Genomic DNA, 103,812 nt, shown 5'->3' with positions numbered 1-103,812 from the left:
GCACTGCTGCAAGAGTGGGGCTTGCAAGGGCTTGTCCTTCGGGAAGCCAACGCTAGATGTCACGCGGAGGAGGGTTATTGCATGTGGTGCTCCGCTCCTGCTTTGAACGGGCTTTCCTTGCCAGATGTGGCGAGGCTGTGGGAACAGCCTGTGAGGGAGCAGTATTTTCTGTTCTATTTTATTTTAATGTCTGTCAGCTGCAGCTACGGGTTAACTCGTGCTAGACCAACAGCTATAAAAACTGCCACTACAGCAAATAAAACCATCGCATTCTTACATGTTCCAAAGGAGAATATAATCTACTTCTGTCACAGGTCTGAGCTGAGATCTGAGTTCCCCATTTCCAGATTTCATCTTAGATTCAGCGTGCCTCTGCTTTAAGTAAGGCATGCTTAGGATCATTTCAGTTAGGTAAGCTGCCATTTGCAGGTGAAGATTACTTAAAATTGTGGTTTCAGACATTTGGGATTGTTGGTCGGAGTTGCTATAGAAATGCAAATTCTTGCTGCAATTGCGGACAATGGGGAAAATTCAAATGAACCCAAAGCTCTGAAGAGGTGCCTCAGATAAATCTCAGACATTTCCCGTACACAGAGAGCCGTCTGACTCAATTTTAACTGTTCATCTTCCGTTTTCATCAATATCCTCAATTCTCAGGCCACATTAGATACTGAACAGAACAGTGCCAGGTTTGGATCTGTACAGCACTCCTGTTAACTTTTTTTTTTCTGGCTGCGAAGTTCACAGCTGTATTAGTTAATGTATGAGCCTTAAATTTTCCCCAAATTGTACAGGATTCTACAAATCATATTTGCAACCCTTTTATTACTTAATCTTTGTGGGCTCTTTGGGGCAGGAGGGAATCTGTGTGTCTCTTATTTCTGTTAAAATGACTACAGTTCCCCAGTAGTGTTATGTGAGTTTCCTGAAGTTTGGCTGCTTTTACTGCTGGCAATCATTTGAAGTGTTTAATTGATGCCTGAAACTCAGACTCCAAAATATTCCAGTCGTACACTTTCTTGTTCAAATCATCAGCAGAGAGAAGTAGATACCATTTCGATTGTCTGTTTAATTTTTTGTGAAAGGGATTTATCTGTGATATGGAAGAATTTAGTCCAAGCAACATAGATTTGCTGGTAAAAGTGTGCTAACTTGAAAGTGTAAGGAAAAATACCCTGTTGTGTAGGCTCAGCAAGTCCACTCCATTTGCAGGCTTCTAAAATCTTTATGGTCTCCTCCAGCAAGATATGCATCCTCATCTACTTTTTTTTCAAGCCCCTGCAGCGCCCATGTACATCTTTCCTTGCCACCCTCCATATCCTAGGTCTGTGAATCAGCACATGAAAAATAACAAGTGTAAAGTATTTGTAGAAACAGTGGAGTCACTCCAGCAAGGGGGAAAAACCCCAACAAACAGGTATTCTAGATTGGACTTTGTTAGGGGTCTGCGCCAATATTATATGCTAGCACATGTACACCATCTGAGATGCAGTGGTACAGGCATGCTTATTGTGAATATAATGCTGTGAATTTCAGGGGAGGTGCACAAGCAGACTGTGATTTTCCTACACAGATTTGCAAATGAAGCTGCACAGGGTAGAAGTAGGAAAGTGAATACTTGCTCCTGCGCCTGCTGCTGCACACAGGTCTAGTGTTAACTCAATGTTTTAGCAAAAAAGTATGTACACAAACATAGTGACAATTGCTCAAGGCTGTGAAAATGGCCACAGGGGGACATTGACAAGCTCTGTATCACTGTGTGATAGGAGTGGCCAACAACCAATACTGGAGAAAGATGAATAAAGCAAACACATTTTTCATCATCTGTACAATTACCACTGAAGAGAATGGATTTTCTTTCCTTGCTACTATAATGAAAAAGCTGCAAGTTTTTTTGGGAATGAAGTATTGAGGAGGAGTACATTGTACCTAGTGGAGCTAGGCAGCAGAAAGTCAGTTCCCACCAGAGCTGGCTTCACACTCATCTCTCAAACCTCACTGTGGCACATGGCAATCAGCTTGCACGATGTCAGGTTTTTTTTTCTCAGTTTTGGTCTTGGAAGACTTTGGTGATACACTTGTGTGTATATCATTAAACGAAAATGTTATTACAAGACATATCCTACAGCTGGTATCCTCCAGAGACTTGCTGAGATAATCAGTTTCTTTTCTGACTTCACCGGGCATGTATTCTTAACAAAGACATCAGAGAGTCAATGTTGTACATACGATACATACCTAACATAAAATTAGACACTGCATGGTGTGAAATAAAGCTGTCTGCATGAAAGGGCAGTTAGAGTCCAGGATGGATCGATGGAAGCAGAAACACATTCCCATTTGATTTATAACTAAGTACCTATTTTGAAACCTGTAACAGTTTAAAGCTATACTTCAGTGACTGCCTTCTTCCATGATCAGTCAATATTTGGGGTGCTTTGAGTAACATGCAAATTATCTTACTTTTAGTTAATCTGCTGACATATTTAATGTCATAAAGCAATGAATCAAACTGTATGCAACCAATGTTCAAAGGTTGTTTTAATCTGAGTGAACTTGGAGTTAACTGTCTACATTGCTGCTAATGACTCTGCAGGATTTAGCATTTATCCCTTACCTAGATACCGGTTTTAGTCCTCAGTCAAGAAGAGATGGTGCCCAGGAGCAGTTCTGAGTATTAGCAGTGGTCATCCTGGGGATGCAGGGGTGAGCATCTTCATTCGTTGCATGAGACTTTCCACAAAGCCATTGGCAATGAAACCATGATGCAGTGGCCCTGGGCTGGTGTACAGAAGGCAAATTCCAACCAGATGGGGGTTATTTTCTCTTGTGTTCACATCAAGAACCAAGCCTCAAAACAAGTACAGTCATGGTCAAGACAGACCATTGCTGAGTTAAGAAAGAAACAGTCTTTCATAAATTGTTGACAGTTGGCCAGTACTCTGACTTGTTTTGCATGTTTTATGTTTGTGCCCAGTTGGCTGCATTCATATGGGATCTCTTGAGGATCAGGTTGTAACTCTATCATGCAAATATAACCATCAGTGTGAATAATGGCTTGGTTGTGCTTTATTTTTTCCATCTTACACTGAAATAAAAGGCATCTGGTCTGTTTTTTATTATTATTTATTTTAGTTTATTTTTTCCTTTTTTTTTTCTTCTTTAGGTCCAGAGTTTAAGAAAAATCCTAAAAGTTCTTGTTGGTTTGGTTGAATGTGTGGTCACATGATTAAAACCCCACTTGAGCTCAGATGTAACCCACTATTGACTGGTAATAAAAAATTGCCCAATACTAGAAACAAAACAGTTATTTTCTCTTCCCTCTTCCAGAGTTATGCTTCAAGTTTTTCCTGACTTTTGATTACTTATAATTTTTCTGAGACATTTTGTTATTTGGAAGGCACATTTTATGTGTAGGGTTTTGTTTTTTTTTTTATGTGAACATTTCTTTATGTCTTCTTTTTGGCTTTGCCCCAGACTTTTTTTAAAACCTTGGTAGTGATATTTTTGTTAGTATAGCAGTAAACTGGCCAAGTTGGAAACAAACCCTAATTTTGGAAATAGTGCTGTATTTTACCCAAATAAAGTGGCATGCAGCCATCATAGAGCAAAAGTTATCCCCAGTGGTATCTGCATAGTTTCTTGTGTCAGAGATATGGACCTCTGCAACTTTTGTATGGGTTCTTATTTCTTCTTAAATTGTTTTTATGCTTATTTTAGACCCATTATCCATTTCTTCCCCTTAACACATTTTAAGGTCCATGGAAGTTTTCCAAGAGCGCAATATGGGGGGGGGGGGGGGGCGTGTCCTTTCTGGGGGCCAGTATAGTTCAGTACTGACTGACAAAACAGTCAGGTCTTGCTGTGTATGGTCAGGGCCAATATGGAAAGTGGGAGCAGAGGAGGGGCTGCTGAATAAGTATTCTTCCCTAAATACCAAGGGCATCTGTGAGAGTTGGGGTTTTGTTGTTTTAACTTGAAAGAGCAATAAAGTCATAAGTCTTTGCCACATTTCCAGAGTGCAGCATTTCTCCACTCAAAACTTGTCAAGTAGTGTCAAAATGTGGGAAATGCATGGTTATTTGCACCTCTTAGCAAGAGGAACATCTTTAATTGAATCCAAGTCAGCTTTCCATCTACTTTTCATTGAGTGAATAATGCAAAGGGTTGGAATAGTGCTAAGTGCCAGATATACCAGTCTCCCAGGGACAAAGGTTACTTTCGCTAGCTAAAATCTCCTCCAGAGTGAAATATGTTTATCTAAACCTTGTTTACTGTGAAATGTTTGGAAGCCAATTTTATTAGATTCTTCTCTTTTTTTTTTTTTTTTTAAATTTGGTCTATACAAGCTCAGTTTCTTCTTCAGTCATGCAGTTAGTGGGTGAAACAAGCAAATTTCAGTAGGATTCAAATAGTAAAGAAGTGCATTTATATTTATTCAAAAGTGGGCACTTAATAAAATGTACTGATTATTGTATGAGTACATGTGAAAGAAAACCTAAGGAATGAGGAGTGTTAAATATTTCTTACGAAAAAGTGGAGGCAAGGGGTGGTAGTGATAAGATCCTGGCTGTGCTCTGCTGTGCTTCTCCCCCTTAACAGAGTCCCAAACCTCCACAGACCTGGCATTTGGTCTCTGTGTTGAAAATAGCAGCTTTCACCATTGATTAGGAGAGAACCTGCACAGGTTCTCAATGCTTTCATTTGCAGGACCTTCTGGGACATCCCCCGGAAAACTCTGGCTGTACTGGAAGGAGAAAAGAGTGACCCCTTCAATGTAAACATTAGTTCCCCTGAGACATCTTAATAAGGGCATATTTCTTCTTAATCTTCACTGATTTCTTCGCAGGGCAGCTGCTCACTTGTGCATTGAATCTTGAAGGCAATGGTCTCAAAGGCTTTTGCTTCAGTAGCCTGGGGCCTAGAGATAGACCCTCCCACCATCACCTAAAGTTACCAGCGACATACCCTTTGAGCAGCCCCATTTAAAGGAGCAAGCCTCCCCTTGCCTAAAGGAGTTGCAGCAGAGATGTGTGCTCCCATGGAGTTTTATCATGGTATTATAGAATCCCAGTCTGGTTTTGGTTAGAAGGGACCTTAAATCTCATCCAGTTCCAACCCCCTGCCACAGGCAGGGACGCCTCCCACTAGACCAGGTTGCTCCAAGCCCCGTCAAACCTGGCCTTGAGCACTGCCAGTGATGGGGCAGCCACAGCTTCTCTGGGCAACCTGTGCCAGGGCCTCAGCACCCTCACAGGGAAGAACTTCTGCCAAGATCTCATCTCTCCTCTGTCAGGTTAAAGCCATTCCCCCTTGTCCTGTCCCTACAAGCCTTTGTCAAAAACCCCTCTCCAGCTTTCTTGTAGTTCCTTTAGGCACTGGCAGCTGCTCTAAGGTCTCCCCTTAAGGATCCTTCTCTTCTCCAGGCTGAACCAGCCCAGCTCTCTCAGCCTGTCTCCAGAGCAGAGCTGCTCCAGCCCTCTGATTTATCACTTGCTTTCCCCAGAGCCTACTGAGCAGGGGAGATTTCAGCATCGTGACGAGACAACAGAAGTCCTACAGACCACAGCTATTTCAAGTCCCATGTAACAGTAAAGGAAGTACAAATTGAAATGCACTGGCAGCTCAAAGGGACGAATGAGAAGAGCAGCAGACAAAAGGTAATCTACATTGCAACACTGTGATAAGGCATTGCAGTGGAGGTGTAGCTGTGGTGGTGTGTGACAGTGGCTTGGCAGCAAAGGAGACCTGCATGCATTGTACAAAGTGCTAAACCGTGAGACAAGAATTTGGAAGTGATACTTTCACGACTTCTGTGACCATATCTGTGAACTCCAGCTGAGATGCAGACAAAACTTGACGATTCCTTGGCATGAGACAGAAAACAGCAGGGCTGTCTCTTCAAAAGACGTCTGGCTGTTTATCTTGGGACGTCCAGTCTATGAGGCTAAGTCAACACTGAAGAGGAAGGCATTAGTGATCTCTCTTTTCTCTCATCTGTGGGCCTGAAGTCCCATCTCATCTGATTTATGAGCTCTTGCTGGTTTCCAAATGGCCCCCGATCCTCCCTCTGAAATCTGAGACCCAGAGAACTCTCCTGAAGGTTCTCCTTTACACTCAAGGGGAAAAAAGTCAATTTACAAGTTTTCTGATTACAAAACATCCATTCTGATGCATCTTTTGTGCTTATCACCCTTCTATCCTATCACTAGATACATGTTAGCAGAAGAGAGAGGCTACAGATTATTACATATCAGCTATGTCCTCTAGTAGGCATCATTTGGAGTAACCTATTATGTTGCTCTTCAGCCAGATAACTGGGTTTATGCTTAATCTGCTGTGAGCAGTGTGTGACTGCTACAACTATAGTGTCTGATAACAGTCCAGATGAGGTAGGGGAACATTATTTGTATTTTACATAAGACACACACAGAAGATGCAGAAATTAGTTGTATGAAGTGACAAAGGGTTTTTGTACTGAACAAAATATTTGTATCCAGCCTGTGCAAAAATGAAGCACCCTAGCCCCCTAAATTAACCTCTTTTCTGCACTGTAGCAGAGATCTTACTGCAGGAGGGAAAAACACTTACTGATCGAGTAGCAGGCAGTCACAAAAATATCAATCCAATATGAAATGCTCACTTGATGGCATCCAATGAAACTTATTGCTTAGCGTCTTCCTGGCAGGTTTCTTGAGAATGTTCAGAGCTTGAGAGAAATTGATGGTGTTTGAAATTTTGCAGGAGGAAGTATCAGTTGTGTATGTTCTGTTTTTTCAGGGGGTTGGTGAGGATTTTATGGATTGGTCCTTATTATTTCTTCTATTATCTTGATGTTGATTGAAGTACATTGTTGTGACTTAACATGGAAATCCTTGGCTGCTGTGATGTAGCCAAGAAATTGCACCTGATGTTTTTGACAGGAAGGAAATGAGTGCAGTAGAGTATATGGTGCATTTGAGACATCCTTCCACTTTGCAATGAGGCTCTTTTCTTGAGCTCTGAAATCAGTGTTTCAGACCCCAGGGTTAGGCAGGACAAGGAAAATATCCTGTCAGAAAAAGCTATGTGATACTGGGGAATTCTTTAAAAAGCTTTTCTATATCTCTGTATCTTTCTTGGGTAAGGTGCCCTGGCTGGCTAGTGTAGGTCCTAGAGTCAGTTACTGGATGAAGCAGCCCTGAGGAGAAGGACCTGGGGGTGTTGGGTGACAGAAGCTCCCCATGACCCGGCTTCAGTGTGCACTTGAGCCCAGAACCCTGCCTTGTGCTGGGCTGCATCCCCAGAGTGTGAGCAGCAGGTAGAGAGAGGGGATTCTGCCCCTCTGCTGCACTCTCGGGAGAACCCCCCTGCAGTCCTGTGTCCAGCCCTGGTGCAACAACACAAGAGGGACATGGAGCTGTTGGAGACAGTCCAGAGGAGGCCATGGAGATGCTGTGAGGGCTGGAGCAGCTCTGCTCTGGAGACAGGCTGAGAGAGCTGGGCTGGTTCAGCCTGGAGAAGAGAAGGATCCTTAAGGGGAGACCTTAGAGCAGCTGCCAGTGCCTGAAGGGGCTACAAGAAAGCTGGAGAGGGGCTTTGGACAAGGGCCTGTAGGGACAGGACAAGGGGGAATGGCTTTAACCTGACAGAGGGGAGACTGAGATGAGCTCTTAGGCAGAAGTTCTTCCCTGTGAGGGTGCTGAGGCCCTGGCACAGGTTGCCCAGAGAAGCTGTGGCTGCCCCATCACTGGCAGTGCTCAAGGCCAGGCTGGACGGGGCTTGGAGCAACCTGGTCTAGTGGAAGGTGTCCCTGCCTGTGGCGGGGGGTTGGAACTGGATGAGATTTAAGGTCCCTTCCAACACAAACCGGTCTGTGATTCTGTGAAATCCATGGCCATAAAACACCACAGGATTGTGAGACTGTGTGGCTTTTAGAAAGTCTTTGACCACGTGTCATTAAATCTTGAGGATATTTGTAAGTAAGGCAGCAACCTTACTGGAGACACTGACTCTCTAATAACTTGTGACTCCTAAAGACTTTAAAGGATTTATCCAAAAAAACAGCTTGTTGTTGACTATCAAGACAAACTTAGATCTGATGGGAACTTGATAATGGTGCCCCTTGTCTACTATGCTGCACATAGCCAGACTAGTTGGACACATCCATTTTGTTGCTTGTTCTTATAAATGAAAGAGTGGGTGAAACCTGAAAGCCGATTGAAATCAGATTTGTTTAAAACAAATACCACATTCTGCTTTGAAGGTCTTGACTTTAGTTTTCTTAAGCAAATTTATACAGTGTCTTTTGGGGCCTTGTCAGCAGTGTAGTTAATACAGCATGAAGCAACAACATTTAAAAACCAGATTTCACCCTGCCTAGGACAGTGGTTACTTTATCTCCTAAACTCTCAATGCTGTACTGATCAAGAGGAGAACAATGATTTCTTTACCTTATTTTGTTGTGCAGTGCAGTGCACTTGATACAAGATAAGCAGGCACTCGTTTTGACAGTATGAGTAATAGGAATTTTGTTGAATTTTCAAGGCTGTAAGTTTTCTTTCACAAATGGATAGTCTTTACTATCTTTCTTTGGTAGTTGTACAATTCCTGAACACCGCTGCATTTTTGAAGGTGTCCTATCTTAGCAGCTGACACCTCAGAATTAAAAGCTTTGTGCTTTTTAACCGAAAAATGTGAAAAGTGCTGCATTCTTTTCCCCCTCATTTTCTTCGTTAGGATCAGTCTCTGAAATGACTTGCCATTGTCTTTTTTCATTAAATAGTCTACTAAGCAAAACATTATGCAGCCAAACATAGGTGCCAGTGAAAACTAAGTCACATAGACAATAAAATTAATCATTTGGTTTCAGCTTTGACCTTGGTCTTTACTGCCTGTAGCTCACATGCATGACTGTGCAGCATAATGCCATGCTTTGCTGTGGATTGCATTCAAGGGTGCTTACCCTCTGTGTCAGATCAATAATATTTAGAGGACTTGTGCTGTTCTGTAACGTAAATCCAGACTAACTCAGATTTTGATGCTATTTTTCTTAACCCAAGTCTACTGCATATACTTGGAGCCTTCAGAAGCCTACACTGAAAATACGGTAGGTGAAAATGCAAGGATCTACTACAGCCTATGAGGCTTTGGGGAAGAAGAAAATGAATGATCCACCAGAAGTACAAGTATTGGACCTGGAGTTTGTAAGGGCAACTGAACTGGATGGTCCAAGCATTCAGGAGAGGAAGTATGAGGCAGGAGGTCCATCCCCAAACTATTTCAGAGACCCACATACAGACAAGACCAGAAACCCCCACATGCACCAGTCTTTCAGAGGCAGAGGTTACTTTTGCTAGCTAAAATCTCCTCCAGAGTAAAATATGTTTATCTAAACCTTGTTTACTGTGAAATGTTTGGAAGCCAATTTTATTAGATTCTTCTTTTTTTTCTTTTCTTTTTCCTTTTTTTTTAATTTGGTCAATACAAGCTCAGTTTCTTCTTCAGCCATTCAGTTAGTGGGTGACACAGGCAAATTTCAGTAGGATTCAAATAGTAAAGAAGTGCATTTATATTTATTCAAAAGTGGGCACTTAATAAAATGTACTGATTATTGTATGAGTACATGTAAAAGAAAACCTAAGGAATGAGGAGTGTTAAATATTTCTTACGAAAAAGTGGAGGCAAGGGGTGGTAGTGATAAGATCCTGGCTGTGCTCTGCTGTGCTTCTATCTGCTTTTAAAGGAACCAAAATTCCTGGTCTGCATTCATCTGGGCAAGAAAACTCCGCTTTACTGTGCTGAATTTGTCTTAAGGATGCTGTCTTTACGCAAGCTGCTAACAAGTTGTCCTGGATTGTTTAGCTTAGGTTTTGTTTTGGTTTTCTGCACTCTGCCAGGGATTAGGAGCAGCCAGCCAGGCAGATGCATGTCAAACCCAACTCCAAAGCCTGGCTGTCCCGTACAGCAAGATGTTGTGCAAGATGTCTGGTGAGCCCTCGGTGGTGGATCCTTAGAGCCAAAGGCACAGCCTTTTGTGGGGGCATGGCTTAGTTCTCGGAGTCAGTGGGATCTGCTTTATTAGTAAGATGCTCCATCACAGCTGATGAACCCTGCCTTTCTTCAGGGCCAGCTCTCCTAGGCATGAGGTTGTGCTGCTTCACAAAGGTATTTCTTCACACAGATATGTTCATTGTGCAGGAAAATATGTCCTTGAATATCCCCAGAAAAATATTTATCTCTGTGGTTGTGCCTAATTCCAGGTAAAACTGATTCAATCAGGCTTAAGGACAAGTCCGCAACAAATGGCCATTGTAAAAGTAGCTGCTTCAGCCATGTACATCAGCCATGCTCGTCATGCTGTGAAATATAGTTGTCTATCCCTTTTCCTCCTCCCTCTTTTCTTTGGCACAGACATGGAGATTGCTCAACCTCCATGCAGTCTGGAGCACAAACCTCTACTTGAGTACTCCCTGGAACAGGAATGAGAGAAATCGTTTGCAGCCAAGATAAAAACTGTACTTTCTTCTGAGTCGTTTCAAGATGGTGCAAGAATCAGGATAACAAATTTGGAGATGCCATCAAATAAAAATCTGTAGCAAACAAGTACTTTTTAATGAGCCAGAGAAATTACCTTTCTCCCCCAGTGATAGATTCCTAAAATGGGAAGGAAAGGAGTGAGAAATTCAGAGTTCAAAAAGTTCAATTATTGCTGAAAACAGGAATTGTTTATTTGTTTTACTAAAACATGCTGGCACGTGAACCTTCACCCCCGTCCCAACGTAGTCTCTTTTTTTCCTTTCAGATTGTCCTAGCTCAGTTTTGTCTATGCAGCTGTACATGTGCTGCAAGTAGAAAAGCTATTGCAAGGAAACATCTATTCCCAAATTATTAGGTATGGTACCTAGGATTCAGCTTGGGTGAAACAGGCTTTATTTTGGCACTTGTATAACATAATGAAGACACATTGTCTGTTCCAATCAATCAGGCCAGTTTTCCGTGTGTCTGTATTGCAGACTTTACTTGTTATCGAGGCCCTTTCTTCTGGCCCAGTCCTGCTGAATTTGCACTGTTATTTTCTCTTAGTCCTTGTGGATGCTTGACTTGGTTGGAAAGCCCCAGTGCTGGTCAGAAAGATGTCTGCTGAGAAATGTCATCTGCCTCCATAAACCATTAGGGCTATGGGGCTTTTTAAAAAATTCAATAGGGACAATATCTAGTATCTTTCAAGCAGAATTTGGATTACAAGAAACCATAAAATTCATCTAGTGGCTTCCACTTCTAACCCAATTATTTTTTAAGTGATCTTTGTTAAGAAGTCATCTGGTCTTGATTTAAAGTACAGGAAATTAATTGAAACTGATAGAGAATTTCCACAAATGACAAATCCATCAAAAGGGTTGGTCTCAATCTGATTAAAACAATACTTTAGAATTTGTTTGGCATAATATTTATTCATTTGTGGAGGAAAGGAAGAATGAAGAGAATATTTTTTTAATTTTGTCTTAAAACTATGGTTTTCTACTGTCAAGTTTTCATTAGAATTATTTTTTACTTTAGTAGTTGACCACTAATTCAATATAAACATAACATAATCAGAGTTTCAAATATGTTCAAAGTGAGGTTCTTAAATACTGATCTAAACTCACTATAAGTATGAAATGACATAGAGTTATAACTGTGTGAGTTCAAAAATAAATTAAGTCAATAGATAAAGTCTGGGAATTAAATGGCACATCCTGACTCAGTTTTCATTCATTCTTTTATTCATTAGTCCCAGTGCATAAATCTATCACTCTCCCTCTAAATGCAGAGTGTACAATAGGTCTAGTAGCACACAGAGATCAGAGGAGAGATTGGGTCTCTGCTGTCCTTCAGGAAGGTCACAGAATTACATCATGGCTCTGTCTAACTGATGGTTGGAGTCTGACAAGACATTGTGTCTCAGTGACAGATTCCGAACATCAGTAATACAAAAGCTATCCAGGGCAATGCAATGATCCTGCTAAAAATGGTAACAGCAAACACAGGGCTTCAAAGCTACCCTGAGAGGTGGAAGAAGTAATTTGTTGTGTCATGCCATCTGGTAATCACAATTATCAGGCTTTTCTTCCCAAATTCCCGTTCCATAAGTAACAGAAAAGCAAGAAACCCAATTTTGAGCCCCCTTTAGATGTGTCATAGTGCTGAGCTCCATAGTGACCTTGCTTTGAAGGACTTGTGTTTATCTAGTGGAAATTCTGGGACCTGAGACATTTTGCTGCCTGTCTGGTTGGGTATCAGAGTAAGCCCCAGCTGAAATCTGTCCAAGAAAGTAAAAGGAAAACCAGGTTAGGAGTTAAGTACAGAGACAGGAATGTCAGGATCTGAACTCCCCAGACCTCAAGTAAAAGTGTGCAGAACGGGCCTCTGGTTTCTCTTCCCCTACCAGAAATGATAACTGCTTGGCTCTGTGGCCTCTAGCAGTGAGCTTTCCTTCCCTGTCGTTTTCTGAGAAATCAGAGAGAAACAGGCAAGAAGGAATCACTGCTTGCTACAGCATGTTACAGAACCAGCCTATTTTCTTTTTCCAGTGTGGAAACACCACTAAAAGACATTTTCCTTGTAATTGATTATGGCAGTGTTTTACTCATGTCTAGATCTGGCTTCCTGAGCAGAAGCCATGCTTTTACAGACAAATGTACATTTAAACTCGGAAAAAAATCAGAGGGATTAGAGAAAATATTTTCTTCTTTAGCTTCTAAAAAAAAATTACATTTTCTGGGGGATTTTTGTTTTGTTTTGTTTTTTGTTTTTGAGAGGGGGTTTATTATTTTGACAAAGACTGCAGTGGATGACAGCCAGCAAGTAGGTAAAATACAGTCAAAGACTGCCCTTATCCGCAGGTTTAGAATGGACTACCAAAAATGCACCTTTTTTCCAAATTTTTGCTGAGTGGAGGATGGAAGGTGATTCCCCCTTTCATACCCTTACATAAATATTTAGACAGAACAGCTTTAGCCTAACCTGAAAGGAAAATTCTGAGAGTGCGTCAGAAAACCAGTGGGAGGAAATAAAAACTTAGAACAATTTCCATTAACTTGCTGGCTCTGAACACGATGTTGTGGGCTTGGCATACATCGTGGGTTTTGAGACAAACAAATGGCCCTACAGAAAACCCTTAAGTTTTAGACTTCATCTTCACAAACTGTCTCTGATACTTGTGAACGGCTGGAAAAGGAGAGGAGGAAACACTTTACTGCCTTGGGAGAGAGCATTAAATAAGCTTGCTGTCCTTTTCTACCTCCTCACTGAAAGGCATAGGAATAGTGAAAGGATACCTTACCTAATGGAAAAAATAAAAATACACACCATCACAGACAAACACAAAGGGATCATAGGACAAGCACATTTTTTCTTTTTTAAATAAAGAGGGCTTTGTAATAGGATTAAAGTTTTCTATATTCCTGGTTTGTTGCAGCTGAACCAGCTCTGTCTGTGCTCTCCACTCCTAGCCCAGCAAAGGGAAGAAAGAAGAGCAGGTGTAAATTCAGTACTAGGGAAACAGTACTGAGCTGAGCACTGAACTTAGACCTGTCCCTGGTTTTTCCCTTGCAGGTTTAAGTTAAACCTCATAATTATTGAGTGGCCCATTCCTGAGTGCTACAGTTAAAGGTTTCAGTGCCTTGCAAAGACAGACCTGAGACTGGAAAACTATCTCAGCTGGTCATCCTGCCTTGAATTTACCTTATACTTCACATGTGGACCACTAACATTCCCTCTCTTTAGACTGTGGTGTAATGGCATGGGCCAGTATCACTGGCCCAGGTTTGTCCATGTGTACTGGCTACAGCTCTCATGCTGCAGGTAACCCCTGAGACTTCCCTTCATCCTACTGCTGTGGCCCCCATTCACCCTATCACAAATACAGAAAATCAAGGAAAGACCATTCTTCGCAAGGACATGGAGGTAGCCTGTGCCACCCTTCCAGTTTCATTTACAAACGATGGCAGCAGATAGTTCTGCTGTCTACTTAAAATTATTTTGACCCACTTTAAACTGAGAACATGAAGCTGAAACACCTAAAAGTGAACAGAGACATACTTTTAAACCAGTAAGTTTTGTCTTTGCTGTGCAAGGAAGCTGTTGTATTTCTCTGTATACCCATAATATGTGTAGTACATGTAGGAATATGAGAGATGTCCTCACATTGATGTACGAGGGGCCTCCTCTCCTTGTTACACAACTGAGAAAGTGATGAGTAAAGGAGAAAAGGCAGGTCTTCTCATCCTGTCATCACCATTAAAACTGAAGCTGCTATTTTGATGGTGTTCTAAAACATGGATACATAGAATTGTAGAATGTTTTAGGTTGGAAGGGACCTTAAAGCCCCTCCAGTTCCAACCCCCTGCCGTGGGCAGGGACACCTTCCACTAGACCAGATTTCTCCCAAGCCCTGCCCAACCTGGCCTTGAACACTGCCAGGGATGGGGCAGCCACAGCTTCTCTGGGCAACCTGTGCCAGGGCCTCAGCACCCTCACAGGGAAGAACTTCTTACCTCAATCTCCCCTCTGTCAGGTTAAAGCCATTACCTTTTGTCCTGTCCTTGTCAAAAGTCCCTCTCCAGCTTTCTTGTAGGCATGTCACAGAAGATTTTGGCTAAATAGCTTTGCATACCTAGGCAATCTGCAAATTGGATTTAAATATTTATTTTGTACTTTTTATATAATGTCAATAATCATAATGCCACAAATTATAATTCCTTATATAATGAAAGCAAAACTGTAGGAAAAGGTGCAGCAAAACAGAGTTTTATGATGTGAGAGGTTTTCCGGAATGCTTTTCTTGATTGTGCCGGCTTTGGACAAGTGTGGAGACTTACAACTTTAGTCTCTCTCCACATTCCCTGCTTGTGTTAATCTGTAGGCAAGTACTACTTCACAGTTATCTTGTTCACTCTTCCTATTAGGAAATCACAGTTCAGCGTATCTGCTACCAGTCAGGCCTAAATTGCTTTGTGTAATTACACAATTAGCTGCTGGTAGTGAGTTTTAAATCATCTTTCCTTATCGGTGCTCTCTGTAAGCCACTTAAATACTTGGATGTTCATAATGTTGCCTCAAAAGGAGGCAACACCTTTTGTTTTATTTGAAGGTTTCTGCTCAGCTGTTCTACCCAGCCTGTGAAGCTGTACTACAATTATCCAGAGAAATGAAACCCTCATCATGGTTCCTGGAAAAAGACTGAAATGTGATGTTATGGAAGAATTGTAAGAAGGTTAAGTTTGGTTCAATGTAGCTGATTTGCATTACTTTTAGGGGACTTATACCTCGAATACTTAATTTTCTTGCTCAAAAAATTGATGATTCATTCAGGACCTGAAAGAGACCAGGAGTGGTTGAGGAAAAAAGCATAACTTTGGGTCTGTTGCTGAACAGCATGATCCATGCAGGCCTTGATGTCAAGCAGCAGCCTTCCTTGTCCCACATGACTTTGATGGAGGTGCAAACCCCATTGTGAACACAAGCCAGGGCTGTGCACAGTACATGTTATCTACTCTCACCCTTATCTGGAAGAGGTCATGGGCATTGGCTGTACACCCCTGTTGGCAACACAAGCAAGTATTTGCAGAGAAGGGGATGGAGGAACCATGGCTACCTGCCTTCGCAGTTAGGTGATGCCTCTTTCCCACAAGAGCTATGTCTAGCTGTAAAACGCAGCATCCATCAGGTTCATCTGTTAACTTTCTCCAGGCTGGGTGGCTACTTACTCCTATGCACCAGGGCTAAAAGTCTAAGTAAGTAATTTGTGCAGGAATGCAATTTGGTGGGGCAGAGATACCTCAGAATCTTTGTATTACTGAAATGCTGAGTTTGTTGTTTTGGTTTTTATTTTCCCTCAGTAAGTTAGGTCAGCTTCAGAGAAAGAAACAATGAAGCATACATACTGCTTTGCATTTTTAATGCTTAGAAATATGCATTTACCAAATGGGCAGTGAATCTTTAAACAACAGAACAAGTGTTATAACTTTATGACAAATCAATGTAACAAATTTTTTACTGAAGAGTTCTGACAAATAACACATTACTTTGCATTTGGCAAATGTGGTGGATTTATTAATGTCGATTTATAATCCCTGTATTCTTAATTCCTTCCTATGATGGAAATAGTGCCGTTCAGATATTTGATGTCAGAATTCTCATTCATAAATCTAAGTCGCATTTCCTGGATATAATTTTCAGTCTGCTAAATACAGTTTAGGCAGAGACTTTTAGAGAAGTGTTTAAGGTTTAGGATATGGCTTAGATGGTTCAAAGTTGGGCTGAAATTATTGCCTAATTTGTAATGGAAATGAAGTTTAAAAAAAACTATGCAAGAGTAAATATTAATTGCTATTTTTTTCGTGGCCTTGTCTTCTCTCTGACATGCACAAATTTTGTCCCCAGGGCAGTCACAAGGGAGACCGTTATCCTATGCATGGAAATCACTATCTTGTGGAGGGCAGGTTCTCATAATTACTTCTGAAATATACCTCTGAGCAGCGGCTTTTTCAACTCATGTGGATACATGAGGCTGAGGTGTGTGGCTGCAGACATAAGAAAGGGGCTGCCCCACCAGCACCTGCAAACAATGTAATTCCTTTACATCTCTCGCATGGAACGGGTGAAGCTTGACAAGGCTAGCTACATGACCCTGCAATCTCCATTGTATTTTTGCTTTGTCTTTTGGTTTCCTGCCATGCATTTTCTAATTTGAAAGTTTTATACAAGTTGTATGAATAGTGTTTTAATTTTTCTTTTTGATTGAGGATGGATGGGCAGAGCTGGTGGTTTTGATAGCACCCTTTAGAACACCCCTAAACCATACCAGACTTGGTTCAGCTAACTGGCAGGTCAGGTTCTTATCTGCCACAATTCTATTCCTTGATATACTTAAAAAATAGTAAAGACCGACAGGCAAGCCAGACCTTTGTCTTGTAATGTGAGGGGTTGGGAATGGAGAGTAGGATAATTAGGAATTGCCAATGCCTCTGTCTGGGCAGACTTTCAACATCTTTAAAGTGATTGTCTGGATATTTCCTCAAAGCCATCTTTTGGTATTGATGTTCTTCCCAAGGCCTGTTCTTCATCCATCTGTAACTGAGGAAAACTATTCAGAAAAGTGTGGATAAGGCTCTATAAGCGTCTCTAAGACTTACCTTGAACTCTGGTTCTGGCTGGGAAACCAAGACAGAGATTGCGCTTGTCTAAAGAAAAACGTTTCAATGTAGCTGAAACTCAACCTTGTAACCATTGTAACTCCACTCTAAAACAATGCAGAGAGCAAGATGTGGGATGATCAGAAGATAGATACACTTCAAAACCACATAGCTGCCTTCAATTAATTGAACTGATTTGTTTTTAATGTACACGCGTCCATTTATAGCTGTGACCTTAGTCAACGCACACAGCATTTAAACTGTCATCTAAGTAAAGAAATCAGTTACTTTTGTTATAGTCACAAATTTAGAAACACTTAGCCAGCAGATGCTTAAGTTCAAGGGAAAACTAAACAGGGTCAAGGGAGCAGTTTAAGTATTTCTTCCACTAGAGACCACAAAAAGCATAAACACGAAAGTCAACATGATAGAAATTGCCTGAGCATGTAGGACACCCAGGAAGTGGCAAACCTTCAACCAACGGAACAATGAATGTCACTCTCTGAGACCAGGAACTGTGAAATTACCTGTTATTACTGTTACTTCATTTTTCATACTTCAGTATTATTATTAAGATATTATTGTAATCTACTCAGTTATTGACTTCTTCCTGTCCTCTTTTTTCTCTATTTTCTTTGCTGTTTTTCTTCTTTTTTCTTTTTCTTGGAGGGGGGGTGGGGAGAAGGGGGAGGGGGTTTTCTTGTTTATGTTATTTTTATTACTAGTGAAAAATAAAAAACGCCAAGTCAGAAGCTGCAACAAAGAGCTAAAGCCTACAAAATAAACAGCCTTGAAATCAGGAAAAAGCATAGTCACTAATGGGATGTGGACCAATACCATCTGAAGAACTGAAACACCCTAAAATATACTTTTTTAGTAGAGGATAAACCCCAGACTGCCCTTGTTCAGCTCATACCAAGGCATATCAATTTGGTTTTGTTTGCTAGTTTTTAAAAGGAAAAAAAAAAAAAACGACAAAGAAAAAAATCCATTAAATACCCACTGAACACACTTGAAAATGTGCTAGTGCATAATTCATTATCTGAGTCTCATGTTAGGGTATTAGTCACACAATTGGTTGCCTCTGGCATCTATTGAAGAAATAGATGGACTTTACATTTTACCCTGTTGCGGCTTTATGAATTGAGACATTCTAACACAAAACAGGGAAAATACTCGACTCAAAAGAATTCTAACGAGAATTTCCTACTCCTAGTCTGAGGCTTGACATAGAAAAATAAGAAATCCCTTCCAAGTCTTAATTTATTGCTAATCTGTTGGGTTTATTTTAATTATACATTTAAACTTGTGGTTAATAATTATTGGGTAAAATATAACAAAGGCAAACCCAGTGTGAAAGATCAGGAGCTAAAGAATTGCTTTCAGTTTTTTTTTCTTTTTCTTCTTAAAGATTCTTTCAGGTCACCCCTGCTTTAAGGGGACCATCCCTATTCATGGCATGGGAAGAGGAGTAATTATTTTTCACTAGTCATTATTAATTATTTTTCAGTAGTAATTTTTTTCATGAGTTCATCTTGCCTTGCTCTTAAAATAAAACTGCTTGTTACCTTGGGTTTTTTGATCTGAAACCCTGAGAAATTTTGTCTCTTTATATAGTAAATTACCTGGCACTGGAATTTTACTGCTCTGCACCATATTTGTTTAATCTTTGTACCTGCTTCTGAAAGAGGGAGAAAATGGCTGACAAATGTGTAAGATTCAGTTTCTTAAAACCTTCAAGTAGAACAACCAGCTGCTGTTGTTAAACAGAAAACTGATAGTACTCTCTGTGAACAAATGTAAGAAAGGCTAAATAGAACGGAAGCCTACTCCTTCATTTACAAAGTCTTTAGGTGAAAATCTAGACATTTCTAGTTTTGTGGTAGTTCCACCAAGTCTTAAATCCAGTCACTTCCAAACAAGAAGACAGTGCCTCCCTTTTGAACCGTGAGATGTCATTCAATGGGAGCTTCTACTATTAAGTAAATCCTAATTATTGGCTGATTGCTTCTACAAAAAGCAGTTTTAATTTTATGCTTAATGTTGTAGAGTGAAATTGTTATTAGTTTTAAAACTGGTTTTACTAAATTGTTAGAAAATAAGTAGGTTTGTCTCAATCATTTATTCATGGTAATACATATTTCCCTTATTTTGAGTGACAAGTTTTTCTATGCTCTTTGTCATCTATTTTAAAATACATCTGATATATTGAAAACTTTTGTAAGATTATTATTTCTCAGTGAAGTGGTGTAGTGTAGGTTACTTTCAGGGTTAATTCCCTGCACAGATCAATAAAACAACTCAGAAATAGTGTTAATACAGAAGCTGAAAAGCTGGCCCAGTGCTTTGAGTAACTAATACTTTGCTTGACAGTGGAAATCTTTCTCTTTGCACATTGCAAAGATTGATTTGTCTTGTCTTTTAATTTCTAAAGGCATAGGATGATATAAATAATTTCATAATTTTCCCCATACACGAAACACTGTTCTGTGTCAAATTTCTAGTCCTGTATATGCAGTGTAACACCAACAGTACAATAATAATAATAAAAAAGCCTTTCTTATTTATGCTTTACTTTATTTTAGAAGATGGCAGAGAAGACAAATTTTTACTCGCATTTCTACTTCCAAAATGCTTCAAAGAAGCATAAAAGAAAGACTTCGGAATACAGTTTTCTTTATTTTCATAGTAAATCATATTCACAGAGTAGGCTTTGTTTGTTGGTTTTCTGCTTTTTTTTTTTCCCCCTTAGTCTTGTAACCACTATGTTTATGATGGCAAAGTAAGTATTTTCATACTTTGATCTATTCATTTCCTTTATGTGTTTCCTGGGACAGAAGTACAGGAATGGCCAGTCAATAAGGAGAAATCATACTGAAAAGAACAACATGATTTAATTGTTGTCAGTTCATGGGCATTAAAATTCAGTTACATTGTGAAATACAAGATAATGATAGAGAATATTAATTGACTGTATTGATAGAATATTTTCTCATGGTCAGAAAATGGCACAGACTTTTATCCAGTTCTTAAGCTGGTTTTTAAAGTTTTTATCCAAGCACCTAGCTAGTTTAGTCAAAAATAAGAGAACTTTCTGACATTTGATATTATAAAAGGAACTGGAGTCAGTAGCTGTAAGAATAAATACAATTCGTGTCTTTTTTTCTATTTGTGCCCACTTCTCAGGTAATCATACACTTTTTATGTTTCGCTTTTTTTTGTTACCTGCTTACATTAGAACTATTTTTTCATACAAACATATTTTCATCAAATTATCCAATTATCTGTATCTGCTACAATAATACATAATGTTGCATATCAATATACAGATCTAAATCTAGCCTGATCCCAAGGTAAACTACTGATCTTTTTGTAAGTAACATGATGAATGCAAATTCTCATACGTGACTCCACTACATGAACATATGATTTTTAGCTAGCAGTATCTTCAAATGCAAACTTACAGGCATAACTGAAATGATAAATTTGGCCATCTGTGATCGTACACCAGCTCAGCATCAATCTGGAGACCCAACTCCTTTGTTGCCTTGTGGCCTCTTTGTGCTGCCAAGCTGGGAGCTCAGGGGCTGTCCCCGTAGCTGAGGGATCACCTGGGTGGTGCAGAGCCTGCTCAGCCACCAGCCCAGGGTAAGGGTGATGCACAAAGAAGGGGTGGGTTGGGGGGGATGCTACACCTGGGCTGTCATGGTGGCAGCCCAGAGTATGGACACAGAAGGCATAAGCAAGTGCAAGCCTGAGATCGCTGTGATTTAGGACCTGACCAGCCATCTCCAGAGCTTTGCAAAGTTGATGAAAGGCTGAATTCACCTTTCCCGCAGTGCCTTTGGTCTAGCAGTGAGGGCACTTCAGCCAGCCCTATGAGTGGGTTGGATGTGTACATTTTTTTATGCAGGCAAAATATCATCCCCAGTCCTGCAAAAAAAACAAAAGATGTGTCTGGGTGGAACCCTGTGGAGGGTTTCCCTGGAGAGGTAAAACATTAACATAAAATTTCATGAGGGTCTCTTCACCTCTGTGCAATAGGAAAACCATGCAGCCTCCTCCAGATCCAGCAGATCTTCAGGGAGGATAGAGCCTAGAACCAGCTGCATAAAAGGCTTCCCTCTTTACAGCAGCTCTGGATCCAGCTGGGATAACAACTGGGACATTTCCTATATCTTTTCCCATCCCATAACCTGCCTGTCCAAGCTTCAGAAAAGACAATGAAATAGTCTGAACCTTTTTTCCATGTTTCTGAAGGCTGGATGCGAGACTAAAATGTATTCCTCTTGGTCGTGGTCTGGTCTTGCATATCCCATTCCTTTTCCTGTATGCATATTTTCAATTTCTCTTTCCATTTCCACTTTTTTTTTTCTCCAGGGGATTCAGAAAAAGTTCTGAATGCCCTGAGAAAATGTGTGAAATGAACACTGATTTAAAAAATTTGCTGTTTGGTAAAGATTACATGGGTTTAGGGGTTTGCCCTGTAGTAAGTCTCTGTTTATAGCTAGGTGATACAGCTTCATGAAAATTGAAATCCTAGTGGATTAAGAAAAGAGGAATAGAGGAATAGGGGTTTGGCACCTAGATTGCTTCAAGAGTACAATATAAGCAAATATCCATACTGGATGCCAATATCCTCAGAAAGATGGAAATTTTCCTCTGAGCTTGATGGGAATGAACTCCAACAAAATACCCTTCATGTTACTGTATCTTTTGACTACAAACCTACCATTTATTATTCCTAGTTTATTAACAGAGTTTTAAAACAGGACCACAACCACTCCAAGAAAGAGATTTATTTACTCATGTCCATGGAAAAATCACTACACCAAACCATTCATGAAAGCACAACAGTTGTGTCCTACTTGGATAAATACCACTAAATCTCATTGAGCTATGGAAACATTGGGAAGCTATAAAACTTTGCAAAATACAAATATTGGTCCTCTGAAATCTTCGTAGTCAGCAAGCACAGAATAGGAAAAAGAGTTCTCCATTCTTAAGTGGTAGAATCAATACTGGACAGAGATCATCAAAACTGCCTAAAAGATTACTCAAGACCAAGATATTTTTAATCAGTGGCCTCTTTGTTTTTTGGATATCCAGCTTGAGACACCATAAGTGGAGTGAATTTTCAGAAAGCCTTGAGCACCTACTCTCTGAAAAACTGGTTGCATTAAGGTATCTGAAGATGAGCACCAAGAATTGCTGCATCCAAAATCAGTTTGCATCAGAAATCCAGATTCCCTCAAATTGGTATTTAGGGAGGACCTAGTGCTTTAGACAGCTCTGAAAATCCTAGGCACCATGCACAGTGCATGTTTATCTCTGACACTGGCAGATAGAGGTAAACATCTTCCACCTAGACTGCTGCAGAGAAAAGAAGTATTTCAATAGATTTTTTTGTTATTTTTTTTTTTTTCTGTTAACTCCATAGAGGATTAGCTAAATAATTCAGGGCTAGTAATACTATTTTTTCATTGATAGTTTAAAAAGCAGATATACTTTTTAGATACAAATAAGATGTAAGGAAATGAAGTGTGGTTTGTTTTTTCTTTTTCTTCTAAATGTTAATAGCTGGTTTCAGATTTTAATAATCTTATTCTAACACCTTATAATTTTAATGTTTTTTTTTCTAATTTTATTTCTTATGATGTATAAATAGGTGAGAATATTGAATGTTGTAATGTTATTTTGTTAAGACAATAACATTTCAAAGGCTAATGTAAAATCAAGCTGCTAAAGTTTATATTTTCTCTGTCCAGCAGTTCATTTATGCAACTGCCCTGAGTAGATGCTATATGCTGCTTAGCAAATGGCCTTTAAGAGTTTAAAAATAACTCAGTAAAGCTACTCAAAGGTAATGCAACATTTAGGCATCTTTAATAAGAGCTAAGACAAAAACCAAGGTTTTCTCAATAGTTAATTATTCACCCCCTCATTATCGATTTATACACAACAAAACCACAATAAAAATGTTCAGGACAACTAATTGCGCTTGTTCCTATGTATAAGCTTAATTTTCAGAAAGGTAAGTTTTTAGATTTTAGAACTCGTCCTATTTTTTTTGGACTGTTCTATCTCCTTTTATTAAATTCTGTGTTATTCCTATGCAAAACCAGTGAAAAAAAGTTATTTCCTAACCTACGTTATTGTGAGGGTTTTTGCAAAACCTCACTTATCCCCTTTAACAAAAAAGATTATCTTATTTCAAAATTCATGTTATAATTAATTTGCAATGTTTCTCAAACTGTGCTTTTAAAAGCTTCTGTTTTGAGTAGCCTTACATTACATAATTGTGCCCTAGCAATCACCAAGCTCTATTGCATGCCCCAATCATGAAAAGTGTACTTTGTTGGGATGATGTAGCTGAAAGAATCTGGCTCTAAAACTTCCTTACCTAGAGCTTCCATTAAATTATATTAACTTAAAATATCTATGGAATGGTACTTTCACAAAAATACTAAAAAAAAAAACAAATAAAGCAAAAATTAATGGGTTTGGTTTATGAAAAAGACTCGTACAGTAAGCAAAAAAGGTTTATCACAGTTTTGGTAACTTGCATGAGTTCATATTGAAAAGAAATTTTTCACATGTTCTTAATGAATTTAAGACTTTCGTGCTCTAGGTATTTTCAGTTGTATGCTCTGAAGCAGTAGACACCATACAGCTTGTCCTTTTTATCAGGGAAGCCTACAAAGCGAACAGCTGCTTCGTTAGGACTGCAGCGTTTCCTTGGCCTGGAGATGGGGTAGCGGACACTGCCATCAGCCAGCCAGCCAGCATCGCAACGGTCATAACCCAAGAGCTTCCAGGCAGCAAAGATCTGGCCAACTTTGGCAATCTGAGCTCCATCCTTCAAACACGCCTGAACTGCTTCATCATAGGTCAGCTTGGTTGGGTGAATTAGGTAGTAAAAACGACCTAGTAAGGGAAAGAAGAAAAAAGGATCATTAGGAATATGATCATGGATTGGATCATAGAATCATGGAATGGTTTGGGTAGGAAGGGTTGGAAGAGACTTTATAGATCATCCAGTTCCAGCACCCTGCCACAGGCAGGGACACCTTCCATTAGATCAGGTTGCTCCAAGCCCTGTCCAGCTTGGTCTTGAGTACTGCCAGGGATGGGGCAGCCACAGCCCCTCTGGGCAACCTGTGCCAGGGCCTCACCATCCTCAGAGGAAAGAATTCCTATATTCCTAATTAAGATGATGTGACAATATCACAATGGCTTTTGAGGAGAAACTGAGACGTTCTACTGCAGAATCATATCAAACAGTGGTTCATTTGTGACTATGCAATGTTTATATGTGCACTGTTAAAAATATCTTTTTTTTTATGGTGTGTTCATAAATATCAGATGTAAAAAAAAAGTGTGGTGTAGAGATCACAGACTATTTGTACATAACAGTAGTGCTATATTTACTTCTGCTGGCATAGCACAGCGTGGCATCCCCACCCTCAGTTACGTTCAGTGGTAACTGAACTGTTGTAATGTGTTTTCATCCTCAGAGGTAGAAAATCAGGAAAAAAAAGACTGGGAGAGAGGGATGATGGAAGACACCTTGGGATTTGGAGGACAGTACCTGCTCTACCTCTAACATAATAGTGCAAGAGGCTTTTACCAACATGATGCCAACGACAATCCAGTGAAACAACTGAGGAACACCACAGATTTCAGCCAAAGCAGATCTCATAAAGCTGTAGCTTACTGTCAGAGAAGGGAAATCAGTCAAACATCCAAAGCAGTGCACTTCTACATGGTGCTCCCAGCATTAGCTGAAGACCCTTACAGGTTTTCCTCTCAGAAGCATGGCATAGCGAGATCTGGGCTTGATAGCATTTGGGTGAGGGGGTCCCGAAGATTTACTCTCTGTCAAGGCAGTGGGTGACCTTGTTTCTGGTTAAGTACAAGCAGCATTTTCATTTACTTATTTATTTATCTTTAAGAAAGCTGAGATATTGCATAGCTCCTTGGAAGCAGAACTTGAGTCTGTGGTAGATCAAAACCATGCCTGTCATTAAATCTTCATTAGCAGTGTCAAAAGCATGGGCAGCAGTTGTGAAGCTCTGTTTCTCTTTAGGCATCAAAGGGTATATATATCCTCACTGTAAGACAGCACTGAACTGATAGTGCTGCTAAGAAAAACGTGCCCTCCCATCTCAAGGTAATAAAAACATATGGCAGCAAGTAAAGCTCAAAAAGAAAGTCTCCCCTACTAATCCATAAGCAGCAATAATACTAACATTAATTTAATTTATCAAGGAAATATAAAGTCATTGTAAGCCTTTCGTTCATTAGCACCACTGATCTGACAATTAACCAAGTGTGAGATAGAAATGGATCAGAAAGGAATAGCGTTTATTTGAAGAAATAATAATTTCCAAATAAATTTATAACTTTTCAATCTGACTGTCCTGTAAGAGGCAAGTTAGCTAAAAACCATACAAATTTATTTATGTGGGAATCTTCTCATTCCAGAGCACATTCTTTACTTCTTAATTAAGAAAGTAGTCCAGAATAATATCCTTTTTCTTCCTTATAAAATCCAGGCAAACATACAGACACAATTCTGCTCATTTTCAGATTACTTTCTTGGTGAAGAAAAAGCGATGAGCAAGATGAAGAGTTAGGTCAGCTCCAAAACCCTGCAAAGCCCACTTTTTGCTAAGCAAAGAAATGTCCATTCAGATGACAATGTAAAGATAATTGAATTAACCTCTTGTAAAGGTTGGAAATTGTATACCTTGATATGAACATTAAGGAAAAAAAAAAAAGGCATTGCAGCTGCGGTGGAGAAGTGTTTAAAATATTTAATTGCTGTCAAAGACAATTTCTACAGTATTTCCACAGAAAAACTGTTGAGTGGAGATAATCTTGCCTTTTGTAAAATGCTTGCTTAACTCAATTTAAGCAACTTGAAAGCATTTACAAGGTGTTGCTAAAGAGAAGTTTATCAAGTGGAAACCCGTTCCTACTATGTTGTTAAGAGATTCCCCCAAAGCAAACACGATTTCAGACTTAAGGGAACAGGGATTTGGATTCAGACTTAAGGGAAGAGGGATTTGGACTGATAGTGTTTAAACTTCATCTATCTTATTAGTTGCTCTCCAAACCATATGTCAATTGAACGTAATTTCCTAGGGATTTGCAGTAAAGTCAGGCTTTTGACATATGACATCAATAATATAAACTCTTATACACTGCCTTTTCCTCAAAGAGGGGAACTTTAATAGTAAACCCCACAGGGGTGCATTGTGTATCCAGAATGTCTGATTAATTCTATTAATAATGTTGGTACAGATTTGCTGGTTTTCCCCTGTTAATAGGTTAGAGGGGTTTCTAACTGTTCAATTTTAATTTAGTGGACAGAGGCATTAATTGTGTCTCTCTCATTAACATTCTGTAGTCGGGTCACTCCTACAGAGGATAAGCATGCTTGATTTGACTTCTCACATACAAATCATGGGGCAGAAGGTTTATGCAGACCTAATCAAACCCCAGCTATAATAACTATTTTAAGTTTTGCATGTAGCAGAACAGCTTAAACAGGAAAACCTGAGCACTTTAATACTTTATATCATTGTGACTGTGATATAAATATATCACTGTGACTGTGGGTGTCTGAGTGCTGCACCACCCTTGGAGACTTTTCCAAGCTCAGCTCTAAATTGAGCCATTCATTAGTAAGCTTTTATAGTGCAGCTGGGTGTACTAGGCAGTGGACATCCTCTTCAGAGGCACAGAAAGTCAGTATCACCACATTTGCTATTTCCTGTATTAAGTGCTAATGGAGTGCCTTAGAAAGAGGGATCTTGGTGAAGTTCTCAGGAAGGATGCCTCCACTTGCAGTCAGCCATGGAGTACCTAAGCCCTAACACTACCCCCAGTGGCTTATGGTTTGCTGGGGTAACCTCTTGACAAGATTCATGGCTTTGGTGCTGTGCAGGGGCATATGAGCAGCAAGCTGTGCTTGGTACATGGCAGCACATGCAGGAGAAATGCCAAGTGTGGGAATGACTTCTGCAGCCCTGTGCTGAAAATGGCCACAGAAACCAGTTCAGTTTTACTGTGCTCTAATTTGTGATTTCATATGGCCATAAGAGACAATCTGAGCAGCCAGCAGTGTATATCTGTGACTTCTACAATGTGTATACCTGAGTTCAGCAGACTCAGTTCAGTATATCTCACATCCTGCTCAAGGAAGTCCAGAGGAGGCCATGGAGACGCTGTGAGGGCTGGAGCAGCTCTGCTCTGGAGACAGGCTGAGAGAGCTGGGCTGGTTCAGCCTGGAGAAGAGAAGGCTCCTTAAGGGGAGACCTTAGAGCAGCTGCCAGTGCCTGAAGGGGCTACAAGAAACCTGGAGAGGGGCTTTGGACAAGGGCCTGTAGGGACAGGACAAGGGGGAATGGCTTTAACCTGACAGAGGGGAGACTGAGATGAGCTCTTAGGCAGAAGTTCTTCCGTGTGAGGGTGGTGAGGCCCTGGCACAGGTTGCCCAGAGAAGCTGTGGCTGCCCCATCCCTGGCAGTGCTCAAGGCCAGGTTGGACGGGGCTTGGAGCAACCTGGTCTAGCAGAAGGTGTCCCTGCCCGTGGCAGGGGGTTGGAACTGGAGGGGCTTTAAAGTCTCTTCCAACACAAACCATTTGAGGACTCTATGAGTACTAAATTGTTGAGCAAGTCCATTGCTTCTCAAAATTGAAGAACATGTTAAAAATTTCTGCAAAGTGAGGTGCTTTCTGTTTATTTCATCATAGGGTCCTGATAAGCATTTTCATATCCAGTGATCACCTCAGATAAACAGATTTTGAATTGCTACATTAAATATATGAGAATATTTTTTTTTCACATACCCCCACCCACCACCTGGTATCAGCAGTGATTCCAGTGACTCAGAAGCAATCACTTCTAAGAAAATGTTAATAGAGTCCCAGACTGGTTTGTGTTGGAAGAGACATTAAAGCTCATCCAGTTCCAACCCCCTGCCACAGGCAGGGACACCTTCCACTAGACCAGGTTGCTCCAATCCTGTGCAACCTGGCCTTGAACACTGCCAGGGATGGGGCAGCCACAGCTTCTCTGGGCAACCTGTGCCAGGGCCTCAGCACCCTCACAGGGAAGAACTTCTGCCTAAGAGCTCATCTCAGTCTCCCCTCTGTCAGGTTAAAGGCATTCCCCCTTGTCCTGTCCCTACAGGCCCTTTGGGTGTCATTATTTCTCTTTTTGGAACAATGGCTACACATTCCCACTGATTCTCAGAATTTTATTCTGAAATGTTCAAATAAGCAGTCAACATGCATTAGAGATGACCTTCTAGATCCTTCTCCCATTTCAGTGGTTTGTGGTAGTTATCTTCCCACACACATTACTACAACAAGCAGGTGGTTCACAGCTGCATTTTTAACATGATCCTTAAATTTTTTTTGTATTTTTAACTTTGTTAACATGAGATTTTTACTTGATTCTGCTAGAGCTGATAACAAATCAATTATGTGCTGTGGTTCTGTGTGCAATGTATAGAACAAAATGCATGTTAATGAGCAGAAAGTGTGACACAACTTCTATTTATATTTTTTCTTTCAAAATGTTTAATTATAGAGAAGCTGATAGATATGTTTATATTTAGCTGTCTTAACACTTTTCAGTGCAATGGATTTTTAGGCTTTTCCTTACAGAATCTCGCTGTTCTCCTTCAGAAGACCTTTGAAATTAAGCAAAGAATAAACACCCAGCTCTACAATTGTATATTCTTTGTGCTATGCCTCGTGGCTCTGTGAGACAGACTTCAATAAAAAGATTTATCTGCATTTATTCCCCTAAATTGTAGAATCCCAAATTGACTTTCTAGAGGGACTGTACGGAAGAGGAGCATCCCCATTCCTTGGGACAGGGCAGGGAGAGAAATTGGGGTGGTCTGCAGCCCTTAAAGAAGCTTTGGATTGTGTCAGGTTGTCCCACCATACAGGGGAGGAAACAGACATTGGGAAAATTTCCAAATTTACATGAGATATTTCCCACTTTCGTATATTCATTTTCAATAGCCTTTATCAATATGAGGGATGTAAAAGCAAGATGGTGCCAACCAATAGTTATCTCTACAAATAAAAAACATGTTATTTCAAATATTTTGATGGTTTAATGGATAGCATTATGCGACTGTTACTCTTTGCATTGTTTTATGAAATGCATCACTGTATATTCTAATAAACCGGTACTACTATATGCAAAGTGTAGGAAACATACTTTTCGCTTTGCCTGTACAGACACAAAACACGAACAGTTCTTCTATGGAGCACAAGAAAGAGTTGAGTATGAAGCAGTAAAATAAGCAAAACCAAACTGTTCAAGTCTAAGAAAAGACACCATAGAGGGTAATTTTATAAAGGACTAAGATCATTTTACATTGAATTGCAGATAAACTTTGCTAAAACAATTGTCTTTTGCACGTAGCAGGAATGCATATAGAATTATTCATTAAAGGTACAAACCCCCTTTTTAACCAGTATTTTTTTTGTGTATTCAGCTTATCACAGGTGGGATCCAGCAGTTCCAGAGTAAAGACACTGAACCTGGATTTGAATTCAATCGATTGATGACTACATTTTCATTTTTCACTTTAATTGCTCAATGTAATTTTCCTGTTTTGTAGCTTTCTTCTTCAGGAAAAAGACAAAAAACAAAAAACAAACCAAACAGAATTGTGTGGAATTTAGGAATTTAGGTAAAGACCTTTTGCTTTGACTGCCAACTCTTTAAGTCCTATTTTTTGTTATAATCCCTGATATTGTAATGTATTTGGGGAATTTCTTTCCCTAAAAAGCACCCAGTTAGCAGAAATCTAAATTGCATTATCCTCTGTCTTTATAGCGACTCCCACAGCTGACTCTCTTTGAGATTATTTTTGGGTTTTTTTGGGCTTGCCTTATACTGGGGCCCTTAGCATTTTCCCAGCTCTCTTACATAAAGCTGAAAGCTTCTCTGTTTCACACTGTTAGGAGACTCCAGCAGTCACTGCCATTGCTGGAAATGCATGGTGTTCTAACCACTTCTCATTTTCCTTGGCTCTTCCTGAACTGACAGAATCAATATTGGGTGTTGTGGAAATAGCTCTTTGCCTGTAGCCACTGTCTTTGGCAATTGCAGCCAAAGACAGCGGCTAAATGGGTTATTATAAGCTTTTCCCTTTACAGTGAGAAAGTTAACATATGCTGTTAAGCATACATGAACTATCTGAACTATTGAGCTGAAAATAGGTAATTGGTATTTTGGGAGACTGACTGGGTTTACTGTGGCTATTGAGGTAAGCTTGGGACATGAAAAGTGGGGAACATAGCAGGGACATGTGAGGATAACATACCTTGGTGAGTTTCTGGTTAAGAAAATGGATGCTGAGAGAAGCAGAAGCCCAGATTTTCTCCTGACACCTTGAGAGAACACTGAGCTGTAAGGAACTAGAGAAGATGGTGCTTAGCTCTATATATCATCCTACGGTTGTGTAGATTTCTGTCTTGCAGGTCAGTTTAACAGACTCACCAAGGATGGCATTAATTTTGTGCCCCGTCTTTGATTGCTGCCTTTAACCTTATTCTCACCCTACCTCATTCCTCTTTCTCCTTCTAACCATGTCTTTCTGTATCAATGCACAGACAATATTTACCTGTCAGAGCGTCTCTTTTTTTTTTCTCTCAGATTTTTTTTATTCTCTTTCATTAAGAGATACTGAGGAATTGTTGAGCTGCTAGTGTGGAAAAGGGTGCCCATTAATGAGCAATAGTCAAAAACATTTACTCTGCAAACATTATAAATAGTGCACCTAGCACATTTTAATTATTTTTCCTTGTTTATTTTATTTCTCAACACTATTTCTATAGTACAGACTAAATCTGCATATAAGAGATGAGCTCATATAGGATTTTGCCTTGGATAAATCAGGCAAGAAAAACATGAGCCAGCATTTCATGGAATAATGCAGCATGATGAAAATAGCTACGTTTTTTTTTCTGACTGCATCCAGCCTAATTTAATATTCTTAGTTTCAGGATATGGGGGGGGGGGGGGGGGGGGGGATGGGGGGTGTTGAGTTTGAGAATGTGTAGCAGAATTAGCACTAGAGCATATCTATCTTCCAAAGAAGTGGAAGCTGGTGAAGGGCCTGAAGTACAAGTGTGATGAGGAATGGCTGAGGGAACTGGGGTGTTTAGTCTGGAGAAGAGAAGCCTCAGGGGGGACCTTATCGCTCTGTAAAACTACCTGAAAGGAGGATGGAGGCAGGAGGTGGGGTCATTCTCTTTGCCCAAGTAACAAGTGGCAGGACAAGAAGAAAAGGCCTCAAGTTGGGCCAGGGGAGGTCTAGGTTGGATATTAAAAAAAGGGTTGTCAAGCATTGGAACAGGATGCCCAGGCCAGGGGTGAAGTCACTGTCCCTGGAGATATTTAAAAGATTTTTAGATGTGGTGCTTAGGGCCATGGTTTAGTGGTGGACTTGCCAGTGCTGGGTTCACTGGACTTAATGATCTTAAAGGTCTTTTCCAACCTAAACAATTCTATGATTTTGAGAGCAAGGCTTATGTTTATTTTTTGGTGTGCTGCAGGACAAAAATGCCTCATTGTGGATAAGCAATCTGTGCATAACCAAAAAAGTGCATGCTCTTTGGTCTGGGTGGGTTGCAAGCCAAACATGTGCAAAGTTGTGTAGGAATATCCACAAGTACGGTGTTGTAGAGGATTGTAGAACTCTTTTGCACATGTTTACTTGCAGTGTTCCTCTCATTCACAGCAATGTTTTCTAAATCCTCTTCAGCCACTAGATTAAACCTGAAATGATAGCAAGCTGATATCAAGTAATTTCATACCTAAAGTAACATCTATTAACAACAAAAAACCTTGCGGTCACTAAAATAAAGTTTAGAGCAGACCAAGCTCAGAGCAAAAGTGAACATGTTTTAGCAGTGTACTAAGATTAGGGATCTAAATTATCAGGCATAAAAGCTAGAAATAGGTTTGCTGATAAGGAAGTATTAATCCTATTAGACCTAGTACTTGAGCAGGAGCTGCTTGACACAACAGCACAAAGTGGTGATCAGAATTTTGTGTTGGTGACAAAGTTGAGTTGCAAACCATCATAATTATAATTGAATTCAACAGGAAAGCTCAATTAATGAATCACAGGTTTCTTCATCACTTTAAGAAATAAACAGGGCATATATCAACACTAAAAGAGTACACATAAATTTTAATAGGGTGATGGCAGAGATATTAGAAACTCCTGCCAATACAAGTTCTGAGTTGTAAAAACCGCCTACATGAGCATGTGGCAAAGAAAACTTTACTCTGTGCAAGAGCCCTTGTAAATTCAACAATAAAATTTTCCAAGCCTAACATAAGCTTTGACAAACCACATATGTCTTTGCTGCCATGGGAGTTTCGTTCCTAAGCACAGAAACAGTCATTTACAAGCTAGGAGTGAAGAAGACTCTTACCATTGAAGTTTGAAGTAAAACAGAAGACGTCATATCGGCTTTTATCTTTATCCCAGAACCCGTAATTCCTGACCCCAGGGACTGTGTTCTTCCCTCCGCAGGGCTCCCTGGGCTTGGTGATGGGGTACTGCACGGAGCCATCACTGAGCCAGCCTGCATTACACCAGTCCAGCCCTGACCTCCAGGCATCGTAAAGCTGGTCAAAGGAGGCGATAACAGAGTCTTGGTCCCGGCAGGCTAGCTGAGCCTCATGGAAGTTTAAGTTGTAACGACCCAGCCGTGGAGAGTAAGGGAATACAACACCTGAAGTGATAAAAAAGGGGAGAAACATGAGTTACAGTCACTGGAGTCTGAGCGTGCTTAAAGATAGGCAGAGCTGGTTGAAATTTTGCAACTATAGGTTTTTCATTAGGAAATACCAGTTTAGCTGTAAAATCAATTTCTCATTAAAAAAAAAAAGAAGTAAATTAAAATTCAGCCTAGTTCTATTCTTTGTGGAGTCTGATTTGGTGGTCCTCTAGCAGCCATTTAGAAAGAAGAAACTGTAGCACAGTGGCATATGAACTATGTCTTTTTACACATAAATTTTTAGTTGAAATGTTTTGATTTACATGAAAAAGTGTTATGTTCTTTGCATGGACCCTTGACAAGATTTCCTGAGAGGTTTCTGACAGTTGTTTTTTTTTTTGTTTGCTTGTTCTTATTTTATGTCACATTATGCTAGGAACAAGAAGGTATTTAATGCATTTTTTAACAACAACATTTCAAGGCTACACTGGTAGGAGGCATAATTTTAGTGTCCTGAGGCCTTAAAGTAGGAAGTATATAGGTAAATAAAATCAGCGAAGCTGTATATGGTTTTGGGGAGCCCTTTCTGCTATTTTCCAGCTGGTGTTTGGCAGTTCATCACCACTCAAGCAGGGAGAGCATCTCATAGAGGGCATCAGGGAGCACAGTTCCTTGAGCAGAAGACATGTTTCCCCACTTGCAGATGGTGAGTGGTAGCACACAGCGTGCAGCAAAGACAGCCCTTGTAGGAAGCCATGTGCGACATCACCTTTCCTTGCTGCCCCCATGGCTGCCAAAAGCACTCCTGGCTTAAGCAAAGGATGCTTGCTGGATAGCCACCGTGCAAGGAGTATGGACCTGACAAATGCTTGCTTCCACCCCTGAGGACCAGCCACAGGCAAGGCCAAAGCCCCATTTGTTGCTCATCAGTGGTGAACCATTGCAGACAGATGTGGCAGAGAGATTTTCTCTGAGATGTCCTCTCAGAGAGAGGACATCCAAATGGAGACAGAAAATCTGTGGACACGTCCAGAATTGTTTCAGCAGCAACAGTGAATCAAAGTCATTGCTCTTATCTGACATATTTTTCCACAGTACACTTTCTGCTTTCTTTATGAAGAAGATCTGTAGTTAAAGATCACTTGAAAATGCTGAAGAACCACCTCCCCATCTGGGTTCTGATAGAAGAGAGAAACTGGAAATAAAAGTTTCGATAAGACCACCCTGACATTTGGAAGGGTTTAGAAATTTAACTCAGATCTAAATTTTACAGTTGGCTTTAGTCCAGACTCATAATAAGCTGAAATAAAACAGCATCAGAGAAAATCGATCTCAGAATGTTTATTCTCAAGTATCTCTGTGGAACTAAGTGCTGTAGGATGCAGAGGGACTGAAGATAAAATAACACATGAGATTAGCCAAAAACTTTACACTGGTATAAATACTGACCTTTCTTTTTACTTTTTCCCTGCTGTTGAATTCTCACACCTGTAACAAGCTGCTTGCCTTCAGAGTAATGTAGCATAGCAGACAGATACTACATTATGGTCATGCAAGACTGCTGCCATGCAATTAAGCCATTCTTCTTTCCAAATATTTAAACCTATTTCAGTGTGTATGCCACAATTATCTTAACATCTCCTTTCATTCCCTTTTCTCCCTCACTCCTCTATTGTCCAAGAAGTGTTATTTTTGTTAAACAAAATTTTTGTTAAACAACATTTTTGTTATTACTAATCCTTGGTGACTTGGTCCAGGAAAATAAAGCATACAAATGTAAACTTGGCAGGGTAATAATAAACAGTATTTTGCTCTCCTTTGGCAATTAGCTAGTGTCTGCTGAGGACCTTTCCTTTTGTAAATCCTTTGTTCAAAGGCTTTTTGAGTTATTAGCTGTTCTGCACTATAAAACATGAATGTAATATAATACAATATGTGCTGTTAACTGTAATTCATAAAGAAGCTGTAGATGTTTCATATTTTTCTGAATTCCTGTTTTTCCTTCCTCCTCCTCATCTTTTTAATAAAAAATTATTCATTCCCCCTCAGTGATACTGGATACAAATATCACTGGCTATACTAAACATGTAGCAAATGTCAGAGGGGTCTAAGCATTATTACTTTATTAGAAATACATTACTCATCATTTTTCCATAACCACTTCCCCTGACAACCGACTCCTTGTCCAGTACATGTGTCTGATTTGCATACACATGGAAAAAAAATACTAAAATCATCAGAGATGAGTATTTTTTAGTCAAGACCTAAACTTGCATACTTCTAAAAACTCAGCAAAAATTAATCGGAAATGATTCAAAGAAATTTGAGTTCTTAAGGTTTCCACAATAGGTTTTTAAAAGGAGTTAAATATGCATGAAAATTTGTTACAAATCTATTTGAATTTGACACTTTGGGGCATAATATTTTAATAACATGTATATGCACATGGCTGTAATATTGGCCTCCAGTTATATTGGGGTAGACTGCATGGAAGCTGATTTTTGTTTGAGTTCATCTGCAGTACAAGCCTGCAACTGATTAGCATTAATTTCACCCTACAGATGGGGGTGGCCATTGATGATTCTATAGAGCAAAATTGACTGGGTATGTGTTTTGTGTAGCCTTGTATTACCTTTCCTATTTGTTAATTTTTTTTTTCTTAATTTCCCTATCAAATCTAGCTGAAATTCATAGTTAGATCTTATTATTGATCTTCCTTTTGTTACAATTTAGCAATGCTGAACTTTAGTTAATTGCAAAGCATCTTCTTCAGTCCTGGATATTTAACCCATCAAAAGATAATCCATCCCAACTGTTTTTGAATGGCAAAAGCTGCCCTGAGGCTTGTTACTATTCCTGAACTACCAACTGAACCCAAACTCCTGAATCCAACCCTGTGTTTTACCACTTCCAGACAAAACACCCATTTCCAAACATTAGCAAATTCAGCATAAAGAATAGAGAAAGATAAAAACTCCCAGCCTCAGGTGGTTAGAATCAAATTAGTTTGTGGGAAGACTGAGCTGAGGAGTCTTAACTTGACGTTTGTGATTCAGCTCCCTAACCTAAGGAAGCAGCTAAGCCACCTGTGGAGCCTGAACAGGGAATATTAATTTACCATATAGACTTCTCAGTAATCTCCCAAACACACAGTTCTCTGATATAAGTCCTGCCCCTGGGGAAGGACCTCATTTTCTCCCAGCAAGAGAGGAAGAACCTGAGACACATCAATTCAGTGGAGAATAAATCTGATAGTGAAAGAGGAAGGCTAGATGAGGTTTGCTGCATACATCTGTGACAATGCAATCACAGTCCAGAAAATTACTTTTGTAATGGAAATTAAAATTTCTACCAATTAAGAGCATAAGAACTGGACGTATAATATATCCTTCTCATCCACACACCTGTACTTCCATGCGCCTTATATTCAATTCCACAAACACAGTTTGCTTCAGTCACTGTGTTTTTCAGGGAATGCAAAAGAGATGATATTTGTGTGTCTTCTATAAGCTATTTCAGATCGTATATGCAGGGAATCTCTACAATTCAGTGCAAGGTCTTTGCAATTACTCAGTAGCTACAGACACATCATTGTCAGTGCAACAGGCTGTAACAGTTACCCCAGACAACAAGGTGAGGAAATAAGCTTAGCAAGCTTATCTACTGTAGCAATTTATGGGTGTCTATTAAGCCAGCACCATACACAATTAGCAGTTTTAAGAGTTTTTACACCTTGAACAGAATAACACAAATTTCTGTTGGGGGGGGGGGGGGATATTTTCACAGCCAGGGTAAAGAAATGAGCTTCCTTCAGTTCTAGCCCAAACAGAAAAGTACGTTTTCTTACAGCCAGTGTAAACACAGGGTAACAGTAGGGCGTGGTATATGCTATACTGTAGGGTACAGTTTTATGCTGGCAGGTTCATACACTTGCTGGCAAAATTTTCCATGCTGAGCTTCTGAAATTCTGTAAAAAGTGGTAAATCCCTCATTTTCCTTGAGACTCCATCTCCATTACTCTGTTTGCCAGGACTGACCCTGCACCCACAGGGTGGGCTACTGGCTGTTAGCAGGTATCTGTCTCCTTGGAAACAAAACTGAAGCTTGAGATAGTGTCCCTCCAGCCTGCAGCATCCCACAACCAAGCTGTCAGTGTGGCTGCTTATTTCTGACAAGCACAGGCATATGAACTAGACTCACACTGCACTGGGGGCAGACTGTTAACTTATGTTTTACAGCCTTTATCAAAATTTGAAAATTATCTTTTCTTGCTCTCTTTAGGATAACTAGTACTAATTCTTTTAGCATTTGGTTTTTGCTCATAATTTCCAGGTCATTTTTTTGCTCCTGTTTTTTTGAACTTTTTACTTCACCTTAATCTTTCAGGTATCATTTCTCACAGCATTTGCAAACACATTTGTGACTGCAAAGACCTGTTACCCTTTCATAGAAGGAATTACATTGCTCTGTCATTTACTTACTCTTGAAAAACTCCTGTTGTCTGTCACAAGACTTTCTGTGGCCTTCTAGGGACCCACAAATGCTTTTTTCATTATCCTATAAAATCAGTTTTATAGTAGACAGTACAAAACATTGTCACACAAAGGATATTTAAAATGGCTTTTTGTGTATGAATGTAACAGAAATACACAGACAAAACAAATATGAGATAACAATATCAGGCTGAATCTTATTTCTGCAGCTGTTGAGACTATACAGCTGGTTTCAGCTGGTTGGTTTCAACCAATTCATGCTGGTTTCAGCCACAAATTCCCCATTTCTTATGTCCAGCCTAAGGCAAGTGACTAGATTAGAAAATGATCGTTGTAACGATTTGGAAGAATTTGCTTATATGAAGCTTGCAGATTTGTTTGATCTATTTTGAACTACAAAGTGTGTTTTTGAGAGAGGTTCCTGTTCTTTTTCTAACTCTATCTTGGACATAAAAGCTAACATACCTCTAAGTGAGATCATAAAACCTGATGAGATTTTTGGTTCATGTGGAGCCGCTCAGTTAGCTTCTATTTAGAAGCATCTTTCTACAGAGATTTTTAGTGGCTTTATCTAGACCTGCATATTTCTAGTACTGCAAAAAGTAATTATTTTGTAGCCAGATTGCAAAACTTATGTGTTCAGTTATAGTCTCTCCTTGAAGACTGAAACTATTACAAAAAAATCTAATAGAGTAAAAAAAGGCAGTTTAGCCTTGTTCCATTTTCTTTGCCCATGAATCTTATGACGGAATAGTACACAAAATCTGTGCCTGAGCAGCATACCCGAGCTGAAACCTTTAGATGCTGGGAAGCTGAAGTACACAGACCTGATCTAGTGAGATCTATTACAGTGCCTAGTATTCATGAGAAAGAAAAATAGTAAAGCACTAACATAAAGAAAATTCAATATAAGCTGACAATTCTTTCTTTGCTTATGACTCAGGCAACAATATCTATCTGCCATATGAGGCCTTTAATTTGTTAAGGTTTTGACTTTCAGAACATTTGACAGAGTGTAAAACTTACGATCTGTATTTTATGTGCAGGAGGAGAGTAAGGCCAGTTCAGTAAGAAAATGGTTTTGTGACAAAGACGTCATAAAAAGTGTTTTGCTCTATGCAGTAATTACACTGTTTGTAGCCACCATGCCCAGCACAACCTTCCTGCCCTTAGACTTTGTACTTGAGCTGGCCAACAGGATGGTAATCATGGCATGACCAAATAGTTCTTCAAGCTGGTGGCTGCGAAATACTGCAGTGAATCCTACTCCTGAGCTGTAGCTACCAGACACCACTATCTCATTAGTGTAGGGGGGAAATGGTGTGATTCTGCATTGAATTGATTGATGGCTTGGCTTTGCGAGCAAAGATTTGGGAAGGGATTTAACCATGCTTTCCACAAGCATGATGACCAAGGGCAAGTGGGATATGCAAGTCTGGTTAGACCGTCATGAGACAGGTTAGTTTTACCCTACTGATGATGTGTTGTTGCAATAGTAATCCTGCTCAGTACAAGAGGAACCACAGGTTCAGACCCCTGGTGCCTGAGCTTGGCTGAGGAGGCACTGACACAAGGCTACCATCTGCAGGCTTATGACTAAATGCCTCTAAGTCAGAATCCCGCCCAGATGCTTGATGTTGTGCTGCATTGAATAATAGTGAAGAAAACATACCAAAAACATGTACGGTATGCAATAAACAGACTGAATCTAATTCCTCTGTTTTTTCAAAGCTAAAAGTATGCAATTACTATGAACAGTTTATTTAATGACGATCTCAGGAAGTATTTGAGTCTAATAAGAATAAAATGCTCCCACATTTGAAGAAGAAAAAAGGTCCACTGAAGTAGAGGTCAACTATTTTCCTATTGATATATTGATATTGATATATTAACATGCTTTCACCTAGCCAAAGCTATACTGTTTGCACAGTGAGCTTACATCGGAGTCACCAGCTGTTTTGCACTGCTAATGGGTATTCCTGGGTATAAATGGTTTTGTCTTGCTGCCAATTAATATCCTTAGGGCCACCATCTCAGGAAATCAGGCTATTGATGCAAATCCTTCTCACTGTGAGATTAACCTTATTGTTTATAACAGATATAGAATGTTGGAATGGGCTGATATATTTTTATTTATTTCCATAGATGATCTTTTTTTCTTCTTGGTCTACTCTTCATTGCTCAAATACATGAAACAGTAAAGCCAGCACTACATAAAGCTGCAGATGAGATGAAAAAATAAGCGCATAGGCATGCAAATATAGGAAAATACCCTATCAGCTATTAATGTCCATTGTAAATATAAGTGCATTTTAATCATTATCACTTCAGAAGGAAACTTCATTATAGCTTAGACCCAGAATCACTGGATTTAATTGTCAAAAACAGGTTTGGTGCTGACACACTCACTAGTCTTATCTGACAGGTACGTTTTACAGTGAGGTTTTGCAAATTAAATTTTCCTGTCAGTTTAGGATATATCACCCTATAGCATCAGAAATGAACAGTCTCACAGCTGCCCCACATCTGACAGAAGTAATTAAAAAGGAATTGTTTCTTATGTTAGCCAGACAGTAGTTCAAATATATAAACTTCTGTTGAGGTGAGATTGGAACATACTTGGTCGAAGAAATATGGTTCCTCCTATCCTTATGAATTTCCTGATATTGGAAGTGGAGAAAAAACAGGAAGAAGTAGTGCTTTTGGACAGGATGGGCTGGAGTTGACATACACTGTTTAGTCACAGCAGTAAGCTAGAGAGGATACTGTGTACCAGGAGGTGGTGCCCAGACCTTGTATCCAATGGTCTGGTGCTGTATCACGAAACAGTCACAGTAAAAAAGGTAGAAAATCTCACTTTTTTCAGTTGTCTTACTGTCTGCAGTACAGGAAAGATTTCTCACTGCTTTTTTACTCTAGGATTAATCAAATATTGTCTTTCAAACGTGGATCTCTGCATGCGCACATGTACCAAGCTTCAGGCAAAACTTCCCAATCTGCCACTAGAGCCCTCAGCATCAATCCTTCCCCAGGAAATCCTGGCACACCAGGAAGCATTTGTGCTGGAACCTCCTTGCTTTTAAGAGCAGAAGGCTAATCAACTTTTGCTTCAGTGGCACAATGCTAAGTGGCACAGATGAGTATCTGATCAGATGTGTGATGTGATGAAGAATTTAAAGATTTTACATTGACTCTGACCTTTATACATCGACAAAATACCATAATGCTGTAAAACACAGGGAGATCTCAGTGTCTGATACAGTTATGCAGTTATTTATCTGAATATGTTGAAGACTAACAGAGGTATGTACTCAGGATGAAACAAGACTGACAGAAGAATATTAATAGGTTACAGAGCACCCTTGCAACCCAGGGGAGAGTTGCAGGACTGCCTACATGACAACATGAAAGGAGAAGAGATGTGTTATGGTCAAACACAGCTAAAACAGATGCTGCATTTTTCTGACCTGGCACTTGCTATTCCTCAGGTGCAGCAAATAGCTGTACTTGCCACATCTATATTTATACCACTATTGTCTGGAAACCATTCTGTGAGGTGGAACACTCTGGGGCTATCCACCTCTTAATGCATGTCCCAGTCACAGGGCCCTTACCTGCAGCCTGGGCAGCCCAGCAGAGCTTTGCTTTCACTTAAGGAAAGCTGAACATTCCAAGCAGAAACTGCTCTCACTGCAGTGGCTCATCTCAGGAACAGCATCTGCAACAAGTAATCACTGCATTGCATGCCTGAGTGAAGAGAAGGCTGAACACACAAGAGTCCTTGGCTAGCAGGAAAGAATAAAGTAAAATGCTTTTTCCTCCTACTCATTTCTGTTTACACTCAAAACTGGTTTAGACAAGTTAAACTGGACATGTGTATGTTCAGTTTTATACTGTAAGTGTGCAAAGATCAGCATGCATTCTTATCAAAGATGAATTATGTGAGGTGAAACAAATCAACTATCATCCTGGCTTAGAAACTGTTGCAGTGCCTTTCTGCATTCAGAAATTGAAGGTTTCAGCAATCTCCAACCAGGAATGGAAGAATAGATGAAAAGGAATAAGCTAAGCCCATGACATCTGTTTGGTTCAAAAACCACTCAGACAGTCTTACTGTGCAGGGTAACTATAAAACCATCATAATATACAATAACCCTCAACGAAAGAGTCATATATTTCACTTGTTTAATGGTTTGAGAGCCAGAGGTTTGATTTTCTTCTTTTGTATTTTTTATTCCCAACTACTTTTCACAGACAAAGTGATTTCTATAAAGTTCTCTCTGACGCACACCTGCTGGTAAGTATATGGGTAAGGGAGACAGCTTCACGCAGCTTTTAGTTTACTGCTGAGTTCTGTACAGTGTTTTGGGGAAAAAGGCCAAATGTTGGTTTACATGCATTCTACCTCACAAAAATTATCTGAATTTCTTAAGAGTAAAGGAAAGCTGAGTATTTGGTTCTTTTTAAACCTGTTTCACTAATTTTTATAACGCTTTGTAGTCTACTGTTTTGAAGAATATTTCTGAGAGAAATGACTACAGACTACATGTAGGGGTTGTCTTGGCAGGCAACATTGAACTCTATTTTATGCAATTATAAGGCTGGAAAAAATGAAACTGTTGTCTCTGGAAAACTACTTTAACATTTTACCGCTTTTTAAGAAGATTTGTATTACTTGGTAATCCAAAATGTCCCAAAGTACCATAAAATGGCTGTTAGGGGAATATTTAATATAATTTTGTCTAAGTTTACTGTAAAAGCATGCAATGACTTTTGTAAAGTGATAGGAGGGCATTAAAAATGTATGGAATTCTTTGTACTATGTTTGATCATTCTTTTTTTCCTCCCCGCACACCAAGTCTCACCAGAAACAGAATATGCCATAGTCTAGCATAAGTTATAGAAGTCCTAATATTCTTCTGATTTATGATTGTTGTCATGAGCTGTCAGGCAAAAATCCCCAAAGCACAATGAATCCCAGTTCTCAGCTTGCTGTTACCAGTGTTAATACAATATTAACAGTATTAGGAGAAAAAGGCAGGTATTCATAAACATTGAGAAATCTGAATTTAAGTATGATTCAGATGTTACCTACCTTCCAGATTCAGAGCTACCACTGCTGTGTCATCTTCTAATCCTTCAATCACCTCGCACTTATATCTCCCGTAATCCTCCAGTATTATATTTGTAATTATAAGAGAGGCATCATTCTCACTGCTTTCCCTCAGCAACACTCTGCCCTGGTAGTTTCCGTAGCTCTTTCTGTGCTGTCCCATTGCAACAAAGACATCCACTTCTTTGAGGTAATCTGAGGTGAGTTTGGTCCACTTGATCCGGATCTTGTGGGTTCCTGAGCCAGCTGTTGATGTGTGTTCATGGTAAAATTTACATGGCAGTGTGACATTGCCACCCCGGTGGGAGAAGATTTTAGCTTGCTCTGCTACCACAAGTAGACGGGGTCCATTTTCTGCTAGGAATCAAGGAGAAAACAAAACCAAGAGTTAGTTCACAATCTACCTTTTACAAAATGGAAATGCTCAATGCCATAGCAGCAACCAGCTGTATTATACATTAGGTCTACAGCATCATTTCATTGCAATCATTTTGTACCTATGCAGTAGTAGGGTATATAAACCAGTTCTATATAATTATTTACTTAGCTGTAAGTATGTCTCTGTGTGTATACTCCCAGAGAGGCATAATGGCAAAATGCCCCCTCATATAGGCAGAGACCATCCTATTCACTCCATAGTCATGAAGATAAAGTTGTATAAATATATTATTTCTGGGGTTTCTTTGACAGACTGTGCTGCCCTGGAAAAATCCTGGAAAATACAGATTTCAGAGTGGCAGTCAACAGAGGTATACAAACCTGAGAATGTTTCCTTCTTTCTGTACATCTTCCCTGTGTTTTGCAAAATGGATTTAGCAAGCTCAGCGTTTCTGTAGATATTGCTGTACTCTATCACTAAGACACTGACCAAAGCTAGTAATGCATTACCAACACTTTGTTAACTGGGAAGAACTACTGACTTCACTCTATATAACAGATTTCAAAGAAAGACTTTGTCATTCACTATGTGTGTTCAGAAAGCCAATGCAACTGCCCAGAAATGTGATTCCTAACTTTAAGGCTTAGACTGAATCATAGCATCCCAGACTGGTTTGAGTTGGAAGGGACCTTAAAGCTCATCCAGTTCCAACCCCCTGCCATGGGCAGGGACACCTTCCACTAGACCAGGTTGCTCCAAGCCCCGTCCAAGCTGGCCTTGAACACTGCCAGGGATGGGGCAGCCACAGCTTCTCTGGGCAACCTGTGCCAGGGCCTCAGCACCGTCATAGGGAAGAACTTCTGCCTAAGAGCTCATCTCAGTCTCCCCTCTGTCAGGTTAAAGCCATTCCCCCTTGTCCTGTCCCTACAGGCCCTTGTCCAAAGCCCCTCTCCAGCTTTCTTGTAGCCCCTTCAGGCACTGGAGCTGCTCTAAGGTCTCCCCTCAAGGAGCCTTCTCTTCTCCAGGCTGAACCAGCCCAGCTCTCTCAGCCTGTCTCCAGAGCAGAGCTGCTCCAGTCCTCACAGCATCTTCATGGCCTCCTCTACACATGCTCAAGTAGTCTAAGTGCAGCAAAAGCTAAGGCTAAGCTCCCGAGTGCAGAAACCGCTAAGAAGCTGACCCTATGCTGCAGGGAGGCATCAGAATCTGTAGCTCAGCAGTGTCTCCAGACAGTCCTGGGCTTCTGAGTCTTGTTGACAGGTCTGCTGACTAAATGATATGTTAATCTAAACTGTAATTTCAGCCTACCTTCATTACTTGTCCATGCTGGCTACAGTAAGCAGCAGAAGAAACACCAGGGTATGGAGCATTTTACGATTATGCAAGAAGTTCAGGGCTGGTAATTGCAAAGACAAACTTGAGTGCAAACGTACATCTGCTTAAGGAAAACAGGTATCCCAAATGTGCAGTTCTTTGTCTGGAGATGCTGTTGCTATTACCTGCACAGGACACACTAGCCAGGGCATCAGATTTCTCAAGAGGGAACAAGGTTGAGTGCCGCAAATTGTTTTACCAGAATAAGAGAACTCCCTACCTATTGAAAAATCATTACTGCAGAGCAGATCATCCACAGCTCCATAAAACTGGTTTTCTTTTTTACTGCCCTTCTTCCCTGGAGTGAGTAGCCCTGGGAGGGTTACTCCAATAACTCATCATTCCCCTTTCAGAAGAGAGCATCCCAGGACAGAGGTGATCTGAGGCAAGGCACCACGGAAAGTGCTGCTAGCACTGTTTCCACAGGATGAGGAGAAGGAAGAAAGTAAAGGCAGCCAGAATGGTTTGTTGATTAATTCCCTGTTTCCCTCAAAGATGTTCCACAGACTTCTGTCCACCTTGGGAGGAGGAATGTTATGCTTTAGGGCGGTTATTACCAACAAATCTGAATCAGAGCTCAACTATATTGGGTCTTTAATACTGAAACAGTCAATAAATATTAGTGGAAAGGACTGGGGCAGAAGGGAGAGTCTGACTCAGGCTGCTAACACTTGTTCTTTCTAACAACAGCAAGTTTTTGCCAGCAAGACCTGGAGAGTTGCCCAGAGCACTGTCACCTCTGATTTCAGTATTACCATGCCAATGCGGTGGTGGACCTCTCTCCTGGCTGCTTCCCACCTCCTCTGGCCCTTTGCAGCAGCCATTACCTGAGTTTGTATCGCAGTAAGTGTAAAGAACAGAGGGGATGGCAACCAGGGAAAGGAAAGCATGGCTTTTCTCAGCCTGTAGCATCTCTGTTGTCCCTGGAGTCTCAAAGGGAGATTCAATGCTTGAAACATGCCTCCACCCTCAAGTTTTCTAAGAGCCAATTCTTTTATACAGAAAAAGAGATGATGAGGCCTTCTCTCTGTCCACACAGCAGGGAAGAAAATTACATTGCTGCTGCTCCCAGACCTAGGAAAGAAAGAATCTCTGGCTTTCGAGGAAAAGCACATATCAGGCTGGGGGATGCTGCGGTTTCTTTTCGGGCTTGAAGACATGCAGAAGACATGCAGGCAGCAGGGATTTGGAATTAAAAATGAGATGACTGGGGTTTAGCAAGAGGCCAAAATGTCTTTATTATCCAGAAGCCAGTGAGAATCACGGCCAAATTCACCTAACTGCATATTTTTGGGAGTACAGCAAAATGAATGGTCTTGGTCTTTCTGGAGTTGACAGAGGAGGAGTTAAAACCCACAAAACAAAAAGAAATGTTCAAACACAGAGCAAACCAGAATCCCTTCATTTATAATATGTTTAGCAGTCTGGATGCAGCATTCTAGCTTACTGCTGTGAAAGTCAGCTTAAATGAGGAATAATCCTGCTTCCTTGGTTACCTTGATAAAACAAGCTGTTGAGAACTGATGATCTGATCATGGAAGATGAGGTCAACACTATTTTACAGGTTTGTCCGATCTGGATGCTTTCGTTATAGGGCTCCTGAGGAGGCTGCTTTTTTTGGATAAAATTATCTTTGTATCTAAATGGCAGGAATATCTAAAAGATGAGTGCAAGAAAGAAAAAGATGGGACACATGAGTGTTACCACAAAGTCCTGCATGTTACTTGGAGAAGAGAGTAATTTTTTTTTCCCCAAGAACTACTTTCTTTTGAAGCAACACCACAGAATTTGTAAGGGGAATGGCCAAGCCACTGTAAACTCGGCAAACACCAGATTAGCCTTCACTAATCATTTGTCTGCAACCGGACAGTTTGGATCCTTGCTGGAGACAAGGCAACATGCATTCCCACTCAAGAGCCTCAGACAGTGGACTAATGGTGAGGAATGTGCTGGGCAACCTCCAGCTGCTCCTTCTGTTAGGAACAGAGATGGCAACAGCCTGGTTATTGGCTCTGGTCTCAGTTCTAAGGCCAGAAACAGGATGAGAAAGGTTTGCTAGGTGGGATTTTCACCACTGCAGACATATTTTGCCTTGTAAAACAGCTTAGCTGTTAGTACAGAACCAGGCACCACTGGAGAGTAATTTGCCACATTTTTTTACTCCTGCTTCCCTAATATCACTTCTGACAGGCTGTGGCCTTCTGCGAATCCTCCTGATGCAATTAGATGGATGACAAAGGCAACATAATGCAAAAAATCTAAGCTAGCTAAAAATGAGTTTGCCCAAGTTGCAGAAACGGACAAGCTGCACCAGATAACACACACAACTATTCAGGTCATCTTTGCTGTACCTTAGTGGTGCCAAATTAAGCATGCATATACTGAAGGCAAAAGGGTATCTTGCTACCTTAAGCAATAAGCAGAGGCAGCAGCACAATACACCCTCTCTTTTATTTTACACCTCACTGAATGCTATGCTGCTCTGGTTGTCATTACTTTGTACACATCTAACCTTGAGTTCAGTGTGATCCTGATTTCAAGGACAGTAAGTGAACTTGCTCCCTCCCATGCTGTTAGAGCTGTCAATTCAGTCTCACCTGGCTGGGTTATTGGTTTAGTTCCAAATCTTCCTTCTGTACATTCACTTAGATCTGTTTGTCTTTTATGCTGGTTTTCTTTGGCGTGGGGTTTTCTTTTTGTTTCCTTTTCGTTTTGGATTGGACTTTTTTATCTCTCTTCCTTAATTGGCTTCTGCACTCAGGAGCAATGGCAAGCCAGTTTGGAAGACCAGGAACATAATGTGGGGCAGAGAGGATGAGTGACAGCACAAATCCTTGGCAAACAGCTTTATCCACTTTATCCACCAGAACCTTCAAGAAGCTTATGCTGACCTGGCTAAGAAACTTCCTTATTCCCACATTTTAGTGGACTAATTTACAGAGCAACAGGGGAGAAAAAAAATGTGCATTTTTAAAGAGAAAAAAAAATCATGAAGTCACGGATCAAACCACAGATGTGTTTTGTCAGATAAACTCATGTATTGCCAAATATTCCACATTGCTAGTAAACCATTAGGTTAATAACATTGTGTGCCATTCTATTTTAAACACAGAGCTGTTTCTTGCTGTCCTGTAGCATTTCCAGGCACTTGAGGGTAACTCTCATTCTAAAATATCCTCACTCTTCCTATAGTAGTGACAATTTTAGTTAAAACTCAAAAGTATTTTATGTGCTAACAATAATTCCTACTTCCTGTAACATGGACAGAAGTGCATTCCTGATATACATGAGTACATTACTGATTTACATGTGTACATTACTGATTTACATGTGTATTACTCAGAGAACCCAAAGGAAGAATGACATTTTTCATATACTTTTCCTACTACATTTTTTCTATGTTTTAACTAACTACCTTTTTATTTCTGTTTTTAGAAAGAAAAAAAAAAATCTAAAAATTTACATCACCTATAAGACTAGTAAAAGCTGTTTTAATTTGTCCCAAGCATTAATGTCATTTTGTTTATGTCATGAGAAAGAAAATACAAGCATCTACCTCCTGTGTTCCTGCCTCTAAACTGACAGGTTAAAATAATCTACACATTACTTTTAAATTTTGACATACAACTGGTAAGAGAGATGCTAGATAAATTTCAGCAAAAAACATTCAGCTTCATTGTTCCAAATAATAATGCAGCTAAAAATACCCTTTTTATAAATGGTAGAGAACAAATCTGTCTTTCCAATATAGAGATGACAAGACTGAGGTAAAATGTTTTTCGGCTGATGCCATCTACTCACCCTGAGTTACACATTGAGGGGAACTGTTAAAGTGCCAATACTATCTCGAGTTTAAGTTTCTAGGAGACCTTTTCTTCTTTCTTATGGAGTACATAAAACCATCAGGGAAATAAAAAACTTCAGCTCTTCTAAAATATTGCCACCTTTTGCCTTAAATAAAGAATATGTTTACTTCAGCATAAAGAAATTACATGAAGATCGGGCCTCATAGAGCAAAATAGAACAGAATCATGACACTGTCGCTACACCTTTTCTGCAGAGAAGGAAATCTTCATGGGTGGCATTGAGAATGTTTGACAAAAACCAAAATATTACACTACTGAGGAGCTTTTCCAATTATTTAATTACCTTTAGATGGAATTCGACTGATGTAGCAAGTAAAGGCAAATTAGTAATTTAAATTTATGTATTTTGCTTATGTAATAAATTCTTACAACTTTCTTTTTTCATACTGGTACCTATCATTTAAGGTCTATTCCAGTATACACAGTCCTGAATGAGTTTAATGAAACCAACATGCCAACAGGAGGCGAGGCTGCTCTTTGCTGACATTTCTATAACATTTCATGGCTATTGAAACATGCCATGCTCTGAAGAGGAAAGCAAGTTGTGTTGATGTAAAGGAAGCAGCCCAGTTGTAAGAAGAGACTGCAAAATGGATCATGACATAATCTAAACTGCCCTCAATACCAACAAAACCAAAAAGAAATTTAAGCTGAAAAGATAAATGCAAGAAAATGAAAAGACATAACAGGTAACTTCCCCGAAAATGGGAAAATGCAGAAAGGTGGACTGAAGAAAGAAAGTCAAAAGGAAAGTGGAAAAGCATGGAACTTGGAAAGATAGGAATTAATATAAGAGGTCAAATCAGTAGTGTATCTAAACTCCTATCATTTTTTTTGCTAGGCCAGCAATTCTATGCAGCTTCTTTCTCTTTGTTGGACCTGGCTTTTTCCGAAGAAAAGGAATTGGACTGTAAACAAAACTCATTATAGTACATTACAAGTGGGACAATGATTTTGCCTGCTTTAGTTATTGATTTATCGATTTAACCTTTTTTTTTTCTGTGGGGCAGTATTAGAAAGTTTTCTGCTCAATCCATGTTGACATATTTCTTGGTGTGTATAAATAAAACTGTGCAGAGATCTTGATAGGCAAATGGCCGTATTCCCATATATTCTGCATAATAAAAATTTATTTATATTTAAAGAAAAGCTAAAAAGTTAAAGGTTGATCCTTCACAAATCAAGCTTTGTATTCTCTTTGCTGGCCTTTCTTATATTTCTAAACCCTGAACAAACTGAAAGCATCTGTTAAAGCCTCTTGCCACTCCTGAGCAATTATTGCAATGGTTTAGTCAAATTCATTTGTTTCACAGAACAGCTACACACAGAAGAATACTCTTGTTTCTGAAGAGTACTTTGCCTCTTTGAGTAATTGGTCAGCAACTAGCACTATGAATAGATTACACAGATATACAAAGCTGAACACTGGGAAAAAAAGTCTTCCTCTCTCATGGGACACAGTCCTTCACAGATCATGAGTTCTGGGAAAACTATGCCTTTAATTACATTTATATGGTTAGAGTAGTACTATTTTTTTGTTGTGGTCACTTATGTAGCTAGAGTATATTTTTGTCCCATTTTCATATTCATTAGGTGATTTCATTTAGGAGTATGACTTTTTTTGAGGAGTAAAACTGGTATCCCTTAAGACACACACAGTTTGCTGGGGTGATGGAGGCCAGACGGACAATGCATCTTATTTAAATACAGTTCTCCCATTTGCTTTTATCCACAAAAGTTAAACTGGAATGACTTTTGTATGCAGAGAAGCTGCCAGAGAGGAAGTTGGTATGGTCAACACAGAGCAGCCTGACCAAAAGCATGAAATCTAGCAGAGGCTTCAGGAAAGGAAATAAAGTCACAGAAGACAAAATGCAGCTTGAGATGTGTTATGAATTTTGTTAATATATATTGGAAGGAAACAAAAGAATAAAAGATATATACAAAAGAAGTGAGCCAGAAGAAAGAAACAGAAAGGAGTACTAATAAAAGAGGGAAGGTAGAAGTATCCATTGGATGAGAAATTTGACTGAGGTCCTGTTTTACTGTATTAACCAAAAAGGGGAGAAGCAGGAACTAGAGCTGACACTGACTGCAGGAACAGGCATATGAATGAAGCCAGTGACTCATTTCTAAGAAAAATTGGTAGATTTAAGAGAGGACACATCTATACCTTTTGCAGTATGAAGGAGGTTGGCAAGTGTTTAGTAAAGCTGAAGAAATCCAGTTTCAAGAGAGTGAACATTTGGAAGATGTAAGCTCTGTGTTCATAAGAGCAATGACCTATCAGTGCAATAAAAGAACAATAAAATGTATTAAATAATATTCATTCTGGTTAGCAAATGCTGAATATGAGAGAGATGGCAGAAGCTCTTATACTAATGGAGGGGCAACAAAGTGAGTTAACTAGATCTTCTGGTTCCAGAGTTGTTAAGGGAGTGAGAAGCATGCTGAAATAGCTGTCAGACCATAATAAAATATTAATAGGTGGTTGCTTTTTAGGAAGGCCAAATGAAAGATAAAGGCGATGAGGTGGCATTGTGAATTAGTGGTTTAGGAGGCTGTGAAGAAATAAGAAATGATAGTGAGGACAAAACAAAGTGTGGATCAAAAGCAGGTCAGGAATGGCTGCAAAAACTCTTAACAAAGCAGTGAAATAGAAGTCTTTTAAACTGACACAGTTTCATTTTGCAGTATGGAGTCACTACACAGATAAAGGTGGAAGACAATACAGCAAGTGCTGTATTAACAAATCCTCTTTCTAATAACACTGGATTTGATGCTCTGAAAGTATGATGTTGCTTAAAGTACATGAATGCATTAGTATGAAATGAAAACATAAAGATAAAAGCTGAACTCATAAAATATATGATATTCAAAGAAAAGAGTAGAACACCTCACAGCCTGAATTACTGGCTTTACTACTGATAACTTGGTATGGCAAACCTGATGGCAGACATAATAGCTCATGTACCACTTTAAGAATGTGCCATGTATTTCTGGACAACAGTTAAATAACAAATACATGTAAGGAGAGTAACTTAACCATTAACAGGCTGATTAGTCTGACCTCAACAGCAAACAGGGCATTAGAATATTTTTTTAAGAAAAAATGCTGAAGAACAGAAATGGAATATGTCATTAGAAAGAGGGATAAATTAAAGTAGATACCTACCAAAGGATATCAGGCTAATTTGATATAAAATATATAATAACAGTAAATGTATAATGCCAGGAAAATGTGATGCATCAATTATTTGAGCTCATTTCCAATGATATTGGAAATATATGGAATTAGGATGGAGAAAATAGATGTTTTGGTAGAAACTTTGTTAAATGTCTAAGAACTAGATACAGAAGAGATTATTTCTTGGGCTGAAACATCAATGATTAGCATAAAAAAAAGACCAGTTAACTGTCTCCAGCATAATTTTTGAGACTTATAATTTCCACTAGTTTTACCTTATAAAATAAGTGTGACCATTGTATTAATAAAATTTTCACATAGCATATTATGCATCACTCAAGGGAGGAGAATGAGTATTTAGAACATTTGAAGAAAGAAGGATGAAAAATGTATGGTAACCTTTCATGTTGAATACATAGATTTTGAAGATCTAGAATGAAGAATTATTCATATAAACACAGTAATTGGCAATTGTAAGTGATGAGGGAGAATGACTGCTAAATATTATCTATCACAATAGATGACTGATCAGCACTGCAGCATGGCTGGGAAGAGTACAGATTTGATCCAAAGTCTGAAAAACAGTGCATTGGTAGCTGAAAAAAAAAAAAAATTAGTTATGCCAGTGTAAATTATTATCCGGAATAAAATCCTGGCTGGGCACACTCAGGAAGTATGCATTCAAACGAGAACAAGTGTAGAAATGAACAACTAACGTTACCAGGTAACTGGGGGTTATACACTTAAGTGAGAATTTGGAAAAGTTTGCTCAAATAATAGCTGTGAGGATGTGGTGTTAACTTATTAACATCTTAAGGTGAATGTCAAAGAAGAAAATTTTTTATTTGAAGCTAAGGAATAACACTAGAAGCATAAGGCCATACAATGGCTGTGAATAAATAGGGAGAAAATTAGGAGAGCGGTTTTTGTAGCAGAAAGATAGTGTCCAAAACTACCTTATAGTAATGTTCTTTTTTAAAAATCAAACTAGACCTACAGAAGATTGCCTGATGTGAAGAAACTGGAATAGAGGACAGTTTAGTTCATTGCCTCAAGAGATCCCTTTCAGCTCTGAGTACTTGACTACACAACACTGTCCCTGGCTTTTGTTATTCCAAGGCACTCCAAAACACGCAGTCCAAAAGGAGGTTAGCTACAGAACTCTTGGATATCAGCTGCAGAGGGAGAGGCTACACTCCTTAATGTAATATAGAATATCTTTTTTATGAAGCTGTAATACATGTTCCAGCTCATTTCCAGCATATATGTTGATGCAGCATTGGGCATAGTGGACTCCCAAACCTTTTGAGATTCCACAATACAGAGAAGAATGAAAAAAAATCAGTATTGAAATACTGGTAAGTTCCAAGTAGTTTTATTCTTTTTTATTTGTGGTCTATGTATTTCAGAGCCTGAAGCAGCTGATGAACTAAGCTCATGGCATAGCTCAATTTTAAGCTTTCCTTGAAGGAATAAACTTGAGGTTCTGATGAGTTTTCATAGGTAGGGAGAATGGTCCATCTTGAAACTTTTATCACCTTCGAACTATTTAGCACTTGCAGACTGCACTGTACACAAGCTGAAGGACTAGTGTGATAAGCCACATGCATGACTTTAGAATTACACTAAACTGCTGACTAAGCAAGTTTTGAATGAGTTTAATTATTTCCGCTTATTTAAGCTTTCAAAAAGATAACTCGAGTTCAAAGATAAAAAACTGCATTATACAAGGAAAGGCAAACTATATATGTCTTAAACATTGATGTCAAGTTTGAAATTTACCCTGGGTAACAAATATTCATCATTTCACAACAGTGATTACCTCCATTTTGATACAACACATTCATTTGACCTTCATCCTGTGAGTTTCCTTAACATGAAGCTAGCTGTTATCCCTTATTTGACCTTGAAAATCTGTTTTAATAGTGCTTGTTTTAATAAATGCAGGGTATCTTTAACTTCTGTGACTTTCCTGTGAACTTCTGAATGTTAAGGCTTTCTTAGTAATCTGCCCTAATTTGGTAATTCATATTTACACAAACACTCAACACAGTTTGCCAGCTGACAAAGAGAAAGGAATCAGTCTTAGAGAGAGAAAGAACAATAATGCTGCATTTCTTAATTTTGCAAGACTGATTTTAGTCAGCCTCAAGAAATTTATAACTGAAAGCAGGAAAACCCCTGTTAGTTCTGTCTATCCTTATTGCATAAATCCCTTGATTTTTCTTACAGAGGATGTCCCTCAATGACTAAAGCAGGGACTGAAAAAACAGCTGCATTGTACTGCACACTCAAATCCTGCTACAGCTATAAGCTCTAGGATTCAAACCTGAATCAAATGTGATTATGCAGAAGGCCAGTATAATACCTAGTGCAAATTAAAGGTATGAGGAAAGACATATTTTCTTATGGGGTAAGCTTTTTTTTTTTTCCTAATTTAAATTGCCTAATTATGATCTCATGTGCTGAGGCTTTTAAAATAATCATCAGCAATAAATTTCTGTAATGTGAAGAACAATGTATGACAGTCCTCTTAAAATCAAATATATTCCACAATAAACTAAAGATGTTACAACTATTGCAGTTGCTTATTCTTACTTTAGGATGCATGTTTTTTTTCCTTTCTCTTAAATTATGCTGTATTTTACTCACTAGTATTTGCAAGGTTGTGACTAAGTGCTATTAAACAGTGCAACTTTCATTATTTTTTTACTTTCTGTAGGAGTAATAGTAATGCAACAGAACCAGAACAGAAAAGGTGTGGACATCAATAATAAGAGTATATTTTAAAAAGCACAACTGTATAAAAAAACCAAGGCTCATTAAGGACATTATTCTCAGCAATAATGTTTTTTCCTCAGCAATCTGTAGATACTGGTATTTTCTCTTCTATTTCCTTACCTTGAATGTGAACACTTCTTTCATGACCCAGACTTGAGTTGTCAGAATGAGGTTCAGCCCAGCAGACAGAAATCAGCACCAGAAAAAGTAGACTCTTCATCTTTATAGTTAAAAGAATCTTCTCCACTGTAAGGGCATCACATACAAAGAGGCTTGTGAATTTTTTTGATACCTTCAGTGTTGCACTGCATGACTTGTTACAGCAATGGTCTTACAAGGGGTTTATAAGATATTTAACCCATTCAGCTGAAAAAGTTACAGCAGCTACTAATTTTTTTGATATGAAGACTGGATGTTTTTATCACAGACTTTCATTACATGAAACTGCCAACCCATATTTAACTCTGCCTACACAGAAATGCAACATGAAAAAATAAAAGCACACACACAATTATCCACAAACCAAACTCCTTGCAAGATCACTTGTGAGCAATACCTGTGTTTCAAAAAAAAGGTTGTAGTGTACTTTTGCTTTTCCAGACTTACTCTAGATCTGGTCTGCAAATAAAGTTAAAAAAATCAAAGCTATCACTATATCTGCACCCACTGCATGATGCAATCTGCTGGTGATAGATTTTCAAGATTAAAACAATCTTCTCATAGGTTTTGACATTTCAATCAAGACGGCAAGTTAACTTAGCTGTCAGGGTGGTAAGTTTGCTTGACCTAAGCAGTAAAGACGACAAAAAATTTCTTAGACTGACCAGAAAGATCTTTTTCATTTCAGATTCACTTACCATTTTAAAAGATGCCTAAATATACAATGAAATGTTCGAAACCAGGAACAAAGTAGGTTACAGTTGTATATGCTACCACTGCAGCTGCCCTGATTGATTTTTCATTCATTTCTACCTAGAATGCTGACGCACTAACTTAGTGCGCCAGGTAGGGTCTCTGCAGTCAGCAGAGATGAGCGCTGCAGGGAAAATCTCTGCCAGCCTCTGAGTTGCAATTAGGCAAATGAAGACCTGAAATAGAAAAGGAGGCATAAAATACTAGAGGGTTCAGGCTGCTGTGTGTTTTATAGTCTGATTTTTATGACTCTGATTTCTTGAAATAAAAGATAGCTATTTTCCAACTTTGTCTTTCAAGATACTCAGATTTTTTCCCCAATCATGAAAGAGTGGCTATGTTATTAACATACTTTTTCTGTGATGCAGAGACAAATCTTTTCCCCCTTTTTCTCCAACAAGGTAGAAATACATCAAAGTTACAGTGCACTCTCAACCACAATCTGAGTAAATGTCTGAGCTTTGCAAACAGCCGATCCCCAAACAGACTTAAACACCTATGTGTTTCAAGTCTAGAGTCAAATATTGTAATCTGACCCAACCTCTAATACAGACTAAGTTGCAGAAATGCTGATTCTATATTTTCTTAACAGAACATGCATGTTACTTGCCTGCGCTTCCATTTGTTCAAAGCAAGTTTGGGTGGGAGTTCAGAGCCAATTCAGCATCCCTTACTCCTTACTGTGGAGTGTCTAGAAGTAGGAAAAGTGCTGGCTGTACAGTTTTCCAGGTGGTCCACGCTCAGTATCTCAAGGCTCTCCAGCCACTCCCTCTTTCCTGGAAAGCAGATGACCTCCATTCCAGAGAGCAAGGACAGATGCGGCTCCCCCTGGAGCAAGTCAGCCTGAGCCTTGGCTAACCAGAGAAGTTGTATTCCTCCCGCACAATGGGACCACCAGCCTGGCTGATGGAAAAGGCAGGGTACACTGGCGTAATACCAGATGTCTCTTTTCCCCACAAATCCCAGACCTGGAACATGATGTTTCCCCTCTAAGAGTGAAGAAAGCTTCAGGTTTGGGGCTTTTTTTTTTTAGCTGTTGACTAAAAACTGTCATTTTTTTTTTATTTTTGTCTTGGTTGGGAGTGAGTGTTCTTGGTTTAGAAATAGTCTGGTTAACAAAGTATCTTTGATTTTGAAGGCAAAGTTTATTCCTACCTCAGTCTGCAGCCTGAAGCCTATGCTGGATGTAAACCTCCTGGACGCAGTATGTGGTAATAAAGCCCATGGGGGATGCACAGACCTGCTCTGGGAAATAGTGCACCTTAGATGTGCATTAACATGTTGCCTCTACCCCTTGCCACAAACCTAGTATTTTCCATGGCACTAGTGAAAAGAAACAATCACATAATCAGATGAGAGGTGGTATTACAGCATCCCCATCTCCACCAAACTCCATGTGCACAGGGACTGGGGCTCTATTGCGGAAAAAGATACCTTCTGGTTACATGGGTGGAGAACTCCACACATGCTCCCCTTCTTTGTCAAGGTGTCCCTAATATGATGGGGGATGGTTCTCCATGTAGTATCATCAGGTTATAATTGTCAAAACAACTAGTTTCAGGATTAGCCTGATGCACTGAGTGGGCAGGATATACTTTTCAGAGATATTGGCATGTACCTTCAAGCAAATATCATGTTACTTTATAAAGCTTGTATGACAGCATCACACAAGTGGGATGAGAGGAAGGTCAGCATGACTTGGATAAATCTTCTCTTCCTTTTCCTCTATTTGCTGAATTCAGCTGAACAATTTCAGATGTCACATGTTACAGACATCGTACTAAATCAGCCTTATGGTCATCATGGTTTTTTTGAGGAATATGGTTGTACTTCAGCTTTGTTAATAGGCAAAGTTTACAGGGCTGGGCTTCTAGTTCTATGGATAGAAAGGGCAGCCTAAATTGTTCATTGCGTGCAAAGGAGCACACACACAAATGCCAGGTGTGTGTGCATGTCTGTGCTCTGTTTGACACTGATAATGTTCATCTGCACCTTTAAAGTGTGTGTTGTCAGACTGTACAGAACCAGCAAGAACTTGAAAGCTATTTTCCAGGAGAACAAATGCCTGGTTAATGTTTTAGAAAATGCGTCTACCACATATCTTTGCTTAAGTCACCAAATGCTTCATACTTGAGGTCAATCAACAGAGAGTAAATTTTTAGCTGGGCAGAATCATCACATTGGGGCCATTTCAACCCTCCATTTAAGTCTGAGCTGTTTTAATGTTGCTCCCTTTTACCACCATGTACAGCAGCAGCTGAGGAAATGTGGGTGTCTGAAGTAAGGAATGACCTCTTTTCACTCTCCTACTTGGGATTCCCCATGATGGGAGCTGTGGCATCATGCCAGAACAGTGAAAAGCAATGTTACTAGGCCAGGAATTTGACCCCTGGTGCTTTGTAGGTCATCCAAAAAGCAATTAGCCAGAGGAATTCATACGTTCATCTCGAGCCAAAGCAATAGAAGTTAGACTACATTTCTGCAGCAGCCAAGGAAGACCTTGAGGGAGACACGATAGGTGTCGATGTTTTCATATTAAAATTTATAAAATCTTGGCTGAGAGTGATTTTTTTTGTAAGAAATGGTAATGATTAGTCACACTCAAGAAATTCGCACTGGTTTCAATTCCTGCAGTTTATGAATCTGTTATCTCCATGCACAGGGACACAAAGAAGCTGAAAAGTAGTTTTTAAAGGGAAACATCAAGGCTCAAGGAAATAGGAACATTCAGTTTTAAAATTCTTAAGAACTCTTCATTCTTAGGTACAATTTGAAATTCTAATCTCAATCACTCTCAGAGAAGATAGTATTGCAACAACATGCTATGCTGTCTTCTCATGTGTGTAACTTCATAGTGCAAAGAAGATTTAGCAGGAGAGAAGTCCAAAAGCAGATGCCTGTGGAAGAAGGAGATGAGGTAGCAGTGCAAGAGACAGAGAAAACCTAACTCCTACAGCAGACACAGAGGATTTCTTCATAAAAGGTTCTTTCTGTGAGGTTTCCTATATTTAATACAGTAAGACCCAGCAAGTGAAGGTAGTAATCAATAATATCTGAAACAGGTAACAAAATCAATAAAATCAGCCTCAATAATTTAGGGTTGAAATAGCCCCAAATGTATGGACTCACATCTGAGCACAAACTTGCTGTATAATAAAAGCCTTCACAGCCCCTCTCTCTGTAGAGCTCTGCTCATCTGCAAATTGGTGTTAAGCACAAGAGAAATACCTATCAATGAAAAAAAAATTATGTATTTTCAGGGAGAGGACATCAGCTGCAGTAACTGAGAGTCTCTTATCTTTAGACACTGGTAGTAAACAATAGAATAGGAGTAAACAATATTCTAGGCAGTACTCACACACTCTTCAATAGCTTTTCCTAAAACTAGAATACTTCCATATAGCCAATTAGACAAATTTTTGGTACCAAAAGACTGGTTCAAGCCTCCTAAAGGTCATACATTAGATATATATATATATATATACACCTTATATATATGCATAGATACTCCAGTTTAGGCAACTGAGTCAAGACACAAGAGTGGAATTCAGCTCCAGATCATGGACACCCAGCTTAGTGTGTCTGTACATATATGTTTTACCTTTCACTTATGAGTATAAGGTATCGTTACAGTCATTTTATACCTAACCACTGTGGTCAATGGAAGTTAGATGTGTGTTTAATTGACCTAGGATGTCTTTTTTCTATTCACTTTTTTCTTTCAATAACTTCATCTACCCCTGCAGTGTGACCTCTCTGGACAAGTGGGAATTGTGTGCCTGAATCTTGCACACTCATGTGGAGGGCACATTTTACATGGCCTCTTTGTCTCAGTGATCTAACAGGAGGCTGTTTTGCAGACAAAATACAGATGCAAATTCATTTAGTCAAGGACTCATCATGCAGGATTAAAGGGACAGCAAGGGACAGAGGTGCCTGAAGTGTAGTCCTGACTCAGGGGTTCCTTACAAACCGTGATTCAGGGTCCCTCACGTAATTAGTATTTCTTTTGGCTAGCTCCTTCCACCCAGTACGATAAGCAACACCTTAAGAAACAAATACTCATCTATTGACTGCAGAAGAAGGGTGAGTGTTCTGACTCATCCTGGTAGCACTGACACTCTCATTTCAGATGTCCTGATGCCAGAAGTAGGCATCTAAAGTAGGCAACAACAAAGTCAGCCTTACTCTTGAAGGGCACTGAGCTTCTTGTAAGTATTTACAGTCTCCTTCAAAGATCTTTCAGTCTTCAAAGGCAACAATAAAATACTCCATTCCAGCTACAGACTTAAGACCTCAGTAAAATCAAATGGAAATCCACTTCTTGACCTGATATGCCCTTAAAACATCTAGTCTTGATTCTACTTTTCATTTACTCTGTTAAGGAGACAGGTTCTACTCCTGGAAAAAGCTCCCCAGGCTGACGGAATTCAGGCAAGACAGATTCAGCAGACTGGTCCCCGAGTTAAATTGTTCCCACAAAATAAATTTTGCCAATGCCATGGTAAAAAGAAAGAACAACTGATGGCATAAGAACGATAATGTTTACATGCTCTATTAGAATGTCTTAGAGCAAGCATTCCAAGACCTCCTCCCATGCTACTTCGTTAGTTAAGGCAATTTGGAAATGTGTGAGACTGTGTGAGTCTTGGGGCCACCTAAAATGCCAGACGGTCAATGTCTGGAGAACAGGTTGTCATAGTAGTTTCCTAACCACAGGCAGAACAGTCCAGTGGAAAAGCAGCATGACCATTCAGAGACATCTGGAATCCCCTCAAGTCTATTAGTTTCCTGGGAAGAATGCTGATAAATTACTTGCAGGGAGAAAGAAAATATCTTTACAGTCTTTGAAGTGTCTGCCTTGTCTTAAACACGAGATCTATTCCAGACACACAGGGTAACAATGGTAACAATACTTTTGACAATATTCATAGAGTATATCCAAGGTCAGGACTAGCTTTATGACTAGAAGTTAGAAAATTTGGTACTCTAGGTTTAATGCAAAAAAAGTATATGGCAAACATGCTTCAGTTAAGGTCTGTCATTGTTGGAATACTGGTCACTCAGTCCTTTGAGCAGTTCTCTTTTTCTTTATAATGGACTACATAAGTATGTCTTTATTTCAGGAATCTGGATGTTTTTGCTTCAAGTATGGCAATGGGATGTTCTCTGATAACATGTAACATGACACCATAGAGAGATAACTCTGTTAGTTTTACAAAGCAGATCCACTTGCTTGCAGTCCTTTCATTTAGAGAAAGTATTTACTTCAATTGCCACACATATTAGTGATCTTCAAATAACTTCTGCAGTCCAGCTTGAGAGATGGCTTTCCGGCCAGATTGTGCTTCATCAGAAAGCCTCTTTTAGACTTAAACTTGCAAGCCTGGAGGTCACTGGGAGTCATTAAGAAAATCTGATCTCTCTCCATCATTTTTCTTACCTCTTGGATGTATTTACAAAACTGTTTTTTTTTCACGCCCAGGTCCCCTCCTATCACTAACACATCCCCTTCAAGGTGCTTTCTTGGTTGCAGATATACTTCCTAGCTGCCTGCAACTTCTGCAAGGCCATTTACTTTGGAAAGTTCTGACAAGAGTTTTTTATCAGCTTCTTTAACCTTTACCCTATGGATGTGTTCAGTTCTGTCAGGTTTTTTTGAATGCTTGGATTTTTACAGGGACATAAATGACTTAAGCTTCTAGTAGTCTGTTTCCCTGCCAAAGGTGAATGAAAACTAGTTTACTAGCTTCTTTGGATCTTTAAAAAGGAAATCTCATATATGATATATCAGCAGACAAAGTAGGTTCTTACTAACTGTTCTTTTGACCTGTTTTTAATATTAAATAAAAATTTTGTTAAATTATTAATTATTATTATAATTGAGGTCTTTGGGAGTTTGAACTGCCTTTCTAGCACTGCAGTGCTAGATTCCATACTTTTAAATTGAATGTTTAAGACCACTTCTAAGCAGTTGGGGGTAGAATTTTGGAGGGTTTTGTGTACAGTGAAAAGGCAAAAACTTTTCTCAAAGCCCATTCCAGTTAGTGGACGTTCTGACATTTAATTCATTAATTGGTATTAGATTGAGACATTTGGTGATGGATAATCTAAGACTGTTAGTTCACACTGGCAACATTGAAGTTAGTGAGCATCAGAGCAGCACTTCTGTTTCTTGGCTACTAAGCTGTGCCAGGGCAGGACCCAGGGTGACAAGAAACAAATCCTCTAAATCCTAGCCGAATTCTCTAAATCCTAGCCTAATTTAATAGTTTTCTCTGCTCATCCATCCTACAACAAATGCTCTATTTTCCCAAAAAGTCCTCCTGTGCTCTCAGCCTCCTAAAAACTGCTGATGTTTTGAATCAGATGAGAAGATGTATTTAAGTGACCCAAGTCTCTTCCAGTTTCCAACAAGTACAAGTGTAAACTTGTTGGAAAAGCTGCTATTACACATTAAAATCAAAACAAGGCCCAAACACAACTCCCCTATAAGGAAAAGAAAAACCTTTTTTTTTTTTTTTTAAATATGGCAAAAAAGGAATGAATTCAAGAGAAGACAGAAAAAAATCATATGCCAATACCGTATGTGGAAATTCTGTCATTGTAGACAACAGCTTTCTAAACTCCTTCAAACTTTTTGATAAGTTACTCAAGCAAATGATCTAATCACAATTTAAAAATTAGTCTTACACTTTTTGCTTTAGAAATATTTTGAAATTTATGGGAATGGTAAAGTTAGGAAACAGTCCACGTAATGGTAATACCCTTAGACATGCAAATAGGCCAGATCCTATATATTTAGGTAAGGGAGGTGCAACATCTCTGACTAGCCCACATTTAATTCAATGAAGTTCTCATTCCTTTTCCCCAGCTAAGCTGACTGTACCAGCAACATAAAAATAAAAAACACTGAGAGTGTTTTCACATCCTTGAAGAATCCCACTATGTGAGAGAACAGATGCACTGCCAGACTTACTGAGTGGGAGCCTGGTGCCAGCCTGCTGTAAGGAATCACAAGCAGTATGCCATTTTTGGCGTGGATCCTGATGCAAAGCATAAAATGGGACTCCTTGTCCAGCCAACCACGAGTGCTTAGTCCTGGCCTCCCTCTTTTTTGTGGTCTGAGAACTGCAGTGTTGGTGCTCTCAATGTCACTGAGAATGAGTTTACCAAGCCACTCAGTTTCCTTAAGAAATAATAACAGTGATATAATGCTCTGCATATTTTTAAAATTGCTATTACACCTTGACAGTGCAAGTACCCATTGAATCATTATTTCTAAAAAGGTAAACATTTCCTTTTTACATCAAACATCTGCTTCTTACTGCAATGATGTGTAAGTTTTCTTTGGGAATTTGGTCATGAAGAATTAGCTGAGGGTACAGCCAGATCAAAGCCATATGGGGACCACTTATAAAAGCACATTTTTTTCAACAGTCTTTTAACTGAATTAATCAGCAATCAATGGCAAAACATACTTTCTACTGAGATCAGTTATTCTTAAGAGGAGGAAGGTCTAGAGGTTAAGGCATAAGTTCATACTCTAGGGGACATGAGTTCAACTCTACCCTTTCTACTCTTCATTTGTGACCTTGGAGGGGGGTGGAAGTGGTAGGGAGGACTGGTTTGAGATATCTTATCTTGCTCTCTGTGACGCAGTGTAACAGTAAACCCAGAAAACTGTTGCTCAGAGGGTATTGTGAAAGTGGATATATTTAGAGTTAGAAGGAGTTCTCAAATTCTGCAATGAGATGCATCAGTATCCAGAACAGAAATGGACTTCTTTGTTAGGGGTCCACTTATAAACACAGCACGCTTTCACATGCTGACATGGAGAATCATAGAATCACAGATTGGTTTGGGTTGAAAGGGACCTTAAAGCTCATCCAGTTCCAACCCCCTGACACAGGGAGGCACACCTTCCACTAGACCAGGTTGTTGCAAGCACCATCCAACCCGGCCTTGAACCACATGTATACATGCAGTTGATCGCAAGTATACACACAAGCAAGCAGATGTCTTCTTGTACCAAGTTTCCCCCTGCGTTTCTCAAATATCTTTTCACTGCAATACCTCAAGACTGAGAGCACTGGGAAAATGTATGACTTATGAGCATTTAGTGTTAGTTAAATTGGGGCTTCTTATGAGAGATGTCTCAAAGCAGCTGTTAATATTCTGACTTAGTATCTGACTCCTGTGATTTCCCAAGCAGACTATGTGTTACAGAACCACACTGTTGTTCCTGACACCAATCATTAAACATCTGCAAATGAAATGGAGAAATATGCAGCTGGCTTAATGGCCTGGCTTTTGCAATGCTTAGTCATATAGAAGGTTTGGCTCTGTCTGCTGCTGTGTTTATGTGCAAAACATGAAGAAGATAGCTCTCTCATGTACCAGAGGTGTGGTAGGGCAATGCAACTTTTTCACAATGCATTTTAGTCGTGATGCTTTTGAGATTTAAGATGACATAAAGATAAAATAAAATGGCAGTTTTATTTCCACTTTGGACCACTAAGAAGAATGACTGAGGATACTAAGTTGAGAAAACAGAGAGTTTTGACACATACTTGTAAATCAAAGAAGTAGCATGAAAAAGAATAAATGAGTTCCTCTGAACACACTACCTTGGTTTAACATCCTCATAAGGCAATAGTATAATGTTTTGAATAAATTTCAGAAAATGTAAAATACATAATTAACAGAATAATTTGAAACTTATAAAACTGTAATGCAGGACATGTCATAGTAAATAAAACTCTCCTGAGTTATGTAAGAAAAATAGCTTACAGAGTATGCATTTTATAGCACCTAGTACAAGAACAAAAGTGCATCATATTCTAGATTCAGATACATTCAGGTGTAAGAAGACGTGACTGAACAATGTGTACCCAGGAAACACCTACATTCTTCATTACAAAATTAAATAGTATATAAGCATAAATTAAGAAAAAGAATGTATGGGAAACCACAGACAGCACAGAGTTGAGTATAGTATAAACAAAGATAGAGTATACACAAAGTGAGAGAAAAAGCCTAAGGCCAGGTTTTAATTTGCAGAGATATGACACAAAAGACGTTAAAAAAAAAAAAAATTCAACGTCATCATTAATCGAACTGTTCTGACATTTATTTTGATTGTCAGCAATACCTGCTAGCTTTTGATCAGTCCTTTGTGCAAAGTAAAGTAAACATGTGTGAATTTAAAAAAAAAAAAAAAAACAAACCCAAAACATAGAGCAAACAACAGGTTTTCTTGACAGTCTCTGAACTGGAAAATTCAGTTAACATGGAAATCGATTTGGATTATGACAGAAAAAGGCACATCCTTGCTTAGTCAATAATAATAATATCACCAACACTGGTAGGCTGAAAATGAATGGGGTTTCAAAGATACATAAGTAAGATATCCAGTTTCAATAAATGACAAACTGATAGGATTCACATACTTTTTGCAAGTGCCACTCAATCAAGTTAATTAGATGATCAGCATTTCTACAGTCACTCAGAATAAATGCAAGGCTTTTGTTTGTGCTTTAATGTCCTTGGGATTATTCAGGCTATTCAACCTCACAGACTAATTCCCAGTTCTCAAGTAGCACTTGTCAAGGCATTGAACACCCCCCCAACCAGTGTTACCCAACCCACATCCTCACATTTGAAGTGAAGCTGCGCTTAGGAACAGTCATATGCTCAGAAAGAGATCTCTTGCAAAGATACAGTAAATATGAGCCAGAGAAGGTCTGCACTATTCCTGCCCCTTTTTTGAATATATATCCTTTTCCTAAGCAATTACTCCAGGTGATCGTTTCACACCGGTTAAGGTTGACTTTTGCCTTGACACAGCCCTTCTTGTGCTTTTTTTTACTGTTACTGAAGCTTCACTGATACTTTCAAGTACCCATCCCAGAGACTAGTGACAAACTGTGAGAACAACAGGAAAATTTCCATAGTAAGCTCCTCTCATTGCAAAGAGGGGCTTTAAAGTGATGGCCTGGGGTGAAGAACTGAAAAGCAAGAGAAACAATGCATCAGTCCTCTCCAAAACGGTCTGAGTGGAGATGCCCTGCCACAAAGAGCTGCTCGTGGATAAAGGATTGGTTTTCCCTTTGGTGTGCTAATGGCTAGGGTTGTTGAGCCCATTGCTCCACCGGGAAGAGAAGAAAACAGAAGGAACTACTAAAGATTGCCCTGGAAAATTGTTATTTCTGCTCATTTCTGCTCACAAGCCATAGTCTGCACTACAGAATTCTACGTAATACTGAACAATTGTAATTTTTCTCCATATGGCATGTAATATCACCTGCCTTCAGTGTTTGTCAGTCCATGAGAGATCTGTACCAAATGTCAACAAGGTTTACCACTTATTATTTTTATAAATTAGGGCTGTCATTTTCAATGAGGACCATAAACTATAAAATAAGCTGATAACTGATAACTGGCTTCTACTTAAGTCAGCTTTCATCTCAGTGACTTGTAGATATTGCCCAAGCCACATGAACTGCAGAGCATGCAGGGCATGGGATGATGTTCTAGGATCTCTCACTTACCCAGTCTTGTAGGGTCAGCTCAGTTTAATTTCTTTCTCACAGGTCAAATGCACAGATTCATCTACAACCAAATTCAGGACTCACAAGCTAAATGCCACTCTCCAGGCTATTTTGCCAGGGCAGACATTTTAAAGAGTCAAACAGCAGGGGTTATAAAAAAAGCCCCAAACACCCAAACCTATCCCTGTGTAGGCTTCAATGAACCAGCCCTAGCAGAGCTCCACTTTACAGCCTGAGGGCTACCAAACAAGAGACTGGGAGCTGTGCTAATCCCTAAATAGGTTTAATCTACACTGGAGAAGGTTTGCTGATGTAGCTGGATAGGTAGAGCAATGCTGACAGTCAGTCCCAGTGCAGGCATAACTGTAAAGGAAACAAGCCTTCAAGGGCATAACTGTACAGGAAAAACGCCTTCAAGAGCATAACTAATAGCAGTTGGTGAGCAAAGTGGACTCATAGAATGCACGGGTTTCTTACATTTGTGCAGCTGCATCAGTGCTGCAGTCTACATGACCCTGTGGACAAAAGACTTCTGTAGCAACTACAGACCCTAAGTCCCGCTGTCCTGTGCCTATGGCTGCCTTACAGAAACACTATGGTTTGTGTGCTGGAGCCAGCCCAACTACTTGCCCCTATTCTGGCCATGGTGGGGTATCTGCTGCTGCAGCAGCTGCTACTGTTGTGAACTGAAGGGCAGAATCTCTGCCTGAGCCACAAGAGGAAAAAAGGGTGAAGCCCATCTTAGGTCACTCATTGTACACATACAATGCTACATATGTATGTACCCATATTTACATATGACTAGCATTGTATATGTACATGCACAAGTATATATACGCATCTATGGACGACGATTCAAACTTTGGCTGTTGAACATATTCTGATAAAACAAGATATGCTTTTGGCTGACATGACTGCACCAGTAAAAGCTGGTAAAATAAATCAGCATGCAGGAATTTTGTCATCTTTTTTCTAGAGATGTCTACTTGAGAGAAGGAAATTGCCAAACACAAAATATTTAGTAAAATAATTTGTCTCCCTTTTTTACTCCCAAGGCATCGAAACACATTATTATCTCCTCTGAAAAAAGACTGACTACTTACACAGTCGTTATGGATCCCAGGCAGATAGTCAATAATTATTCACAAACTATTAACTTACTGTTCTCTGGGACTGGAAACTCACAATGGACTTGAGCAGGTTGCAGATGCAACCTCCATGCCCACCTCTCCTTTATTCACACCACAGGGTAATGGTTAATCTGTTTCTAAAATGGGTTACTCATATACCACAGTTATTTTAACATTCTCACATTTGTCATATTAGGCACCATAGCTAGTACCATAGCATAAAATAGTAAAGAAAATGCCACTGAAATTAGCAAAAGCATTAAAAAAAAAAACATGGTTTAACTGGCTGACACATGATAATAATCTTATGAAATAACCTTGGGGTTTGGTCAGTTTGAGCCTCAAAATGAAATAAACTGAAAAGCATAAATATAATAAATGACCTTTATAATAGTCTAGTCTCACTAGAAATGCAGTAGACAGTAGAAATCTATTTTTTAAAAATCAGGTCGTTGCTCTAATTAAATCTGACATAGACATAAAAGCATGTGTATAAAGCCTCCATTTAATGAAGATCAATTTTGCACCTCCAACATGCCACTACAAGATTACACTCCATAGAATTAATGCCTTTCAAGTGTGCTATTTTCATCTGAAATTTACATGACACATCCTTTGAGGTATAGTCATGGATCTGTTTTATATAAATGTAGAGCAAGGGTGATTTTCCTTGCACTTCTAGGCTAACTTGCAGCATTTAGCTTTGATCTTTGTTGGTGTCAAGATGGAACAGTTCCTGCCATGAGACACCAGAGGAATTTTACTCGCAGGGAGTCAGAGTGTCTCAGATGTGCTGCACGGAAAAACAATTTTTCTCTTCTTTGGGAAGGGAAAAGCAATTGCAGGAGCAATGTTTTTCTTCTTTTCTCCAAGAATGTGGGTGAGGAGCTGGGGGGAGAGAAAAGGAACGCTTCTTGGCTGAGCAACTAACTGCAAGTGCAATTTGAGGTGTGCTTTACATGGGTCACACAAGGGAATACAGCTCTTCCTCAGCTGTTAATGCAGCATTAAATGTACAAACGCTATACTAAGCAAAACAGATTGTAGTCTGGACTTCGGCAGTAAGGGCAAAAGTGCAACTGCAGGAAAGACTGCAGGTTCCCTGCTGAAACAAGTGGGAGAACAGGAGTGGAAAACCCGTCAAGTCTAACAATCATACCCACAAATCACCATCAACAGACCATCCTGCAGAAGCAGAGGGTGGTTGCAACATATGCATCTCTTGGAAGCAGAGTGAAAGTACAAAGCCAAAATCAGAGACTGAACTGAGAATATGCTGTGGATGTGCACACAGTAACTGTGTGAGTCAGTGTATTTTACTGTACTTTACAACTAGGACATCAAAGGCTGTGAAGCCAGATGCTATTTAAGAGCTAAGAAAATACGTTCATTTTACTATAAAAGGACTGGCACACATAATTTATGAAGGATTTCAAATTGGTCACAAGAAAAGGGAAAAAAACCTTCAACATTAGACCTCTACTCCAAACACCTCTGTTTAAATGTCTCAAATTAGATTTTGTTGGAAAGAAAGATACTGGCACATTCATACCCTGACATACTTTCCATTATAAACTCATTTCCAGTGTAAACTCTGAATGTATAAGCTATAAATAGCACCTTGACTACAACATGTACTCTGAATTCAGAAACAGTATTTCTACTTTAGCTGATTTACTTCTTTATAACTCTTCATCACTTTCACAATTCATTATTTACTTACCTTTTAATAAAATTTTGTAAGAAATATTTTCCATGTATTATTCAGACAAGAAATAAAAGGTGTTTGCAGCAAATGGCCTCACACTTGCTGTTCAATGAACAATACGGTGCAGTTCCTCCCTCTGCCATGGCATAGCAAGAAAGAACTTGCCTGTGGCAGGGGGCTGGAACTAGATGAGATTTTATCTTTCTTCCAACCCAAATCACCTGTGATTCTATGAACTGAATCCTTCTTTCAGCAAGTGGAAGAGTAAAATCTTTACAACAGTAGAAATTCAACTAACCCAAAGATTTCATATAAGACACATTGACATGAGAGATGACGTTGTTGGCCAGCATATGAAATAATTTTACCTGATTTGAATATCCTGTAAGAAGTACCTAAAAGCACTTCTATTAAGTTTACAAATTTATAAATTAATCATTTCAAAAGCTACACATACTTTAAAGTGAAAGCAAAGTCAGAAAATCAAAAGGAGTATTATTGACCTGTGAGTCAATGAGCCAGAAGACATTAGCATATGCAATCTTTACTGTAATTATTTAACATTTTTCAGGCTGCTGTATTAACCCTTGGAAAAGTAAACAATGGAAAGTTACATGACTATCTGGAACAAAACATGAGCTAGAACTTCCTTTTTTGTCTTCTTCATATGGAACAATAACCTTATTGCTCAAAGCATTTTGACCAGATTTGCCTTGGCCTTCTGCTTGTGTAGACATTTACATCTTCATAAAGTAAATGCTCAGCATTGACATACAATGTATCTTAAACAAGGTGACTAATGGGGGTTAGCACTGAAAAAGGTACAGATTTCCATATATAATTTTCATTGCTATACTTACATTTTTTAGTTTTAACTTTGATCACTATATGTATGCAGGTTTGGGTTTTTTTCTATTTTTGTTGTTGTTATTGTTTACACAGCTATTCTGTGTAGTTTGTTTTATTTTTCTAGAAGCCAGTTGAAAAGTTTCTAAGGCAGAAGACTTTCTTTTAAACTATTCAATTCCCAGTACTCTCAGGCTACCTCACTTCTTTACCTATTGACTCTTTTTCATCTTCTTACTTTCCCATACTCTTAGCATGCAGGCAGCTCTTCTCCATTTGGAATCATGACTATTTGAAGTACTTAAGTAGACGACAGCCCCAAGCAATTTGAGTGCTGAGAACTATTCTGGCTTCTAGAGGAATTGTTGTTTTGGACACAGTCACTATCTTGCTGTGATTTAGAATTGCTTGGAAGCTCACAAATCCCTTTGGAACCATGAGTCTAGCATAAAAACAATGATGCAGTATCAACTGAGCAATGACCAATGATAAAGATGAGGAACTTGAGCAATGACCAATGATATGGATGAGGAACTCCATGAAGTTCCTCTGGGTTTCCTACATTATAATCCCTCCCAAAGCCATTGGAGATAGTCAGGATTAGATTGGCTTGCATAAAGGCAGATACACACGCTTTCTGGGATAGTGTCACAGAAGAATTACACATAGCACTGAGCTGAAAGTAATAATATGCCTTGCTTGACTGAACTGGTTGCACAACCACATGTTGTAAGTGGCGCTATATCACTAGCTGATAAATCGTTGAGATTGCCTACATGAATAACTGTATCTTCATACCATCCTTGTGAAGAGGTGAAGTTTTATCATCTTATTTTTATAGATGGCGGAGGGAAGGACTAAGAGCTCGCAACTAAGTGGAGGTTATGCAGGGATTTAAGTCTGAGCAGGGAACTGAAACTGTGCTTCTCAAGGGACAGTAAAATGCCTTAACTACTCAGTAATACTTTGTTCCCTATTACAAGTAATATATAATTAAAAGATAGCAATTAATATCTATTTTCAAATGCCTGAATCTCAAATTGATATTGCGTCACACTCTTTCTGCTGCAACCACAGTTCCTCCCTTCAAATGGCAAGGAGTTAAGATGGCAATAATGATTCCCTGTAAGTCCTTTGTGGGTACTTCTTTATGCAGTGAGAAATTTGCAGTTTCAGCAGCAGGGAGATAGAAGCAATAACGCGCTGGTCACCAGCTTTTCAATAAAGTTGCCTGACTTTTAATCATACTAGAATTCCTGCAGCAGTGACATGATAAACTATATTATAAAGAAACTGCAAGTACTAACTTATCCCTAATGGTCTGTTTTATGCCTGTGGACCTTTGCCTATTCCGTACTTTGATTTTATTTCAGGAGTAAAGCAAAGGTCAGCTTCACAAACAAATCTCTTGGCTCATCCCTCACTGTCCAAGCAATACACTATATCTGAAGTCATTTTGAGATGAGAGATAACACTTCAGAAGGCTCTTCTAGCACTAAAGCAACCACGAAGTACCCATATCTTCCTGAGTCAATCTAGAGATGCTGATCAGCTTAGTGCTGGAAAACTGCATTAAAGGTCAAAGCCAAGAGCAATTAAGGACTGCATGACAGGAAATTGAAGAGTCAGTTGGGAAGCACAGTATAAATGAGCCTGATGTTTTCTTTACTTTCTTTGCCTCCTTCTCCAGATTCAGCTAAACACAGTTTTAAGAGGACCGTTCAGCATTTGACAACAGCAGTTACCATGAACAGTGGGGGCAAGCTTCCTTCTCACACCTCTTTGTTCTTGCTTGAGGAAAAGCAATACTGCAGTCTTGATATTTTTCACCCTTTTTTCCCAACTACTTTTGCCCTTTTACCTCTTTCCTTGAATGGCATGGGAAAAAAGGTACTAAAGTGAAGGTCTGGAATCATTTACGTGGTGTCTTCTTGTCCTGTTCAGCTACTGCTGAACCCAGGACACTTGTCCTTCTTTATTCTTATGCTTTTGCATAGCCAAACAGCCAAGAAAGAACACGCAACTCTTCTTAGCAAAAATCAATGACCCCTTTCCTCTTCAGTGTTGTGAAGCTAGATGATATATGACAAAGTATGAATTTGACTGTAAAGACAAAGAATCAGAGATCAGCTGAGAGTGGAAGAGGCCTTTGGACACCATGTAGTCCAACCCCTGTGCTTATAGCAGGGCTGGGCAGAGCAGGTTGCTGAGGTCTGTGTCAAAGAGATTCAGAGTAGCCCTGTGGAGAAGGATTTGGGGGTGTTGGGTGATGAGAAACTTAACATGAGCCAGCAGTGTGCACTTGCCAGCCGTATCCTGGGCTGCATCAAAAGAAGAGTGACTAGCAGGTTGAAGGAGGTGATCCTGCCCCTCTACTCTGCTCTCGTGAGACCTCACTTGGGAGTACTGTGTGCAGTTCTGGTGTCCTCAACATAAAAAAGACATGGAACTGTTGGAACAAGTCCAGATGAGGGCCACGAGGATGATCAAGGGGCTGGAGCACCTCCCGTATGAAGACAGGCTGAGAAAGCTGGGGCTGTTCAGCCTGGAGAAGAGAAGGCTGCGTGGAGACCTCATAGCAGCCTTCCAGTATCTGATGGGGGCCTATAGGGATGCTGGGGAGGGACTCTTCTTTAGGATCCGTAGCGATAGAACAACGGCTAATGGGTTAAAACTTAAACAGGGGAAGTTTAGGTTAGATATAAGGAAGAAGTTCTTTATTGGGAGGGTGGTGAGGCACTGGAATAGCTGCCCAGGAAGTTGTGAATGCTCCATCCCTGGAAGAGTTCAAGTTTTGGACAGAGCCTTGGATGACATGATTTACTGTGAGGTGTCCCTGCCCACGGCAGGGGGGTTTGAACTAGATGATCTTAAGGTCCTTTCCAACCCTAACTATTCTATGATTCTATAATTCTGTTGTGTTTGAACTGCCTCTAAGAAAGGACATGCTTCCACCATCCTACGGCAATCTCTTCCAGTGTTCAATCACCCTCACAGTCTTACATTTAAACAGAAATTTTTGGTATTTCTGTGTGGGCCCCTTGTTCATGTCACTGTGCCCCCGAGATGAGAATGCCCCTTTCAGTCCCTCTGAAACCAGTGATAAAGAGAACTGCTAGACCAAGTAATGCGGCCAGGATTCTCTAATTTACTTCTGCAGCTCACATATTCAAGCTTTCCACTGTAAGCACATAGGCCAAAAAAACTTTTCTTAGTGGGAGTCAAGACTCTTATCTAGTGTTATGACTTTAAAACTAATGACCTAATAAAACAAACCCACAAAATGCTGTGAGAATTGCAAGAGTAGATTGTTGTGCTTTCTAGGTCATCTGCCATATCCAAGCTTCCATGACAGAGAAATATGAACCAAATTCTCCTTGAAGTAAGCATGTTTGTTTTTTCCTTTTTCCTTATATATTGTCCTTACTGAAATCTGGGACAAACGTACATGTCTGTAGAGAAGCACAATTTTTTTCAGTTCTGCAGGATTTCCTAAGATGAGGATATGCATCCTAAAAACAGGGGAATTAAAAGCTATAGCTTTTTACTAGCAGAGTGTTTAATTTTTCCTTTTGTCCATATTTATTTGCATACTGCACAGTAACTGAACTTCAAAACTTTAATTGCCAAATAAGATGCATATTCTTGCTTCTGGTTTTCCTCCAGACTACAAAGATTATCTATAAGCTTCATTGAAGTAGACACAATGGGACTCTGACTGTTACCAAAAGAGGTAGCACTTCTGTGGACTTAGAAGACAGGAAGACAAAATTTACTGAACCAAGATTCTGGATTTCTAATGAGTTTGGGTCATAGTTTAGGGTACATTCAAACCTGACGTAAGAAATATGATAAATTAGCAATTTGGTATCAAAGGAACTCAAAGATGGTGTTCTTCTACATTGGAGACCTCCATTTCCCTCTTTTTATATATAGCTGTTAGGGTGAGCTCTTGCTCTCCACCACACGTTCTCCTTTATTACACTACATATGTAAGATTTTATTTAACTTTTATGTAAGAAACTCAATATAAAGTGGACAGTTAGTACTAATGTGTATATATATATATATAAAAAAGCATAAAACCTGTAAATCATAGTTCTATGGCAGTTTCTGGAGTAATAAAAAAATAATTAATGAATATCACTGTCTGAAGAAGGGCTGTTTTCCAAGATGACTATTTTGCACACTGCAAATTGCAGAAATATAGATTTGCTGAAACTCATAATCAGCTAGAAATAAAAAGTCACGTTTTCCTGACATAATGTCAGGAGAAGGCTCAAGTCCAAACAAACAAATTGTAATAATTCAGTAATAGTGTAGTCCTGAACCAACATTCCTCAGATAGAGTAACAGAATCTGCATCAATCATCAAATGCACCAAAATAAGCCACCCTCACAATACAACCTGTCATGATCAGTGTTTCCCGGTCTGGACATGAATGTTCGTGATTTCCCTTGACACTCACAGTGTGGTGCATAAATGTGGTAGCCTTAAGTTTCTGATACGTGACCATTATTTCTTGGCAATGTTATATTCAAGAGACATTATCTCATAATTCTTGCATATTTTTGATGCTTGATACTCCTTCAAAAACAGTAAACCTAAAGTTTCTATCAATTTGGTACCTAAAATGAATCATTGAGTGATTCAGGTGAGGATACTTCTTTTGTCTCAGATCTGTGGTACATGATTAAAAATACATAATTCTCAAGCTCCATCTACCCGAATGATATTTGAGCCATACTGGACTGAACTGTATCTGCAACAACCATATATTTGACGTACCACATTCAAGAACAGAGTAATATTCAATGAACCACAAACTGTGAAATCTCATTAACCTCCTTAGATGTCGTTAAACACTCTTCTGCTTATTAAGCTGCCAAAGCAAGTAAGAATTTTCAAAAGTATTTCTCCCATAAAAATCTATCAAATTCAGTACAATCGTAGAAAAGTTGTCCAACAGAGAACCAGAAGAAGTCACCACCCTTATGCTTCCATTTTTTCTACCATGGTATTAAGAACTTTGTCCTGGGTTCAGCAGTAGCAGTCATTTTTCTCCTTCATGGTAGCTGGTGCAGTGCTGTGTTTTGACTTCCAGCCTGGGAACAGTGCTGGTGATACCGATGTTTTAGGTTGTTGCTAAGTAATGTTTCCCCTGACCAAGGACTTTGTGAGGCTCATGCTCTGCCAGGGAGGAGGGGAAGCCAGGAGGAAGCAGAGACGGGACACCTGGCCCAGACTAGCCAAAGAGGTATTCCATACCACAGCACGTCATGCCCAGGATGTAACTGGGAGTTACCCAGAAGGACAGGGGCTTCTGGGTCAGCCTCGTTTCTCGGCAGGTGGTATTGTATTCTCTTCCCTTGTTATTTTCTCTTCTCTTTGTTGTCGTTGGTAGTAGTGGTGGTGATTTGTGTTGTACATTGGTTGCTGAACTGTTCTTGTCTCAATCCATAGGAGCTGCACTCTTTCGATCCTCTTCCCCGTTACTCGAGGAGCGGGAAAGGGGAGAGCCCTGGGGAGGGGGCCTCAATTGCTGTCAGCCCGGCACCACTCACTGGGAGTGAGTGAACAAGCTGTCTGGCTAGGGTTTAAACCACAACAGCTCTTTTTGGTGCCCAACGTGGGGCACGAGGGGTTGAGATGACAGATCTGACCGGATTAATAGTCACTCATCACAATGCTGATTTATTGGCTCTCAAGGTTGTTCTTCTTGATCTCACAGTTTCAGTATATCATATCTTACTTCCATCCGGTATTTGCTGTATTAGTGTTTTTCAAGTGTGGGGCTTGGGCTAAGGTTTTTGTCTCATTGTACTTTATGGTAATGACTCGTAATACAATAGAATCATTGATCATGAAACTGATCTGGCTTATGTTCCCAGTGTGGTCACCACCTTTATACTTTGGGAGGTATACAATAGAAGTGCTTAGCAATTACACATCTTTTTTCTCCTCCTCGGGGGCTCAGCCTGTGAAGGAGACATTCTTTTACCCTCCCAGTCGTCCCCCCAGACCATTCACATTTGAGAGTTTTGAAGTTTTTGAATGGCATTTTAATGCTGTTGAGACTTGTTTGCTGATCGTGACGGGGATCACCATGTTAACACGCATACAGAGTGTGTTTTGCCCACAGCTGATTTCAAGAGTTAAGCAGAGTCACGTTTGGGTCTTGTCTGGGGTCAAACGACAATATAGGAGGACCAAGAGATATTCCCTGAGGCTGGACAGTCATGAGTGGCAGGGTGTGTGGGATAGTATGGGCAAGTATCTAGGTCAGTGGGCCCCTCCAGTACTTTGGAATTTCACCACCGAACAACTGCAAAATCCAGAAGAATTAGTAAAACACTTAAATGAGGTGTGTGGTCATTCTTGCCATACCAGAGACAGACAAATCATGGCAACATGCTGGGGCTTGACCTATGCTTACAGGGCCTGGTTCAACACTATCCAGCACCTTCAAAAGGAAAAGAATGTCAGCGGATCTGAGGGCAAAGCAACAGTCAGTGCAGCTACTCCAGCTCCAAGCACAGCAGCTTCACCACCCCCAGCGACAAGTACAGTCACTACTCAAACTTTGGCTGCAATGAACAGTGCAGCTACCCCAGTGGCAAGTACAGCAGCTGCTCAAACTTCAACTGCAACAGACAGCGCAGTTACCCCAGCTCCAAGCACAGCAGCTGCACCACCCCCAGCAACAAGTACAGTCCCTACTCAAACCACAGTGATAATCACTGCAGCCAAACCAGAGGACCAATTCATACCAATATCGGTTGCCCCTCTACACAAGAGAACAAGCAAAAAGGAGGCAAAAAGGGTGAAGCGAGATGAAGAAACAATGAATTCACCACCCAGTCCAGAATCTGATCAGGAGTCATCATCACATGATGAAGAAGAAGAAGAAGAGGTAACTTCTCGACCTCGGACCTAAACCGAGCTGCGGAATATGCGAAAAGATTTTACCCGTCAACCAGGGGAGCAAATCATCACCTGGTTACTCCGATGCTGGGACAATGGGGCCGATGGTCACGAACTCTAAGGTACAGAAGCCAAGCAGCTGGGATCACTTGCTAGAGAAGGGGGAATTGACAAAGCAATTGCAAGAGAGAAAAAGTCCCTCAGCCTTTGGAGGCGGCTCTTGGCAGCTGTGAAAGAAAGGTTTCCGTATAAGGACGATGTTATGAGTCGTTCGGTCAAGTGGACTACTATAGAGAAAGGCATCCAGTCTCTGAGGGAATCAGCCATCGTAGAGATGATCTACCACATCAAGCCGAATAATGGGGATATACCCATAGATCCAGATGAAGTTGAAGGTACATGACCCATGGTGGTGAAAACTTAAACGGAATGCACCAGGTCTCAGCTATTAACAAAAGGCGTCCTATTGTTCGAGAGAGGAGATACAGGAGGTATACGCCACGGGGTACCCTATGGTTTTACCTGCGGGATCACGGAGAAGACATGACAAAGTGGGATGGAAAACCTACTTCAGCTTTGGAGGAACGGGTGAGTGAACTGAAGAGGGGAGCAAGGGCCAAGACTGATCGTCCCATGAGAGCTACGGCTTCAGTCTCTGGTGAGCAGTTTCCCAGATGGAATGGAAGAGCTGATTTTACTCCAGCTCCTGTGGTAACGAAGAATAATCCCTTTCACCACGACTTAAGTGTCTAATGCTGTGACGACCATTAGAGGGGCCCTGCCTCCAGCCAGGTGGAGGTAGGGGACAATCGCATTTACTGGACTGTGTGGATCAGATGGCCTGGCACATCAGTCCCACAGAAGTATAAGGCTCTAGTAGATACCGGTGCACAGTGTACCCTGATGCCATCAAGCTGTCAAGGGGTGGAACCCATCTGTATTTCTGGAGTGACAGGAGGATCCCAAGAGTTGACTGTGCTGGAGGCTGAAATCAGCCTGACTGGGAGGGAATGGCAAAAGCACCCTATTGTGACTGGTTCAGAGGCTCCATGCATCCTCGGCATAGACTACCTCAAGAGAGGGTACTTCAAAGACCCAAAAGGGTACCAATGGGCTTTTGGTATTGCTGCTTTGGAGACTGAGGAAATTGAGCAGCTGTCCACCTTGCCTCGTCTCTCAGAGGATCCTTCTCTTGTGGGGTTGCTGAAAGTCAAAGAACAACAAGTGCCAGTTGCGACCACAACAGTGCACTGGCGGCAATATCACACCAACCGAGACTCCCTGATTCCCATCCATCAGCTTATCCGTAGACTGGAGAGTCAAGGAGTGATCAGCAGGACCCCCTCGCCCTTTAATAGCCCCATATGGCCAGTGCGAAAGTCTAATGGAGAATGGAGACTAACAGTAGACTATCGTGGCCTGAATGAAGTCACACCACCATTGAGTGCTGCCGTACCGGACATGCTAGAACTTCAGTATGAACTAGAGTCAAAGGCAGCCAAGTGGTATGCCACGATTGATATTGCCAATGCATTTTTCTCAATTCCTTTGGAGTGCAGGCCACAGTTTGCTTTTACTTGGAGGGGTGTCCAGTTCACTTGGAACCAACTGCTCCATGGGTGGAAACACAGCCCTAGAATCTGCCATGGACTGATCCAGACTGCACTGGAACACGGGCAAACTCCAGAACACCTGCAATACATTGATGACGTTATTGTGTGGGGTGATACAGCGGAAGAAGTCTTTGAGAAAGGAAGGAAAATAATCCAACTCCTGCTGAAAGCCGGTTTTGCCATAAAACGGAGTAAGGTCAAGGGACCTGCACAGGAGATTGAAATTTTGGGAATAAAATGGCAAGATGGACATCGCCAGATCCCCACAGATGTGATCAACAAGATAACAGCAATGTCTCCACCAATGCATTAAATAATGGGATTTCACGTGCTTTCCAGGCAACCTATGCCTGAGTTTTCTCAACTTCTAGTAATTTCTTTCTTCAGTCTTTCTTCCCGCAATATGCACCCAATACTTCTCCTTTCTGCTGTAAAGATAGCGAATGAATGATTTACTTTATCTTTTTAGCACCTTTTTGTGGTTTAAAGACTATTATTATGCCTTCATGAACAGACTTCAGTGTATTCACTATTAGGCTAGGCTAGACTACATCAGGTTTTCCAGATGGTTCTTCCAACTCATTCTTCCTAAACTATCATTATTTTCCTTATGACTTTCCTTAGCTGGTCTGCTCAGCTCTCAAAATGTAGTACCTGGCACCAGAACAAGCTCAAATAAGACCTTTAACATACTCATCTTTGTATATTGCTTTATTGCTGCCTCAGTTTACCACATTCTATTTGTTGAAAGACTTTTTTTTTCTCAGGTTTTTCTTCAGCTAGGCAAGAACATTTTAACTTCAAGGCATAAATTTAAAAATAATTTGATCTCTCCCTATTTTGCTTTTTCTAAAAACTTAAGCACATTTTCTATTCCATTATGCAAGTTACTAATGAAAATATTGAGGAGTACCAAAATTGACTAACCCTGGCAAAATCCTATTTGATATGTGCTTTTATTTTCACAGTGAGCTATCATCTTCCTAATCAGTTTTGAAAACATGTCACAGTAGTTTTATCAAGACAAAAATCTTCCTAGCTTGCTTATGAAGATGTCATACATGCCACTATCATTCTCCCATCCTACTGGAGAATGTTTTGCCAGATTTGAAAGCTTTTCTGATTGTCTGATTTGATCAGAATAGAATACACATTAAAATGCAGATGCAATCAGATATGAAGGTTGCTTTGGAAAAAATGTAATAGTTGCATTCTTCTCTTAGCCTGCTCACGGGGGAAAACAGAATGAAATGACTGGAAACTGGATGCAACAACCCATGCATTGCCTAAAGGCCAGATATTAGTCTTAAAGAGAACCATTCAGACAGATCAACAAATACTTTATTATTCTTTTCATCTACTCTGAGAGATTCTTGGTTAGAAATTTTATTTTTTCCTTCTGGACTTCCCAGGACATATTGTTGTTTATTTAACTGCACAGTACTTTGGCTTCTGTACAGACATTCTTCTTCTACCTGCTCATTCTTCTACCTGCTCTTTTCTGCTTTTTATGTTTTACATCCTAAGAATAAGACTGTCATGTCACATCTGAGGTGCAAGTGTTTTTTTCCTGGCTCAGAGGATCTGCCTTTGCAGCAGCCACATGCTTCTATCTGTTTCCTGCTATGTGCTCCCTTATGCATGGGGTGTAAGGGACCAGGTCAATTCAAACCAGCACAGAGAAAAGTCACATGTGTGCCGTATCAGACACCAGCCACTGTGTAAATGACTCTTACCCTGTGTAAATGGTGCCTCTTACCCTGGCATGCAAAAGTGTTGATAGCCTACCTCTTTAGCAAAAGCCTACTTGTGTGTCTATTCTTGTTTGAAATAACATTTGAGGGGACAGATCTGCAATATAATGCAGCCAGATTATAGTCTGGTTTACCAAGCCTTTTAAACAATATTTAAGAGTAAAAAGATAATAGTCTGTTGTTATCTTTATCAATAACAACAGCTGAATTAACATCCTCTCTATTCACTGCTTTAGCTGGACAAAATCCAGAAAATGTTTGAGAGATCAACATCTTCACTATCTCTCGTTGGTTCTTGGCTCACAGAGATGACCATTAAGTCCCCAGAGTACATGAAGACAGCATGACATGATATATATGTGCCAAGACAGACCACAACATGCACAACCAGACAAAAACACAATCATTGCATTAGTACAGTTGGAAAAGACCTTTCAGATTATCGAGTCCAAACATAGTTAGTACATCAGTGAAAATGTATTCTAATCAAGCTAATCAACAAATAAATACAGCAACATCTGAACAACAAAACAAACAAAAATCTGCCTGCCTGCTTGACTTGCTAATAAAAGCTGACTCACACTTTTTACATGGATTTTAAATCTGTATAATCAAACCTGTTAAGTTACAAAGTCTCAGCAAAACTTGAAATTTTGTTTCAGACATTTGGAAATCTGGAAACATAGTTTATCTGAAAATAGCAATTTGCTCATTAATTTTTCAGGTTATGCATGAAGTTAAAACCACAGAGCTTCACTACTGCATGGACAGCTTTTCAGGTGTTAGAAAATGGGAATAAATCACCTTAGGCAATAAGCAGCATATATCAGTAGGTGGCAGCACCGTGATGGTCTGCTGTAGCTGCCACACACATCACTGAAATTTCAGTAAAGGAACCACCACACCTACTGCTACATTATAATGCCCTCACAGAGATTATAAAACAGGATGATCTGCAACGTGCTTTTCCAATTTTTAGGCAGTATGTGACTCAGGGCTGGGTTTTTCTTTTGCTTGGCAATATGTTTATGGAAAAAAAAAACCAACCACGACCACATAGGTACTTTGGGATGCAGCATATACTTTTCTCAAATATCAATAAAAAGATGAATAGTTACTCAGTTTCAATTGGAGAGGCTGGGAAGTTATTTTAGCAATAAAAGATTTTTTCTATATTAAACATTTCTACTTTTACACAGAAATTCAATAGGTGCCCATCTTGGCTCCTCTACGCTTTGTAAAGTGCATAGTTTTACTTAAGGCTTTAGTACACCACTGGCGTACTTGTGACCTTTATGTACTGCTTTTTGTTCAACCATGTGTGGTATTCTGGATGCCTTTCTGCAAATAGACTGTTTTATTCACTGAGCCCTGCCTGAGTTTCTATTGATTTCAATGGATTACTAATATAAGGAAAGTTGCTTATATATTGTTTTGTTGGATCAGAATCTCACAGCACAGTTGTACTGTACTCTGCCTTTTGAGCATATGATCTTCCAAGATGCAAGTGCCAAGCAGTGAGAGCTACTAACCAGCTGAACAATCAATCACCAGTTTTAAAAAATGGAGGGTAATAGTCCATATATCCCAAAAACTACAAATCAACAGTAGCATACCCTTTTACACAACTGATTTTTAATCTCCAGTTTCCAAAAAATAAAATTACATGTCAAGCATGTATATATATATATATATATACACACATAAGCATAGATGCACACAGATTGCCTCTTCTCCATGTGTATAGTCATTATGGTAGGAAAGGAATTCTGAATGTAAAGAAATGTCAATCACAACAGATGCCAGTATATCTCATGGCATAATGCACTAATTCTTATTGATATACTTTAGATGATGAGTTACTAGGTATCATGATATAAACAGTGTAAAATAACTTGACAAATAAATAAATAAAACATTTACTTGCAACAGAAATGAGCAAAACTGATGAACCCCAAACCTGAGCTACCACTAAGTAACTTTTCCTTCTTTTTTCCCTGGAGTAGTTCGAAACATTTGTTTTCACTACTTGCATTTCTGCTAAAAAACATTTCTAATCTAACCTGTCTCCGTTGACCATATGTTCCTTGTAGGCTGCAAGCATTTAAAGTACTTAGGAGATATTATTAATGGAAAGCTGTCTCGAGATAATGGTTTTCTGCTATTAGACAAATGCCAAGATGACTTTTTTTTTGTAGCAAGAGGCATATATCCAGGGACATTCTTCTGGTCTCATGATTTTATTTATCTTATGCCAGACAATTAATGATGCGGATTCTGCTATAATATCTGATATGCTGTGCTCTGGGAAATGGTGGTGACACTGTGTGCTACTGACACTAGTGGAAAGCTTTGTTCCAGGAGAGACTCTGAAGCCTTGCAGAAACTCTCATTAATACAGTTTGGGTCTGATTCATTAGCAGATCTTGTGATTCACAATACTAGGCCAGGCAGAGCTAAAAAGAAAGGTACCCACCTATGAAGTACAGCATCAAATCAATTAGCCCATTTGCTGCTGTGGTATTTTACCTTCCTAGACTTTCATTTGTAAACTTTGGCTGATTAATGTAAAGACAGATTTCCTTCTCACTTTCGCCATTAGCTCACGCATCATGTTAACAACCTCCTATGGTAATATTTCATATAACTCTTGAAAAAAGTTCTCAAAATAGTCAGTGCAGATTATTAGTCTGTGACTTCTTAATGCATGTTTTAAATGTTTGTTTTCAGAGCCACTTATCATGCTCAGGATTTCCATTCTGACGTACTAATTAAAAGGAAACAAGCGAACTAACCAAAAAAAAAGTGTTTTCAAAGCTAAGTGAATGAGAAGGACAGGGACATTGTTCTGCTAAGTGTGATGTTGCCATTTGATTTACTGTTCAGGTAGTGACGAAAATCAGGAGGAAGTAAATAAAGCACAGGGAGCTTAACTTTGCCAAGTATTTTAATACTCCTTTGCCCCAGTAGCCATTGTCGCACTTGAAAAACGTAGGATCAGAACCATAGATTCATCACATGGTTTAAGTGCCCAAGAGCACAGTGGAAGCTGTGATGATGGTGAAATTTTAAAAAAAGCTGAGGAAGTGTGCAAGACTGTCACATAGCACAAAACAGTCACAAAGTATACCCAGATTGATGTATGCCCGCTTAAACCCCTGTCATTTCATCGGATATTTAAAGCTATGAGAATTGACAGCACCTGAACACCTACTACTGAATAAACAATCCAGTGGACCAAAAAGCAATTTTCCCTTCCCTAATAAAGAGAAAGGACAGTCTAAGAAATAAGTGTGTGTGAGGTCTGAGGAAGGCAGAGATAAATGACACGCACAGAAAAGGAAGATGGAGAGGGTTTATGACCTTTTATTAGCCATCAGAAGTAATTTGACATTTTCTTTGTCTATGCCTATCATTGACAAAACATTCAGGGAGTTAACAAAAGGGGATTTAACAAAAGCACATCCTATGTGATTAAGGGAGCTTTAAAATCCTTACTGCTGCATATAGCTTCTCCTGCCACAATATTTGTGCAGAAGTATCTTCACTTTTACAGTAACAGCTCAACATGTCAAACTAAGCATTCGTTTGTGGCGACTTGTTATTGAATGATTTAACAAGTCTCTGGAAATAGATATTAGTGGCAAATTACATAAAAAAAACTGAACTGATTTTTATCTGACCTAATAGGCACCTAAAAAGCAAAAAGAACCTCCCTTAATAATCCGTGGTAGGGTGGAAAGCTACATGATAGTTTTTAATAGTAAAACCGGATAAAATTAACCACCTACAATAAAGTTGCGTCTGGATTAGTTGCAGATGTTCTGAATAAAGGAACCTTCTGAGATACTCTTTTCAATACCCACTAGGTGGCACACAGCGACCGTGCTTAGGTCATCTTACCTCCACAAACCTCCCATTCATACAGCCGATAAAGAACTGCATTATTAATTTATACCACTGCATACACTCTACACCTAATATTTGTTTAGCCAGCTGTTTCCTCTAATCCTCCTTAAATAACATTGATTGAAATCCTAAGTATATTCAGACTTCTTTTTAGCCCAAAGAACATTTTGTTACAAGCTATAAGTTACAAGCTGCCTTTTCAAGTGCAGTACTGTACACTACAGTTACTAACAGCAGAGACAGAATGTCTAATACTTCCTCACAAGCAACAGAAGCAGCTTGTCACATGAAAATCATTTTTTTTTTTCCCAAAACTTTTCACTTCCAGAGGGTTTTCAGTAATGAAATGAACTGTCGGTTTTACAACGAAACAGAAATGCGAAGTATTGCAACTTCCAAGGACAGTTTAGGTACCACTTCAATGAAAAGGCAAATGAAACGCAGAAAATACTTATTTCAGTTCTCACACTTTAATCCTTGCAGTGAACTGGAAACCTCTGAATATTTTTAAACAAAAGCAATTGCAAAGTCACTGTTCACTTGAAGATATCAAAACACTTTTTAAAGGTTGGTCAATATTATTTCCAGATTTTTCCTGAGGGGCAATGAGGTTAAGTGAATTCATTAAGTATTGATAACAGTCCTTTTGGCTGCAGACTGTGGCCAGCAGAGGACAAAAATCTTTCCTTTAGTCACATATCAGCATAAAATCAGAGAAGCTAGGGACCTGCAGAAGAAAATGGTCTTCTTACCAATTTACAAACTGTAAAAACAACAGTGCACTGCAGCATGCCACAGAAACCCTCCACCCTTTTGTGAAATCTCCCTCTGCAAGCCCCAAACCCTACTACAGGGTGTTTTTAGTATCTGCTAGTTGTTTTAACCATGCTAACTGAAACTGAAAGGAAACCGCACTCGCTAGGTTCAGAATGAAAGGTTGCTATGCTGTGATTTACACTGTCAAACATGTCTCTGAAGAAGATGTTGCTGTGGATAACAATCTTCTTCATAATGACACATGGTTTGTTTCCCCTTTCTCATTAGACTCTGCTTCTACATTCAGGAAACTTATTAGGAAGACAGTCCTTTTGGCACAATTTCTGGGCGGACCAGCAGTGTCTTGATTTTTACATTGACTTTTTTTTTTAATTTAATTTGAAAAATCTGCTCTCTGCAAATTTTTCCTATTTTGGTTTAACTGTTATGTTGAAAATTATCATAAATTAATCTTTTTTCTTTCTTTATGTTCCTTCCTACATTCTTCCTTCTTCCCTTTCCCCTTTTCAATAGGCCTAATACAGATAAGTGCACCCAAGTCAGAGTCTCAGATAATGCAGCTGGAGCAACTCCACAGCTGAAGATCTGCCTCCATTTGGTATGAAAAGCCAAGGAAGCATGAGCTGTTTCTTTGCAGCACAAGGATCTAGCATTCTGCATGACACACCTTGGCATGAGACTGCTGACTCCTGGTTCTCTCTCCATGGGAGCTGTTTATGATATGTTTCTGCACGTGCTGAAAATACCCTCTCTAGGAACAGTGTTTATTGGGAGGGTACGTATCCATAGTTACACAGCCCCACTGCATCCACATTTTCAACTACTACATCATATACTGTTTTCAAAAAAAACAATAGGAATTTTTCCAGAATGCTTCTTTCCACATTTAGGCACTAGACCAGTCCTGCCAGCCATATATACAAACTCATTGCTGTTAGCAACCCACACAATTCTCTTGTGCACGTTGCCAGGTCTCCAAAGACTCCTGAAGGTTTTATCAGTTACATGACATCACACAGCAGCATACATGAAAATATTCCCTGAAAGACCCTAGCAGTAATGAACACCCTTTCTAACGATATACAAACTGCAGTAAACCTCCTTAATGCAAACATACAAATGCTTTCCAACCCTTTACATCTAAAAGTACCATGCAAGTAGTTTTGCCACGAAAAACATTTTGAACAACACCTGTATATGCATTTGACCCCAAATCTCCCAAATAAACAGCCAGTAAAAGATAACAGTTAAGATAGCCATGGACCAGTTAAGATAGCCATGGACCAGCTAGTGAGCAGCTATACATTCAAAATGCTGTGGCATCCTAAATTTTCTTGGTGAGTGGAGATGATACAGAAACCAATGACAAATGCTATTCAGGCCTTCCCTGACAATAAATAGCCAAATATGACATCAGTATGTAATTTATCACAACTTACTAAAATCTTACTTCTAAGTGGACGGTCAGTACTTTATGAAAAACTACTCCAGTCCTTGAATTCTTGCTTTGTCTAATGTCCTCCTTTTCCTACATCTTAAAAACTTCTAAAAGCATCTGACTGGATGGAGAAATGCCTTAGGAAAGACAAATCTCTTTGAAATGCAGAATCCCATAGAAGGAAACCACAGAGCAGCAGAACACAACTTTTGTCTTTCAGACAGAATCTGCAGTTGCAGTATGATCTCTCCTTTGGTAACACAGAGCAATTAAAGTCAAACACATTGAAGTTAATCAGTTTCAATCCGTCTTTTGTCCTTGTCCCCCACCTCAGCTGTCAAATTTAGATTGCTTGAAAATTCCTCTAGTGCAGCCCTGGAGCTGATGCCACAGGCATTGGCTACTGGATCCCCATCCAGCTTAGAGAAATAATGGAGAAAAAACCTTTCCCAAAAGTTTGGTTATAGTTTGGTTTTTACCTTGCACAGAGCTCCTGAGTTGAGATGCGCTCAGAACTCTCCAGCAGTTTGAATCAGAGGACAGCAAAGTGCAGAGGAAGTTTTTGGTGCTCACCTTAAGTCAGAGTGTGCGTGTGCGCCTATGTCCCGAAAGACTCTTTGTGGCTCTGGGTGGCAGAAGACCTGATTCAGGGAAGAGAAAGCCACTTTCTCACCGTGAGGAAAAGAAAAGCAACACGTCATGAGTTAAGTACGCCTCCAAGATGTCTTAATTACGGCTCAACGTGCTTTCCATTCAGACCCCAGGAATGAGAGGAAAAAATAAACCCACACACGCGGTTTCTCTCTCGCACACACCCAGCCCGTCACAGCACGCTCCCCTGTCCTCACCCCTCAGGTCCAGCCCTCTCAGATCCACGCCTAAAAAAGCCTCTTGCAATGCACACAAGTCCCGAGCTAAAAACTGCACGGGACGAAGAAAGAAAGAAAAAAAAAAAAAAGTAAAAAAAAAAAAAAAGTGGTAGTGTTCCTCCTGAAGGGATCATTGGATTTAGGGTGTGCGACACCCTGAGAAACATGATCCTTATGGCCTCTGTTCCTCTCACAGCCCCCCCCCCCCCCCCATTAACTCTGAGGGTGGGAACATGCTTTCAGATGGGGAGAAATTGATGCATGATAAAGCGGCGGGGGGGGGGGGGGGGGGGGGAGTGTAGTAGGGTGGAAACAGCTGGACCTAACAGGATCCCGTTGTGTTTTTATTTTACCCCCAACATCCAATTGAATTATTAATCCCGGAAACAAGTCCAGCTTCTCCTATTACACCCCAAATACGGAACATGCCTTGCTCACAGCACTGGCATCACAAACCCCTGAAGTCAGGCAACTGTTGGCCCTAAGTCTTTATGCAATTTCTGAACACTATCTCGGGTTAAAGTGCTCCTCCAGCACCAAAAATCTCTGGATTATGGTGCTTTCCACATCAGGAGGCACATGACCTCAAAGGAGTTTGCTAAAATTCATGCAATATGTGGTTTTAACCCTCTAAAGCCCATGGCATGAAATGCACACACATCAAACCTTACCTCTTACAACTGCAGACAAAAGGTGCTGTCATTGTCTTATCTCTAAATGTTACTTAACATAAACAAACAAAACCAACCCCCCAAATCAAACACAAGGAGAAAAGGACAAATAAAAAGGCCAAGCCTTGATGATGGACTGACTACTGGTTGGCAAATTGGGGCACAAACAGTATTTATTTGTTTTTACTGGAAAGCAGGTGTAGTTGCTCTTGTCCACTTTAAAAAAAAAATAGGCTTTTGACGCTCCGTCTTCCAGCAGATGTAAACCTGAATCCTCAACCTCTAAATTCTGCTGGATGAGAAAATGCAGGTAATCCAGGAAACTCGATTCATTTTACCCCCTTTCCCCCTTTCTCCAGCTAAACAGAAGAATGTGACTGTATCACACCCACTGCAACTCTCCAGCATCATTTTTCAGCCCAGGCCCTGCCAAGCTTTTATCATTGTGGGTGTCAAACTCTCAGCCCGCACCATCAAAAGAGGCTGCAGCTCATCAAACCTCCGCGACCAGGAAATGCCAGAGCTTAATAAAAGCATCCTGGTGCAAAAGCACATCTGAAAACAAGAGTTCTACCAGAGTCACCAAGCAGCGGTCAGCCACTGCTGTGGCCCATCAGCTCTTTCACAGCAGATCCCATCGGCCAGAGAAACAAGCAACAGACAGGGCTCTGCTCAGAAATATCAGGGTACTGTTGGTGTGCGGTCATCAAAAAAAGGTGAAAAAAGAGGAGCACTGCCTTTGTTTAGTGATAATCCGGTACAGGTAGACACAGGCGAAGCACCTGGCCTGTAAAACACAGCTGCGCCTGTGCCGAGCTGAGGGGTGCCTTGAGGCGGGCCCTGCCCGGCCCCTCCCTCCTGAACAAATACGCGTTTCTTACCGCCGGCGGCGACAGGCCCGCCCCGCGGAACCCGGTCGGTCCCCGCCTTCCGGCAGCAGCCGCCGCCGGGGCGGAAGCGGCCTCAGGTTTCAATAACAGAGGGTACATTGATAGGGTGCGGCCCGGGCGGGATAGCGGCGGCTGCTCCACCCGCCTTGCGGGTCTAGGGCCAGGGCTGAGGCAGCTCGGCGGGTGCCCTCCCCGTGTTGGTTCCTTGTCCTCGTCCGTCTCTCCCTCCTCATAGTGCTGTGCCTGCCCGTGGCTGCTAGTGGCGAGAAGCGTGGGCCGCTGCCTGGCGCTGCTGCCCCATCTCAGGTCCCAGCAGCAAAGGGAGTCCGCGCCTGACTCTAAGCGGGCAGTCGATAAGTATATCCGCTGCCGTTATCTGTCAGGATATTTCTTTCCCTTTCAGTACGTAAAGGTTTTTTTTCTTGTAGAGACAGCTGGGGAGGGGCTTTTGACAAGGGCCTGTAGGGACAGGACAAGGGGGAATGGCTTTAACCTGACCGGGGAGACTGAGATGAAACCTGAGGCAGAAGCTCTTCCCTGTGAGGGTGGTGAGGCCCTGGCACAGGTTGCCCAGAGAAGCTGTGGCTGCCCCATCCCTGGCAGTGCTCAAGGCCAGGTTGGACGGGGCATGGAGCAACCTGGTCTAGTGGAAGGTGTCCTTGCCCGTGGCAGGGGGTTGGAACTGGATGAGCTTTAAGGTCCCTTCCAACACAAACCAGTCTGGGATTCAATGCGAAAGCCTTCTAGTGTAGTAAAATTAATTCGGGCACATTATGGCATTCGAAGACTTTTCTAATAGAATGATGTTGATCAATAATTTTTATCAGTATGACCAGCCCTGACAGTGTTCAGGGCCAGGCTGGATGGGGCTTGGAGCAACGTGGTCTAATGAAAGGTGTCCTTATCTGTGGTTAAGAGGGTTGGAACCGGGTAAGCTTTAAGGTCCCTTTCAACCCAAACTATTTGTGATTATCAACACAACGTGGGGTTTTATAAGCTACAGAGGCAGTAAGCTGTTTGTGGGCTGAGTGGGGCAGAAGTGCTCTGACTCTGCATCTAAACACTTGTAAAGAATGTTGGGGCATGTGCAGAATACCTACTCCTTCTTTTGCTAATGAACGGAAAAGTGGAAAGAGAACAGTGGGATGAGAAAAGTCCTGCCAGCTCCATTGATAGAGTCCGTAGCACTCCATGAGTAGGTACAAAATTAAGGTAGTCTTTTTCCTCTGAATCTTTGATGGAAAAGTATCAGATCGCTACATACATTTGAAGTAAATGGAAATGACAGTGAATTAGTTCATAACATTCTGCTGTTTTATTTCATGCCATTTTTTTAAACCCTGAAACCCACATGCAAAGCTATATTTGATTTAGGGGCTTTATAATCACAGCTAGATGAGTAGCTGAAAGTGTGGTGCAGAGCAGTCCCAGAAGCAGTCTGTGGTTGAGGATGTCCCTCAGCTGCTGGTTGCAGGATACTAAGAGGGTGGGTTAGTGGAAGATCTATTTTTTTCCTACTGTCTTTTTCATATTCCTCTTTCAGGCCCCCGCTACTAGACTTTGCTGAGCAAGAGACTGGACGAGATGAGCATTGTTTTGAGGCAGTTTGAATGTTCATGCATGAAGTTTTAGATGTTCTCGTCTTGAGCAAAGATGTAAGTTTAAAATAAGCATAATGTTCATTATAGGCTTTGCTTAAGAAGACCGTCATGATACTGCAGGTATTTCTGGTTAAATAAAAAGCTCTGCACAGCTAGTATGAGCTACAGTGCACAGTCTCAAAGCACTTTCCTGATTAGCACTCAACAAATGTAAATAAAAAAGCGATTTCCTATTCTGTCACATTTGGAGATGTAATGTGCATATCTTGGTAGTGATGTTTCTGTATAAATTTTAGAGATGTTCAGTTAATTCCAGCTGAAGAGCAGCTCTGTATGCATATTGGTGCTCCATGTATGTTCCCCTTTGGAAGCATAAGTCTCTGCAGGATCGTGTCTATAACAGTGATGAAGGGTGTTGCATTGCTTTTCTTCCAGGCTTACATTTTTTTTGTCCCCCTAATACTGACCATGAAAGCTTGCAGATTGAAAGCTGTTTGCTTAAACCCAGCCCAGGTAAGACGAACAGGTATTACGTTTGCTTTTACCTAGGAACTCTGTCATGATGGGCAACTTCATAGCCTGGTGATTATTATTCCTAGCACCTCAGACCATGGCAACAACTCAAAAAAATTAATGTTCAGTATTGTTGTACCAAAGATCCTGAATTTTCCTTTTCAATATGGATGCAAAGATGGCATTTTCTGCAAAAGCTAATGTGATTTATGCAGCATTAGACCACATTTGCAAAGAATTTGTAAATTCCCTCTGGAACCACTTAAAATTTAAACAACAACTAAAAAGTAGATTTCGTGATAAACCAAAAGAGAAGAAGAGTTTCAGGGTTTCTATTTGGTTTAACAGGTTTATCACTTCTTAAGCTTGCTTGATTTTGAGTTGACCAGTTTTTGTGTTAACCCACTTTTAGAGCACTTAAAAGTCCTGCTGGTGAGAGAGTGGATTGCAACTGTAAACCTGTAAAGCAGAGATAAAGATTAGAGTTCCTCAGTGTTGCATTTAGGATTTGTAAAAAAATCAGGTGTTAGCAAACAGCACTGGGCACATCTTCCTGCAAGGAGATTGTTGTCCTATAATATGAACATATACTCTGTTCATCTTACACAACTGTTTAACTGTTTAACTGTTGTTATTAATGCTCCTTTATTCACTATCATTCTTCTTACACCTGTCTTCCTGACTAGTAATGGTTCTGCTACATGACACTGGTCCCAAAGGCATCACAGACACTTCCACCTTCAGGTCCTCTCTTAGTTGTTTACTGGCACTTACCATGATTTTCATTTGCAGTTGTTCACTTACTTCCTGGTTCATGTAACAGCGATCTTCTTTTGCTAGACACTCTTAATAACACTGAGCCATTTTCTTTAAAGAATAACAGACAGCTAGCTGAAACTTCAGGGCTCTGGCAACTAATTCTATGCTGCAATACTCAGTGGAGTAACCTGACAAGATTTATGTGATCTTTGTGTACTTAATAAAAACTTTCTATTTATCTTGGCGTTCACATTGAGTTCAAAGCTAGCTTTTGCAACTGTGCAGTTTTAGCTTAGTAGCGATTATCTTTTGATAATGTAGTCACATACAGTGAGATGTTCTGTCTTAAGCTGGAAAAGGAGAAAGCTGTAAAAGAGGCTTGTTTGACACAAAAATGAAGTAAGGTTGGTCCCACTAAGGAAGAAGACATAAGGTAAAAGCTAATAATACAGTGAAACATTTGGGTTATAAACTTCTTCTGTTTGGAAAATTCAGCAGGATGGATGCTATGAGTCACTGGTATGAAGCTGCAGAAATCTACAGGAAAAAAGTAGTAGAACATACTAATTTTAAAACAAATCCTACATACTCATAAAAATTCATTACTGAAAAAAAAAACACTGAGGAGAAATACAAACATTGGGAGAACTCAAGCAACATCCATAAAAAATTAAATTATAATCAAATTATAATGAAAATATATGAAGACATTCGTTTTCCAAACTGACTGAAAATACAGGAAATTATTTTATGCCAGCTGAACAGCCAGCTTTCCATTTGAGATTATAGTTTCTTGGACTACAGTTTTTTGTCTTCCTTTTCACAAGTTAGACTTTTTACAGTATGAAGTTGTTTTCTTCAGGAAAACCTGACTTAAAGTTTCAACGAGACAGAGTTTTGGACATTCATAGCTGTTTAGTACTCCTGGCTAAATAATCTTTTTCTGTTTACAGTGTTCTCATTTCAGCTGCTTAAGAAGTGGAGCACCAAAGAGAGTTCATGCAAAAAATACCAGTTATATCACTTTTAACATCTGTTTATCTGGAGACAGATGTCTGATCTCTCTTAATAAAGGAATTTGCATGGTCTTCATTTTGCCTGATAATATCAGGAAAATCATTTTGATATAAATACACTTTTGATTTAGCACTTCATCACTCTATTTTTTTCACATTTCCATACAGAATATTGATTTATTTTGTCTTCTGATCTGTATTATCTTTGCCCTGGAACTGTATTGGACTTACAAACTTGGGCCAGCTCCAGACTTTCTGAGAACTCTTTTAATATTAATACTTCGCCTCACAAGTAGTTGTGACTCTTCAACACACCAGACCAGTTACGTGTTTTCTTCTTATCTTCTGTGTGTTCTATAAATTTTGTTCTTAATTATGTTTCTGTTTTTCTGGGAGACTCTGAAGATGAACTGGTGAGACACAAATAGAATGTGATCAAGAAGCAAAGAAGGCAGAAAAGAAAGAAGACAAGAAGAAAGGCTTTGTAATGTTGTGTATAAGCAGAACCAGGAAACTTTCTTCTGTCAACATGGAAGTTAGTGGAATACCTTGCACTTACACTCCTACACATCTCAAAGGTCTCACAAGTGTTCATGCACTGCATCCCAGGAATAAACAGGTTTTGTTCCATTAGATGGAAGAAAATCAAGCCTTGAAGTATGTCTTAGGAAGCAGTAAGAAAAAAATTGTGAGGTAATGATTGAACTGTAAGATCAGTAGTGAATAAGATACTTTTTAAGCTACAAACTTTAGTTTTCTTAAATGCTGATTTTCTCATATAGACATTAAGATGAAAAAAAAAATAAAACATCACCAGTTCTTGTACGTTACTTGATTTGCTTTTACCACAGTCATTTGTTAAAAGTAGCACAAATGACTGCAATGTCAATTGACTCTCAGAAAGTTGATGAGCTTCCACTGTGACTGTTGGCAAGTCACTGATTTGTCTGTGTGTGAAGAATGTAGTATGCCAGAAAGATCAGATATACTCCCCCACGGAGACTAGATAACATTTTTCAATCTGTAAGAATGTGACTGATTGTTGATACTTGGTATCACAAAAGAGATGATTTCAGGCAATTGTGGTGGTCTCAAAGCAAAAAGAAGCGAGTCCAAGGAATGGCCTTCTTGCATGGAAAACTAAGGCAGATTTCGCTCAGTGATGCACCAGTATCACCAAAATGTTGGTGAACTGAAGCACGATTCCTGATTATGCTGTCATCTTTCAAGCCATTCAGACAGGAAGAAACACTTTTTATTACTGAACTACCAGACAGCCCAAGCTACTAGCAATAAGTTTTTCTTTTTTCTACTTGCTGTTGCATGTTCTCCTATATTATTAGAAATGAAGTGCCAAAGAAAAGATTTTCGTCAGTCTCCAAAATGTCTAGAGTAATCTCAGTCAGTACAGCTTTTAACCAGCTGGTTGTGCCGATAGAAAAAGAGACAGCTTAGCTTTCCAATAGAGTATTTTCAAGTGTCTGTTTTGCAGGTAGAGAATATGCTGGTGAGTTTGGTTACCTGGTGTCTAGTCATGACTTGAGACATGCTGTGTACCTCCATGCTAGGATTGTGCTGTAGAGTTGCAACTTTGCAATGTGTATCTTGCGCTAAGAGGTGGTTGCTGAGCATTTGGAAGCGTGGGCAATTGTAGTTAACTTCAAACAATAGTGCCTCTAAAAATTTTAGCGTCATAAGAGTTTGGATCATGAAGTCCATGCAAGAGCCAGTAGCCTCAGCCCCTTGGCTGTCAAGGAGGTGGTGAACGCAGTACTCTGTGTTTGCCTGTGGGCACTGGGACAAAAGACCAGCTGCTATCCAGAGGCAAAGAGCTAAGCCTTCAAGCTTGCTTGCTCACACTCTGAGGCCAACTGGCCTAGAAATATGTAGGACTGAAACTATATCACAGTTTTGTGTCACATTTTGTTTGCACATATTGTTGCTGGATTTGCAGGTGCAGTCTGAGGTTTGGGTGGATGAAGTTTGCCATCCAAAACTGCAAAGGCTCAGACATCTGCATTTACAAGTTGCTGTCAGTAACTGACCCAAAGAGTCCTTCTTTAAAGAATGTGTGGCTTACTCTTATTTTACAGCTTCCATTTTACATAAGGAGCTATTGTATTACACTTAAAACGTACAAAACCCATTCCTGACTGAAACAAGAGACAAACATGGTATACCACTCATTCTGAGAAGTATTTAACACTTGCTCAGATCCACAGTTCCACTGAAGTAGGATTTCTGGTGTGAGTAAAGGAGAACACTATCTAGTCCCAATTATTACTGCTATTTTAGGTGAATATTTCGTGTAGGTGGATAGGATAATATGAACTGTAATGCTGGCAGTGTGTGACTGGTACACCTCTAACATCTCTGAGCAAGGCAGTTCATTACTTTTGCTTCCCAGGGGTTGTGAACAAAATTAAAATTTCTGTAGGAACAGATTCCCTGAAGGTCCAGGGTGACCTCTTTTCTCATTTTCATGATGGGGCCTTAAATCAAATGCAGCAGTTTTCCGTTAATATATTTAATTTGCTTGACAGCATGACATTGTTGGTATTTAGGCTTAAATTCATACTCTGTCAAATCTCATTAGTTTATTTTAATAAGGATCATCTTGATTGTAACTCCCTGGCTTCAGTAATTGCTAGGATATCTTTTAATAACCATGTGTAGCTCTGGTATCACTTTCATATTTATGTGCTGCTTTGTGGTTTCCTACACGACTTGCCTCAAATGAGGGGTGTTAATATTTGACAGGAAAAAAAAATATATTTCTTATATTTTCTTGAAATCTACTAATGTTTCAGTGTCCTAGCTGTCAAAGAATATTTTCTTCAAATAGTTTGATGAATAGTTGTGAGCTGGTGAAGGAGAACAACATGACAGCCATTTGTTTCTCTGTTGTAAAGTGTTGCCTTTGAGCAGTTTGTATAGGTAATGGTTTTGGGGTAGAAGTGTAACAATGACATGTTGAGCTTTTCAGACAATTCAGTATCAGCTGTCACACACAGCAGTCTGTAGGGGTTATTTGTGGTGCTACTGGAAAGTTATGGATTGCATGATTCTGTACAAAGAAAGTACTCACTTTGTCTTTTGAGTCTATTAAATAATTTTCTGCAGGAAGTTTTCTGTCCTGCTGTTTTCTTGTAATAGGATACTCCTTTCTGATAGCAGTATTCTTACCTGTCTGTATGCCTTTCGTGGTAATTTTTGAAAATGCTAGAATTAATACTAATTATTTCAATATGCATATGCCCAGACAAATAATTTTACTTGTCCTCTATGCAGTCCTTTGTCAGGGCAGCTGTACCTACTAAAACAGGAGGAAAACTTGGATGTAGGTATTCTCATTTACACTTTACTTATCCTTGGAAAAATTGCCACAAAGGACAAAAACTTTGTCTAACTTGTAACAAGATCCAGTGAATCAGTTATGAAACTGTCTTTTGATTCCTGCCTGGGTGGAGCATATTAAAGTGGAATCTCTGTCAGTGTAAATATATTACATATAAGAACAGAAGATATGGCTGCCAATAACTTAGCAATTTTAAATATTCGTAAGTGTAGCATTTGTACATTGGAGTGTATTCTCAACCTGATTTTGAATGTTACGGACTAATCTTTTGCATTTCTTGAATGATTCAATGTGGAAAATATTCATAAAGTTATAAAAATATGTTGATTTTGATCCTTCTGTTTTCTTTCTAGGACGACTGAAAGTCTTTGCAGTTACTGTAAGCGGAAAATCAATATAATAAGAAAATGTTGATTTAGCTTTTCATATGGAAATAAGTCTTCTGAGCATAGTTAGAAACAGAGTCTTAAAGAGACCAGATTCAAAGATTTTTTTTTTTCCCTGTTAGATGAGGATGGTTATTTAAGAAAACAGCTTAAATGGGAGAAAAACCTTATTCACCAGGGTTGAAATTAACTTGACCTGCATAAATTCTGAATAATCATCTATGAAACCATTCATATGAAAAGGAAAGCCAAATGTTTCTGGAATGCTGAAGTTTTATATTTGTCAGCTATGCCACAGTACTTAAAATTGAGCCCAGCATAGTGATGGTCTTTCAGTTCAGCCCAGCTTTCTCTGTACTTTTGCAACAAATGAAAATATATCAGCTGCATCACTGCTCTTGGTAGAGGATCTAGAAGAAGGGAAGCAGAGGTAAAGACATGAAAAATGGTGAAATAGCAAAATCTAGTGAAGCCTTGCTGGCCAAAAGACAGAATGAATTTCTGTACTACATAGAGGATTTAAGCTAAAAGCAGTTCAGGATATAACTCTGCAGAACTCCAGTCACAGGGACCCTTACCCTGATCTATAAAGAGGATCAGGGTATTTGAAAAGGGTTTCCTATCTTCAGAGCCTTTTCTCTTTTCAAGCTTAATCACTAACTGTTCACCACAACTAGCAGGCAAATAACTGGCTTAACTGACCAGCTGGAATAAGCTACAATAACTGCTTAGATTTAAAAAACAGTTGGTCTTACACAATTTTATGTCAGAAAATGCAGTGAATAATTATAGCAATGTTTTCATAGCTTCACAAATATTTTGACTTCTAAAATGCCTAATAAGGCATTTTTAATTTTTATTTAATTTGTACTTTTAAAAAATAATTGTTACATGCAATGTATATTTGTGTGTCTTTTCTAAAAATCTGATAGTATTTTTTGTCCTAATGAAGAATTGTTTCAAACATGCCATAGTCAAAAAAAAGAAACTCCTTTAGTCTTTTCCTGTGTCATATACTAAATTTCAGATGAAGCTGATATTATTTCTTGGTCCAATTCTTTCTGCATGATTTTATTTGGTAATACCAATGGAGATGAAATAAAGTGGTTTTCAGTTGTCTGAACATTTTCTGTGGACTTCTTTGCAACAGGAGAGCATTACTGAAGCAGTTTGTGAAAGGGATTATCCTTCTTTCCAGCAGTGGAATAATTTCATGGCCATAATAAACCTTTAGAACAGTGATGAGCAATGATGGCAAGAGTATCTTAATTTTAAATGTTTTGTGAATGTCATTTAAATTATGCAGACTTTTGAGCCATGGTGATTAAAGCATCTGTGCAATCCACTGCACAGAAACTCAGCTTGAAAGAAGTGGTTCTGAATATTGAATTTTGGACTCCTCACGTTCCTTTAATATTACAATAATAGAATACCTACTGATCTCAGTGGCAGCTTTCCAGTATTAAGAACTACAAAGAAAAAGCCGTACTGAAAAAAAAAAAAAACCAACAAAATTTCCTAGTTTACCCAGGAAATTATTAATTTCCATTTTAGAGGACCAGAAAGTTACCGTTTTACAAGGAGGTGTTTATGACCTGTTGGGTGCAGCAGTGTCATTCAAGATATAGGCAGATCAGATCCCAAGCAGTGAAATGATTCAGTATTTTTACACACATGATCTGAAATTTCTGTATTTTCTGGAGATTTAGGGAACTATTTCTTCATTTAAAATAGACTTACACTTCTAAAGCCACTTCTTGTATACTAAACTTAGAAAGGCAGAACGTAGAAGATACCAGAAAGTATATCTGTTTGTGCAGAGTTTGGTGCTGATTCACAGTAAAGTGAGAGGTAGCTGGTTTTGCTGCCAGGTAGAAACCTGAGAATGCACAACTAGTGAAATGCACACTTAAATAGATGTAATGATACGTTGGCAAAATAGGGATCCTTCATGCAACTTAATTAGGCACCAGAAAGTCAGAATGAAGGTACTGGCTTGAGCACTGTGGTTTGAGAAAGCAGAATTAGGCATCTAGAACATCTGGTTTTGAATTAGCTACTTACATTTAGCCTGTATTTTAATTTTGGACCTACAATATTGATTTGGAACTTGCCTTTGCCATCTGATCCTGAATAAAATATCCTCCATTCATTTGGTGGGGATTTTTTTCAGGGCAAACTGCTGGGCAAACTGCTGTTGTTATTTTTAAATATAAATATTATGCAATATAAGTTTATAAAAATGCTGCAGTTATGGTGCCAGACTTTCAAGAAAAAGCAGTTGCTATGGGATGGCCAAGATTAGATTAGTATTCACAATTTTTGGTAGGATCTACCTTTCTTGCTGGATACATAGGCTCACATTCTAAAAATCACATCGATGCCAAGACCTTAGTTCACAAGCAAATTAACTTAGTGGTTTCACAAAATAAGACAAGCTCAGTCTGAATAAAATTTCCAGCATGTGGCCTTAAATGCATTTAAAGAAAGAAATCAAGGAAATTTACACATTAGTTAAAAAGCAGCACATGATGTCTGATATCTTTGCATATTGGAAAATATTTGTCCCAGTAAAATTATCAGATCTTTACCGTCTGCTATGAGAAATCTGTTGACTGCAGGCAAGAAATTAACAGTTTATTAAAAAAAAATAAAAAATTAAAAAATTAAAAGAGAGCTGAATGCTGCAGCTGAAAGCCAATACTGACTTCCTGACTTCCTGATAGGAGCGGTATTTTCTCAACAGATAAACTTTTGCTGAAAATTACTTTGGTTAGTGAATGGTAAGATACACTTATTTTTAAGAATTGCCTGTTGCCTTCCAGTTCCATGACTTTTGATGGATGTCTGTGTAGTTCACCCTTGTGAAATGTTGCACTGCAAAAAATTCAAGAGGAAGCTTGAAACAAATGAATATCTCTTACTGAGAGCTGAAGGGCTCCATTTGCAGTGGGTGAAATTAAGTACCACTTTCTGAAACTGAACATCAGTGGATACAAAGGTGCAGCTGCACTCCTTTACAGTGGGTAATCCATTGAGCTAGTCATAGAATCATAAAGTCATAGAATCACTTGGATTGGAAGGGACCTTAAAGCTCATCCAGTTCCAAACCCCTGCCATGGGCAGGGACATCTTGTACTAGACCAGGTTGCTCCAAGCCCTGTCCAACCTGGCCTTGAGCACTGCCAGGGATGGGGCAGCCGCAGTTTCTCTGGGCAACCTGTGCCAGGGCCTCAGCACCCTCACAGGGAAGAACTTCTGCCTGAGATCGCATCTCAGTCTCCCCTCTGTCAGGTTAAAGCCATTCCCCTTGTCCTGTCCCTACAGGCCCTTGTCAAAAGTCCCTCTCCAGATTTTTAGTCCTTCTAAGTAGTCATTGTTAGTTGAGCTGGTTGTTATTAAGTAGCAAAAAGCTATTTAAGCAATCTCTTCAGTTGTGGAGGTAAAGAAACTCTGTGCTTGGACTTCTTCCAGCATATGAGTACGTTCTTAGTGTAGCATTTCACATCTGTCGAGTAGGTATGTACTGTGGGAGGACAGTATTTGGGAGGATATAAGATTGAAAAATATGCATAGTTTCCCTGTAGCAAGTATGTAACACCAGTGCCTAAAACGCCTCTGTGTCCTGCGAGAAATTCCAAGCTGCATCTGAGCTTCTGCTTTACATTAAATAGCAAACTCCAGACAATAATGTTTAAGGTTTTTTCAAGTTTGGAGATACATTCACCCTGAAGGGCATGCTGAGAAATACTTGTGAGCAACCTGATGAATTTCATTATCAGTCAAAATGATTTTACTTTTCTTTACTTTTAACATTTCCTTTTCTCTGTTTTGTTCCCTTAAATAGCTACTGCCCTTTGGACTTATGTTCACATCAAATATATTTAGGTCTTTCTGGATCACAAGTCTTAATCTTTCCTAGTCACCTTCCTGGGTCATTTCCCTCTGTGCTGATTTCCCTTCAAAGTATTAAAGTCCTACTTTGATGCAGTGCTGAAGTTTTCAATAAATAAATGATTTTTTTTTTTTTCAGGCTGTGTATTACTGGAATTATGGAACACACACATATTTATTGCCACTTTACTAACATTTTGTGTCCAACTTCAACAGAAGGAGCACTTCTTGTATATTGCAGTTAAAAAATGGTGTTTAATATTTACATACATTGGGGCTTTTTGCAAGCATTATCTGTGACCTTTGCTGCAGTTCCTGGAATTCTGCTTTGCAATTATCCAGAATGGTTTTCACACTGGGTCCACTTTTTGTCCCTTGCTTTTTCAGCTGATTGCCCTGTGTTGTTCATATGCTTCATAGAAAACATGAAGTTTAAAAAGTGTTTTACTTGGCTATCCTGTATCAGTTAGAAATTTTTCATTTCTACTTGTTTTTCATATACCAACTTTTCTACTAATTTTTCATTTATTACTTGTATAGTAGCTATGTTAGCAGACTTTAATTCTGGCTAATAAATCTGAATCCAGTTTTGTTAGTTTGATGGGGGAGGGTGGAAGATGAATGAGCAGTAGCAGGGTTAAATTTGAATTCTGAGTTGAGTATCTGATCGAAAAAGAGATAATGGTGAATGAAATCTCAATTTGTAACATTTTTCCAGGAGAGTATAGCTCCGCCCACCCAAAATAATTTCATTCAGTGGTAACATTATTTACAAAAATACAAAAAGAAGTAAATGTGGGTTGAAGTCAACAGTTGGAGATGGTAGAGCAACTAGTTAGAGTTAACCCTCTAACTAGGGTTAGAGCAACTGCTCAAATGGAGTTCTGTTATTTCCTGAAGGGCATGAACCTGCATTTCTCTAATGAATAAGATGCTTTCGGAAAGAGGTGGGAGAAGTCTGCTTAGGTGTCCCATTGAAACTCTACAGCTTTGAATCAGTAATTAAGCTTTCACACCTCTCAGGCAACTGTTCTCACCACTGTCGACGCAGTCACTTGTCTGTTCTCACTAACTGTTTAAGTATTTTATGGAAAAGAGAAACACTGTGTCCTCAGAACAATCACAATGCAATCACAAAACTGGTTGCACCCCCTGTGCACAGCACGCTGGCAGGTGTGGATCTGTTTCTGTTTTCCAGTTGTATTGGTTATTACTGAGAGAGAGAAAACTTGTCTGACTCACCCAGTATTTGGGTGAAACATCTGAGTGCTGGTGTCTATCCTAGTAGATGTTTAATTATTTATGCAGCATGGAATCGATATGGGGAGGAAGGCAGAGATGCAGTTAAGGCACAGTGGTTTGTCTCGCAGGCATAGGAGGAAGCTGAGTTGTTCCAACCTGCAGCTTAGACAGAAGCCCCAGCCACTGAACTATTGAGTGGATGTGGGATGTGAAAGCTTTGTGAATTGAGGCCGTATGTTTTAACAGGACAGTATATGCTAGTTCAGCTTTTACTGATCACCAGTCTCAACCTATTTCCCAACTACACAAGATAATGCTAAATATATCAGCCAAGAAATCCTTTTGCAGACTGCTGAGCTGTCCTGGGAGCGCCCGTTGCAGATTGCCTCTTTCCTCCCATCTTCCAAGCTCTGGATTAGGTGTTGCACTTACTCTTCAGCTCCCCCCCCGCCACTTATGGGAGCCCTTCTTCCATGTACAGATTCAAGTAACACAGTCATTTTTTAATACTAAACTAGTAACAATAATCATGTCTTTTTTGAAAATGAAACACGTCCAGACAGCTGCTTATTTTCAAGGAGATGACGGTGTATTTAAAAAAAAACAGTTTTTCCCTTCATGAATCTAGAAGAATGCTAAGTGGCACTTGTATGGCTTATGCTATAATTTCCAATGTTTTTCCTGATAGCTGGACTTCAATATATCTGTGATTTAACAGAAGCTAAATACTTCGGTTTCTTTATTCACAAATACTTAAATGTGGTTACAGTCCTGTCAGCACTTTAGAAGGCTCAGTTTTAGTTTCTCTCTGTGGATAAGTATTGAGGTGACGTAATAGATTGAACAGATGCTCTGGAGAATGACTGACTTTGGGAAAGTAAATAAGTAAAATTTAAGCCTATGTAAGGTCTAATTAGGGCCTGCTTCCCTAGTGAGGGTGAATGGCAAATATGAAAATATTAAACAGCTGCTGGCAGCGTGGTACTGAAATATCAGGTAATGACAGTTCTGTTCTCAGATAAATTCTAAAAGCATTGCTTCTGGAAGGTCTCTTATCGCTGGGAGAAACCATCTGAATTTTTTATATACTTTGATGGGTTATAAATTATATAACCCATATATATATATATATATATATATGGGTATATATATATATAAAAAATATAAATATAAAGCTGTAATCACTCCAGAGAAAAGAGAAAGACCTGTGCCTCACAGGGGAAAAGCTCGATAAGAACATCTGCTCAATGTGCCATGGTGGGCAAAGAAGCAAAGAAGATAGCAGGTTGCATTAGGGAAAATATGTAGAATGATACTGAGGTTGCAGTATTACTGCTACATATATAGATGCATTATCTGTATTTCTATGCTTAATGCTTCAGGAATTTTGATACTTCAGGAATTTTGATACTTCAGGAATTCTAGTCTTTCAGGAAGTACAGCTATACAAGCTTGGTATTGTTTAGTTTTAAGGTAAGAGATGTCAGCTAGTTTAATTTTTATGTATACCCTTGTTTTTATTACATAAAAATAGTGCTTAAAGCTTGAACTAGTATTAACTGCCATAGCACTGTCGTAAAGGTGAGAGAAAATCAATGTATTAAGTTCATCCCGCCTTAAATAAATGTTCAAGTACAAAGCAAATTATTTTAGACATAAGAGGATTTTTCTTATGAAGAAAGGTTGAAATAATGCAAACTGTGCTAGCAAGGGGAGGAAGGCTGATGTTGCAGAGATCAGTTGTGGCAAAACTGTGTACTAATATACAGAGAATAAAAGCTAAATTTGTCAGCAATTGTTTCTTGATATAGACAAGAAGAGTATTCCCTTCTGTATCATTTGGGAGCATCCTGTTATGGTGGTGATGATAGTCTGTAATTATGAACTTTCTTCATCTGGCCGGGGACAGATCTTTTGCCTTAAATTCGCCTTCCTCAAAAGAGTTGCTCCAGCCCTTGCAACTGTTGAAGAATACAGTAAAGGGAAGATAAAAACTGTCCAGAATTTATTCAGATCTGTCTTCTCCATGTGGTGGTTTTAGTGGGTGAGTATGTTTGTACCATTACACACTTTTAATAAAGGGACTAAAACCCTTCCATTCCAAAATCATTTCTTTAATCAGAAATATTATAATTATTTTTAATCTGTGTTTCTGGGGGAGAAATAAACATGATGTGGTCCCATTTGTTCTGTAGCTACGTTATTGATGCTGTGATTAAGATGTTAATTGATTTCGTGTGACAGGTGCAGAAGGCAGGGGAACTGGATGGTGCCTTTGCCTCAGTTCTCCCCAGGCAGGCTTCTATGTTATTTCCCTTTTCATTATTATTATATTATACTATACCTTATTTTAGCTATTAAACTATTCTTATCTAAACTCATGCATTTTTACCTTTTCTCCAGTTCTCTTCCCCACCTCACAAAAGGGTGAAGAATGAGTGACTGCGTGGTCCTTTCTTGTTGGCAGGGATTAAACTGTGACAAGTCCCCAGGAAAACTGGAGAATATATTTCTGGGCATATGGAGGATAACATGATTGGGAGCAAGGGTTTGTCAGCAAGGTTTACTGGAATTAAATCACACCTGACCCACCTGAAGGCCTTCTGTGAAGAAATGATTGGTTTGTGGATGGTGGGTGAGATGTGGTTGTCATGTACCTGGGCTAGAGCAAGGTTCTTGACACTGTCACTGTTCTCATATCCAGGTTAGGCCATGATGGTCTGGATGGATGGACAGTGAGACAGATGAAAAACTGGTTGGATAATGGGACTCAGAGGGCTGTGATCAGTGGGTCATATTGTCTTGGTAACAAGTGGGGCATTGCTGGGGTCTGTCTGGGACCTCTCATTAATATCTGTCGTGGCTTAATCCTGGCCAACACCTTGAGCACCCCCAGCCTCTTCACTAGTGGGGTAGCATGAGAAA

The 103,812-nt window shown here is 39.6% G+C and overlaps 1 protein-coding gene and 1 long non-coding RNA gene across 4 annotated transcripts; one reads left to right on the top strand and one right to left on the bottom strand.

Moving 5' to 3' along the window:
* Nucleotides 1-23,412: 23,412 nt before the first annotated feature.
* HAPLN1 (hyaluronan and proteoglycan link protein 1) lies at nt 23,413-86,482 on the bottom strand. Of its 3 annotated transcripts, none has more exons than XM_062619992.1 (5): nt 86,168-86,482; nt 54,244-54,369; nt 42,519-42,893; nt 32,643-32,945; nt 23,413-24,083 (listed from the first exon to the last, which is right to left on the bottom strand). In XM_062619992.1, exons 2-5 carry the CDS (start codon nt 54,341-54,343, stop codon nt 23,794-23,796), a joined length of 1,068 nt encoding a protein of 355 aa, XP_062475976.1. In that variant the 5' UTR covers nt 54,344-54,369; nt 86,168-86,482; the 3' UTR covers nt 23,413-23,793. The 3 variants fall into 3 exon arrangements, with proteins under 3 accessions (XP_062475976.1, XP_062475978.1, XP_062475977.1); XM_062619994.1 differs by having other exon boundaries at nt 42,519-42,890; XM_062619993.1 differs by lacking the exon at nt 86,168-86,482 and adding an exon at nt 54,981-56,947.
* Nucleotides 86,483-89,060: 2,578 nt separating this feature from the next.
* On the top strand, nt 89,061-92,542 carry LOC134164360 (uncharacterized). Its single transcript, XR_009965117.1, has 3 exons — nt 89,061-89,604; nt 90,155-90,232; nt 92,404-92,542. It is a non-coding gene; the product is annotated as an uncharacterized LOC134164360 (long non-coding RNA).
* Nucleotides 92,543-103,812: the final 11,270 nt, after the last annotated feature.

The sequence above is a fragment of the Pezoporus occidentalis genome, unplaced genomic scaffold (assembly GCF_034315485.1).
Source record: "Pezoporus occidentalis ecotype Australia unplaced genomic scaffold, CSIRO_AGI_Poc_V1 ctg218, whole genome shotgun sequence".
In the NCBI taxonomy this organism is placed as follows: Eukaryota; Metazoa; Chordata; class Aves; order Psittaciformes; family Psittacidae; genus Pezoporus; species Pezoporus occidentalis.
Note: the sequence above shows the minus strand (reverse complement) of the source record. Positions and strands in the feature narration are given on the sequence as shown.

Coding starts and splice junctions, on each gene's coding strand:
- HAPLN1 (XM_062619992.1), bottom strand. CDS start 54,343: ATGAAGAGTCTACTTTTTCTGGTGCTGATTTCTGTCTGCTGGGCTGAA. Junction 32,946..42,518: donor GGTAGCTCTGAATCTGGAAG/GTAGGTAACATC, acceptor TTATCACTTCAG/GTGTTGTATTCCCTTACTCT. Junction 24,084..32,642: donor TTTTACTTCAAACTTCAATG/GTAAGAGTCTTC, acceptor TTCCCTTACTAG/GTCGTTTTTACTACCTAATT.